At 42.5% G+C, this 144179-nt stretch overlaps 3 protein-coding genes and 2 pseudogenes across 3 annotated transcripts in view; all 5 read left to right on the top strand.

Annotated features, from left to right (window-relative positions):
* Positions 1-7499, top strand: part of AMTN (amelotin) — a 17824-nt gene extending 10325 nt beyond the window's left edge. The window contains exons 6-10 of the mRNA XM_066617903.1: positions 879-941; positions 3573-3668; positions 5286-5321; positions 5960-5986; positions 7035-7499. Coding sequence (XP_066474000.1) covers positions 879-941; positions 3573-3668; positions 5286-5321; positions 5960-5986; positions 7035-7499 — 687 coding nt within the window. The remainder of the gene's footprint in view (positions 1-878; positions 942-3572; positions 3669-5285; positions 5322-5959; positions 5987-7034) is intronic.
* A 17504-nt stretch (positions 7500-25003) lies between these two features.
* Positions 25004-40924, top strand: AMBN (ameloblastin). Its single transcript, XM_066617883.1, has 10 exons — positions 25004-25057; positions 26719-26766; positions 28839-28886; positions 29372-29491; positions 32241-32486; positions 34551-34586; positions 35001-35060; positions 37704-37748; positions 38808-38852; positions 40466-40924. The coding sequence occupies exons 1-10, from the start codon at positions 25004-25006 to the stop codon at positions 40922-40924; spliced, it is 1161 nt and encodes a 386-aa protein (XP_066473980.1).
* Positions 40925-48495: 7571 nt separating this feature from the next.
* Positions 48496-48615, top strand: LOC136642444 (5S ribosomal RNA; annotated as a pseudogene).
* An 8457-nt stretch (positions 48616-57072) lies between these two features.
* ENAM (enamelin) lies at positions 57073-72059 on the top strand. Its single transcript, XM_066617780.1, has 9 exons — positions 57073-57126; positions 57228-57272; positions 58985-59026; positions 62774-63001; positions 63074-63205; positions 64900-64941; positions 65423-65473; positions 68174-68224; positions 69330-72059. Exons 1-9 carry the CDS (start codon positions 57073-57075, stop codon positions 72057-72059), a joined length of 3375 nt encoding a protein of 1124 aa, XP_066473877.1.
* LOC136642608 (5S ribosomal RNA) lies at positions 68912-69031 on the top strand (annotated as a pseudogene).
* Positions 72060-144179: the final 72120 nt, after the last annotated feature.

The raw sequence follows: 144179 nt of genomic DNA on the forward strand, positions 1-144179 counted from the left end.
GGGGAAGGTGGAATGGGGGAGTTGGGGCAGGAGGGGGACAGAAATGGCAGCAGGCCCTGCTGCCATATTCCAATCCCCTCCTGACCAGAGAGACCTGACATGGAACTTCTCGAATCTTCACCTGCTCAGTGGGCACAGATCTGAAGTGACCCATAGGGGCTACCTGGAAATTATACGGGGTAAGGGAGCATATGATATAATAATAATAATAATAATAATAATAATAATAATAATAATAATAATAATAATAATAATAATAATAATAAACTTTATTTATATCCCACCCTTCTCCCCGAAAGGGATCCAGGGCGGGTTACAACATGTTAAAAACATTTTAAAAAACATAATTTAACAGCAAATAAAAACATATTAAAACACATTAACAGATACCATAAAAACAGTAGTCAGATAAAAAGTCAGATAAAAAGAGCAAAACGCAGCAAATCATAGAGGAATCAGGCCTGTAAAAATACTAAAAGGTATAGAAAAGATGTTAAAAAGGCCATGAACTCAGAAGGCTTGTTTAAACAAAAAGGTCTTCAGGCCTCGCTGAAAAGTCTCAAGAGAGGGAGCCATTCTCAAATCAAGGGGAAGGGAGTTCCATAACATTGGTGCCACTACTGAGAAGGCCCTATTTCTTGCCGCCGCCCCACGTACCTCCTTAGGCAGCGGCACTTGTAAAAAGGCTTTCTCTGATGACCTAAGAAGACGAGCCGGATTGTACGGAAGTAGGCGATCTCCTGAACTGATCTAGAGTATACTTCATGAATGAACTTTAATGTGGGTCTCTCACTAATTTTGTGCCTAGCAAGCGTTATTTGGATGTATTTGGACTTTTAATGTTCTTGCAGTAAACTTCAACCATTCTTGTGTTACAGACAACTTTTCCTGGCTTCAATGTGCTCCCGCTACCCCAGATGCTACCAATAGATGTGAATTATGTAAGCTTTGGTCTGCTTTTTTAAAACAGCATACTGTTTTGTACTATTAGATTTCACTGCAAAGTCCTTGATTACCAAAAAGCAACGAAGTCATTTTTTTCCTGTCTTGGTGTGCATTGGTTAAGATCAAGTTCAATATCTGTAATGGTCTTCTGGTATAAGAAGACACCATTGTGGCTGCTCTTAATATGGCATTTTTCATTGTTCAAAAAGCATTAAAAGAGCATGTCAAATATGCTATTTTCTGGTGACTGTCCCTGGTAAATCATTGACCTTGTTTTGCCTTTTCACTGAGGCTGCATTGGTGCTGGAAAGTTAGACAGGATTGGGCCCTAAGGCCTCATCGAATTCACAGCCTGCCTGTTCTCAAGCTGCATTTGAAGAGGCTGATTTTGAGATCATGATATTTCTCGAGAATTTCTGTAATCAAATGAACAAATACCCTCTTGATTTGCAATCAGAGCAGGACAAGCGATTGCAGAGAATATGAATACATTGCTCAGAGGAGAGCCTTTAGCAATGGCAAATACTGGGTGCAGGGGCAGTGCCCTGACAGGGATGCATGGTATGAAAATAATAATAATAATAACAACAGTATTTATATACCGCTTTCCAACTAGAAGTTCACAAAGCGGTTTACAGAGAAAAATCAAATGACTAAATGGCTCCCTGTCCCAAAAGGGCTCACAATCTAAAAGATGCAAATGAATACCAGCAGACAGCCACTAGAACAGACAGTGCTGGGGTGAGGTGGGCCAGTTACTCTCCCCCTGCTAAAAAAAGGAGCACCCACTTGAAAAAGTGCCTCTTACGCAATTAGCAGGGGTTAAATATTACTGTAAAGTGAAACATAGGCACAAGAGTATCCCTTTTACATGCATGAAACATTACATAATGGATATTCCACAGAGGTATACTGCCCTCAGATAAAGGGTGTTCAGGATAATGTGTTATGAATAAGGAAGACATTTTAAAATGGAGCACGTTCTTTTGCCATTTCTTCTGATTTTTGGTTTAACCCCCATTACTGATACAGGTCGTTCCTCATTATCCGCTGGGGTTGCGTTTCAGAACGCCTAGTGGATAAAAAAATCCATGGATAAAAAAATCTGTGTATAACAAGGTTGGGCCTGTATATTTATCATTCAAAGATATATGCAAATTAAAATAGTCCATTGCCTAACGCTGGAATTAAGCTTTAAAGGCAGCACAGCTAGATAGCATCAGGCACTCAGTGCCCGTATCTAGTACATAGGTTAAAGCAGTGTTCTTCAGCTTTGGGACCCCAGTGGGGTCACAAAGCCTCAGTCTGGGGTCACGGCAACTTACAGGAATGAAAAACAACAACAACAACAACAACAGGTATTTGTATACTGCCTTTCTTGGTCTTTATTCAAGACTTTATTCAAGGCGGTTTACATAGGCAGGCTTTATTTAAATCCCTTATTAAATAGGGATTTTTACAATTTGAAAGAAGGTTCTTTCTTTCAAGAACCACTACATTCAGGTGTTCCATTCCGATCTGGCTTCACATCCTGGCCTCCATCCTCCCACGCTCAGAGCAGATGGAAATTGCTCGGCTTCAGCTTGTCAGCTACTTCAAGGTCGCACGGTGCCGGTGGCCTCGAACTGGCGACCTTGTGGATGTTATCTTCAGGCAGACGGAGGCTCTACCCTCTAGACCAGACCTACAGAAAAAGGTTGAAGACCACTGGACTGGAGCACCAGCAGGTGAAAGGAGAGGCATCTGATGTACTCCTTCAGGTGCCAGGAGATTGTTTCCCAGTGCTGCTCAGGTTCTGCTCAGCATGGGTGATAAAATAGCTTTCACTAGTGCCAGGAGGGCATTACAGGGACAGAGAGTGGGCAGGGATGGGATAGGTGTATAGGGTCCTAGGAGAGGGCTGGGATCAACTGTGAGGTCCTCAGTCTCATATATTTTTTTATTTATGTATTGGGGTCATGGCATGAAAAAGGTTGAAGACCACTGGGTTAAAATAAGATGCGCAGATAGATGCTGAGGAACAGCCAAGTCACTTTCTAACTGCGGGCTTAAGGAGCTGTGGGTTTGCAGTGCTCACCTCCTACTTCCTACTACCTCTCCAGTTAGTGAAGAGAGCCAGGAGCTCACAGGACTGGTTCAGGCAATAGGCCCACATTGCTAAAATTAATGACACAAATAAATATATTGTTGAAACTCCTCACATATCAGCTATTAATGTGAGCAGCAATGCTTTCTAATCATGGAGGGCAGGAGATAAATACAGGAACGGAACTGAGCCGGGTCTAGCGCCTGGGCGCTAGATCGGGCTCAGTCGTCCCGCCCCCTAATGCCAGCCAGCCAATCAGCTGGCAGCAAAGCCCTGCTGCCGGCTGATAGGGGGGCTAGCCTGGCAATCATTGCTAGCGTGCCAATAGAGGCACGCTAGCTGCCTTTACGACAGCACAATATCCCTCCCTCATATCTACCTTGTTTAACCCTGGAATTTAATTATTTATAGATCTTCCTGTCAGATGTTGGGAATTTCAAGCAAATTTTACATATCACAGTTCTTCAATTGACTGTTCAAAATTTTGTCTCTTTCCCCCTTTATATTGTTTGTAATATGAACAAATCGACTTTTCATTTAGGTTAATGCTCTGATAGCAGCATTATCCTCAATGCAGACATTGCCTGGAACAGGCGGTGGGATGACTGCACCACAACAGCTGCTGCCACCACAACCAGTAAGTATTTTATAGCACTGGTAGCAGTGCGATTGTACATGCCTCTTCCTTCATATCTGTCTGCAGCATTTATGCCTTGCCAGGTCGGAATTTCTGCTGGTACACTCATCCTTTTAGGCAGACCAGTGTAGCTGTGGGAACTCGGATGTAAATGAAAATAACATTCGGATCTCCTCTAGAATTAACATCCATGCTTCCTATATCTATATCATATGTTATGTTTACACTAAGCCCATCCATGAGGCCATCCAAGAGGGTACCTGGGAGCACCCCCTGAAGTGGGGAGCATACATCTCTATCTGCCCACTTGTTTCCACTGCTCCTTCTTCTTCTTCCATTCTCCTTCCACTCCTCGAATTGGAAAAGGAAGAAGGAGTCAGAGAGGAAGAGGAAATGTGGAAGGGAGAAGAAAGCTGAGCTAGAAAGCCAGAACATCATCAGCTTCACAACTGATGGCAATTTCAGGCAGCAATGGAGGAGGATATCCAAAGAAGACAGCTAGACAGATGGGGGGGGGGAGAAAAGGTGGCTGGAGACACAGGTAAGGGAGAGGAATGGAGAAGGAGAAAGGAGACAAGAATGGAGCCAGAGAAGGAGGAAGAAAGGAGCCAAGTAAGAGCCAGTGGGAAGAACCAGGGGAAGGTGGGGAAGGTGAAGAGCAACTAGATCCCCCCCCCCAGGAGAGAAGAGACTGAGGAAGAGGAAGAAGCTCAGTGGGAAGAAACAGCGGGATAGTTAAATGCAAACAAGTACATTTACTCCTGTGCCTTTATTCTGCAAGAGAGAGACTGCTGGCAGATGCAACTTTTCTCACTCCTGCATTACAAGTTGCACCTGCCAAAAATTCATTTTTCTATACAAATCTTCATGGTTTTAGAGCTATGTCAATATTTGTCCATGCTGGTGATGTTACCCAGGGCAGCCCAGTCAAAGAGCCCACTAAAATTCTTTGAGTGGCAGGTTGGGAACTGGCAAACTGGTGGGGAGGTACCCTGTAACCTGCACCCACCGACCACCTTCCCCAGTCTGCCGCCTACGTGGCAGTACCATCCAGTCTCTGCTCCATCCTCTTTTCATGCTTGCTCTCCTTGGAAAGTGAGCAGGAAGTGGGTCACCTTCTCCTGTGGCATTATAGCTGAGAATTGTTCTGAAGGTGGAGGTGTTGGTCACCGTAATCCTGTTCTTGATGGTTGTCCTGGACAAAGGAAGATTCCCCCACCATCTCCTCTCTGTGCCTCTTCAAAGCAGGCTAGTGTGGGGAGGATTTCCCCCTGCTGGCCATTTTAAAGAAGTACCAGTGGGAGAGGAGGTCAGGAGGTGCCAGAGGCAATAGAGTGTGCACGCATTAGCATATTCAAAACAAACCCAAGGGATGGTGGAATTGGGCCATCTCAGGTAGCTGTTGAGATTTGGCCAAGCCTGATGTCATGGCACAATCAATTCATAGCGCTACGAAGTCACTTCTGAAACAGTTTATAATTCCCAGAACTGAGCAGAGAAAGGAGGTAGCCGTGTCCTCAAATTCACACAAAGCTAGTTTATTTCCATCAGGCTTATCTATAATTAGCCAAGGCTACTTTAATAACCTAAATATAATTATTACTACCTTTCTTGCAGATACTTCCAATTATAGTTGCACAGATGGGACCACAGGTAAGAAGTAAGCCAAGTGGAAAGTCTTTGACTTGGGCTTTTGATATGTGCATTTCCCTTGTTTGTCTGACAAATAGCTTCTCATAATTTATTAGAGATGTCCAATCTTACAGTAGGGATTGTGTGTGGGAAATGCATTTGAGGATGCACGGGGACCATTTCCAGCCTCAGATCCAGAAGGCTGTTTGGCTTGTTATGAAAACTACTAAAAGCAGATGGAGTGGACAAGCTGTGCTTAATAGCTAGGAGCTGGTGTAGTTAATGGGCTGGGCTGTGAACCAGGAACTCTCCATTGCAGATTTTGTCTCGTCATGAACTCATTAACAACCCAATCCTAAAGGGATTGGGTATCATCAGAACGCCTCTTTCCGCTGGTGCAGACTGCTGTAAAGCCATCAGTGGGAGTCATAAAAGGCATTCCAGCCTCTTTCCAAGTATTGTGCTTTTGGGATGCTGGTGGGAAGGCTGGAGTCTTTCTATTAGTACATATAGATGTAGACAGAAAGATATAGATGAGCTGCTATTAGTATAGAATAAGTCAGTACTTTGTGGACTTTTTAAGTCTATGGTTTTGTTTTTAATGTGAAAGGCCCTCTAAAATTTCCCCCCTCTCTTTTTCTTCTTTGTTGGGGTTTTAGGGTGCAGTGCTCAGTTCTGAAGAAATGGTAAATAACTCACTTCTTGACTTATATGTTTATTTTATAACATGCCTGTACTGTATCAGAATCAATAACATCAAGCTGTTCTCAGCTGGTTGGGTTAGCATGCTGATTTCTATAGCCTCCACTATATAAGAATAAACAGAAATTTGCAGGTTATTATGACCAGGGCTGGATGAATTTAACTCGAGTGCAGAAAAATTGCAGAATTTAGTACTGATTACAGAACGTGGCTCTATTAGAATCTTAGCTTTCATTTAAAATAAAAGCAAGCTTCTAGTTCTTAATGGCTTTAGAGATAGCCTTTCCACTGTGTGGACAATGCCTGCTGAAACTTTTGAATCCTGGCGGAGGGGGAATGGGGTAATAAGATTTTCAGCACGTTGGGGGCTCTACTGACCAGCCTGAATCATTGCCTCTCTTTTTGACTTGAAGAACCAAAATAAAGAATGCAAACAAAGGGAATATATGCATGTTTTCTTAATTACTAGTATCACAATATACTAGTCACAGAATTCAGCTTTCTTTGTTGAATCTGAATCTTCCCACATTCGTGCGGAGGTAGATATAAGGGTGCCACTTCAAACATTAAGAACATAAGAACATAAGAAGAGCCCCGCTGGATCAGGCCAAAGGCCCATCTAGTCCAGCTTCCTGTGTCTCACAGTGACCCACCAAATGCTTCAGAGAACACACTAGACAACTGACACAACCTGCATCCTGGTGCCCTCTCCTGCGTCTGGCAACCAGAGACAGCCTACCTCTACCTTGCACATACCTACCATGACTTGTATCCCGTAATGAACTTTTCCTCCAGAAATTTGTCCAATCCCCTCTTAAAGGCATCTAGGCAAGATGCTATCACTACTTCCTGTGGCAAGGAGTTCCACAGACTAATTACACGCTGGGTAAAGAAGAAGTTGGAAATGGGAAAGGACAGCCACATTCAGCTTGTTCTCCTTCTTTTCTTGGAAACATCCACAGTAGGCCTCTGTGATCTCTGCCAGTGGTCTAACATTTTGATATGTTCTCTTCACTTCTCCTCCCTCCCCAGCAACCACTTTCACAGATTTTCACTGGGTTACTTGTCCCTGGAACACAAGGAGGACTACTTCCTTCTGGTCAGTCTGGGGTCCTCCCTGAAGGTCAAGAGGGACTTCTTCCCGCAGGCCAGACTGGATCCAATCAGGGCAATCTGCCATTTCCAGAAGGCACACCTGGCATGACAGCACCAGCTGGCCTCCAGAAGATTTTCCCGACAGCGAACGATGACCTGAGTGATGCTGCAAATGGACTGTACCCGACTCCTTCCGGCTTTAGAATGCCAACAGCGATGACAAACGATGTGTTTGCAGAACATGCAGCTAAGATAAATATGGAGCCAAGTGAGCTTCGGGAACCACCGACTTCTGTTGTAAAACTTGATCAGGACAATAACCAGAAACATCATAATCTATCTCGAGGAGACAGCTACATGCCAACAAACACTGTGGCAAGTAAGCCTCAGAAAGAGCCATAGATAAGGGACGTCTAAAGTCATGTATTCTGTAAATTGGCTGTCATGTGCAGATGCCAACATACATGTGGTAACTGTTGTCAAATTTGTGAGTAATGGTGGTAGGAGGATTTTTTTAAAAAAAACAATCATTCTTAGTTTGAAATTTCCCGTTTCACAAAGGGCAACCACCTTTAAAAGGTGAAAAGGAACCCCCCCCCCCCAGCAGCACATAAATCTAGCTCTTAGAGCACAAGCTAAAAATTATTACTTGGAAGTAAGCCCCATTTTTATCAATGGCACTTACTCCCAGGCAAGTGTGTTTAAGATTTTGGCATTAATGGCCTAAGGCTTAGGTGCACTGGAAAATTAAGTATAATTCATGTACTGATAAAAATATTATCATGATTAAAAGCTTTTGGTTTCATGCTTCTTTTCAGTCAGACTCTTCTTCATAGGAATCTCACACATAAACTTCATTCAGTGTTTAGCAGAAGCACTTACAGATAAAACCACGTCACTCATTCTACACATTAACTGGATATTGTTGTAAACAATTAAAGGCCAAACTACATATCAGGGTAGCAGATCTATATCTTTAAACATAGAACTGCCTTAATCATATACAAAGGGGACAGAATGCAATTTAAAATCCCAAAGTGGTACATGATTTGGGGGGCTATCAAACCCCTCCGCCCACCACTTTTCCCCATAGCTCCTCCCTAGACACTTCCCCCCCCCCCACTGAACTTGTGACTAGTATCTGAACTCAGGTAGTGAGAAAATGACCTCAGGGGAAAGTGAAGAAGGGTTTTTTGTATCTTGTTGTCCACCTTGCCTCCCCTCTAAAATCTGTCTGTATTCTTAGTATGGATTTTATTCCAACTGCAGCTCCATTGGTAAACCAAAAACGTTCTCCAAACAGGCCGTGAAGTTTAAGGAAGCTGATGTGATCTGTTATCTGGCCAGGGTGCAGCAGGGTCAGGTTGAACCAACATCCATCAGAGGTCAGGCTAAGGGCCAACATCCATCAGATAATTCACTTGTCTGAACTCTCAGCACTAATGGCAGTGGTAACACCCAATGCATGCTAAGGAGACAGGAAAGGGGTGCTATGGGGAGGCCATATGTACAATACACTGCAACCTGGTAGTAGCAAAGAAAGTAAAATAGTTCATATCTTCATATATCTACTGATATAACTTTGCCTCAGATGAACTAAGCCAGTTTATTCCTGTTGGGACTATGAACTGGAAAAGAACTTCATCCAACATTTTGCACAAACTCCCCCAAAAGTCTGGATGTCAGATAATAAGACATTGTCAATTGATGTCTATCCATTTTAATCCATGGTTCGATATAGCTGGACACTGTGTTTGTGTCACAAATGTCTTCTTTGCTTCTAGAAATCTCAGTGAGTCAATTTATAACTTCTGTTGATGATGCAGAACAATAAATCAGTAAATATAATTCTAAAAGTATATGACTCATTTTCAAGTTATTATACTATTCCAATTTTCAATTATTGTAGAAATGGGGGAAAAATCTCCCTTTCTGGTGTACAATATGAAGCTTATCCTTTGTTACTTTTAATTACTGTATCAAGAAGCTGCTGCATGGGAACAAAATCACTTGGATCTAGTCGTCTGGTTTGTGTGTGCCTTGATGGAGAGCAGCCCAGAAACCCACAAGTATAAAGTAGGCTGCTGCTACTTGTCTAGAGGAACCTTTCCCTGTGTTGTAATCTAAGAAAGTGACTCATGACTAATTTAAGTCAGATTTAATGGAAGTCATATACTTAAGATCTGTCATAGCAGTAAATCTGTCATGTACACCACAGACATATAGTGTGGTATGAATGATGGCCATTTAAAATGGTGAAACTAGTTCATAATAATTAGTTGCCTCCAGAGTTAAATTTGAAGTGAATCAAGAAGCTCCTGAAGAAGTAAAACATCTGCAGGAATTTCAAGGGAAGCTAAAAGAATATTATTGATTGACAAGATTTTGTAGATTTCATACAATTCTTCATCACCGCCAAGTCGTCCTAAACTCAAAGTTAGTTTATTAGGTCTAATGTCTATAGGAATTTCAAGGGACGTTTAAAGCATTCCAATTAGATTAGTAAGATTTCACAGCAATCGTTTGCAAATCTCCAAAAGATTTTGCTGACAGGCAAAAAGTGAAGGAACAGAGGAAAGATGATTTATGAAAGAGTTCTGCCATGCACGCCAGAAGCAAGGTGGTAAATGATAAGGTACTTTTACATAACCCAAACTGACCCAAGTGAGATCCAATGTGCCAATGGAGTCATTTGTAAAATACACGTCAAGAAAATGCTGATCAAGAAGATGGTGATGGTGAGTAGAAGTTCATTTTCCAAAAGAACTGGGGCAAACATTACTACGTATTTGTTATCACACTGCATGTTTACTTTTAAAAATGCACATCTCAAAATAAACCAGCACCACAGAAGACAAGCACGTGACTTCGTTCAGCCACATCAAAGCACCCAAACTGAAAGATCAGTTCGCCACGTTCTGTAAAAACACAGACATCTTACCTTATCAGACACCTGAAAGGCCACAATACAAGGCAGGTGGTGGGTTGCATTTGTTTTACTGGACCTCAAGGTGTTCAGTCCTGGGTTAAGACCAGGGTTGTCAACGTTCCAGAATTGGCTTGATGTCTCCAGGATTCAGCATGAATATCCAGGTGGCTACCAAAAGCAATCCTGGAGATCTTAATCGGGCCTCTTTGGTTTAATCACATTATATCATGTTAGGTAAAAAAACAACAACACACACACCCCTCCAGGAATAGCTTCAGCTGGAGTTGGCAATCCTACTTAGGACTTGAGGCAGAAATTGCAGGATAAAAGGCAAAGTTATTTGACATGTAACACATGCAAGTTCAAGCTGGGCATGGTGGGAGTTGGGGGTCTTCAATTATCCCCTACTACTAACCTGTACAACAACAAGCCAACCAACAAGCCGAACTATATATCATCATGGCCTTTCATGTACTCAGCAGCTCTCCTGTTTTTGAGATTTCAGGCAGACAGTGAGTTTGCAGACAAGCAGAAACAGTAGGAAAACAAAAACAGGCACGTAAAACCAGAAGATTTTATTGTGCTTTTGGTGAGCCATCATTCATGGCTGGGGAGCTGTGTGTATGGCTTGGTTGTGGCATCCTGCCTAACAAAAACAGCTAATATGGGTCATCTGAAAGTGATTCAGATGGTAGTACAATGCTCTGCACTACTAAACATGCTTAAAACCATGGGATTGTGTCACTATTCACAATAATGGTTCTCACAGATTCACTCACTATCTAGTGTTTTTTATTATACGTTATGTTTTTATTAATGCAACAAAAAAGTTCACAAAGCAGCTGAAACAGCAAAATAAACAAAACAAATAAACCAACGGTTCCCTGTCCCCAAAAGGCTCACAATAAGAACATAAGAACAGCCCCGCTGGATCAGGCCATAGGCCCATCTAGTCCAGCTTCCTGTATCTCACAGCGACCCATCAAATGCCCCAGGGAGCACACAAGACAACAAGAGACCTGCATCCTGGTGCCCTCCCTTGCATCTAGCATTCTGACGTAGCCCATTTCTAAAATCAGGAAGTTGCGCATACCCATTATGGCTTGTAACCCATAATGGATTTTTCCTCCAGAAACTTGTCCAATCCCCTTTTAAAGGCATCTAGGCCAGATGCCATCACCACATGCTGTGGCAAAGAGTTTCACAGACCAATCTAAAAGATACAGTTGCCAGCAAACAGCCACTAGAAAAGATTCTTCACTGTGGTGAAGAGGGACAATTGTTCTCCCGCAGCTAAACATAAAAGAACCACTTAAACAAGTGCCTCTCCACACACCATGAAAACTCCAGATGGATAAGCTGGACATGCTGGCTTTGTGAAAGAAAAACTCATTTGGGACTAGCAATGACATTGTGGCATGAACTCTTGTAGACCTCAGGCTGCCTCATAAAGGGACTAATGAGGACAGTGATGGTGATGGACACAAGATGGGAAACACACATATTTGTTTGTTATATAAGGTCAGCCTAAAAGATAAAGTAATGTGACTTCAAAGTTGCGATACCATATGTGTTAGGACAGGGGTCTCCCAACTTTTCAGCATGGGGAGGACAAATATCTGGCCCTGTGTCAAGTCCCCGAAAAATAAATAAATGTAAATGTAAAATTTAAATAAATACATTAGAGCAGTGGTTCCCAAACTGTGGGTCAGGACCCCCAGTGTGTCACAACCAAAGTGAAACTGAGACACATCTGCATATTTACTTGCAAGTAGATGACTGTGCCTTGGCTCTTATCAAAAGCCGGGCAAAGTGGAACACAAGGCCATCAGAGTGGTGGGCTCAATCCAATAGACGTGGAGCCAGAAGGCGGTCCCCACCACTACCACCATAGTAAAAAAAACAAAAACAAAAACAGGGACTTGAGCAGCTAGTAAAGAGAAACTTTTTTAAACATCTTGTAAAGCTAGGTGGGTCTTGATAGAGTGTCATTTTGAAAAGTGGGTGCTGGTGCTAAAAAGTTTGGGAACCACTGCATTAACGGCTAGACTGGATGGGCCTTTGGTCTGATCCCTGCTAACTGGGTAAGAGGCACTTTTTCAAGTGGGTGGTCCTCTTTTATTTAGCAGGGGGAGAGTAACTGGCCCACCTCACCCCAGCACTGTCTGTTCTAGTGGCTGTCTGCTGGTATTCCTTTGCATCTTTTCAGATTGTGAGCCCTTTTGGGACAGGGAGCCATTAGAGCCATTAGATATTTGATTTTCTCTGTAAACCGCTTTGTGAACTTTTTGTTGAAAAGCGGTATATAAATACTGTCGTTGTCGTTGTTGTTGATCCAGTGGGGCTCTTCTTGTGGGTAGATGTGCATAGGAATGGACTCAAAGGAATTTTACCAAACGTAATTGACTAATAAATCCATCTGAGAACCAACAGAGCACAGAGAACCTTTCAATATGCAGCCAAGCAGAAACACATCAGATTAAGCAAGGAAATACTCTGGTTCCTGTCTTACTAGTAGCTGGTAAGTCACTGGTAGCTGCTCTCCATGTGCTTCCTGCTGCTTCTCCTTCCCAGCAAGCCTGTAATCAGCACCTCTCCATGTGATGCTGCTGCTCCTCTTTCCCAGCCAGTCTAGGCAAGCCTTTTAAGGCTTGCTGGTACACATAACAGCTCTGTAGTACTTGAAAGAACTCTTTAAGCCTTGCTCAAGTCTGGGAGAGCAATTCTCAGCATTTGTGCACACCTCTCGCCCATGCCCAGGAATCAAACTTAAGGTATCTCACAGGCTGGAGGGTGTGCATGGTCTAAGGGTTGCTGTGGGCCAGAGGGAGGGTTGCTGCAGGCTGGATGTGGTCCATGGACCAGGTTTTGGAGACCCCTGTGTTAGGAGATGGGGAGTTTGCAAATAGTTCTGAAAGCCAGGAAGTTGGCATCCTTCAGTCTTGGAAGACTATGGTATCGCGCTCTGAATAGTGGTTCCAGAACAGTGTCATCTCCAGTGCGCGAAGCCTGGGTAAGGTAGATATGGAGGATAGACTGTTACCCATGCAGCAAATCCCCCCTCTCCACGTCGCTGAAATGGTCCAATGGAAAGGCAGAGGCCAATACGGTTGGTTCCAGTGGTGTCACAGGAGTTGCCAGAACGACTGTGTTCAGCCATGAACTGCCTCAGGGACTCTGGCTCCGGATTTTGCCTCGAGGTTGACTCCTGAAGCCTTTTCCGTAACTGGATGTAGCCACAAGGCAGTGGAGGTTTGGGATCAAAGTTTTCCTTCTCTCAGATGAGCTGCCTTCCCAGGCTAATGAGTCCCATCGACCCGGTGGCTGTTTAGTCGCCTCTTACGACAAATACAGCCAAACTGAGGGCCTATTCTTATCCCCAGCCCCCAGGAAGCCAGGAAGAATAGAGAGAATATAGGGGTCAGATGCATTAACAATGACTGGCTTAACATAGTTTTGATCTGAGACCCAGAGAAAGGACAAGAAGACCCACAGAAAGTACTTGTCGAGTAAGCTTCTGAAGTAGACTTGATTATGACAGGGAAACAAAGAAGCAGAAGCAATGACAATGTGCTCACTTGTTCTCTTGCCAGCCCTCGCTAAGTGTTTGGCTGATCAGAGGTGTGATTTATGAACTGCATGGTCCTTAAAATGGTTCCTCAGACTGGAATGCAAGCAATTCTAAGCAATCACTAAATGCCAAGTATGTTTTCCTATTTGCTCAAAGACTCTGTCTAGTCTTTCTGAAAGGCATTTACCCATGTTGGGTACCCAGGAGACATCTCCTGGGCACTTGCTAATACTCTGCATTGCTAATGGCAGTTCTGGGTCTTGAAAACTTGTATTTTATAATTAATATTTTCTCAGACATTTCCCCTGGGCTAATCAATACTGATTAGAAAGATCAAAGAACATCCCAATCTTGTGTGATATTCATTTACTTTTAAACAAATCACTCCTCCCCAGGCTTTTGCTAACATATTGGGACCAAAATGAAGAATGACAAGGGAGGTCTACCAATGAACTCACTTAGGGTTGTCAGGGAAACATATTTTCTTTTCAAAACCAAAAGGAACTTTGGCTGAGTCTTGCGCTGCCAGAGCAAGTTTGTGTAAGAAGGACTTACACAATGGCAGGGATGTCAAACCCGTTTCATACAGAGGGGCCCAAGTTAGCATTCATGTTCCCTGCTGAGGGACAGTAGTGACATCATTAAGGGAAAAGTGACATCATTAAGCAGAAAGAAGCACATCATTCTCACACAGAAAGTCATTAGCTGCAAATGACAGAAGAGAAAATGTGCAAATCTTGATCATATTTTTGAGATATGCGAGCCCAATTATCATGCCGGGAGAGCCAAATTATAATGGGGGCCAGATAAATTGCTTTCCAAGGGCCAGATTTGGCCCCACAGGCCTTAGTTTGACACCCCTGGCCTATGGAGCATCAACTGGCATCCCATCAGCCTGCCTCCTGAAGAAGAGAGACCAAAACTTTCATTCTGGATTAAAGACTTAATGCCACTGATTCTGCAACATAGGGTGAAGACAGACATAACATGTTCAAAGTGGCAAGGATGGTTTGATCACAGCTTTGCAGCCTTCCACATGCAAGCACATTTTTTTCAGTTTCAGTTTGTAGGTTATCATTAGTTAGATTTGTATTCTATCCAGGGGTGATATATATGGTTCCCTGTACCCAGTTTAGCCACACTACCAGGTGAGGTAGAATAGACTGAGAGAAAAATATCTTAGCCATGTCACCCAATGAGCTTCATAGCAGGACAGGGATTAGAACTAGGGTTTCCTGGGTCTTTGTTCCATCAGCTAACAATGGAGTATTGTCCATTTACACACATGTGCCACAAGTCAACCTACTTGATGCATGAGTGGAAGGCAAGATTCATTCACCAGTCCAGCATGTGAATATGCATACATCCTGTGTATGATATAAGAGCTGAATTCATGCTGTAAGTGAAGAACCCTCTTTATTTATTTATTTATTTTTATTTATTTATTTTATTAAGAACCCTCTTGAACAAGTTCAAAAGAGATGCTATATCTGCTGTTACCTGTGAGCTGTGGCTCTCTGAGGAGCTGCAGAAACCAGCCAGGGGAACTGTGGAATTCTCGCAAAAAAGCTGTGTCCCGTCCCCCCCCATATGATGTATAGGATTGTAGTCCTAATGGGGAACCACAACCAATGGCCCAGTAGGTCAATGGAGCCACTAGCTGAAAAGGTTTGGGAACCACTGACCTAAGGCTTCAGGATATATAGTAAGTATCAACTGTAGGGCCAGAGAAAATGTACATTGGGTATTCATTTTTATGACTTCTTAATTGTCATGACTAAAAACACTTTGCTTCTTTTTTTCAGTCCATATTCCCTGAAATCAAAATGTGTTTTTCCTTGAGACTGACCTACACGTTTCGCAACTGAGACTGTCTTATCTTCCTATTTAACCGCCTTAACTAATTGATTTCAAGCTATAAGGAGAGGTTTGAGCTCAGAGTCAGCAGCAAGTTGTCCAGCAATCCAGAGTCTGAACTGGAAAGATAACTGCATTGTCCATAGACTAAGGCAGGTTCACTGTATATTTGTGCCAGACCTCTAGAATGCACAGTGAAGCCAGGTCTCTATGTTTTTGAAAATAGGGTACCAATGTGCAATTATGCTATCAAGGGAAAGAACAATTCACAGACTCTTATGCTCATGTATCTCAGTGTTTACATATGAGGGTCATGAACATGTAATGCCAGTGTTTGACAAGGCAGAAACGGCTTCAGAAATAATTGGGAAGGATCTGCACAAGGATCCACTCTTTCTGTGTATTTTTAAGAGTTTTTTTTTCCCCATAAGACAGACACTGCACATCCTGTTATCAGCCACAGATACCAAAGGGTGTTTAGACCTTTCCATAGTCTAGCCAGAGCTTTGTCAGACTTGCCGCATTAAAGACAAACTTATATTTTTCTAACTACCACAGATCACCTTGTTTGTATCAGCAAGCTACGCACGACCCATCACCAGCAATTTCAACATCTTGTGCTCTGTTTTAATTACAGTTTGTTTGACAAGGTTGTGCAGAAGCTGGAGAATCTCTTACCTCATCATTTTGATCTGAGACACTACTTAAGCTTACAAATGAAAGTGCAATCTTAGAGTTGCCGAAAGGTCAAAAACAAGGAGACACTCTATCCTAGCCAGAAATATTAACTTTCAGCAGTATCATCATCTTCAGTAGCCAAAATAGGAAGCCACCCATGACTCAGACAGCTAGTGAGTCACAGTCTGTCTTGGTCCATTTCCAGTCAATGGTGATAGTGTTGCTGAGAGTGATCAGGTTTGTTTCCCCCCCCCCGCCCCACACACACACACACACACACTAGCAGAAGCCATCCTGCGGCCAACACCCTGTCCAATTGACTACTTGTGGCTCTCCTCCAATGATATAGATGGGGCCACTGTAAGCAGCTGAGCAGGGCTGCATCCCCACACTTGTGGCTGCATGCTCCTGTGCCAACTGAACCCCCCCCCCACAAATGCTGCCTCTGTTCATGTGTGCACACATGCACACCATAGATATTGAAAAGGGAAAGTGTGGGTGAAGCAATGGGGGCAGGTCCTGGCTTCCCTTCCCTCTAGTTACCAGGAGTTTGAGATCCCAACCTGCACCACTTCCATTTGCATCAAACAGAAGCAGAGGGAAGCAGGGAAGACTGAACACCATGCTCATGGTAAGCAAAAGGAAGGGGAAGAAATTTATTCAAGACGAACAAGACACAAACTCATCAATGTTTTCCAGCTTTCCCTCTAGCTTTGGCTTTTGCCATAATTACCAACCATAGAGTGGTACTGTCTGATATGTGGCTGCGCACATCCTCTACTAGTACATCACACCACACTTGCCCTATAATCACATGGTCAAGGCCAGTGATGTGGTTACTTCCTATGCCAATGCACTGACAACCCCCTCTGTGTTTGCAGACCTAGATAGGCAGAAAAAAACCCAGAAGAACTGTCAAGTGTCTGTGGGCTAGTGGGCTACCACACATGTCTTGTTTTCTACATTTGATTCAATATACCACTGCTTGTGCAGACCTGAGCATCATTAGGGCCAAATCCTGTTGACTAACGCAGCTAGGGAGAACAGACTGATGCCCTCATCTCCTTATGGGTGGCAGGTTCTTATTCACAAGTCTGGCACTTTGCATGTTCTAACTTTCCATGACATAACCAGTGTTACCATTCAGTCAACTCAGCAGCAGTAAAATCCCATAAAATGGTTAATGCAGTTAGCAGTGAAAAATGAACATTTTTGAAATTAATTTTTGGGAAAAAAAAGATATTGCTTAACTTTTTAGAAATAGGAACAACTAATATTGGGTCAATTGGTGCAAATGTTCTTTGGTTGTCCATTGTAGCTTCAAAATTCAAAAGATGAAATGAAAATTCTAGAACTGTTTCCATCCATTCTTTCTCAAAATTAAACCAAGGCTCCAATCCTATGCATACTTACTTGAGAGTAAGTTCCATTATATTAAATTGGGATTATTTCTGGATATGCTTAAGATTGCACTACTAGTATATATGTTAACTAACAGCACACTCTATGTATGCCTACACAGAAGTATTTGACTCCATGGGAGCTACTCCCATGCAAGTGTGTATCAGATTGCAGCCTTACATGTTTACTTGTTGGACTCTCTCAATTGCTTTGATTTGGTAGACAGCAATTATAAAAGCTTGCAAGCTGTCAGGTGTCAAATACAAAATACTACTGGAGATTAGCTATTAAATGCAGCTATTCAATATTAAACATCATGTCAACTATTAAACACTGTCAAACACCAAAATTAGATATATTTGAATGACAAATACAGATAACAAATTGATGAATAACCGACTCCCATTTTTGTATTTGGTACAGGCAATATTTTCAACAGCATTAACCCAGGGGAATTTTGAACCGAATCCGGGGGCAAATTCATTTCGGTTCTGACCTTGCTTCGGAGCCTTTTCATTTGGGATGTTTTTTTCAAGGAAGAGAAGGTTGATAAAAGAACAGCCAGTAATCTAATGCCTGTCCTCCTACTTCCTGATATATCATCATTATTTTGAAAAGCACAATAATGGAATCCCAAACATTATAATAGTGCCTCATGTTTTCATAATCTTCCCCCTCCTTCCAAGTTATAAAGGCAGTCCACAAATAAATTGTGCTTCCCCATCTACATTTTATGCACTGAGCATTGCCAGTGAGTTCTTAGCAATAAATTGTTGAATACTTAGAAGAGGTCCACTGTTCTCACATATTCAGTAGTAAGCACTACTTACCTACTAAGTTGCATGAAACAACTAGCAGTTGCATGAAACATGTGTTTAGGGTGGTGCCATAGCTCTGAGTTCAATCTCTGTTATCCCCAGGAAGGCTGGAGAAAGACTTGTAACAGAAGTTAAGAAGAGCTGCTGTTAACAATACTGAGCTGGATGGACCAATCTGTCTAATTCAACATCAGGCAACTTCCTATCTTCAATATGAAGTATTGGCACCATGTTGATAAAAGCCCTGGGGCAAGTGTCTCCTGCCCAACCCCTAGAAGTACTTTGGGTACTGGTAAAAAGGGTATGAGAATAGCCTGACCAGGAGTCTTCTCTGATGTGCATGACTAGTGGCTAACTCCTGGAAACAAGAAAGTCTTTTTTATAGGATAGTATGTCTAAATTAGGACTCAGTAGCTCTGTTGGGAAAATCAGTAGTTGGTTCCTTATATATATTGTCATAATCACATTATGGAAAAAGGCCTGGACCTATTCATGGGGCCAAGAGATACGTACATGTAAGCACACATACAGTTATAAGATGTAACATGTGGCCTTGTCTCATGGCTTCAGCTTTTGCCTATGTGGCAAACAATAGTATTTGCAAAACAAGTCCATAACCAAAGGGTCGAGGCCTCTCAGAAGGCCAAGGTCCATGGACATTCCAGAGTTGTTTACTCAGGAGAAGATATGTGGGCCCTGGTACGTTTAGGGATGAGTCAACCTCTTGACAAGGGTTTGAGTGGAAGCCAGGGACTTCACAATGGCCAAAAGCTTTCATAAGAGGGGCTTTCTGCGGAAATAAGATGTCCAAATTAGGTGGGAGGATGAGACGTATGGAGAAATGTGGCTTGAGAAACATAGGACTTGTTTACGTCATCTTATAAAAGCAGACAAAAAGTAGACAAAGGAGGAGCTCCTTGGGTTAGTCTTTTTGTCTTGAATAGGTATGTTGTCTCTGTGAGGTCTCCTTTATTGTAGGATGCATAACAATAAATAAGATGTTTTAATTGAATAACAGCTGTAAGTATTTTCTTTAATCAGCCACCCAGCTAAAAGAACCAGGTAAAATTTCAATGGGCTCTGAACCTCTTCTTCACTTCTTTGCTTGCTGATTCCTTTCTAAACTCATTTGCCTTATACTTGCCCTTCTTTCACTGTAGGTGTGCTGAACACTAAGTAATATTCCATAGATCCCACTAGGAAATATTTCCATTTGGAACTATTCCCCACCCCCCAAAAACAGGAGATGATAGAGAGAAAATGGACACAATAGCCATGAATTTCTGTCACAGTCAAAGGTCTCTCAAGCACTTAACTGATATAATTTCCATTGACATTCTTCAGAACTCAATTCTTAAATTCTTTTGGCACTTTCAAAAATTTCCCCTGAGAAGCTGGCTAGGTGACAAAGCAATTTTGCCTGCAGCCTTTAATTTAAAGTATGAAAGGAAATCAAATCACAGCACAGGAAGTCAATTGCCTGACTGCTAGTTTTGTCCTCTCTTCCAGGTTGACAGTAAAAAAAAAAAAAACAACACAAACAAAACTCAATGAAAGTAAAACAGTGCCACAGCAGGAAACAAACACAGTTTTATTGTCATAATTTCATTTAGACACGAGGGTGTATTTAAAAGCTCTGGCTGCAAAGGGTTTATATAGGAGGTGGTCATTCAGGGTGGATGAGGAACATATTTCTCAGTTTTATTTGCCGGGAATTTTTATGAGTCCTCTTTCAATCTGGGTTACTACCTCTCTCTTGGAAGAATGGCAACATCTGTTAACCTTCAGCTTTAAAAGAGTTTTGGAATTGACATAAATCCTATGTTTGCTGTTGAAAAGAGAAGCTGTTGGGATTCATGGGATTTTTATTCGGACATTGTGCGTATTTGTAGAATATACTTTATGATGTAAGATGATTTCATGATGCCTTATACTCTGAAGGTGGTTTAGATGGGAAGGTGATTGTCCTAGATAAAGGGCCAGTTCATACTTTACACAGGTCATTCATTCACTGTAGCATCAATTACTTGCACAATTGAATGAACTATCACAGGTTAATCATTTCAAATAGAACTTTTATCTCACTTAATGCCCACAAACACGGTATTTTTCAATAAAGCCAGCTTGTATATTCAACCACGGGCCAGGTTCATGAAGTGATCCCACATGGAAAAGTGCAAGGCTTCTACTGGCCTTGTGACGCCAGATATTTGACACGGGTCTCTATGAAGAGGCTGAATATAAAGATGTTGTCATTTGAGTCATCACAGTAGCTCAATTACCCAAAATGCATTAAATGCCCCAATTTTTGTGGCTTAAAAAAATAGCACCTGAGTGAGCTGTGAAACAGGGCTGGAACCCCAATGTGAGGGTAAGAGATTGCTTTAGGACTTTATCCCCACTATGTTTCTGATCCCAATCATGTCCTCTTCACAAACTGTTTTAAACAGAAAATAAACTTGCAGCCATGAGATTTGGCCCCAACAAAACTATAGCTACGTCTATATTTTTCTTTCATCAGAACACGAGCTTCTTCATTCTCCACACTAAAGCCATTTCTGCCCAATGTTGCATATACATAACTGGGGTCAAATGTGTACACTTCCAGGCAGAAATGAGTTACAAGCGCCACATTTTTCCCATCAACACTTTTGTCTCTTAACAGCGACACACCAGGCAGAAATGTAACCGGGTGGTGTCTCTCACAATGTAAGGACGTAGTAAGTCGTACCAGTTGCATTTTAGCTTGTCATACAACTGAACATGTCTGTTGGGGCAAAGGTGACAACCCTCTTCACACTTGACAGCACAAACAGACTTCATGTTTCTTTGTGGCACATTCCGTTTTTGTGCTCATTTTCTATGGGCTAGAAAATTGTTTCTATAAATATAGACTTGAGGATGCAATTAAAAATAATGAGATATTACGACTTTGAGTTTTTTGTGCAAGAAAAGAGAGGGTGGGATCTAGCTAGAAGTGTGTAATTCCCCTGCCCTCTCTCTCAGTATTGATTGGTTAGCCAGCCATTTCAATAAGGTTTATATTCTAGAGTGTGTGAGAGAGAGAGGTTCACAAGTCATTGCCGCAAAAACTTTACCTTGTGAAGATTTCCTGAGTTGCTTCAGCAGCGTTGAGACAGTGTGAAGGTAACATTCGTTTGATCTTCTGTAATGGATGTTCTTGGATTAAGATGACCATATTCCATATGAGACAGGCTGATGTCTCCTTAAGAATTCTCAGCAAGAAAGGAGAATTGTGGGTGGCTCTTCCTTCCATGGATCAATCTCTTCCTTCACCAATTGTAGAGATGGAGACATTTGTAGAGGCTCATTTTGTCTTGCTTCAGAATAGGGATGCAAAAACAATCATGAGAAAACTGACAAAGCGGGTTCAGACCCACAAAACCTGGGGCACTATCAGTGTGTCCAGCTTCAAGGTGTCATAAAGCTCTTGGCTGGTTTTGCTGCCTGAACATGGCTATTCAATGTTCCTAGGAGGGGCTACTCAAGTAGGAGCATTCATGCTTGCCTTCAGAAGGCCACCTGAGATGAAATGCAAGGGCAAGTTTACTTCATGCAGCAGCCCTCTCACTTTTGGGATATGGTCACCCAGCACTGGGGAGCTTTCTCTGGATGAATTCATTAACATCTTTTTATGACTCGTTATACTCAGTGAGCTTTAAATCACTTTTACTGTTAGACTATAAAATTATGATAGAAACTACTGTTTAGAGAAGAAAGATGCTGCATTGTTGAAAAATGTATTGTATACCAAACTGTACAAATATATCTTGTACACCAGATTATCTCATCCTGATTGAGCTTGTTGAAAAAAAATTCCATATTTTTCCATTTAGTTAAGATTTAGAAATGCCTGACTGTAAACACGTAATAGGATCAGTGAAGACATTTGCTGGCTAGGATGATCCCATCCTTGCCATTGCAGGTCAATTGAGGGGGAAAGAAGACAAGGCAACCATCAGGAGGCAGTGGTAGACACGGGGGGCAGTTCGTTCAGCATCGTGCAGATCCATGGCAGCTAACTGGCTAGCACTTCCTGGCATGATTCACTCTTACACCTGAAAAGCATAGGAGGACACACACCTAGAGTATGGAGAGAGGTGAAAAGAGGTGTGCCCCAAGGATCTGTCCTGGGACCGGTGCTTTTCAACCTGTTCATAAATGACCTGGAGACAGGGTTGAGCAGTGAGGTGGCTAAGTTTGCAGATGACACCAAACTTTTCCGAATGGTGAAGACCAGAAGTGATTGTGAGGAGCTCCAGAAGGATCTCTCCAGACTGGCAGAATGGGCAGCAAAATGGCAGATGCGCTTCAATGTCAGTAAGTGTAAAGTCATGCACATTGGGGCAAAAAATCAAAACTTTGGATATAGGCTGATGGGTTCTGAGCTGTCTGTGACAGATCAGGAGAGAGATCTTGGGGTGGTGGTGGACAGGTCGATGAAAGTGTCGACCCAATGTGCGGCGGCAGTGAAGAAAGCCAATTCTATGCTTGGGATCATTAGGAAGGGTATTGAGAACAAAACGGCTAGCATTATAATGCCATTGTACAAATCGATGGTAAGGCCACACCTGGAGGATTGTGCCCAGTTCTGGTCGCCGCATCTCAAAAAAGACATAGTGGAAAGGTACAAAAGAGAGCGACTAAGATGATTACAGGGCTGGGGCACCTTCCTTATGAGGAAAGGCTATGGCGTTTGGGCCTCTTTAGCCTAGAAAAGAGACGCCTGAGGGGGGACATGATTGAGACATACAAAATTATGCAGGGGGTGGACAGAGTGGATAGGGAGATGCTCTTTACACTCTCACATAATACCAGAACCAGGGGACATCCACTTAAATTGAGTGTTGGGCGGGTTAGGACAGACAAAAGAAAATATTTCTTTACTCAGCGTATGGTCGGTCTGTGGAACTCCTTGCCACAGGATGTGGTGCTGGTGTCTAGCCTAGACGCCTTTAAAAGGGGATTGGACAAGTTTCTGGAGGAAAAATCCATTATGGGGTACAAGCCATGATGTGTATGCGCAACCTCCTGATTTTAGAAATGGGTTATGTCAGAATGCCAGATGCAGGGGAGGGCACCAGGATGAGGTCTCTTGTTATCTGGTGTGCTCCCTGGGGCATTTGGTGGGCCGCTGTGAGATACAGGAAGCTGGACTAGATGGGCCTATGGCCTGATCCAGTGGGGCTGTTCTTATGTTCTTAGAGTAGCAATCATCAGGGTCACAGCAGGCTACCTTCTGTGACCATAGGTAGTTCTGGCACATCTCTGCGTTGGTTTTGACGGAATCATTCACAGCCACATCCAATCAGTGGTGTACCTAGGGCAGTCATTTTCAACCACTGTGCCGTGGTACATTGGTGTGCTGCGAGTGGTCCACAGGTGTGCCAGAGGAATCTGGGGAAAGATCATTTATTAGTAGGGCCAATGGGGGATGTGAGCTCCCCACTGGCAGCATGGTGTGCCTTATCAATTGTCAAAAACCTGATCGTGCGCCTTGACAATTTTAGTGCCTTGTCAGTGTGCCCTGAGGTGAAAAAGGATGAAAATCGCTGGTCTAGGGAATATGGTACCCACACCAAGCACTGAAATTGAGCTCATGTCCAAACAGAGAAGGGAAATCACAGGAAGGGAAGTCAGCTCTGTTCTGCAAAAAAATTATTCCCTTTCCTATTAGTGCTGCCCATTTCTAACACTGCTCTTTTGGGAATATCGAAACATCTTGAATTTTTTCTGCAGGCATTTACCTCTTTTTTGGAGGTTCCCCTAAAAATGCACCATTGGCCATGGTGGGGAAACGCACCATTGGTAGAATCTAGGTAAGCCGCACCCAGTGTCCCCCTTCAAGTGGTGACCAGGGCAGATGTCCCCTAGATATACCACTGCTTCTAATGCAATAACACAGCAGCATTAGCATTAGAAAGCCATTGAAAGGTGGTAGGCCCAGAGCCTCACATGGTTCTATTTTATTAATTTATTTCTTGCAGCACACACAAGGCTTTCATTTAAGTCTGAATGCCTTAAAAATTGCAAAGAAGGAAGAACTTTGTCTGGTTCAGCTTGTCATGTAGGAAGACAGAAAAAAAGCCAGACTGGTTTCTTCAACGAAACCACAAAATGTACACAATGCTTGTTCTCATTCACATCTGGTTACTCTAGAAGACATCCACCGTCCCTCACAATTAGTGATGAAAATTATTCTTTTCACATTCAAGCCCTTCTTCTGGTGAAGGGACTCAAAAGCTGCAGCATTGAGTGATATTACGATTCCTTTGAGAAGCAATGGAAGTAGAATAAGAAAATGTGATGCATATTGTTTATCTCCATTGTGATTTAAATTATGACATCTCTTGAGTCACTTGGGTGTTATCATAGTGAGATTATGGGATTATCTATTTCACTGGAAGGACACTGAGAAAAAAATTGTCAGCCCTCTCCTTAATGATGCAACATGTTTCTGCAGTGATAGAGCTGTAGGAGAATAGTTGTGAACTCTGGAAAATCACAACATTAGTCAATGGGATATTGATAATATTGTTGTTTCACTGCATACTGTATATTTCATTTCCAGGACCTCATCATTCTCTGAAATTCTTTCTAGGCAATTTGTGCTACAGACAGCATCACAGATATGAAACGATGGATTCTTGTCTCCTGTCTATTAGGAATATGTTCTGCTGTGCCGGTAATCAATAAAGCTTAACTCAAATTGTTAACAACTTACCAAGCTAGAGAAGATCTGATGTTATATGGCCACAACCAGTTCATCCATGAAATAAGCAATGCAGTTCACAGCAAGTAGCAGGTCGTAGGCAGAGGCGAAAAAACTCAAGGTGTCTTTCACCCCAATTCTGCCAACACCTCCCTCCAGCCCACCACAGATGGAACAGCTCCAATCCACTTCCCTATCTACTCATTTTGCTCCTTACTTGCATGGTCCCTTTAAATAAACTGAGAAATGTAGAACATACTGACAGCACTCCTAGCATGTCTCACAGCCCAATCCATGCATGTTTACTCAGAAGTAAGTCCCATTAGTGTCAATGGGGCTTACTCTCAGGAAAGTGTGGACAGGATTGGGCTGTCACACTTCCTGTTTTGTGTGTGGAACCTCCTCCCCCTTCTTGATTACTGTCAGCCTTCCTTCCCTTTCCCCACATTAGCCATTGTTTTCCATTACATGAGCACTGATGAAAATCATAGTTAACATGAACCATGATGTCTTTGTAAACTAGTGATTGAAACTATCGTCTAAAATTCATTGAAGAACTGTGATTTTGAAATAAGTCCAAGTATAGCTAATTATGGTCTTTGACTATAGATTTCAGTATGAATTAGATGAAATTTCAAGGTTTTCACAGACTGTGAAATAACTTGTAATTTCTATTCCTTTATCACATTCCCAATTTTTTTTAAGGATGCAGCAAGAAAGTAGCAATAAGCTAAGGCTGCAATCCTATACACACTTTCCTGGGAGTAAGCACAATTGAACCCAGTGGGATTTATTTCTGAGTAGACATGAATAGACTTGTGTAGTAAGAGAACTATGACTATACTATATGTACTATAGTATACTATACTATAGTATAGAGAACTATAGGTAACATCCACTAAAATTGAGTGTTGGGAGAGTTAGGACAGACAAAAGAAAATATTTCTTTACTCAGCATGTGGTTGGTCTGTGGAACTCCTTGTCCCAGGATGTGGTGATGGCATCTGGTCTAGATGCCTTTCAAAGGGGATTGGACAAATTTCTGGAGGAAAAATCATTTATGGGTTACAAGACATGATGTGTATGTGCAACCTCCTGAATTTAGAAATGGGCTATGTCAGATGAAAGGGAGGGCACCAGGATGCAGCTCTCTTGTTACCTGGTGTGTTCCCTGGGGCACTTGGTGGGCCACTGTGAGATACAGGAAGCTAGACTAGATGGGCCTATGGCCTGATCCAGCAGGGCTGTTCTTATGCTCTTATGAGCATTTAAATGGTTACTTTGAAAGTTATTGTCCCAATCAAGTTCTAATTAGTTGTTTCCCATTCAGACCAATGGCACAAATTGTTCAGTCAATTCCTAACCCATTACTTTAATCAGAGGTTGGTCATAACTAACTTTGGATTGGGATCAACTACGTTTTGACTCAAAATATGGAGTTGCACGGAAGGGTGAATCAATGATCATTATATATATATAAACCTTGATAAAACATTAATTTCATTTGCTAGGATTAGTAATTTGTGGGAAAACTTGCTTTATTACCATCCCAACCCTTTATCAAAAAGAAGCTATTAATGTCTTCCGAATGCTGAAAAAGAAGAAACTCCAATAGATACTTTCTTTGTTCACAGATACCTCAGTTCCCTGGAATTCCTGGAATGGGTAGTTTAAACCTTCAGGTATAGTTTTTACAAGTTTTACAATATCTCTAAAATGTTTAAAGGTGATCATAATGACAAGGAGATGCTGTTTCTTACAGCACAACCTTGTGCATGTTTATTTGGAATTAAGTCCCACTAATTCACTGGGACTTGCTTTCAGGTGAGGAGGCAATGTTAATATCTTACATTAGGTTTTTCATAACTGTGCTTTCTAGTTTTAAAGAATCATTAATGGGCAGCCCAATCCTATCCGGTTCTGGCACAGAGGGTCTGCACAGCCCATGCTGTATCTAGTGCTGGAACTGAGCAGGCTAGAGCTCTCCTTGGGGCAAGGGAACATTTGTTCCCTTACCCCCATGTTGAGCTCCGGTCTGCTACTCCAATCTGCACCAGTGAAATCGCTGGCACAAGTCCAAGAAGCCCCTTGTGGAGCCCTCAGGCCTGGGAAGGGGATTTGGCAGGCGTACTCTGCTGACCCTGACTCCCTCCCAAGCCTGATCCACTCCCATTCCGCCCTGCTCTGCCCTGTTACACCCCCCTCCCCACCTCCATTCCACCTTCCCCCTGCACCGCTTAGCATGGCACCAGCGGCCACAGCTTCAGATTCAGCACCAGTGGGATGCTGCAGGACTTGCACTGCCTTCTCCAGAGGTGTTGCAAATGTGCTTTACGGCACGTTTGCAACAGCTGTTGCTGATTGGTGCCTCTTAAAATTGGTCCAACATTCTCCTACTAAGGACCAATCTTATCTGGACCTTGCACTGCTGGAACAGGAGTCCTGAAACTCCTGTTCCAACAATGCAAGGTCCTTGATGGCTCTCTACAGCAGTGCAAAAGCAGGGCTACTGTCACATGCTTCTGGGTCACTGCCATAAAGAGCGAGAATGAATTGGCAGCAGACTCTATAGAGTACTGACAAAAGAAAGAACTTATTCATCTACTATATAATTAGTGTGTGGAATATGCTGCCATAAGATTTTTTAAAGGGGTTAAGACAAATAAGGCCTTCAGGCACAGAGAGAGTAAGCTACTGACTACGTATTGCCAGGGGAAATCAGCAAGATGTATGTGTGTTATTGCCATCATGTCCTGCTTGATATGTCCTGCTTTGCACTAGATATTTCTGTCTGGCCTCTGTTAGAACAGGATGCTGGACTAGATTTGCCTTTGATTTGACCCAATGAGTTTCTTCTTATGTTCTTGTAGCATAGGCACGCTATCTCTGTTGTTGAATATGTGGGGGCTCGTTCATCTAAGGGAGGGAAGCGTTTAGCACAGGGGCATTGTTACTTGCATTGCAAATAGCTTTAGATTCAGACTAAGACTGTGGAGTTAAGTTCTGTGCCTCTTAAACATAACTAGAAGAGTTTGATTTTGTTGGTAAGTGGTAAAAACCATTTCATATGTAACGTTTCATATGTTTCTTCATAGTACCTTTGCATATTTGGGGCATTAGAAGCCCTTGAACATGAATTTAAATGTGAAATAAGGCGATTTTTATTAAATTCACATTTTGCATTTTACTGCACAATCCGATCCCCTGCTTGAACTGACGCAGCTGTCCCTGCGCTGGCTCGGAATGTCAAAAACATGCCATAAATGGCCTGCGTTGGCCTGCTGGCACTGCATCCAGAAGCTGCACCAGTCAGCACCAGTAAGATGGTGCCAGGCAGCCCAGTGACGGGGGAAGGTGGCAGAGGGGTGGCATTTCTGGGTGGAAGAGGTTGGAACGAGGAGTGGTTCGAGCCCAGGTGGAGGGCAGAATCAGCAGCGGCCTTCACCATATACCAGGCCAGGCAACCCAAACAGGGCTTCCTGGATTTGTACCAGTTAAAGATATCCTCTTACCCTGAGGAGACCTCCAGCACCTCCTAACCTACGTTGTATACAGCACAAGCCATGCAGCCTGGCGGTGCCAGCACAAGTTAGGATTGGGCTGCCCATTCAACACATGCTCAAAATAATAACATCACTTGCAAGCACTCCTATACATAAGAAACAAATCTCAGAGAAATGGAAGGAGGTGAGAATCGTAAAGAAGAAATGGTTGGAATTAACACTGGATTTTGCTTTGCTGTTTTGCTTTTCAGACGATGAGACAACTTAGTGGATCAAATATGCCAAATGTATTATCTCAGGCAATCACGAATTACTCCAGTTACCTAGTTTTTTAAATGAACATAAATCAGAATGTTAAACAGTTGACAGTATTGCATTTTCTTATTCTGCGTAAAAAAATCATTTTTAAATCAAATTTTATTATGTCATAGAAATTAGTAAAAACCAATAATCTTCTAGTATTTATAAGGTAAAATAAAAGATGGAGTCATTTGCAAGCTACCTAGGATTCTTTGTTGACGAAAACTCATAAAAATAATTTTTTTCCTTTCTTCTCTTTTTCTCTCTCTTTCTCTCTGACTAAATTTTGGATGTATCATTAAGCAAAAAAGAAGAATTTATTTAAGCATTACAGAACATATCAGAAAATCTATTTAAAATGCATTAGTTGTGAATTAATATTAGCCACTAATTATCTGAATTTGAATTCTATCTTGAGATTTTGAGACTTTTAAATATGAAGGCCAATGTCATTATGAAGAATCTATTTTTTAACATGTCTTTCTATGCTCAGCCTTACAGTGTGGCTAATCCATTTCATTCAGTGTGGATGCACAATTTCCTCCCACCACAATCATCGTTTTACTGGATGTCACGAAGACCCCGAGAACATGAAACTCAACGGGTAAGCCACTCGGGGCTCAATCCTGACCAATTTTCCAGTGCCAATGCAGCCACAATGCAGCTGAGGTAAGTGAACAAATGTTCCCTTCCCATGAGGATGCCGCTGCAACAGCCCCCACATCACCCCATTTGCACAGGCGCATTGGTGCTGGAAAGCAGATGGGATTAGGTGCTCTTTCTGGTATAGACCAGGATACTGTGCAGAGTAAGAATAAGTTAAGCAAATATCAAGTCTGCTTGGGTAGCATGTAGTCTGGATATTCCCAACAACAGTAGCAATTTTTCAACTGATTTTTGGTTGTCTAAACACACTCACAGAGGGCGCAATCCTAACCCCTTATGTCAGTGCTTTCCAGCACTGGCATAGCGGTGCCAATGGGACATGTGCTGCATCCTGCAGTTGGGTGTCACTCACGGAGGCCTCCTCAAGGTCAGGGAATGTTTGTTCCCTTACCTCGGAGCTGCATTGCCCTTATGTCAGTGCTGGAAAGCACTGACATAAGGGGTTAGGATTGCACCCTAACTCTCACATTATTCACATCAAAATGTAAAATTCAGAGTACGTATAGCCAGTATCTTTGGTTTTATAAAGGCAACTTCCAGAAAATATAAATGGTGGTAACTACAATCTATGTCAGCTGGAAACACCCAAACAAACCCCTACTGAAACACTAAGAAGTCTTCACCAAAGTCATTTGTGTAGCTCCAAAGAGAGGAATATGAACTCAGCCCTACCCCTTCAACCACACATAAAAAAAGAAAATAAGCAAAACATTATTTAACATACAGGAGCCAACATTTCAAAACAGACCATGGAACTGTGGCTCAATTTTTTATGAACAGCTATCTTCAGATCATGATGTGACATCAGAAAGTCATTTAATAATGAATAGAGAATTTTGGGAAATGACAGCTGCTGAGGCAAAAACCAAACATTTTTTAATATTTGTCAAAGTTTCTGTATTTCAAAAACACTCCACAATGCACTAGAAAGTGGTCCACAAACTCGCTAGTGCTGAGTTGCCTGCTTGAACGGGAGCTTACTGTTCTTCTGGGTTGCCACATGTCTGCGACTGAAATTGGAAGACAGGGACACTCTGGGAAGTTGCATCTGTGCAACAGGACATCCAGGCAGACGTGACCGCCCAGAGCATCCCTGTCCCCTGATCTCAGTAGAAGTCATGTGGTGACACGATGGAATGATAAGCACCAGTCACAGGGCGGAAGGGTCACTCCAAATCCCAGATCCAGCCCCTGAGCCAGGGTTTGAAACGTCCTACAATAGAACATTTCTAATCATTCAAATTATTTATTTTTTGCATTCCTAATCAATGACTATCAATGACTATTTCACATATTCCTAGCTCACAGAAATATTTTTGCCAATGAAAAAAAACACAACCAACAACTGGACAGTATCTCAGTAATAAAATACTTGCTTGGTATGCAGAAGTTTCCATGTTTAGTCTTCAGCATTTCCAGATAGGGCAGAGAAGAATCCCTCTCTGAAACCCTGGAGAGCTAATGGTCAACATATGTTGACAATATTGCCTAGTAGACAACTAATGGAGTGTAAGGGGGTGTAAGACAGCTGCATGCGACTTTCCTCCATAGCTAGGCCTGTTTTAGTAAGTGATCTCCTGTGGATTACTTTTGGAGCCATATTCCAGAAAAGTACCTGGGTGACAGCCCAGTCCTATGCATGTCTACTCAGAAGTAAGTCCCATTAGAGTCAATGGGGCTTACTCCCAGGAAAGTGTGGATAGGATTGGGCTGTGAGCCAGCAATCACAAAAAGAGACAAAAAGGCACCTTCTGAAAACATTTAGTCATAGCTGAACGTTAGAAAAGTATCTCAAAGGGTTTTAAAGTTTAGGAACTTAAAGTCTCTTAATTTCAATGGGCCCTAATGAATACTGTACTAATTTTTTCAGGATTGTGCCTTTTCCACAATAAAAGTTATATGGCGCTGTTGAAACTTATCAGTGTATTATGGCAGTGGTTTGCAACCCACCATAGAAAATAAAAACTGGGCCATTCTGTGTTTTCCGGAAGTGAGCTCCAATCACTAAACGGAGCTATTTCTAGGATCGGGGGGCCCGCAGAGGGGGCTGCGGGCCTTCCGGACCATCTCTGAGATCAGTGCAACCCCTCCCAGGTAAGTGGAAAAGCCCCTCGGTTCCTACGGCGCCACAATCGTGGCAGCACTGTTGGGGCCTCCCCTTCCCCACTGTCACCAAGACTTACTGTGGTCTCAACTCCCTTGTTGGAGTTTGGGAACTGCAGTAATATGGCATGCACTATAGGCAAAAACTATGTAGTATGACACATGATTTATTCAATGTAAATACTGTCATTTCACGTAAACCGACTTCATTAAGACATTAATACTGTAATCTTGAGAACCACAGTTAATAACCTTAGGGCCCAATCCTATCCAACTTCCCAGTGCTGGTGCAGCAGCAATGAAGCCCCAAGGTAAGGGAACAAATGTTCCCTTACCTTCCATTACCTAAGGGTTCCTTACCTCCCTTACCAGAAGGCCTCCATGACCACCACTGCAGGACTGGGCTCTTAGAATGCTATTTTGTAGGTTTACTGGCAGAACCAATGAATTTCTTTTGTACTATTAGAACGATTATATTTTTCTAATATGCTTGGTTATAACAGAAGGTGTGCTCCCATCTTGGATGTACCGGATTAATGATGCCTTCATTTCTCCTGTTTGTTTATCCTTCCAATGTTTCACAGTACGAATACACACTGCCAGTGCACCCTCCTCCACTGCCATCTCAGCAACCTCCCTTTATACCTCAACAGCCTGGAATGCAAGACCAAAATCCCTACCAATTCATAAATCTTGTTCCTACAAAGCAAGTCCAACTCCAGCAGCATGATGGCCAACCACCGTTCCAGCAGCCTTTCCCGTTTCCGCTACCAGAAGGCAATCAACCAACTATTCAACAACAGCCACTGTCAGACAAGCAAAAACAACAGGTCAGTTTTGTATACAGTTGATGAATAAACCCAAAATTCACTTATTATTTGGAGCTCTCGGAGATTCTGGTACTCAGCTGAGAAACAGGGCCTTCTTCATTCACAGAAAGGAATAGAAGTGTGCAACATTGGTTCTAGAGATTGGCAGCCTGTATGAAGCTTCTGGACTGGCCATGCTGAATGCACATAATAAGAATCTGGCCTCTTGGATCAGTGAACCAAAAAAACCTATGGTCAGTTTAAAACAGTGGTTCCCAAACTTTTTAGCACTGGGACCCTCTTTTTAAAATGACACTATGTCAGGACCCTGAGGGTATATCCCCTGAGGGCTGGGGATAAGAATAGGCCCTCAGTCGTAAGAGGCGACTGAACAGCCACCGGGTAGATGGGACTCGTCAGCCTGGGAAGGCAGCTCATCTGAGAGAAGGAAAACTCTGATCCCAAACCTCCACTGCCTTGTGGCTACATCCAGTTATGGAAGAGGCTTCAGGAGTCAACCTCGAGGCAAAATCCGGAGCCGGAGTCCCTGAGGCAGTTCATGGCTGAACACAGTCACATTCTGGCAACTCCTGTGACGTCACTGGAACCAACCGTATTGGCTTCTGCCTTTCCATTGGACCATTTCAGCGACGTGGAGAGGGGGGATTTGCTGCATGGGTAACAGCCTATCCTCCATACCTACTTTATCCAGGCTTTGCGCACTGGAGAGGACACTGTTCCAGAACACTATTCAGAGCGCAATACTATAGTCTTCCGAGACTGAAGGATGCCAACAAGAAATATCAGGACCCACCAAGCTTCAAAGCACTAAAAAAGAAAACAACAAGTTTTACTTTACCAGCTGCTCAAACCTCTTTATCCTTTTTACTATGGTGGGGACCACCTTCTGGAGCATTTGTTGAGCTCCACGTTCATCAGATCAGGACCATTCCTGTTACTTGGCATTCCCCTTTACCTGGCCTTTGATAGGAGCCAAGGCACATTTGCCTACTTGTGAGTAAACATGCATGTGTGGCTCAGTTTCACTTTCCATAGGGTTCAATATATTTTCCTTCTCAGCTGGAGGGGGAGGGACTTCCTTATGGAGTGTTTTCAGGGGCCGATGTTCATTGGCTCAGGACCATTCTGGTGGAATTGCATTTCCTTTTGCCTGGTCTTTGATAAGAGCCAAGGCATAGTCATTTGCTCATGAATTAATGCACATGTGTGGCTCAGTTTCACTTTCCATAGGGTTCAATACATTTCCTTGTCAGCTATCAGCTGGTTAGTTTCATGACCCACCAACAGTCAGGTTGCAACCCACTGATGGGTCCCAACGCACAGTCTAAACTGTTTTTCTCTCTGATTGTTCAGATGTTAGAAGGCTCATGTTAGAAAAGACTGTCTATTGCAAGTGGAAAGGGTGCCAGGATTTAGTTCCTGCTCCCAACGGTCAGCACCAAGACAGTCTATGCACAAATATGCTTGAAAGTTCACAGGGTGAAATACCACCATACAGATTCCACTGAAGTCTACCCCAGCTCTATGTACATCATTCTTTTGCATATACAAGAACTGGTTCAGGGAGGTGATTCAAGGATGGATGATGATACATGCTTCAGGGCCCAATCCTATCCAACTTTGCAGCACCGATGCAGCCCCGAAGTAAGGGAACAAATGTTTCCACACCTTGAGGAGGCTTCTGTGACTACTTCCCCAAGAGAGGAAGCAGTGCATACTCCATTGGCACAGCAGCACTGGCACTAGAAAATTGGATAGGATTGGGCCTTCAGTAAAGGGAGCAATTGGGCAGCAATTTATTTTCATAGACTAAGGAATGTAGTACAAAATAAACTCCGATTGAAACATTAATCACCCAGGTAAGTTAATGGATTTCCTACTCAACTTATTGAGTTTTGTAAGATACAGGGAAATCTTTCTTTTTTAGAATTAAAAACCTGGACAACTAAACACTGTTTTAAAGGATCCAGCCTTAAATGTATGTTAGGATTAGAGCATAGCTCTCTCTAGTTACTCTTTGTGTCCTAATTTTATGCCTTTAATTTTTTTCATCTTATTATACAGTTAGGTGCACAAGAAAACACAGGAACATTAGGTAAAGTAAGTATGCATTTTTATTTCCTCAGGTAAATAAAATTCGAATCTTATGCACAAACTACTTTACAGGGTTTCGTTTCATAAATGCAGATAAAAATAAGTAATGGTGCATTTGTGTTTAAACTATGAGCCGGGAAGACCTAGTTCAAATCTCACCTCAACCATGAATCAAATGGTTATAGACAAGCCACTTGCTCAGTCATCCTTCACCTGCGATATGGAGATTATAAAACACGCTCACTGTACAGGGTTGTTTTTAAAGATTACTGAGATCATGTATGCGAAGTGATTTGAACACTCAGAAAACACTATTTTGATATGAAAAATCAGTTGATATTTTTCTTTTGTGTTCAGATTGTAGTACTTGTATGTAGAGGCATTTCACTTAATGTCATTCTGTTTTTTCTCTTTGCAAAGATCTTCCCAGGTTTACAAGGAACCCAACAAGACCCGGTGCAACAACCACAGCAGCGATCTGTAAGTTTACTCTCAAAACAGGCTCATCTTGCCCACACACTGACTCCCATAACTGATCTCTCTTAATATGTGCAGCTTCACTAGTCGGAGAAGCTAAACATTTGTCCAAGAAGGCTTTGCTTGTCAACATTTCAACTGACCCTGCTCCTGGGCATTTAATATTCGCCTGACACATCCTAATCTAACAAGAAGAGTTCTTCATAGAGCTTATCACCACACCAGGAAAACAGGTTTCATCTGTTTGACTGAGAGCTAAACAATTGGCCCGCAAGTGTAGAAAATGTGTTCTGTCTCCCAACTTTCTTTGTTCCTCAAAAGCAGAGCCAGAGTCTGTGACTTGGATCAAAAGACCAACAAAATATGGCTGCGTAACTTTTTCCCTTCTTGCCATTTTTCCATTCAGAATTGTTCTCTAAGATGATTTACTACCTCTGGGGTGGGGAAAGGGTATGCAGGTGTCATATCTATGTTGCAACAGGAGAAAAACAGCTTGGAGCTACTTCAAGCAAGGTTACAGAGTTGAGAGAGTTAATTTGGACAGACATGAAATCAGAGTTGATTTGGACAGACTGCATGAGGGGAAAATGTTGACCAGCACCTCCTTCCACCTTTCCTGTGCACAGATTAGAAGCTACCCACCACCACTTTTCAGCTTTAAAAGATTACAACAGGAGGCTGTTCAGACATCTTGCATATCATGCCCAGCTTGACCTGAGATTTCTGTGTTCTGCAAGCTGTTAATCTTAACTAGGAGTCAAGGAGTGAGACCAATAAAAAAAAAAGTTGACAACTCAATCCCATGTAGCCTATTTCCTCTGTCTCCCTTGGGGTCAAAAGTATGAGGAACAGATTACTGGAAGATTCATTGTCCTTTACACCAAGGCCTGCCAATGCCGAGACTCAACTGCTTGGGAGTGGGTAATTTCAAGGGTCGTTGTATCCACAGATCCACCAAAAACCTATATTCATCCTGGCAATAGATAAATATCTACCAGAATAGCTAGATTGCTATAATAACAACAACAACAACAACAACAACAGGTATTTATATACCGCCTTTCTTGGTCTTTATTTAAGACTTTATTCAAGGCGGTTTACATAGGCAGGCTTTTATTTAAATCCCTTATTAAATAGGGATTTTTACAATTTGAAAGAAGGTTCTTTCTTTCAAGAACCACTACATTCAAGGTGTTTCATTCCGATCTGGCTTCACATTCTGCCCTCCATCCTCCCACGCTCAGAGCAGATGGAATTGCTCGGCTTCAGCTTGTAAGCTGCTTCAAGGTTGCACGGTGCCGGTGGCCTCGAACTGGCGACCTTGTGGATCTTATCTTCAGGCAGATGGAGGCTCTACCCTCTAGACCAGACCTCCTGCCCAGGTCTAGGAACTATAATGGAAAAATGTAACCAGAGATGGTCAGGGCAAGCATCTTCCAAGAACCATAAATTTTGTTATACTGATAAAAGGTCACAATCAGTTACATGGACATAGCACAATCCCATGCATGTCTATTCAGTAGTCAGCCTCACTGGAGTCAATGAAACATACTCCCAGGTCAGTGTGGATAGGATTTCAGCCTTTGGCTGCAGAACTAAATATACCAGTGGTTCTCAAACTTTGAGGGAACTTTACTCCCTCAGTAAGTTCTTGCAAGTGGGGGCTAGGGCAGCAATGCTATCCCCAGGATCGCATCACTAAGGGGGTCGGCAAGGTGGGTGCTTGTGACTTTCTTTATGAAAGCAGGGCTGCAGGAGGTGCGGAGAGCCCTGCACAGCCCTCCGCAGCTCTCCCCGAGTCTTGGGAACGTTTGGAGAAAGCGGGCGCAAAGCACTTCCATTTTGCAGGAGGTGCTTTGCACCTGCTATTACAGAACATTCCAAGCCTTGGGGAATGCTGCAGAGGGCTGCACAGGGCTCCCCACACCTCCTGCAGCCTGCTGTAACCCTGTCTTCATAAAATATGACTCATACAGGTGTGATCCTGGGGATCACTTCCCTGCCTCTCCCCTTCCCCCACCCCTTAAAGGGACGGGGGAACCTTTACACGAACAGGTGGGTAGCGACCCACCAGTTTGAAAACCACTGAAATATACTATCTTGTGAGTAACCCTCTTTGAACACAGTGGGAGAAAATATGCATAGAATTATATGTTGAGAGCATATTTACATTGCCATATAAATAACCTTAACTGTCATGGTTTTCTTTGAAGAATCATGATCTGGTGCTCAGAATTTCTTGTTAAAATATGGCCGTTTTTATCTTTCCTAGCATAGCTACAATCCTCAAGCTTCCCAGAAGCAGGAATTTATCATAGTGTACTGTAGATGACATTTAGAACATCTTGACATAACTGCTGTTGCTGATGACAGGATGCTAACCAATAGCAAAGCTTTCCTCTTGACACCAGGAATGACAGCGAGTTGCAGGGAAAGCTTGCACGGTGTGTTGAGGCGCCCTGCAAAACTTAGTGCTTTGCCCCCCTACTAGCTATGCTACTGATGCTAACCCAAGTGTGCTTTTGGCCTGGTCTAAACAGGCTGCTGCTTTTCCATTCTAAATGCTTTCATTTATTGGTGATTTCTATTAAAACAGTTATTGTTGCTTAATTAAAAAAAATATTGTTGATTCTTTCTTTTGTTTAGATTTACCCCAATTTGTATTTTATGCCTTATATGGCAAACCAAGGAGTACCGGTAAGTATCTTACATTTATTCACATCTCATTGTTATGATGATGGGTGAAAAAGCCCTTTCATTTCAGTGATCCCTGGGATGTTCCACATACAAAATTACAGGGGATTGTACTTCACCCACTCCATGGAAGATGGGTTACCTCGCCCAGGACAAAGGAACACATTTTTCCACTACTACTATCATACAAAGATTTGTGAATTCATGTACAGTACTTTGTATTCAGAAATCAGTATATTTGTATAAATATTTGTACAACTACAACAAATATGCAGTTTGTATACTTCTCCCCATAGGAATGAATGGCAAAGGAGAAAGTCAGAGAGTATACTCAGAGTTGCCTTTCTAGTGAAGACAACACCACCCTTGCAGGTCTCTCTCCCTACTACCTGCTCATTCCCATCCACCATGTTTTCCAAATTACAACTTATTTACTTTTTATTATTACTAAAATCTCAACAAGCACCGCTACAAACTAACTCAACCCCTGCCTAAATATCTGCTCCCATTCATCTGCATGGTCCCAAGTATTGTCAGTCACACTAAGATGTGACAAAGAGACAGAACTCAGGAAGTGACATTTCTCTATATGGTTTCTACATAAACAAATAAAAGGAAATAAATGCAGAAATAGATTACTATTCTATCTATCTTGATCTATTAATAGATCAGGTATAAACCTGTTCAGTACAGGAAAGTGGAACACATTTTCCAAGGAATGTAACTTAGGCCAAAATCCTAGCCCACTTTCCAGCATGGCATAGCCGTGCCAGTGGGGCGTGTGCTGCATCTTGCATTTGTGGGGCACTCACGGAGGCCTCCTCAAAGTAAGGGAATGTTTGTTTACTTACCTAGGAACTGCATTGCCCTTATGTCTGTGTGGAAAGTGCACACTTAGTAGCATGGACTTTTTCATGATATAATTGAAATATTTTACAGTATGCAATGCAACTTGTGGTGGAGGAAACTATAAAGTGATGGGTTTTTTCACCACTATAAATGAATTGGTCTAGAATGATTCACTGCTGATATGTGGTTTGCTTACATGTTCCTTAGGGTGCTCCTGGCAGATTAGGAATAGTAAGCTCCGAAGAAATGCAGGTGGGTTGTAACTTGCAATATGCACTAACCCTATGAAGGATTAAACAATTTCTCTATGTGCTATGAACATAAACCAGCTGACATCATTGCAGCTAGACATGGAACCCAAGGGCTTGTAGTTCAGGAAATCTTATGTTAAGAAAGTCTAGGAGAGATTTTTCAGCAAGCTCAGAAATCTACAGCATTCAATTTTTTGCAGGGGTATAGTACACATGGCATCTTACACTATACATTGACACAAACTACTATAATACTGGTTATGAGGAGAGTTGTCGGCACCGACTGAAGCTATTCTGGGAGATACTTTCTTCCAATGCAACAGGACAACTACTTCATAACAATTTCTTTTTGTTGAAAAGCAGCATATAAATATTACTTTGATGCCAATCTGGAAACTCCAGGTCAATCCTGAATGTTTGGCAACCAAAGTTATAAGACTGGAATGTAAACGTATATCCAAAATTCACCTACTCACTGAAATTATCTCAACGCAGATTTACCAATACAAAATGACTAAAAACAACTTACTACTCATATAGAAAGAAATATTTTGCAAAAATAAAGACACAGGATCTTCCAGATTTTCTCCTTTTACACAATAACAAAGAGAGTTTTTTTATTTGGGGCTTGACTAGATGACCTTGTAGGTTTGCAGCAGTTTGCAGTTAATCTAGCCCTTTTCAAAGCAAATCCTCTGAACCCAGTATAAAGTAGTGTGCATCACTGGGTAGATGCTTTTCAACCCTAACAACACAGTCCTATGCATAGAGACTACAGTAAGACCAAAATTATATTCAAATAAATGAGGGTGAAGTTGTGGAGCAATTCTGTACTGTTACTGTTTTAATTACTTTTAAGCACCACTGTTAAAGATTTTGAATCTAACTGTCTTCGGGCCCAATCCTATGGTCTGCACTGCGCCTCCGCGGCACGAACCACAGTCGCAAAAGTTCCGTAAGGCACGTTTGTGGGGCTTACCGCCAGGCTCCTGCTGGAAGTGGCTCAGCTCCAGCCGGCGTTGAGCCACCGCCTGGCGGGCACCCTTGTTCCGCAGCTCGGCGGTGCCTGCGACTGCCAGGCTGCGGAACGGCAAACGGGGCAGGGACAGGGGCATTCCAGGGAGGGGGGAGGCCAGCTTGCTGTGGGAAGGGGGTGGGGAGGCTGGCATGACGCCGCCGCGGTGGCACAGAAGATGGCACAGAGGAGCCTGGCACAGAAAATGGCAGCCATGTGTTAATTCTCCAGCTTATTTTCCATATTATCTAGAAAAAAATATGTACATGCCCTTATGTACATGTGTTTTATGCATAATGTGGCAGTGGTACAGAAATACCCATTGTGACATAGGTATGTTGCCTAAAAACTACAGAGAAGGTTGGGAACTGAACATGCTGTTGTCATTTCAGTTACATTGACTGTTACACATCACAGTCAACATGTAATGCCATCTTTGGAGACCAGCTGCCCTGCCAACATTGCTGTGCTGCAAACAGAGTCACCAGTGCAGTTGTTTCAGTAGGGATTCCAACTGTGATAAAATACCTACTTTGCCTGGCAGCATAAAACCTAGCAGCACAAAACCTAACTAACTAACGTGCCATCATGTTTTTCAGGGTGGTGGACTTGGGGCATCCCCCTATCAAGCAATGGGCCCCAATCTCTTTCCCATGGGCTCTGGATTTGGAAACATGCCACCGAAGACCTTAGGCCAGCCAGGTGATTTCACGGTTGAAGATGATCAACTTGGAATAACTGAACAGCCAGAAGTTCAAGGCGGAGCCAACCCAGGCACTGGGAACAATGTAGTCCCCCTAGATGGCACCCTGGGCGGTGCCTTCCCAAATGCCAACAGCCATCTGCAAAATCCTGCTTCCCAGAGTAAAGGACTCTCAGGTGTACCCCAAGGAACAGTGACTCCACTGGCAACTCAAGGCTTCCCTGACAGCTTCCCCTATGGAGCTGATGCGCCCATGCCTTTGGATCCCACCATGTTCCCATACTCAACCAATGTAGGCAATGGGGGTGGTCAGCCCCAAGTAGTTCCAGATGGGTGGCATTTCCAAGAGCCCTGAGTGTCCTTAAGGAACATGCCACTTTTATACCCTTCAGGTATTTCCTCTGCTTGATGTATCAGCTTAGGAGGACTATTAATCTTATATACAATGAGCCCTCGAGCATTAAATGTGCTAATCAATGTCTGTAGCTTGTGGCAGTGATGGTTCGACCTTTCCTTTCATGTTTTACATTTCACGTCTGAAAAAGTATTGGCGGTGCCAGGTGATTAATGGCGAAAGATGAAATGTGGTTCTAATACCAATGGCTGAAGTTCTGTTCCGATGTTTTGCCATTTTAGCTTTCATATGCTTTTGTCCCTCGCCTGACTTTTTATTTTAAATAATGGTTATAATTTATGAAAAATTTGCCTTAGAAACCAGAAATGCCCGCAAGATTTATTAACAGCTTCACTAAACTAGAGTTTATGGTTGGGGTATGTCTCCGGTTTGGTTTAGACCGCTCAGTGTATTGCATTGATTTATTTAGGCAGTGTGTAATAAACTTTTATTTAACCAACGTGTTAATTTGTCTTGTAGCTTTTTTTGTTTTAACCTTGACTAAAGCAGAGAGTGTTGTGCAGAGTGTTTTCAAATGCAAGCAGCTTTTAATATAGAGCTCCCGTGATTACCATTATGCATACTTTGCCATCATTTGCCTCCTGCAGCACTTTGCATGCTATATTCCAAAGGGAAAACCCATGTGCTATATCCCAAAGAGAACCATGTACTTACTTGTTTAAAAAGCTTCATACTCCTAGTCTGATCAGCAGCTATTTTTTCTTGAGGGCCATTTTGAGAAGAAGCTGAGGGCTGGAGGGCCAAGGCCAAGACCACAGCCTCCATCCTATAAAGCAGGGGTCTCCAAACCCTGGCCCGGGGGCCAGATGCGGCCCACAGCAAGCCTCTTTCTGACCCATGGCCAACCTCTTGTCCCCTGAAAGCCTCTGGCCCACTCAACTGAACATGACCAGAACTGTGCTCTGATTATGTCTGGAGCCCACTCATTTATTTATTTATTTATTTATTTATTTATTTATTTATTTATTTATTTATTCACTCATCTAAGTTCCATCTCTAATTATTTAAATTTTATATTTAAATTGTTTTTCCGGCCCTCAACACCAGATATCTGATGCGGCCCTCTGGCCAAAACGTTTGGAGACTCCTACTATAAAGTAATCTGCTAGAAAAAAAACCATTTTAATAGATTCCAGCTCATTCACAACATTTTTAACAGAGTGGAGATAGCACTACTTTAGAGGAGACAGATTTGACCCAGGTCAACCCGTTTCTGAGCTCTAGATACTAAAACCCTTAAATGGATGAGTTGTCATCATTTAGGAGTGATCACTGTTACATAAGAACATACACATTATGTTGCTCATTCAGTGCAAGGACTTAGCTGAACAGTGGTCAACCAAATACTGTATCTCTGTGACACTCACAAGCAGGACATAAACCTGATGATCGTTCCTTGTTCTTGTCCCCAGCATCAGAGAGTGTCGTGTAATCCACTTATTGCCCCTAGAGAGAATTAACTGGCCATAAACCCACCCAGCCACGTAACACCTCAGGCTTGTCCTGTTTCAGTAGCCAATTACTCTTTAACCAAAAGAGCTACCAAACCTGATAGTCAGATCTATTTAGCAAACCCCTTTGAGCTGTGCTCCAGCCTGAGCCTCCCTGACTTGGCTTGAACCCAGGAGCAGGTCTCAGTTACTGGGGTTTCCAGTTCACATACCAATTACCTCTGGATTAGCTCCCACAACCAAGTCCCTTTGTTCCATCAGTCCGATAATCCAGTTGGCTGTAATAGATAGGATTTATTGAATAGAAAATTAAAGAAATAGTTATACAGACAGACACTGTATCAGTCATAGATTTCAGAATTTAGATTAGAGCATTTCAGTACAACACTCAGCAATATTAAAACAATAAAGAGCTAACTCCTAACTCTATCACTCACCAAAGTCTTACACTTTCAGAGTTCCAGTCTAACCCATCCTTGCTGCAGTCAAGGCGGGTCCATCTTGGCAGAACGGTCAAAAGCTCAGGCCCCCCCTTGGCCAGAGATGAACTAAGACAAAGGAAAGTTACTTCCTTCCGCCTTTATAGGTCTCCTCACCCATCCACCAATTAGAACTCGGATCCAGCCGAACATTCTAGGTGTGGACGTGCCACAAGCCTTCTCTCTCATGGTGGACTCCCCCCCACAACCTGAAAAATTCACAGCTGCACCTTGTTGTTAATCAAGTGGCCTTGAGCCAGTTTAGCAGCTTGGTACCTTATCTGAGAGCCTTGTGTAGCGGCCGCCTCCACAGTTCTCCCAGACCTGGTATGTGCTAATGAGCTGCAGCTTGGTTGCAGCTGGGCCTTGTAGCTCAGGCCTAGCAACATGGCTACAAGCAGAGGCTTTCCTTGCTCTGATTTTACCTGATCAACCCAATGTTAACTTTTCCATCACAATCACCAGCTCTACACTGCAGCTACATTTAGTCACTACATCTCCTCTAAATTGTCAGCTCCTTTTTGTCCTAAATTGTCAGCTCCTAAATTGTCAGCTCTAAAAAAAAGACGATGTAAGAGATTAGCCATCAGCACATCCTGTATTAGTGGGGGCCACAGGGCCACAATATTTTCTGTTGCCACTGAAATTAGTACGATAGTGAAGCCAGGATCCTGAGAGAGTTTCTGGGAGGCACCATCAGTTTCTCATGATATGGGTTAGGAACATCTTGATAAGTAGCAAATGGAGGCGTCATAGTCCCTTGGAGTTCTTCCTCCTCTTTAAGAATGAAAATCTTTTACAGAGTGGTTGCTCCCTGGTTATTTCTCCAGAGGGTCCTGTGAGATGGTCTATCCCAGGGGTGTCAAACATAAGGCCTGTGGGCCAAATGCAGCCCACAGGAGCAATTTAGTCAGCCCCCATTATAACTGAGTTCTCCCAGGTTGGTAATTGGACTCGCTTACATCTTGAAAACAGGAACATTTGCACATTTTCTGTCATTTGCAGCTAATGAGTTTCAAAGCGAGGACAAAGTGCTAAATTCTGGACATCATCTGCTTAATGATGTTACTTCTGGCCCTCAGCAGGCACTATGAAAGCTAACCTTGGCCCTCTGTGTGAAGTGAGTTTGACATCCCTGGTTTAGCCCATCTGTGGAGTCCCAGCACTCATGACCGGGTGTTTGGGCTTGGGTACTGAACCATGACACTTATTCCTCATTGGTTGGCTTGTTAGGTGGAGAAGAAGCCCAGGGTACCTTGGAATGCAGAAGAGTTCTGGTCCAGTTCCTCCTTGGACAAGTAGCAGACTGGGAGAAAAATGGCTCTGAATAACAAGTACATGCATGATTGTGCGTAAGAATGGAAAGTAATTTTTCATGAACAACACTTTCAAAGGAAATCAAAACCTATGAAAATGGTACAGCGTTATCTAGTTCTAATAATTCCCATGAACAAAACATCACAATCCTACTCTGCCCCACATAACCCCATATTTTAGTTTCATCTCCCCAAAGACTTCCATCACCATTTTAACTCTCACCATAGATCTTCCATCATCCATTCAAACAGCGAACATCGTATACACTCCAAATGGAGGAGAGTTCAAGAATAAATACATAAATATAGTGAAAAATAACAGTGTAGGAAGAAACCGTACAAGGCAATGACTCCCAAAGCACAGAGGTCTTTTTCATTCTGCTAAAAAGCACTTGCTCTCTCACAGTCAGTTGCACCAACCCTTCTGGCCCTTATTTTATTAGAGGAGGATTTGCAGTTTTCCAAAGACAAAGAATTATTTGCTCTGCCATCAGCAGGGCCCTCCTCATCCAAACTTGAGGCAGAGACAGCAAGAAAGATACGAAGCCAAGTGCTATATTTGCAAATGTGCATCCTTAACATTCTTAGACTGTTCTCAGCAGGGCCTTCGGATCACTCAAAAATACAGATAACTACAAAAACAGGAGTATTTAATGCATTCTGGCTACTGGAGATGAAGTGTATATTTTTGGGAACTGCTTTGTACTGGCACATTCCCTAGAAAATATGGAAGGAATAATTACAGTACAATCTTACTCCCCTCCCCCCGAGCTGGCATAAGTCTCTTGTGACAGCTCCCGAGTGTCACAAATGTGCTCTAAAGCACAGTCACAGCAGACTAGGCAAAGACACGTCAGTGCGCTGGCCTAGCAATGCCAGATGTGCGCCGGGGAGGAAGGCAGGCCAGCACAGGGGGCTGGAGAGGGGCCCACAGGGGGCTGGAGAGGGGCCCACAAAATTGCAGATGCAGATCCAAATAGCCCCATATGGCTGGCTGGTACACGACATGGGGTAAGGGGAATAAAATACCCTTACTCCAAGTTATGCTCCAGCCTGCACCTACCTTGCCCTGGATTCAGCACCCAGTCGGCCTGCCCGTTCCAGCACAATTTAGGACTGTGCCCTTAGTTACATATTCAGAATAACTCCATATGAAATCTCTGCCTCCAAAGCCATCTTAATCCAGTTCCACAAAAATGGTGGCCAAGTTACTACTGATGACCATTCATCTCTTCCTGGCTGTCTCTTGCCCAATACCAGTACAATATGAAAAATGCTTTCCCTAATTTGGAGAAAGGGAGATAACATGATGGAGATGGCATTGGGCAGTCCAATTCTATTGTGGACTGGGCTGTCACACAGAGGAATTTGCAACAGGGGAACAGAGTTCTAGTGTCGTAAAATGACTACCAGCATAGCACACGGCACTCCGTCAGCAGCCATTTTCCAAGTGCAGCTGCAGAAGTTGGCAATGCTGCACTGGCCAATGCCACACCCAATGGAGATGGAAAGGCAGGGGCAGGAGGTAGGCAGGGAGGGGGAAAACTGGGCAGGGAAGGGGGTCAGGGTGTGGAGAGGCTGCAGGAGAGTGTGGATCCTGCGGCAATGGCGCATGTCAAGTTCTACCCCCACTTTTGCAAGCCTCCCTGCCCCCTTTGTCTCCTTGGACTTGCACCAGCTTCAGAGCTGGCACCGGTCCAAGAAGACCCATTACAGAGCAGGTGACTTATGGAGGGGTAAGGAGCTATAATCTGTCCCCCCACTGGCTACCGTGCACTCATTCTCAGCATGGCTGAGCGGCGTGGCGGGGGGGGGGAGATAGGTCTGGGCCAATGGTTCCCAAACTTACCTGGGACACAAAGCCCCCACAGTCTCTTCTTCCTGGCTGAGCCAGGTTCCAACATCTTGAATTTTATGAAATCTCACAAGCTCCAAAATGGCAGCACCGAATCTCATGAGATTTTTCAAGATGTTAAGCCCAGAGGATTCAATGGAGGGTTGGGTAGCCTCTCACTTTGTGACAGTGTGTGCAGATATTCAAAAGCAGCAATCTTTTGACACTGTTTTTAGTGTTTTCAAAGCACCATGCTAAATAAGCAACTTTTCAATGTTATTTGAAAGCACCTAAAAGCAGCAAGAGGGATTATTGCTGCCTCCGAGCATCTGCACTTTCAGTACTGGTTAAGATAATGACCCCAGTCCCGCTGAGTCCTCTAAGCATATTAGAATAGGAAGAGGAGGCAATAGGGGTAACCACAAATAATAGCTGGAAAAGGCCAGTCAATATTTGTGGATCACTTCATCCCAGACTATATTCTGGCATTCATAACAGAAGTCAACTGCTTCCTGTTAACCTCAGTCTAGTTTCTATAAGTATTCAGGCTGCAGATAGGCAGCTTTCATGTAACTATATGCTTGTATGCTTATAGTCCTGTAAAGCAAGTACATTTTCACTCCAGTAAGCATTTAAATAATGTTAATGGGCACATGGGGGGATGCGCAGGAGCCCCCGATCCAAGGATATCTGAAACTGCATACTGGATCCGTAGATATGGGGGCTTGCCTATACGTGTATGTGCAGTATATTTATTATTATTAACTATATGTTACCCTACCATTCCTCTGAGTTGCTCAGGACAGTGTTAATGGTTCTCCCGCTCAGTCCACTCTGACTTCTTGTCAAGGAGCCTGTGTACATGGACATGTGCCAATGAATCCTGTGTATAGATGTGCCCTATGGGAGCATGTCCTTAATTTCACATTCAGCTCACACAGGACACTGACCAGGCTTGTTGGGGCTCATTTTTGACTCAGGAATGTACTAAAATGAAGATCACAGCCTACACAAAAACCCTCTGCATCTTTACATTATAGGCAAATAGTAGTGGTGGTTTTTAATGGAAGCTGTTCCAAGATTACTGATCTTGGCCTCAGGAACCCCTAATCTGTTGAGGAACCAAAGCTTCCCATGCTGTCGGAAAAACAGTGACCTAGGCAGCTGCATTTACGCCCAGATTTCTATTACCTTTACTGCCTTTCCAAAATCCCATAATCAGAATTTGCTGTGCATTCATTTTTCAAAAGCATTGGCCTCTTCATAAAATGTCAGACAGCCTATGATGGTGATTATCTAGACCAGCCCTCCAAATCCTTGCAAGAAAATACAGCTCTCATTTTAAACATGCCTGGTATTTGGTAGTAAACATACACTGCAAGAACAGGGTGGAAAAAGAAAAAAAAACAAAACACAAAAGTAGACAGTGGCAAAGCAGTGCCAAACCCTCAGAACCAAAAAGGAATAATCATGAATTATCATGTTTATGCCAGTTCTGCTGATGGTTTCTGTATTCTCCTTTCATCTTTTATTTCAGTTCAGCATGTTTCTGCTTCCCTTTGCTTGTAGATGGATAATTCATACCCAGGCATAAGAAGCTGAAGGTAGCTTATACAAAGACTTTGCAACATGCTAGGGTGGCGGGGAAGGAAAGATGTTTTTACACATGTATCCAGGGCAAAATGATATACCAGGAGAACAATACCTGTCTGCAGCAGATGCTGCACTCATCACATCTCATGTCTCTTGTTTCGTCCGATCAGCACAAGAGTAATTCACACTTGCTTGGGGTGCCACTGGAAACACTGGTTTTCTGGTTTTCTCTACTGGCCAGAAGTTTGATACTTCTGTATGAAACCCAATAATATATTATTTCAATATTTCAAATGTCAGGAAGTTGATACTTAATAGTATTGATAGTTTACATGCTGCGGACTATAGCATTTTGAAAGCATTACTGATATTCATAATTATGTAACACAGTGGTTTTCAATCTACAGGAATCATTTTTGACATCAACTTGTCTGCCAAGGAACCTCTGAACTTTGCAGAAGATGCTGGGGTACTTTGGAGAGTGCACACTCAATTCATGTAGGGCAACACTCGGCCTCATTATTAGGTCTGTCATCCAATTAAATAAACCTTAGTTGTAAGAGGTGTATGCCACAATACTATTCATGTCCGTCCGTCCCCCAAGTAAATGTCCCTATGGCTGCAATCCTATACACACTTTCTTGGGAGTAATTCCCATTGAACACAATGGGACTTACTTCTGAATAGAGATGCATAGGATTGCACTGTATGTCACTGAAGCTTACTCCCAGGTAAGTACACATAAGTACAGGTAAGTACCAGGTAAGTACACCAGTACTTGTTACCAGTACTGGTAACCAGTAACCAGTACTGGTTACCAGTAACCAGGTAAGTACACAGTTGCAGCAACTGTTACCCTGCACATTCCTAATCTCGTCTGATCTTGGAAGCTAAGCAGGGTCAGGCCTGGTTAGTACTTGGATGGGAGACCGCCTGGGAATACCAGGTGCTATAGGCTTATACCATAGTCTTTCGAGACTGAAGGTTGCCAACCAACAACACATAGGATTGTGTGACAAGTTGATAAATTAGTCAATTAAAATTGCAGAAATTTGCACCTGAGGGGAAACAAACACACTAGTTCCAAAAAGAATATTTGCTTTAAGATGGTACCTGTATGTGCCACGGCAGGAGTCATCTGATAAGATATTTCTCCTCACTGTGAAATAGTAACATCTCTTCTAAGATTGTGTTTGCCATTTGAAGTTTTTAAACTTCATTTGAAGTTTTTAAAATAACTGCATCATGAATGCTGAAGTATTTTTAACTGCTGACCATTTATTGGCACCTCTTTAATTAAAACATTTTCAATTAGTTAATTAACCAAATTCATGAAGTTGCTGCCCTACTCACAGTCTCACTTTGTGAACTGGGATGGTGCTGTAGAACACACCCAGCATTCCTCTGCTCCTTCACATTTCAGAGGAAGATTAATAACAACAGGCAAACTAGCACTGGGAAGCTGGTCCTCATGACTGACCTCCTCACTCTAAAAACCTCTCATTAAATTCACCGATTTGCAAGCTCCTTCTCCCCCAGGACCTTGGTACATAAGCAGTTCCCAAGAAAAGCAACAGCAGAACCGTGGGTGGAGACTTTTGAGGAAGAACAACCTCGCAGATGTTTCTGGAGAGTACCGAAGAATCTTGAACTAAAGAAAAAAAAATAATGCCTAGCTTTAATGCCATGTGCTTGGAAACACGGTGGTGACCTGACAGGAGTGGTAAAGGGCAGGTCATACTACTGACTTTTCTGGGAGCGTTTGTTTGCACAATCCTTTGCATGGTTGCTTTTATTTTAATGCCCATTTCCAATCATATTACAAACCGTTTTTGAAACTCCCCTCTGTTTCAGAAAGTTTTCCCTACATGCCACCAGAGTGCCCGACGGGGGGGTGGGGGCGGGGGGGCTGTTTGAGAAATCAAACCTAAATGAGCTAGTGGTTACCCTAGCCGCTAGCATAACTAGTTTCACCCTACTTTGGATTGTGGTCCCCACATTTATCACAGTAATGTGCAGGAGACATTTTAGCAAATGATCACTTTTCTTAAAACTAATTTGCACATGGATGAGAGACAGCGACTTTTGAAGCTAGACGGATTATTATTATCACCACATCGTTTGACCATACGCATTACATGGGGAACAGAATTTTGTGGTGCATGATTCTCTCGGTGGAGGGATTTATTCTTCGCTGTTTCTCAACTTAAAGTATTAGATATACATGCTGAACGTAAGCACTAATCACAGCTAAACTATCCCTCAATATCTTTGGTGGTTTGCTTGTATTGTCTACTGAGTTCCGCCCGACGGAATTATGGAGAGTTGGGAATAATATTATACAATGCAAAGGAACTGCAACAGGATACACCACAAGGGATACAACAGGAGTGCAAGGGAGTGGCAACAAGATACAGCTATCTTGTCCTCTTGTGTGCTCCCAGAAGTGTCTGGTGGGCCATTGTAAGATAGAGGAAGCTGGACTAGATGGGACCTTAGCATGACCCAGCAGGCATTATGCTACATAGGCATACCTCCTAAGGACCTCCTACATCATCTCCACCTAGATAATATCAAAAGACTTTCAGCCCAATGCTATCCTTCCCCCACATGTCAGTGATGCCAGGCTGGCAAACACTGCATGGGGGGGGGGGCATGAGGGAAGCTTCAGCAGGGAATGGTTGGCAACCTTCAGTCTCGAAAGACTATGGTATAAGCCTACAGCACCCGGTATTCCCAGGTGGTCTCCCATCCAAGTACTAACCAGGCCTGACCCTGCTTAGTTCCGAGATCAGACAAATCGGGCATGTGCAGGGTAATAATGATCAAGGGTATTTTAAATTCCCTTACCTCATGTAAACCTCCCAACCTGTAATGGGTCTCCTCAGACCTGTGCCAGCAATTTTTCCAGCACAAGTCCAAGGAGAGAAAGGGGGAAGGGAGGTTGCTGCCGGAGGGGATAGGATCTGGTGTGAGCCTTCTGCAATGGATCCTCTCCCTCCCACAGCCTCCCATGCAATTGGGTATCACGGCAAGGCATGATTCATGAACAGGCACAACTATTCACCAGAAGGGAGATCTAGATAGGACTCAGTTACATCTTGTTCAACCCATCACTCTTTGGCACATTCACAGGGTAAGCACACAACACATCAGGCCATAATTAATTGCCAAGAATGGAAGGGCTGTGGACATTTCCTTCCATTATAAAATGGTGGTGGGCAAAAGGGGCTATGGGCATGTGAAGTGAACATTACAGTGGATGGGAGGTTTGCCAGGAAATGGCTATTTTTTTCTTCCCATTCTTCTCCTAGATCTTTGAACCTTTCTTGGTGGATTAAAGATCTTGTGGGCTTAACGTCAGATTGGTCAATAAAAAGACTGTGGCCTTCTGGGATTTAATGCTATAGGAAAGAGTCATTCTGGCCTGCATCACTAAAACCAGACACCCCCTGACCCCGCCATAAGCTCTGCTTGCAGGGTTTCAGGATACTGCAGCAATCTCAGTTACACTGGTGAGAAGGCAGGTTTGCTATAATCTACTGTGATTCTTTTGTCCAAGTGCTAAAGCCAAAATATAAAATAATTAATTAATAAGTGGTGTTAATTATCATTGACACCGCTTTACATTTCAATCAGTTAATTAACCAAATTCATGATGTTGCAGCTGGACTCACAGCCACCCATTGTGAACTGAGAGGGTGCCATAGACCCAGTATTCCAACAGCATCACAATTATGAACATCATCATGAGAGCAGCAAACAAACACCAACAATAGACAGAAGTGAAGGTCAAACAAAACAAACAAGTTTTGAGTGGGGTTGGAATTGAAGCAATATAGGTGCTGATCTGAGGGTGAAAATTCCACAGGTTGGGCACCAGTCAGTGTCACCACCAAATGCATTTCTATTGGCAGTGGGGCACATCAAAGAGTCCACTTCCAGGATCCCAGGGGCCAGGCAGTTTCATTAAGCAGAAAACGGTCCTTCAGATATTCAGTTCCATACCAGTTAGGACCTTAATGTAACACCTTCCTTGAATTGAACCCAGAAACATACTGGTAATCTGTGCAGATGGAAAAAGCACAGGTTGGATAAGTTATTGTGCCTTGCACCAGTCAGCAACTGAGCAGCAGTATTCTGCACATGGTTGAAGTTCCTGAATGGTCTCCAAGGGCAACCTCATGCAGCGTGCAGTACAATAGTCAGGCAAGATCTAATAAATATAGGACAACCACAGTCAGAGCAAATCAGCATTGGGAAGGGCACTGCTGACAGACCCACAAAGCTGGGATGAGCAATCTGGGCCAAGATCAACAGTTAGGCATCCAGGAGTACTCCCAAGCTGCAAACCTGCTTGTTCAAAGGGAATGTGACCTCCTTATGGAACATTGTCCTTATGGAACAATGTGACCTCCCTTATGGAACAAAGGGGTTATGGAATTAACCCCTGCTAATTGGGTAAGAGGCACTTTTTCAAGTGGGTGCTCCTTTTTTTAGCAGGGGGAGAGTAACTGGCCCACCTCACCCCAGCACTGTCTGTTCTAGTGGCTGTCTGCTGGTATTCCTTGGCATCTTTTTAGATTGTGAGCCCTTTTGGGACAGGGAGCCATTTAGTTATTTGATTTTTCTCTGTAAACCGCTTTGTGAACGTTCAGTTGAAAAGCGGTATATAAATACTGTTAATGTTAATTAATTAATTAATCTGATATTTTATAACCTGGATCATCGATTTCCTCACCAATAGCATCTCTGGTTTATCCAGATTTAATTGCAACTTTTTCACTCTCACCCAATCCATTCCTGACTCCAGACAATGATTCAGAACATCCACAGCCATCTACTACAGGATGGGAGTGAGACATAGATATATACCCGAGTGTGATGTGCTAAAATCCCAATTACCTCTCCAGCAGTTTCATATAGATGTTACTGTAGAATTGAACATTCTGCAGGGACCCCAAAGGCTAATGGCCAAAGAGGTCAAGCAAGAGGCCCTCAGCACCACCTTTTGGAATCTGCCCTTCAGAAAAGACCATTTCCGTTTCAGCTGGTTGGAAATGGGCCCATAGGGCATTGATAGCCCCTCAATTGTTTTATATAGACAGCTCTCTCCCAAGTTGTTGTTTTTTTTTAGTGCAATTAGCGAAACTTCTTTTGATTCATTTCTCTACTATCTAAAGAAGCTGATGCTCCAGACATTACTGCCCTAAGCCTTTTCCTTCCATGGCTTGTTATTAAGCATAATAAGAGACTTGGAGATTCAGCAGCTGCTGTAATAACATATTCAAAGCCTTCCATACTGTATCAGCTATCAGGTAAAAGCCTAGGGTGACGTCAAATGTCTCATGTACATTGATTGGTTCCAAGCTTGTAAAACAACATTTATATGTTGCCCTACATATAAGTCTTGAATGGAGAGCAAATTGCTTGGATTTTGAGTCTTAGTTGTTTTTTTCCCCTATCCCATCTCAAGATCCCAAGAACATTTAAGAGGTAATGATTCATATTACTATTTTTCTCCAGCTCATTCTGATTTCTGAAATTTAAACTTTACTTTGCTAATCAGCCTAGTGGTTAATATTTTTTAAAAACCTGGTTGAGATATTATATACTCTATATTAATTTATGCTACATTCTTGCACTACTATACAAATGTGATAAAACAGATTTTACTTTACGGTAAAATAAAGGGCACATTCCAAAGTTCTTTTTTTGTTTTGTGTTTTTTTTTTGTTTTAAAGTCCTAATAATTTCCATAGGAGAGATTTAGATAAATTTAGACAAATGCTTCCTTTGAAAGTAATGAAACTCAACTTTGGTTAAATTTAATTGGGTTATGTCCTAACTGTTTACTAGTCAATCAGCTTGAATAAAGCCAATGACATATTCAGTGCTTCTTAAAGAGATGTTCAAATCCAGAATGTGACTTTAAACAAGTTTATTTTGGACATTGTGAAATAATTTTGTAAATGTCAATAATTGCCATGGAAATTATACAGGATGGGATTCTTTTCTTTTTTCTTTCTTTTAATGGACAGAGCTGGTTGGTGATTTCGTGTTTCTTCAAAATATCTACTATGTTCATCTTGATATTTCCAGTTCTCATCTTGTCTGAGAAAAATGTTGCAATTTCTCAGAATGAGGATTGCATTCTAATTATAACAACTTGTAACATCTAGATCAGGGCACTTCATACCCTGCCCCTAAACCGGAGCCGGTGCACAACCAAATCCTTCCCCCAGGTGAATGAAATGCTCCGTTCTGCTGGGGAGCCTCTTTACTGTGCCACTGATCTCCCCCAAACTGCGCACCAGCCAGCTACTTCTGGGGTCATTTGCCCCAGCAGGCTTCGCGCCTGGATTTCTGTATAGAATCAGCTGGCCTGCATGCAGTTAGGAGATCGGCAGCAAGGTAAGGAAGATCCCCCAGTGGAACCAAGTGTTCCATTTGTGCTGGGGAATCCTTTTTTGGGATGCAGCAGTCTCCCGCTGAGGTAGTAAATTAGACTCTGATCCTATAAATACATACATACAGAGCACTGATTGTGATCTCTGAGACCATGCTAAAATGGTCATGGATTCTCCAAAGGGCTTAACATGAGATTACCATAGTAGTAGTTCTTACTGATGGAGTTCTTAGCAGAGAAAACCAGATAAATCTTCCCTTGAGCTGCCCCTCTTTTACACAGTGTAAGGCAGCAATTTTCCACCTGTGTGCCATAGCACATTAGTGTGCTGCTAAAGGTTTGCAAATGTGCTGCGGGAGTTTGGGAAAGGGTAATTTATTAGTAGGGTCATTGAGGGAATGTGAACCCCCTCTGGAAGCACAGTGTGCCTTGTCAATTGTCAAAAAACTAATGGTGTGCCTTAACAATTTTAGCACCTTGTTAGTGTGCCGTGAGATTAAAAAGGTTGAAAATTGCTGGTGTAAGGGATTATACTCAACGAATTTTACAGAGCTCCCCTCTGTGCAAGCACCCATTAGGCTCTTGAAACAGGTTGAAATTTGTATTGTCACTCTGACCATATTTCACGTGACAAAAAAGTGCAAGCGACAGAGTCTCCCATGCCTATTTTGGGAATACATTTGTTAAAGATTATGCAGCCTTCAATTACATCTAGATAACAATTTTCAGCACATTTACAGGAAAGAAAGTGCTGCTGAAATAAATGGAATCAAATCACTGAAACCATATTCCTCAGATGACATTTTCATAATAAATTTTCAAATCTGTGCAGTCATGGAAATTACTCCAGGAGCTGCCCATTGTCTGAAAATGTAATGCCAGAATGTAATGTCAAAATTCATAAGTGGACTAAAATCTTCAAAAATATATATTGAACATGAAGTAGAAGCACCTAAAGACCCCAGAGTCAAATCTGACCCCAGAAGGAAGGAATATAATCACAGTTGGCCCTTCAAATATCAACCTACAAGCAACAGAACTATGTTGGTGAATAGTATAGTTGGCAACCTTCAGTCTCGAAAGACTATGGTATAAGCCTACAGCACCCGGTATTCCCAGCCGGTCTCCCATCCAAGTACTAACCAGGCCTGACCCTGCTTAGCTTCCGAGATCAGACAAGATCAGGCATCTGCAGGGTAACAGTTGCTGCTATGTTGGTGAACAGGCTGGTGATTGTGTGGTCTTTCTGGGAGTCCACATTGTGGAATGGAGGAAGGGGTTGGGCTATCGTGATTGATCCTCTCCTCAAATGGATCCTCTTGTAGGACCAGTGACTAACCATGACCAAATGCTACATTGACAATTCTAATTGTGTATTTGAAATTCAGAGCAGCTTCACATTTTATGTGACAGCTATACTATATTTTTTGGGTGGGTGGGAAGTTATATAGGGGTTATGAATAAAGGGTTGTGAATATTTTATTAGAACATAATAAAATTTAATCAGCTGGTTTCTTTTCCCCCAGTGGTACTGTCATATATGGCAAACTCACACTCTCTGTTACAATGGGATCGGAGAGGAACTGACACGTGACCTTGCCCCAGTGGAGAATGCTGCCATGATAATTTTGTACAAGCCATTATGTTCAGTGCCACAGCAGCTTAGGGTCATGAATGAAGGCACTATTCAGTAGCACCAAATGTCATTGAACTCCTTTTTAAAAAAATGCATTATTCTTAGTTTCTTTCAGATGTCACCTAGTTCTAGTGGGATGTGTATTTATCCAATATAGTATAGAAGCTCCATGGTAAAGGAGGCAACATTTGAAATACGTGGTTAGCACCAGGTATGTCTGTTGAGATAAGTCAAAATCTGTCCATTCTCCCCTTCCATTCATTCTGATCTAGAGCTAATTGACACAGATTGCAGATTATGACGTAAAACCGTTTTATGAGGTCAATCCAAAATGAGCTCCATCAACATAGAAAACTAGGTGCTGGGAAGAAGGATTCTAGCCTTGTCTTCTTCTTGATATGCTAGTTTTCTGTGTGAACAGAGTTTTTTTTTAACAGGACAAAACTAAATCCATGCACAGTCTATAATGGCACAGGAACCATTTTACTACCTATACTGCCTGTGTGATCTGGCCCTCAAGAGTATTTTGGAAAAGTCTTTTTACTATATGTCTTTGGGTGAAGACATCCATGAGAATGGATCACAGCCCAGATGAATGGCCTTAAGTATGCCTAGCTCTTGGATAGACTATGGCCATGACATTCTGTTCAGTCTCATTTTTTCCCTCTCAGTACACAGGACAATACAAGACCCTTGCCTAGACTAATTGTAGTATATGTTATCACGGATTCCTGATTACACTTTAGGGAGTGGTTTCTTCAAGACAGTCTTGTTTTTGTTTACAAAACCATCAATGACCGACAAAGAACGCCAAGAATCAAGAAAGTCTTTGGGTGATATTAACAGGAGATAAATTTCCTGAGACAAGACTTCCTTCTCTTAAACTGAATTAACACTTGAATGTGTGGTAGGGGTGGGGCCAACAGGTGCGGTTCCACTCTCCACCCCACACATTCAGTGAATTCAAGGTGAAAGTATGACTGTATGACTTCTTGACTGTAATGTCAAATTATCCTTTGCATGTATTAAGCAGCGATTGAGCTCTCATGTTCATCCACATCACGTTTGTCTATAGTGTGTATACAATCTGATGTCAGAGGTCAAATCAGCAAAAGTACTCTGCAGCTCGGCTACCACCATAGAAATAAACTGAATTTTTGTACACAGGGAGTACCTAGTTATTGCTTTTGCATGCTCAGGCTGAAACCTGGGTCAGGTCAGGTCCCTACAGTATGTTGCAGGAGAACTGAAGCTATCCACACCTAGAATTCTTGAATCATATGATTAAACTACTGTGCTAAAAATGAATACCGCAGTATGTGTGATGGGCCGTTTGTGTATTTATTTAAAACAGGTTGAGAAGGTGAAAGATGAAGATAATTTTCCTGTGCCTGGGACTTGTGGGCATATCTTGTGCCATGTTGGTGAGTATTTCAGCATCAGCCAATCCGATTCTTTTCATTTTTTTTTCCTCAATCTGCCTCTGTGTGATAACTCAGTGCATCTTTTGTTATTCTTACCTTAGGTGCGCAGACCCCGGAGGGCAGGATTTGGAAGTAAGAGTGAGGAAGTAAGTTCATTTCCCATTTTCTTTTCGGATGAAAGGGAAGATGCTAGGCTTTATTCAAAACAGAATGGCCAGCTTCTGCATTTCTTAGGGCTACTCCAGCTAACTGTTGGAAGTGTAACTTGCCCAACACTCCAGCCTCCTCTGACTCTAGTGTCTCCGAACAGTGTTTCACAGTTATGGAGCATAGGGCATCAGCAATGACTGAGGCTTTACATATACCACCTTTTCAAAAGGCTAGTACAGATGACGACACTCTCTCTCTCATGGTTTTTGAAAACACTTTTTTCCTTAGCAGTGCAACACTGGTAAAATGTATATTATTTTAAAATAATCAACTTATTAAACTTAAAACTAAAAAGCTTAAAACTTATTAATTTCAAAACGCACGCATACAAGGTTGTGCTCCTCAAGTTTATTTCCCGGCCAACTCGAGACTATTATGAAGCTAAGAAACTGAGCTATGAATCAAGATTTCCATGATTTGAATCCTATCTCTGCCATGAACTCACTAGCGGCCTAATCCTATCTGGCAATGGCATAGGGGATGCAAGGTGACCGGCATGCTGGCTGCGGCATACAGTGCGTCGTCCTGGGGCACAGGTTTGGCTAAAAGTATGGGAAGTGGATAAACTTATCAGTGTGCTGGTTGCCAAAGGGTCCCCCTATGGGCCTCTTCAGAGTTACACCATCTCTATTGCTGGTATAACTCTGAGGAGTCTGCTGGGTTTCAGGGATGTGTAGTGGGGGGCAGCAGGTGAGGCTGAACTGTCCTGTCATTGTCTGTAGAAAAGTACCACAGTCTCCCCACCTGTTTACACATGAGGAGGCTCTCCTTACACCCAAGAAAGCAGGTGTAAGGAGAGCCACCTTGTATGTAATTGGGTGGGGAAGCGGCGGCGTTTTTCCATAGACAACGACAGGGCAGTTCTGCCTCACCTGCCACCCCCACACTGCATGCCCCTGTTGTTGTGTGCATTCTGGCCCAGGACAGAGGTTTGGAATCTGGCAGCGACAAGCTCTTCCTGCCACTGTCCCTACCTCATTCCCGCAACTCCTCCAGCAGAAAGCCACTGGCAGCTGGTCAGCACAGTACGAATAGCAACACACGGCTTTCTGGCTGCTGCACCGGCATCCATGCAGCAGCCATCAGCATAGGGGCTACCTCAACGGCAGGGTCCTAATAGCTCTGGCATACCTGGCAGCATGCTGGGGTTTCAAGGAAATAGGATTGGACATAAGGGGCCTTAGGTAAACTACTCCCTCCCAGCCTCAGTTTTCCCAACTGCAATGTGGGTACAATAATATTTATTCAGCTTACAGAGTTGCTGGTAAGGACAATATCAAGATAATCCTGTACATGAAAAACTGTTTGCGCATGAGAAAGCGCTATACGCATATTTATTAAATAAGTAGCTTGAGGTTTTCAGGTTTAACGAGAACATTCTAGTGCCACTATTAAAAATAAAAATAATAAATGCCGGGAGGGGGGTTGGGGGGAGTCATCACTTGACTTGCACTGCTGGGGGCACTGTTGGGGGGGAGTCATCACATGAATGGCACTGCTGTAGCGCAATGGATTTTCAATCAAGTTGAATCAACGGAAACTCATAAACCTTGTAAACTTACAGCAACAGAACTTTCATGTGTTGTGCTTGCCTCCTTTTTGTGGATTTCTGGTTTAAACACAGTCTAATATGTGTACTTGCTCACAGATGGCGCAGTTTGGTCCGTATGGCTATATGAACTCCCCACAAGTAAGTTCACTCTCCTTGATTCTTGGAAAATACACGTTGCAGTTGGCAAACCGAATGTTAAGTATAGTCACCCTTCATCATGTGCACCTTGACTTGCTATGCATATGATATGCATCCAGCAAACAAGAAACAGTTTAAATAGCACAGAAGAAGAAGCACAGAATAGCCATTCCACTTACTAAATACAGTGGGCCCACGATATCATCATATTCAGGACCTGGGGATTTCACTATCCGTGGGTCTCAAATCCACAGGGTCAGTCCAACATGGACCTTCTAGAGGTGACTGGAGCGCAGAGGTGACCGGTCACTTCTAGAAAATTAGAGGGTTCCAAGACCCACAGATTTCATCATCCATGGGTTTCAGTATCCACAGGAGTTCCTAGAATAGAACCCCCATGGATAACAAGTACTGTACGTGCCTGAGAGTGAACTTGAGATCAGAGAATGAAGCTGCTGTCCTATCATTCAGTCTCAATTCCAGTCTATCTCATAATTTTTGAAGAGACAGTATGTATTTTTCATATACAGGAGTGTGCCTGTATCCGCGAGGGTTCCATTCTGGAATCCACCACGATTAAGTGAAACCATGAATATGGGCAACCCCCCCTCACCCTCTGGAGGTGAGGGAAGCTCTTCTCCTCTTGCCTCTGGAGGGTGGTCTGAGCCTAGCAGAGGCTGCGGACATCCAACCATGGCCACTGCTGGGCTCAGACTGAGTGTTAGAGCTAAAATACATGACTTCAAAGTTTTTTGGAAAAACTGGAAGTGCTGTTTTAAATACCTGATAAGGTATTAGGAGGCCCAGGGAAGCTCCGCTCCCCTCGCCTCTAGAGGGGATGCACATGGGGGAGCCTTGGACCCAATCTGTTGGTACAGGGGGCCCCCCTTTATAAAGGGTTTTCAAGGAAATTTTGAGTGTATGCCATTTTGGCTTTACATACCACCCTCTAAGTGTAATCTTCACATAAGATGACAGGTGACTGTATTTCTTCCTGTTGATATAAGGAAGCCAACAAAGGACAATTCCCTGGTAAATAGTAAGGGGTAGTGGCAGACATAGGGCCTTGCAAACAGTGTTCAGATAGTACCTGAACTTCAGAACCTCTTTTTTATTATTTTTAATGCACATTTTTCAAAGAAGGAAAGGATTTCTGCTAAAGCTTCCTTCCTTCCTTGCCCTTCATTCTCCACTATTGATCAATGACAAATTTTCAATGGACCATGTAACATTTATGGGTTGCTGGGATTCTTGCCAAGAATGCTAGACCAGGGGTTTCAAACTCACTTCATAAAAAGGGCCAAAGTTAGCATTCATGGTATTTGTTGAGGGTCGGAAATGACATCATTAAGCAGCTGATGGCCAGAAATAAGCACTTTTGTTCTCATTAGCTGCAAATGACAGAAGAGAAAATGTGCAAATCTTGTTCGTATTTTCAAGATATGAGACAGCCCAATTATAATGGGAGCCAGATAAATTGCTTCCAGGAGCCACATTTGGCCCCTGAGCCTTATGTCTGACACCCTGTGCTAGACTGACCTTGCAATCCAATGCACACTTTCCTGGGTATTAGTTCCATTGAACATTTGGGGACTTATTTCTGAGTAGACATGCATAAGATGGTGCTGTGAGGGATCTTGGTCTGATCCAGTTGGGCACTTAGGTAAGAATACAGGATCTCTTCACAACATGGATTAGTTATTCTGCCATAACGATAAGGAAATTCTGAGTATATAGTCTTACTTTGTAAATTTAAAAACACAGGCTCTCCTCCATGTATGCACGGGAGAGGGAGCAGGAGAGAGCACTGCCTAGACTTGTCTTGCCAGCTTTGAAGCTTTGCCCCTTTCCCTTCCTCCCCTTTACAGCAGCAAATGCTGATCATGGGGGAAATATCCTCCTCAGATTGCCACCCTGGAACGTGGTAATCATGGGATGATAAACAGCATTTGTAGCTGCACACAAACATCAATCACGAAGAGAGATTTCATTATAGCATCATTGATGGGCTGAGCTAAGTGGTATGTGCTTTCCCACCCACATCCAACCCTGAACTGTTGAGGAACACGTATGGGGAAACGTCTGAAGAGGTACACTGGTGGAAGAATCTTAAAAAAAAAAATAGCATGCAAGACCCATTCACAGCTGCTACTGCAATACAACACACATAAAACTGGAATCTCCACTCAAGGTTGGCCTGTTTCCCTAAGTATACTGTTAAAATCAGTATGTTAATTAGTTAGGCCTGATAGCAGCCAATGTTTAATTATGAGATGCAGTTAGTGTGCCTTGTCTGGATTACTATGAATGAGTATTACTATGGTTTTGCCTTAAAGTGTCACCTGATTAGAGCCAAGGATTTAACAAATGGAAACTTAAACGTTCCTTAAATGGTTGTGGGTGTCTCCTAAATAAGCAATTTGCCTACAGGTGTCAAGAGGAACTGTGATTGTTGTTTGGCAGATTGTCTGTGTGAGAAACAGCAGTGTTGCAGTTAGAATGGACAGAGAGAGAAATCAGCTTAGTTGTGGTTAACAGATGCTGGGGGTACACAGTTGCTCCCTGGGACTCTGATGCTGTGCTGACTGCTTATAGGAGTAGGTTTGCCCTTACTGTGCTCTGCCTGTATATGGTCTGCTTAATATATGTTGTATATACAGCAAATATTTCAAAGATGCCTTAAGTTACTCCGGTGCACATTCAAGAGAAGCAGAACAGTAGTTTTGCCTCTGGAACATTTCACCACTTGGACAAGCAGGAAGACATGTGGAAAGTGTAATGGGGGAAAGATCCACATTTATTTATTTTGAAAAATGTTTGCCTTTCCTTTCACCTTAAAATTAAGGTGTCCAAGGTGGTTAACATGATAAAAGGAGAACAAATCTCAGTAGCCACAACTAAGAGAAAAACCAGAATGAAAAATAAAGTTTTTCAGTCCCTGCCAGAAAGTCAACGGGTAAGGGGCAGTTAACTCTAGTGCACTGGTTCCCAACCCATGGTCCACAAGACCCTGAGAAGTGAACCAGAAAAAGATCAACTTCAATCACTTCCAGCATCTCTCTAAGCAAGTGCTCCCCCACGGACTAAGAGATATGGCGGAAAATGGACTGCCCGCAGCAGCAGATGATGTTTCCAGCAACTTGCTGAGTGAGTGCTCCCCAACAGACCACCAGAGAATGGACTGCCTGCAGCCACAGCTGGCACTGAAGCATTGGCTGTACCTGTGGACAGTTCATTCTCCGCCCTCTCTGGCAGTCCATTGGAAAGCGCTTGTTCAGGAGACACTTCCCCATGGAAGTGAGAGAGAGTGGAGAATGAACTACCCACAGCCAGCAATGAAAGCAGCCACACTTAAATCTTCTCTATAAATAATATATCTAATAAATCTCTAATTATTACATATTTAATTGTATTTTTTGTGAGTAGGAGGGTGAGGGTGGCCATTGCATGTGATCCACGACAATTCAAATTTTTGCCTCAGTGGACCGCGGACTCCAAAAGATTGGGAATCACTACTCTAGTGGGAGAGAATTCCAGACCTGTGGTACTGCCTCAGAGAAGGTGCTCACCCCTGTTGCTGCCACCTAGCTTTGGCTAATGGTAGGACATGTAAGAGGGCCCCCCAGATGATCTCAGGGGATAGGTTGTGGAAGAGGTTGTCCTCCAGGTGTTGCTAGCAACCAGATGCAGTCACTTCAGTAAGTGTGTGTCTTTTTAACACGTGCTGTTTTAAAATGTTTATTTCAGCTGGCTCAACTGGCTGCTGCCCTGTTTGGCTACCGCTCAAGTTTGCCGCAGCCCTATGCCCAGCAGCCTATATCACCTCTGCAGGGATTTTATCTCTGGCAGCAACAGACACCAGCACACCAAGCAGCCAGATTTCCCCAGCACAAGCCTCGCCAGACTCCAGTGGCCAGGCAGCCAAATAGCCAACCACAGCCCAGGCCTCAGTTTCCACAGCAACCACAGAGACCAGTCCAGCAACCACAGAGACCAGTCCAGCAACAACCACAGAGACCAGTCCAGCAACCACAGAGACCAGTCCAGCAACAACCACAGCCAAGAGTACAGCAACCACCAAAAATACAGCTTCAAAATGGCAATCCAGCAAACCCTTCTCAGACTCACCAACAAGTGCCAGTCTTGCATCCCAAGGGTGGAAAGCAGCAACAGCCTCAGGTAAACCAGCAACTTCAAATATAAACTCATGTTCTTCATTGAGCAATTTGATTATTACAAGGAAGTGGATCCTTTGCTAAAATGTGGCGCACCTTCCTGTTAGTCTTGAGTGAAGGATTCCTTCCAGAGATGGCTAGTTGGTGGCATTGTACAGTCTAATGATATGTGATGCCCACTTGAAAGTTTTCCTGCAGCATCTCTCTGGTCCACGGTTGGAAACAGATGCCTCAATTAGATGGCCCTTTGGTCCAGGAGCTCTTCTTATTTGGAAGGCAACAGTCTGGCTGCACTATAAGAGATGGCAGGAAGTTTGCTAGCTTTTATCCTGATGAGGTTCTGCTCATTCAGCTGTTGCATGATAAGCAGAAATTCAGGGGATGCAGCTTTCATCATGATGCAAACCAGGGAGTGAAGCATCTTTTCTACTTGTCTTACAGCCCAGTCCTATCCCCCGCCACGTTATGCCATGCACCAATGGAATGCATGTTGCATGCTATGGTGATGGTGGTGGAGGGAATTGAACAGTCTTGGCCGGATCCCAAAGGATCTCCTCTATGGAGAACTCGTGCAAGGAAAGCGCCCTACAGGTAGACCACAGCTGCGATACAAGGACATCTGCAAGAGGGATCTGAAGGCCTTAGGGATGGACCTCAACAAGTGGGAAACCCTGGCCTCTGAGCGGCCCGCTTGGAGGCAGGCTGTGCAGCATGGCCTTTCCCAGTTTGAAGAGACACTTTGCCAACAGTCTGAGGCTAAGAGGCAAAGAAGGAAGGCCCATAGCCAGGGAGACAGACCAGGGACAGACTGCACTTGCTCCCGGTGTGGAAGGGATTGTCACTCCCGGATTGGCCTTTTCAGCCACACTAGACGCTGTGCCAGAACCACCTTTCAGAGCGCGATACCATAGTCTTTCGAGACTGAAGGTTGCCAATACTAGGAGGAAAGTATTTTTTTTTATTTACCTCCTGGTAGGCTGCCCAATCCTCTATGGGTCTCCTCAGACCTGTGCCAGCCATTTTGCTGGCACAAGTTCAAGGAGAGTTATGGAGCATGCTGGGTTGGAAAATAAGGGATAGGATCCAGTGGTCGCTACTGCCTAATCCACCAGCTCCCACCGTCAACACAACTCTGGTTCCTCCTTCTTCCTGCCCATTTACTTCCCCTGGATTCTCCCTCCCTACTGTGTTTCCAAGGAGGCAGTTCACTTATTCACCTGCAAGGCATTGAGTGGTAGGTCACTTGTGATTGTGTGCATTTGGGAATAATTTTCTCTGCTACCCAGACTCTTAACGAAGAAATAACCTTGGTTGCCAACCTTCTGCAACTACAGTGACAGCCACTAAAGAATATTCTTAAACTTTTGCATGCTAAATTAGTATATTCAATCATCACTTAAAATAACTTCTGGAGGGTAGCCGTGGGAGTCTGTAGCGGCAAAAACGTCAGTGTGCAAAGGCAAACCCAAGACTTCAATAACAGGACAAAACCAGAAATCTACTCATGCTGCTCTTCTTAATGTAATAATCCCACTGTGCCCCTCCAAAGGATTTTTACGTGGAGAACTTGTGAGTGGTCTGATATTAAAAGAGTATGACTTGCAATGTCCTGGCTAAATCTTGGAACAGATTATTGCTTGCTTTTATGCACTAATTGTTTGTTTCACATGGATAGTGACATTTTCTCTTCATCTCCAGGCATTTCCTCCAAATCAGCAACATCCCTGGCATTTTCCACAGGTGAATGATGTTTTTAATTTAGTGCACATGAAGAATTGAGTGTTTAGGCCTGCAATGTCTGGACCTGTTTGCAGTGTCTAGGCCTCTAGACATTGCAGACAATGTCTGCAGTGTTTAGGCCTCAATGTCTGCAATGTCTGAATCAAGTAGTTTAATGGGGCCAAAATACTTTAATCAATTAAAAATTGCCTCCAGTTCATCAGGCAGGAGATTTTCATAATTATTTTTATGCAAGCACGTATAAATCCACAAGTGGCAGATACCTTCTTAGAAGATGCATCCCAAGAGAAAGGAATTTGTCTTCTGAGATGGTGGTGGTTGTGACCCATGACGTGTGCAGTGCATCAATAAAGACAAAGAATGTGTTTTCTTCAGAATTACTGTTTTATTTACATGCATGTGGATATTGATAGCATTTACTATCAAAGATAATAAAACCAATATTACAATAAGGTGATATAATTTTTCTTTTGTTTTGTAGATTTTTGGTCAAGGAGGATTCCATCAACAGCCATTTGGCCCATACCAAGGGGTAATATATTCCATTTAAAGCCTTCCTGTTTCTCTAGTGTATGGGGCAAACTAGGTGTAACATACAAGGCTAAACAGCAGTAACAGGGGTTTGTTATGTTCCTTATCTATAGAAACTTCAGCCTGAAATCCATCTTGGAACAACTGTTACAAAAATGCAAGAAGACTAAGCATGCTAAGTCTTAACTAACTTGAACAAATTGCCCCAACTTTTTCTGACCAACCTGTGACAATTACAGGGACATACATTGCACTAGGGAAATTCCGTTTATCTCAATCCTACAGCTAAAGTAGCTTGAGTTATCAGGACTGACAGACACAATTACTGCTATGTAACTCTACAATGGTCAAGCCTCCATCCTGAGGAATGTTCTTGTTCTGATTCTATTTTAGTCGCCACACTAGCATGCAAGTTTTTTTATGTGCAGAAAGGTGGTAAATGGGAAAGCATTCAAATGTGTTAAATTCCCTCTTATTGTGTGGTACAGCCTACCAAAAAGCAGCAGCAAGTCATTTGCCTAATCATGTAGCTTCCCTCTAACTAAATGAAATTTAGGTCCATCTTCTATGTCTAATGAAGGTGTAATACAATGGCTTCTTCACTGTGGCACTGCAAGTTTGGAATGAATGCCCTTTCTGAAGAGGTCCACCTTGCTCTGTTTACTAAGTTCTAGAGAAACTGTGTACTGTATTACAGGTGGCACTTCAGTATCTTCTGATTTGACTCACCACTGATACAGAGGTCCACTTTTAAATGCCTTGTAACAAGGAAAAAATGGCAAAATCCCATTTCCTACCTTTGTGCCGCTAAATAATTATTCAGGCATGCCCTGTTATCCAGGGAATTGGTACCCACAGTTTCATTATCCACAGATACCATGGATACCAGGGACACCTCTTAAGAAGATAGAAGAACATTTAAAAAAATCTTGTTTTACCAAGATTTTTTAAACTTTCCCCTATTTTTTTAACGATGTCCCCAGTATCCACAGTTTCAGGTATCCATGGGGGAGTCTGAAATGGAACCGCAGCGGATAATGGGGCACACCTGTAATTTCATTTCACTTCACCTGTAATTTCATTATTCACCAGTGGCTGAATTCGGTATAGTGTCTATACCAGCAGCCTGTGAAAAGTTTTTTATCCTATTAGCTGCTGAGCAGAGCTAAGGTGTTAGTGCTGAAAGGGCAGCCCACATGAAAATTGGGCTCTCCCATATTTTGAAAGATTATCAAGATTTATGTATTTTCTCTTCTGTCTTTTGCAGCTAATGTGTTCCTAAGTGAGAAAAAGTGCTTATTTTTGGTTATAACCAGTTTAACGACATCACTTCTTGCCTAATGACATCACTTCCAGCCCTCAGCAGGCATCATGAATGCTATTTGGCCCTCTGTATGAAACAAGTTTGACACCCCTGGTCTATACCAATGCATTCTGGGCTGACAATGGAGGCGCAAGAAACCTGGAAGTGGGTCTTTAAAGCTATTTTTCCACTGATTTTATCCACTGGGTCTTCCAAAACGGAAGCCCCAGTGGATAACAAGGCACGACCTGTACTAGGATTTTTGAAATGGTTCGTGTGTCTGTATGGTATTACTGGGTTTCAGAGAGATAGAGTTAATTTTTTAAAACAAATCACCCCATAAAACCTGAGGAATTCCACATAATTATGTATGTCCACTCCAATACACTATTAAAGGCCAAATAAGATATGATGCCCAGTGGTAAATTTTGAAGCACCAGAGCTCATCATGACACACCTTATAGCCACACCCCATGAAAACTATACAACAATAAAATCAACTTTTAAAAAATCTTTCATTAGAGTGCATTATTTTCCTGTCATTTATTTCTACTTTGAAACGTATTATGTCATTTAAAGATGCAGCTGATTTCATCTCAAACTCTCAGAGTGAGCTGCAATCGTTTTAAAACAAATCTTTAAAATTGAAAGGTGGGATTAAAAAAGATATCCCAAATAAATGAAAAGGGTATATCAGCATGCTAGCCTGCACATGTGTACCCAGAAGTCCCACTGTCTTCAGTAGAATTTATTTCCAGATAAATGTGCATAGAATTGTATCTTTAACATAACATCAAATACATACTGTCTCTCACGTAGCAGTGAGAGAGGCCTAGAGGCTCCAAGGCCTCCTTGATTAGCCTGATGCTTCTTCTCAGGTCCTTTGAAAAAGATTCGAGACAGTACATGAACGTATCTCTGCTATCTTCATACCTTTACAAATACTAAATATGAGAGTCCTATCTAGATTAGAATCATGGAGCAGGGAATTTTCATTGGTAAAATGGTACAGGGTTAAGGATTTTCCCTATGATGTAGTCCTGATCCAGATTCCACACTCCCATTGGCTGTTATTTGTAAAAGTTTAAAGAAAGCACAGATGTATTTACACATCCCCAATATCATGTCTAGTTTGGTCCTATTTCTTCCATTTAAAATTGAATTAAAACAAGACAAGAGAGTTTAGGTATCTGATTTGGTGCAATTGAAGAAGAGATCTCAAAGGGAATGAATATCCTTAATATTCAATTTCAAAAGCTCATTTTACCAAATGGAAAAAAAAAACTCTTGATAATACATCATGTGTATCCTAGTGCTTAAGTTTTCCATATTTGCAATTTAATGTCTATGCCCTTCCCCTCCATCCCTCTAAGCTTATTTGATTTTCTATTTCCACAGCGTCTGCCTCTGGGATTTGGAAGGCCACAACCACCTAACAGCGAAGAAGGGGTAAATTCAACAAATATAACTGGGATCATATGGGAATATGCCATGTATGAGGCTATTGGGAAGGGAACAATTGGAGATGAGGGAATCCAGTGATAAGATTGTACTATAATAGGTCAGTGATCACTTGGGAAGCTACTGTGACCTTCATACAGAGTTTACTTGCAGTCAGGTCTCATACACCATAGCTACAGTATGTACAGGTTGAGCCTACTTATCCACGGATTTTTGATCCACGGAGTTGGCTCAGTGCAGGTCCTCTGGACCTCCAACCTAGTTTTGGCCCAACCTGAAGCCTCTGGAGGCTATTCTGAGGCCTGCAGACGCTGCATAGTCCTCCATGGGCCTCGGAAATTCCCATGAAAGCATCGGAAGGCGACTTCTGGTTTTCGGCTGAAAACTGGAAGCGCCCTTCTAGGACCTTCATTCTGAGGGCCGTGGAGTCTGGGCCTCAGAACAGGTCTGGACACAACCGGAACAAGGCTCCGGTCATGTTCAGAGCTCAGTGGATCCTGAAATCTGCTTGACTGGTTGCACGTGGAAATCTGTATCCAAGAGGGGTCCAGGAATGGAAACTTTGTGGATAACGAGGGTCCACCTGTGCTGATTTCAATTTTTAGATTGTTATGTTATGAACAAAGGGATACTCCAGGACATTTTACCCTACTGTGATGTCAAAGTCTTATTAGAGTCAACAGCAACTGTTACCCTGCACATGCCTGCTCTTGTCTGATCTTGGAAGCTAAGCAGGGTCAGGCCTGGTTAGTACTTGGATGGGAGACCGCCTGGGAATACCAGGTGCTGTAGGCTTATACCATAGTCTTTCGAGACTGAAGGTTGCCAACCATTAGAGTCAAAAACATTTCAAAGTTGCATCAAACTGAGTTAAAAGAAGTTTATTACCGGTATAAAAATTTATTATACTTTTGTATTGTTATATTCTTTGAAATATAGAATATTTTTAAAATGTACATGATTTATATGTGTATACCTTTATAATTTATACATTATGATCTACATTATAAATTCTATAATCTATAAAATGCATAATTTGTTAAGTTATAATTTATATAAAATTCCTACAATTTTTATTAATATAAATTTGTAGAGTCCCTATTTTGGATATGGCTACCAAGGAATGGGAGGCAGGCCACCCTATTATTCTGAGGAGATGTATGAACAAGACTTTGAGACACCCAAAGAAAAAGAAGCCACCAAAGAGCCTCCAGCAGCTGATCCTGCAACAAATGCAACAGTCCCTGAGACAAATTCAACTGTCCCCAATCTATCTGGTCAAGGAGGGAATGCAACCATCCCTGGACTCAGTGCAATAGGCAGTGGAGCCAATTCTCCACCCCTTGAAAGCAACTTGCTTGGAGGAAATGGGGTCCCAACACCTTTTCCTACTGCTCATGTCTCAGGAAGCGATGGAGCAGCACAGAATGGCATTAATCAATCAAGCCAGAGAGCCAATTTTCCAAATGCTGATGTCATTCAAAGCTTTCAATCAGGTAATCAGCAATCCACAGGGTATGGCTCATATTTCCCTAAAACCCATCCAGGTATGCATGATATAAGGCACAACACTTTGGTTTCCAGAGGGAATCCCTCTGGTCAAACTGAAAACCCAATGTATCCCTTGGGTAATGGAGAGAATTCTAACTACAGAGGCAATCACCAGATTACAAACAGCAATCATCCCTTAATCAACACTAGAACTAACCTATATGGGCAGCAAGAGCAACCCTATCATCCTGAGAGGAACCCATCAGGTCAAAGGGAAAGAGTGCTTTTTCCTAGTTCTGACCCCCAAAACCAAAGGAACAAAGATCCAGTCCAAAGAGATAATGGTTTAAATAATTCTCCACCTGAAGGCCGTTCCATGAATCCACAGTTTAATAAATTAGGTCAAATTGAGAACATCTATAATGGAAGAGAAGAAACTGATTGGTTACAACCTTCTGGAAAGCACCAGTCAAACTCACTTTCTCATCAGACACAATTTTCAGCTACAAGAAGAACTCCAATGGAGACAGAAACCCATCCATATAATTGGAAAGAACAGGTTTTTCATCCTTCAGATCATGGAAGAGAACAATTTCCACATCCACAAAATCACATGTGGAACAACCAGGAGAACACACGGGTCTTCCAAGAAGAACTTCCAAGGTATAACTCAAAGTATCCATCAAATTCTTTTGATCCAAAGGGCCACATCGCCTACTCTGAAAATAATTCCTATGGCCAACGTACCAGACCTTTTCTTCCTGGTGCATGGGAAGACAAAGAAAACACTCCCACAGTAGGTCCAGTCAGCCAAAGGGAAAGGCCATCATACCCTCCAATGTTACCTTCAGTTCAAATGCAAAGGAACTCCTATCCCAGAAGTGATTCTTTCGTTCAGCAGGGGCACGAACCATATCCCAGACAAAGCCAATGGTCCCGTGACAAACATTTACTTGAACAAGACAGAGAGTATAGAAATTACCCATACAATGAACCTCAGCACCATGCATATCCAAAGTATTTCACAGAGAATCCAGTCAAGCAAAGAGATACGTTACCATATGAGGACATTAATCGATGGACTCCAGAAGAACATTCTCCAGTTTACGGTGCAGAAGAACGCATGGGAAAAATAGAAAATATCCCATATCGCATGAACAACAAGGCTGGACACAGAGAAAGGAATCTGCAAAACCAAGGGTCAAACTCTCCACAACAGAGCTCCACTTTCCCACAAGAGAGGTCACAATACTCTGAAACAGATACTTGGAGACCCCAAATGGTAGGTCCACCTACTCAGAAAGAAATTTCACCCTACTTCAATACCTACTCCACAGAGTTTAGAAGAAACCCAACACATACTGAGAATACAGGGGGAACCATGCAGAGGAGTGCACACTTTTCCAGAGCCAGTGTTGCAGAAAGAAGACATTATCCGAACACCCTACAATATCCAGAAGACTACCCAAGAGAACATAGAACAGTCACATACCCTACAGCCAGCGATTTGTGCTGTGCAGGTGATTCACAAGTGCCAAGAGAAAATTTATTGGCACCCTTAAGAAGTGCTCCTCAGTTCAGGCTTGCTTCTTGGGAACAAAGAGGAAGTTCATCGTATCCAGACAGCATCCATTCAAAACATGTCAGACATGCTCTGTATCCACCTGGCATTCCTTCTAGTCACAGGAGCACTTCATTACAGACTGGAACAAACCCATCAAATCAAGGAGAAAACTTGGGTTCATTTGGAGAGAAATCAGGTCCAGAGAAGAGTCCGCCATGCTCCGAATCACAAGTAGGCCCACAGATTGGTCATGACACCAACCATGAAACTGGATTACTCCCAACAAGGGATAGTCCTTGTTATGGAAACTGCATCAGAGGAGATACACACAATATCCTCACCCAGAACACAGGGGCAAGCCCATTCAACGGAGAGCTTGAAAGTGCACCTTCTGTGCAGCATGTTCCTGAAAATATTCCACCACCAGAAGGGATGAAAACGGCAGCTCTTGGAAGTGAAGATGAAAGGAAAGAACAATACGCCGCATTTGGGTTCAAGAGGATCCCGTGCTTTGGGAGCCATTTAAATCACTATTTATTCGGCACTGGAGCTCCATCTGGTGACAAACAGCATGATCAGTTTTATGCAGAGAATCCCATACCCTCTGAAAAGCCAGCTATTGTACCGCCTGAACCTCAGCCCATCTCTAGTACCAGTCCATCTCTTAATGTAGAAGAAAAACCATGGCAGTTCAATTCTCTAGGAGAAGATCTGGCAGATCAGCCAAACGAAAGGACACCAGACTGTTTATTGCTCCAAAACCAGTGAAACTAAGAACCTCCTTTTCAGATTTAAAAAATGAGGCGTATCCTTGAAAAATGATGAGGGCCTAGCCCTTCAGAGTGAAGTTGCAGTACAAAGCACACCACCCAATTGTGTTACTACAAAGAAAAAAGTAGCAGCAGAGACGCGTAGGTAGTTTATATATGTGTATAGCATAAAGCCAATGGTCCAACTGTTGAGGCCTAGCCCCACTTTTACTCTGACTTTCTTCCTAGGGACCACTTTTATTTTTGTATACCATATTTTGGCTTTTCTTTTTTTCTCTGTCACTGCATGTGTTTTCTCTGATTTTAACATTGTCGACCACCTCATGCCCTCTCTTCCATAAAGCCTAATCAGGACTTCTTTGGCTGCTGACATGCAAGAGTCAGGTAATGGCAATTTCAGTTTCTCTTTCTCCTTTCCCTGTCACCGTTGGGCCTCATTTTTTTCCCATGTTATCTCTGCTTCTCTCCTTGAAAAACTTAAAAAGAAAAAAAAAACAGAACCATAACCACCACTGGTGCAGCCCACCTTAGGTCAGATCACAATGGTGCAAATAGTATTCTGCTAATTTTGCAAAGAGCAAAATGTTATGCATCCTGTACTGAGGCTTTCTCCTCCTCTTCTGAACTTTGCACAACAAGACAAATGTTTTCAAAAAGAGCAGCACCAGCAAAAAAGCTTTTCCTTGCTGGGGCACAGGCTACTTCTCAAGAACAAATGTACTCTCCACTTTTTCCTGACGCTCTTTGACATTAAAATGCATTCATTCTGGACAGTTGTCCTCCTCTCACATCTGTGTGACGCATTTTACTTGTTTCCATTTTGCTCCATCTCTTCCAGCAGAAGATGCCAATTAAACTGTCAGAGTTCAAAACAAAAAGTTCAGCATTCAAAACTGGCAGGCTTTCATGGTGTTCTTGAAAGAACATAATTAACCAGCTTCCAAAGAAAACATCGTCACCAAAGATGTGATGCAATATAGTCCTTGAATAAGCAAAGTGCTTCAGAATTCCTGTGCTGTATGAGGGTCTTGTTAATTGCAGGCCTAATGTAAGAAAGTTCTAGGACTCCAGTGACTCCTCATTCAGGGACCTTTTGAAGATTTTCTAATTTTAGTGAATTCTAATTCTAGCAGGTCTATTTTAAACACGCAATGTTCCTTTGGTATCTCCTAAGCTACTATTTTCAGCAGACTTGCTACACCGTATGTGAGACATTCTGGGCTCCTCCTAGATCTGCCATTCACAACCATGAAGGTATAAAATACACTGGGGGGGGGGGGAAACTAAAAAATTATCACCTCCTTAGCTTACATAATACAATTGTTGTGTTAAGTGCAAACTGCCAATTCAACTTGTTCAAGATTGTGAAAGTAGGCAATTTTCACCCATTGTACTGTGGGAAGCTCTCTGTGTTCCTGAGGCACCAGGGCGATCTTCTTCCTTTTAACACTGTGCTCAGTTCCTGACACAAGTCAAGAAGTTAAGGGAGTGATGTCTAATGCCTTAGGTTTAAGAAAAGCTTCCTCACTTTGCCATACTGGGAAGCCATGGGGAAGAGGCATGGGGAAGAGGCAGTCTGCTTCTTCTGCCTTGCTTCTCCCATGGCGGATTGCAGTTACAAAACAAGCCAAATCAAGATACACTGGAGGGATTCCAGGGGGTTCTTCACGTCCCTTCTTTCCCAAATTCATTAAAAAGTGGCCAAGGCAATACTTTGGATCAGCTCTAGGAAGTTTATACCATTTTTTAATTTTTAACTTATAATCCAAAGCATTTTGAATACATTCTTTTGATGTGCTCTTCAGAGCACCCAGTGAAGTCAGTCAGATTATTATTATCCCCATATTGCACAAGGCTGAGACTGAGATCACCTGCCTGAGATCACCTCACGAGTTCAGGGCAGAGGTATGATTTGGACTGTGTATTTCTGGGTGGCTGTACCAGCTGTCCTGTGTTGGTTCGCTTAGACCCCCAATGTCTTGGACATGCATTCCTCTACTTGCTTTAACTGCATTCTAACTGACCCCAATGCCCTTTTCGCAAACCCCTCACACTGAAGGAAAACAGAACAGCGAGAGGGAGAGTTGAAACACCACAGAACAATTGACTCTTTTATTAGAGAAAAATACAGGGAGGATGAAGTAGCATGAGCTAGGGATAAAAGCTGTATGTACTGTACTTATTTTTTTGAACCTCTTTGGAACCAGTTATTATCCCAAAGGCATAGAAGGGTTAATTGAAACGAAAAAGAATTTGCTCTACCTGATGCATGGAGGCAGCAGAAACAAGCTCAAATAAAGATGAGAATTGCTGAGACAAATGGTAAGCAAAAGGGCTGCATGAAATTGGCTGCGGAGGGGTCTGTTCAGGCCTTCCTATCATCTGAGCATGTCACACTGTGCCTAGATGCAATTTGCACTTTTCATAATTAAATGCATTTATCAGAGCAGTGGCTCACTTGTGCTGTGATTCTGGATATTACCATTTTGAAACAAAATCAGTTTAAATGTCACTGGCAATTTTTTTGTCCCCTGCAAATATCATTCCATCGCAATCCAAATGGCTTTTGGTGGAGTTATTTTTCACTACATTTTTGAATAATTGTCAGCCAGGCTTGGTTAAATAACACAGCTGTCAAAAAAGAGATATAAATTATAAAATAAGCACAAGGGGGTATGGAGATTAGAAACCAACCCACAAAAGCCTCTTTTTGTGCTATTGTAGAACATCATTGATTCCCAAAAGATCCTTGATACACTCCGTTTTTACACCAAAGGAGGCATAATTAGGACCCCTTCTGGTGGCTTTAAACCTGGATGCAACTGAAGCTTCAATCCTATCCTCACCTGGAAGTAAGCCCCATTGCCTATAATGGCTTACTTCTAAGCAGATAGGCATAAGATTGGGCTCTGAATCAATGAAGACATAGCCCATTTATGTCCTTATTTCTTTTGCCTGCTTGTTTTTAAAATTTATATGTCATCTTCCTGTAGAACCATTCAGACTTAATAATTAAAATTTCAAAGACAAAGAATGTAAAGCCTATAAAGCAATTAATGTTGTTACTAATAAGTGATATTAATACGAGTCAGTCATTACTATTATTAATTAATTTTACATTTTTAATAAACAAAACACTAACAAGATCAAACCTAAATTTATTCCAAACCCTATTCTTATCCTTTCCTGGATAAGAACAGCCTCAACCATCCTCCTAAGAGACAATTTGCAGCCACTGCAGAGAAGGCTGTGTTTCCCCTTCCAGCTGTATTTGCTTTGAGCAGAGCTACTACAGTGGATGGGGGGGAAGGGACCAATCCTTCAAGATTGGTTTAGTGTCTCCAGGAATTGGCATCAATCCTCAGGAAACTACTGAAAGCAAACCTGGAGATTAACAGCACCTCCAGGAATGTCCATTATTACATCATGTTTGGGGTAAAAAACAACAACAAAAAACCCCTCAGAGTTTTTTGGAGGCAGTCAGAGTTAGCAACCTTAAGTGCATATTGGTGCACATGTAAAATGCACAGAGTGTAAGAGGGCAAGCCTAACCAACTTTCCAGCACCGAAGGGCAATGCAAACCCAAGGTTTGAACAAACATTGCCTAACTTTGAGGAGGCTTCCGTGACTGCCCTGCAACTGCAGGATGCAGCACATGCCCCACTGGCACAGCTATGCCAGTGCTGGAAATTTGGTTAGGATTGCACCCTAAGCTACAGAGGGTTTGAAAGGTCAGGCCAGGAACTAGAATCTCAAAACACATAGAACAAACAAGCCTTGCTGAGAGGGAATCAGCTGGTTTCTGTAAGGGTAAGTCTTGCCTCATGAATCTTATAGAATTCTTTGAAAAGATCAACAGACATGTGGATGCGGGAGAACCCGTGGACATTATATATCTGGACTTTCAGAAGGCATTTGACACAGTCCCTCACCAAAGGCTACTGAAAAAACTCCATAGTCAGGGAATTAGTGGGCAGGTCCTCTTGTGGATTGAGAACTGGTTGAAGACCAGGAAACAGAGTGGGTGTCAATGGGCAATTTTCACAATGGAGAAAGGTGAAAAGCATGTGCCCCAAGGATCTGTCCTGGGACCAGTGATCTTCAACCTCTTCATAAATGACCTGGAGACAGGGTTGAGCTGTGAGGTAGCTAAGTTTGCAGACGACACCAAACTTTTCCGAGTGGTGAAGACCAGAAGTGATTGTGAAGAGCTCCAGAAGGATCTCTCCAAACTGGCAGAATGGGCAGCAAAATAGCAGATGCGTTTCAATGTAAGTAAGTGTAAAGTCATGCACATTGGGGCAAAAAATAAAAACTTCACATATAGGCTGATGGGTTCTGAGCTGTCTGTGACAGATCAGGAGAGAGATCTTGGGGGGGGGGTGGACAGGTCGATGAAAGTGTCGACCCAATGTGCGGCGGCAGTGAAGAAGGCCAATTCTATGCTTGGGATCATCAGGAAGGGTATTGAGAACAAAACGGCTAGTATTATAATGCCATTGTACAAATCTAAGGTAGGGCCACACCTGGAGGACTGTGTCCAGTTCTGGTCGCCGCATCTCAAAAAGGACATAGTGGAAATGGAAAAGGTGCAAAAGAGAGCAACTAAGATGATTACGGGGCTGGGGCACCTTCCTTATGAGGAAAGGCTACGGCGTTTGGGCCTCTTCAGCCTAGAAAAGAGACGCCTGAGGGGGGACATGATTGCGACATACAAAATTATGCAGGGGATGGACAGAGTGGATAGGGAGATGCTCTTTACACTCTCACATAATACCAGAACCAGGGGACATCCACTAAAATTGAGTGTTGGGCGGGTTAGGACAGACAAAAGAAAATATTTCTTTACTCAGCGTGTGGTTGGTCTGTGGAACTCCTTGCCACAGGATGTGGTGCTGGCATCTACCCTAGACGCCTTTAAAAGGGGATTGGACAAGTTTCTGGAGGAAAAATCCATTATGGGGTACAAGCCATGATGTATATGCGCAAACCTCCTGATTTTAGAAATGGGTTATGTCAGAATGCCAGATGCAGGGGAGGGCACCAGGATGAGGTCTCTTGTTATCTGGTGTGCTCCGTGGGGCATTTGGTGGGCCGCTGTGAGATACAGGAAGCTGGACTAGATGGGCCTATGGCCTGATCCAGTGGGGCTGTTCTTATGTTCTTATGTTGACCCAATGTGCAGCGGCAGTAAAGAAGGCCAATTCTATGCTTGGGATCATTAGAAAAAGTATTGAGAACAAAACGGCTAATATTGTAATGCTGTTGTACAAATCGATGGTAATTCCACACCTGGAGTATCGCGTCCAGTTCTGGTCACCACATCTCAAAAAGGACATAGTGGAAATGGAAAAGGTGCAAAAGAGAGCAACTAAGATGATTATTGGGCTGGGGCACCTTCCTTATGAGGAAAGGCTATGGTGTTTGGGCCTCTTTAGCCTAGAAAAGAGATGCCTGAGGGGAGACATGATTGAGACATACAAAATTATGCACGGGAAGGATAAAGTGGATAGAGAGATGCTCTTTACACTCTCACATAACACCAGAACCAGGGGACATTCACTAAAATTGAGTGTTGGAAGAGTTAGGACAGACAAAAGAAAATATTTCTTTACTCAGCATGTGGTTGGTCTGTGGAACTCCCTACCACAGGATGTGGTGATGGCATCTGGCCTAGATGCCTTTAAAAGGGAATTGGACAAGTTTCTGGAGGAAAAATCCATTATGGGTTACAAGCCATGAGGTGTATGTGCAACCTCCTGATTTTAGAAATGGGCTATGTCACAATGCCAGATGTAAGGGAGGGCACCAGGATGCAGGTCTCTTGTTATTTGGTGTGCTCCCTGGGGCATTTGGTGCACCGCTGTGAGATACAGGAAGCTGGACTAGATGGGCCTATGGCCTGATTCAGTGGGGCTGTTCTTATGTTCTTAACTTGAGCTGTGCTCAGAGGATAATCAGAAGCCAGTGTTGTTAAGAAAGCATGGCATGAATCTGCTCTTATCAACTTGCACTGAAAGAGAGAAGAGTCATCACATTTGGTGCCACCAACAACTTTCAGTTGCTTCTCAAAGGCAGCCTTCAGAAAGGTGCATTACAGAATTTAAGAAGACTTGGTTGATGGTTACTAAATCCGGGTTGTCTTGATAAGGCTGCAGTGAGCATATCTTTCTTAAATGATGCTGGGCCCTTTTCAGTGTTGAAGCCTTTAGCAAACATTTGCCTTCCTATGTTTTATTCACCATCACAAAAAGGAGACAAATGTTTCTTCTGAAAAATAAAAGCTGTCTTTTTAAGGCCTCCATATAAGCATATCTTGTGTTCTTTCTACAAGCCACAGTGTGGCAGGGACCATTCACACCTCTGGAGCCCAGCTGATCAAAATACAAACAAGCCAGCTCCCAGGGTTCCATCCCATCCTTGCATCACACTAAACTAATAAAACCCAAGGAACAGAAATACACAAGGGGGACTGGCTCAACTATCAATGGCTTTCCTGTTTTGCAGGAAACAGTAAACTAGCTGTAGACCTGCCCTCTCCAGGAACTCTACACAAACCCTTCCCATTGTAATGCGAAGCACTTCCCTAGTTATAATATGAAGCAAGAATATGGAGGTATTTTCACTGGTTGATATTGAAATGAAGAAAAATTAGTTGGTCATGAGTGCTGGATGGCTTTGCAAAATATGCTCTATGAATATAATCACTGCCCATGATAACAAAAGACAAACAACAAAAGACTTGAGCCCATCTACCCCACCATAATGTCTGACAGTGATCAGTGGGATGTACACAAGCAGAGCATAAAGACAACAGCCTTCTGCCATTGTTTTGTCCCTAGCACCCAATATATTCATTTTTACTGGCTCTGAACATTTTAGCTATCATGGCTAATAGCTAGCAATCAGCTTCTCCTTTGTGACTGTGCCTAACCTCATTTAAAGCCACTACGCCAGTGGCCATCACCCAATCTTGGTGCAGCAAACTGTGTGTGTTCTTTATGAACACATTCAAATATGTGAGCTTTAAAAAAAGGAGCAATGAAATATGCACCCATACCTCTGAAGAAAAACACCAGCATGATTCTAGAATATGCCACTTGCCACTTTTCAAAACAATTACCCATTTGTAGCAAAAGACCTTTAAAAGCTCAAGTGAAACACTTTATTACAAATGTCTGCATTTCCGCTTTGTGTCAAGGCCGCTTGCAGGACAGGAAGAGGAGCTTCTTGACAGGATCTGTGCCAAATCTGCAGCATTTTCAAGATCTGCCCCAAAAAAAAAGAAAAAGGAAAAGAAAGCACAAGTATTATGTGACCCTGACACTTACCCTGTTGTTATAGAACTCCCTATTTATACAGAGTACTAGATATGTGTCTTTTGACCCAGGGTTAATGCTAGGACAACATGAAACCCAGGTATAGTTAAAAAGCCATTTTTGTTTTCTTTCTCTTCCTCCCTGCCTCCATAAAAAACCACTTTGGATGGAATTTTCCAAAGGTGGCCACACCTTTGATGTGTGATGATAATGATAATGATGATATCATCATGACACACATGATGATGATGATAATGATGAAGATTTATATACTGCTTTTCAACAAGCAATAGTTCACATTTACATTGCTAAACAAATAAATAAATGGTTCCCAGTCCCCAGTAGAATCACAATCCAAATAAAAACACAAAAAGAGACACCAGCAACAGCGACTGGAAAAGAAATCTGCTGGGATGAAGTGGGACACTTTTATGCTGAAGTCGTATCTGGATCCAAAAGCCATGGTACAGTTTTCTTGTGTGCAAAAAGACTATAATTGCTCCAATTTGGAGGCCCCACTCTGAATTCTTACTAGTCTGTAATTGGGGGTACATGAGATTCCTGCCATGCAGCGGTATAGCACCTTCACTTGTCGACAGTAACTGTGCCAAACAACTGGCACAAAGAAAGATATTCTGCATATCTCAGTTAGATTTGACAGTACAGGTCATCCCTTGTTATCCACTGGAGTTCTGCTCCTGAACCCCTAGTGGATAAAAAAAAAATCAATTGATAAAAAAACCTGTGGAAAAATAGATTTAAAGACCCAATTCCAGGTTTCTTGCCCCTCCATTGCTCTTAATGGAATAAGGTTGTGCCTCGACATCTGCAGGAGTTTGATTCTGGGACTCCCTGCTGACACCATAAAATGTGTTAAATAATATCGGTTAAAAAAACAAACTGCATCCCTTTACAATTGTGGTTTAAAAACACATTTTCTTGCTGTTACAGAGAGGCAGTCAGCAATTAGAAATTGCCCCTGCCCCTGCCTTTGCCTGGCTCAGTTAAAGAATGGAATGATCACTTCCATGACTGTCTCTCTACAACAGTAAGAAAAGCAGTTTTTTAAACTAAAGGAATACATTTTCTCCCCTTCTTCAGGGATCAGCAAATTCCTTCTCATTTGCAGTGGCCATTTGTGTTGAGTCAAATCCATGTATAAAAAATTTGTGTATAACCAGGTCGGACCTGTATGGCATGGCAAACACACTATTGGGGAACACAACTAGCCTGTACATTATTTCCAACAGAAAAGACTGTTGCCAATGGTTTTAGTGATTTCCAGCTTTGTACATGTACCACTTTTAACACAGTGCAACTGCTCAGCATGTGCCATGGCTGCACATGAGTTAAGGTGCACGTGTTGTGCATGCACTAAGTTTTAGGGTGCAATCTTGAGTTGACTTATTAGGGAGTAAGCCCTATTGAACAGAGTGAGACTTTCTTCCAAGTAAACAGGCTTGCACTGCTAAACTCATTTAATTGTAATTTCCTCTCCCCGAGAAATAAATAAAATACAAATATATTTGTAGTGTCAGTGTGCCCCATAATAGATTCTGACTTTGGTCAGACTTCAGCAGTTTCTCTTTTATGGAAGCATGGAACAGTACACTGAACAAAAAGAGAACATAGTAAGATTAGAACTGCACTGCAACCAATCTGATGATGATGCTTGTCCATGCACTGGCGACATCTTGTTTAGATTACTTTAATGCACTCTATGTGCAGCTGCTCTTGAAGACCATCCAGAAACTTTTTGTACAGAAAGGGAAAAGGCATGGTGATCACGTGTGTTGTTGTGTCATCTGGGCTAGCTGCCAAAGTGTTTCTGTACTAAGCAGCCAATGTGTTTCTGAGTGCAATTTGAGGTGCTGGTGTTAACTGTTGAAGTTCCAAATGGCTTGGGATGAGAGTAACTGAAGAACCACCTTCCCACAAAAGAACCACCCCATCCCTGGTGGAAGGATGCTTGGCAGTGACGTAAGAGAGGGTCTTTCATGCATTGGCACTCAAATTGTGGAACTCCCTGCCCAAGATTGTAAGGCTTGCACCATGTTTGTTGTCATTCTGGCTTCAGCTATAGGACCTTGTTTCATTCAACCTTTGACTTGCGATGCTATGGTTTGAACATCTGGGCTGCTGTTTTCTTCATTCTGTGGTTCTCACTGTTGTTCTGGTTACTGCTACATTTTTTGCTACGCTATTGTGATTTTAGTGTCTTTTATTGCATTCTATTTTTTGAACCTATAATTGTTTTCAAAACCTCTGAGCAATTCTCATTGTATACCGTTCATGACTTGAATTTTGATGATTGCCTGTCTCCTAGTTTCTGTCTCAATCTGACTCCAACATGGCAAAAGATCTGAGCATGAAAATCTCTTACCTGATTCTTCATTTCCAAATTCTGATGCTCCAAATGGAAGCAGTCCTTCTCTGAAATGCCAAGCTTATGAGCAATGAGCTTCCAGTCTCTGTTGCTTGTGGATATCTCTGCAGCTACTATAAAAAGCTGGTGATCATCCAGTCCCTGTTTGTCCTGATCATCTGCAGTAATCTGCAAAACAAAGTGGGTGAGCACTGAAGTAATAACAAAAGCCACAGAAAGAGGAATGATAAAAAGGTTTCTGAGTTCTGAGATGAGCCACTATATTTTTTGCTTTGTGGATGAGCCTCTGTTGCATGCAGTGGCATTTGCCTTGAATCAAAACAGCGTTTCTCAACCAATGGTACTTGTACCACCAGTGGTTCCTCAGGTGGTGTCCGGTAGTATGCAAGGGATCCCCAGACCCCTGACAATGCGACCAGCAATGCTCCACAATAAGCAGGGGTAGGAAGGTCAGCTAAGCAGGCAGAGCTCCAGCGTGCACTTTTCAAGCCCTCCAATCCACCCTGAGCCTCTTACCATGTTTCTTGTGTTGCGTCTTGCCTCCCAATATGGAAGTAACTGGCAGTGACGTCATCGCCAGTTACTTCAGGTGGTACTTTCAGTCGGTGAACTATACACAGTGGTATGGTAGGGGACAAATGTTGAGAAACGCTGAATTAGAACCTTATACTTTCAGGAGATAAGAGTAACAAAGGAAACCATCTTGTTAAACAGAAACTAACAAAAGCAGTTTTGATTTCATCCTTTTTACAGTCCAGTCAATGCAAACTTACAGATAATCATTTCATCTGCTGCCTCCGTTTTGATTATTGATTGATTGTATTGTTATTTTATGATATATTGTCAGTAGCCTTGGTGGTCTCTGTAATGAGACTCAAAAGGTGATCTAGAAATATTTTAAATAAATAAATAGATTATGTTTAAAGATTCCATCAGTAAAAGATTAATAAATAAATGAATGTTGCAGTGCATTATACTGCAGGTATGAAGACTCTGCTAAGATTAGGGCTGTGACAAAAACGTTTTTGTGCATTAGTCATTTTCAAAACCTTTCAGAGAGGCTCAGAAAGATTTGCACTTAATTCCCTGGTGATGTTTGATTTGGCAAAAACCGGTAACCAATCACATGACATGTTCAGTATAGGACAGTATAAGAAATTGTACTTCAATATGTTTTGCTACACTGTTTTGGTCAGTGACTGCTATGAGATTTGAGGAACATCAGTATGCTTTCTGGCCCTCTGCTACTTTTAGATTGTTACATTTCAAGCTGTAGAGTCAGATTAAAATATTTTATATACTCACTCTCACTCTGTGTGTATGTGTGTGTGTGAAATATTTAATACACACACTCTCTCTCTCTCTCTCTCTCTCTCTCTCTCTCTCTCTAACATACACAAAGAACAGAAATGTTAGAGATATAAAAGCTTTATTGCTCCCAAACACATCATTCTGATTTAATTCTGACTAAAGACAGGCCAATAAAAAAAGCCTGCAACAATTCTGAAAAATACCAAGGTAAAGTGATATTTGATAAATATAAGCTTTTCTAATATGTTGTTGGAATACTGGGATAAATATCACAGCAATCTTTAGAGTTATGTTGACTGTACAGCACTCATATCAACCCCTCCTCCACTCCAATACAAATCACCTTCTTTTCTTTCACAATTAATGATTGCTGAAAGATATTACATGATAAAAAAAAGATTTTAAAAAATTAAATAAAAACATATACTTACAGTCATATAAGAAGTTGGAGGCTCACTTAAAGTCAGATTTGGAGGTATTATTGGGAAGTTTAGAATAGATTCCACCATTTCTTGCGGAAGGGTTTGCATCCAGGACACAAACATATCTTCAGAGATATACCCTAATGGTTAGAAGAGTATTATCTTCCAGAATATGGACTGTATTGTGAGGATCAAACAAGCCATGCATACTTTTGATCCTTGTATACTTTGGATTCATACTTTTGATGCTTGCAGACAGTGGCTTAGCTAAGGGAGTGCAGGGGGTAGTAGTTGCACCGGGCATCAAACTTTAGTGGGGCAACAAGCTGAGCTTGACACTAGTGACCAAAACTGTGAAAATCTTGGTATGTATGAATAATACCATCATGTTATATATCACTGGAAAGGTAATTTAATGCAGAATGCTATGCAACAAACCGCACTGGAATATCTGTATGCTATCAAAAGTCATGGCCAATTAACTAGAAAATGAAAACACAACTGTCTTGTGGAACAAAAAGTAGATTTGTTTAACTCCAAACCGACCTATGAGACAGATTGCCTGAGTGCCAATGAGATGTTATTATGATACAGCATGGAACCAATAACTTTTTATTTATTTATTTACATAATTAAATTTGATTTTGTCATACAAATTAATTAAATTTGATTTTGTCATACAAAATCTTTTTTGACACCAGGTAGCAGATATATGCCTTAGCTATGCCATTGACTGGGGGGAGACAGCAGAGCAAGTGAGTGGTGAGCTGCTAGGGCAGCCATTTTCAACCTTTTTCAGTTCGCGGCACACTGACAAGGCACTAAAATTGTCAAGTCACACTACCAGATTTTTTACTTACATTAAATTATTACATTACAGTTAATCTTAAATTAATAAAATTAATACAATTAAATCATTACATGACAAAAAAAATTGACAAGAAGCATGGAAAGTATATGTAGTTTCTGAAAAGGAAGAAAAATTCTATGTTCAAATTCTTATCAAAAGTGCCAGAAAGTGTTGGCAAAGACAGGGCAGGTTGATCACATAGTGGAGGATGTGGGTGAGGGGCAGTGAGGAGACATGATTGAAACAAGTGCAGGATTAAACTGGGGGTGGGGGAGAGAGAGAGAGAGAGAGAGAGAGAGAGAGAGAATGTGAGGCAGTGATTCTGTATCTTTGGAAGGTGCTGACAGGTGAGGGGAGGGACAGTAAGAGAGTTGCTAACTGTGATTGTGAGATTTGGGGGGGGGGAATATTCCTGGGGAAGGGGGTGGGGTGGGGGAGAAGAGAAGAGAGAAGTGCCAATTGCCTGCTTCTGTATTTGAGAAAAAAAAGTGCAACCAAAAGCCCAATCCTATGCATGCCTGCTCAGAAGTAAGCCCCATTATAGTCAATGGGGCTTACTCCCAGGAAAGTGTAGATAGGACTGTGGCCCAGCGCCCTTCCTCTAAAAGCCCCAAAGTGCAGGGAGGGTCGCTTTGGGGAGCTGCAGGCAAACTGGCAAGGACAAGGGACTTTCAGGGACCCTGAAACCTGAGGTTGGGGGCCTCGGCAGACTCACTCGCTATGTACCTGCTTGCTTGCTTCTGGCTCCCTCTTCTCACTCACTCCGCAGCTCCCACCTCCTGGCTCCTCCAGGCTTCTCTTGTTGGCCAGTCAGCATGCAGGCAGGCAACAACCTCCCTTGTGCCCAACCCTGTGCATGTCTACTCAGAAGTAAGCCCCATAGTAGCCAACGGGGCTTACTCCCAAGAAGTGAGGATCAGGTTGCAGCCTGAGTCATGCTCAGTAGCAGGAGCAAACTCCAAGCGGACTCTTCAGCTGCTGCGTAGGATGCAAAGCAGCTGTGACCAGCCCCTTCCCTGGTTGCTCCCTTGCTTGTGCTACCTGCCGTGGGAGGCTCAAAGCAGCCACTTCTCCCGCATGGGAGGCTGCTGCCTGCCTCCTCTGATCCTGCAGCACACCTGGTGTGCCGTGTCACAGTGGTTGAAAACCACTGTGCTAGGGGGAGGAGGTGGGTTCCTCCCAATTTTCACTTTTTTAAAAGCCTAGGCGTGATGTCACTTCCGGTTGTGACATCACTTCCGGGGCAACACTTTGAACTTGGCACCGGGCTACACGATCATTAGCTACGCCACTGCTTGCAGTATACATCTGACCCTTGAATTTTTGTCTTTTTCAACAAATAGCATGGGTGCAAGGTGATGGGCAGCCCAATCCTAAGTCCAGCAGCACCCAGGGCTCTAGTGCCACCAAAATGGCTACTGCTGGAGCCTATGGGTGCCAGACTAGCACTGGGAGTCTCCTCCAGATAAAGGAGCATTTGCTCCCTTATTCCAGGTAATGCAGCTGTGTGCCAATGGGCCTCCTTGGACATGTGCCCATTTTTTAGCAGGCACAGACCTGAGGAGACCGGATTGTGCTGCCTCAGACCGGAAGGGAACTTAGGATTCAGTGGCAAAGGCTGCTGCCATCTTCACCCTCCACCCATGCTTCTCTTGGACCTGATTCTCACCTCCTTCTGCTCTATTCTGTCCACCCCCTGCCTCCTCCCCATCCCAAGATGTCTTACCTTCTGCCAGTACTGGAGGAGCTCTGGCCAGCTGTTCACATGGTGCTGAGGCCCGGAGCCAGCAGCCCTCCTCTTTGGGTGCCGCAGATGTGCCTTAGGGCACGTTTGTGATAACCAGCACCGGAGCTCAGACACCTTAGGATTGGGCCCTTAGTCTGAAACAGTGGTGGAAGGTAGTGGTGAAGGGTAGGAGCCCCTAGCTCCTTTAGCCCCTAGCCCAACTGTATGCCCCACATGCTATTCATAGGTTTTAAAAGCTTCAACCGACTTTTAATATAAGGTTTTTTTTTAAAACTAGAAATATCATGTGGGGCTGTATAAACAAACTCGAAACCATGGCAAGGATTAAGTGCTAAATCCCCTCTGCCTCCCAATGTGGTGTATGCCTCCCTCACTATTTGCTGAAAAAGAGAAAAAATTCAAAGACCACAAGCACACATATCTAATTTGACCCTCTAGGCTGAAACCTATCCTCAAGATACACCAGTATATCTGTATAAATGCTTGTGCAACAACAACCTCACTGATGGTTCATCCACCGATGGACGCACCATGTATACTGGTGCAACGTTGGAAAAATGTCATGCTGACATGTCTGAGGCACCCGTGTAATTCTGCTGGCAGAGAGGACAAAACAGGGAAGAGATGGGAGTGCGAGGTGGGAAGGATTAGGAGGAGTCAACGTATGCCAGATCCTAACCCTCTTCAGATGATTAACATACACCAATCCCAGAAAAACACTACTCCAACAACAGACCTGGAGGAATCCCATAGAGAATGGTGGGGAAGGGAAAAACAGCAGTAAACTGCAACTCCTGTCAACCCTGCCCTACTCTCTCCCAAACCACAGTGCATAGGATGCAAACTACATTTGGCCACTAATCACATCACTCCACCACCACCACCCCGTATAAGACACTCCATACTTTTGTTTGTTTTTTAATAGATACTTGCAAGAACCACAAGATGGTGCTGTGTCACATTCTTTATGAAAAATATATTATTTTTCCAACTTCTCTTTTTTGTTTCCTCTTAGCATAACATCTAACAGGGATCTTATCAATGCTGTTTGGAATCCTGATGCTTCCTCAATAAATCATCTCAAAAAGCCAGCTGATTACCTTGATTGCTTTTATCCACTTCCTTGAGAAAAAGAACAGCAAGCACATTAATGGCACTCAGACTTTCCATAGGGTATAAGTTATGTAACAGGTCTTGGAGTTGTTCCTTGTGGATAGTGCCAGAGAATAAGGTTTGGTATAGTCCTAAATAGTGTTTGAGAAAACAATTATTTTCTAATAGGCACTAGCAATTTTCATGAGGTCAAAATGATTCATGAAAATTTTATTTATTTATTTACAGCATTTTTACTTCACCTTTCTCCAGGAAGGGACCAAAAGTGGCTTACAAAACAAATAAAAAGTACAAATAACAAAATCACAATTAACCCATTTTTGCCCGGCCACATTTGGTCCCTGTTGTGTACATACAACATTGGGCAGAAACAGCTTAAAACAAATTACACTATAAACTAAAAACCTTGAAACATTCTTAAATAACAATCTTAAAACAACAATAAAACAATTACAATAGAGCATAAGAGCAGCAACAAATATGGTATAAAAGAATTGTGAGAATATTCATTTGTTTTCAATCCTGTTTTGTGCAATTCCCCCTCCCCCCCACCACAGTTTCTTCTTTTTTCCAAGTTTAATAACATGGGTGATCCCGTGTCACTATATGTGAGGGTCTCTGGGTCAAGTGAGAGCAAATGAGAGTAATTAATGTAAATAACAGTGTTTGCATAAGATGTACATTTTTGAGCTTGTCAAAAATGCACATGAAAATTTTGTCCTGAATTTTTTTCTGACTAGCTGTTGTGATATAATGCAGGCTAAAAGGATATGAACAAGCATTTTATTTTATTATACTGGCATTTCCAAGCTGCCATCTTGGACCAGAATATAGGCCCACCAAATTCTTTGAACAGAGGCCAGCCAGATGAGAGAGCTTTCTCACAGCAATCCTGGGGGTGCTGATGTTCCACAAATGGATGAACTAACTAGTGTCATGTTTTCACTGGTTAGTTCATCTGTTTATGGACATCCACTTCATTTGCATTTTTGGGCCTTGCTGCATCAGCAGGGCTTCTAGGTTGAGACTTTTATGAACATAAAAAGGAGAATTTTTCCAAAAGCTGCAATATTTCCCTTTTGTGTAACTCTTAACACTGCAGGTGTCTTCTCAGCTTATAACCCCTTGGCTCTCTGGGGCATTCCTTTCTTCCCCATTCTTAAAGCATCAGAACTCCAACCTAATTCATACGAACAGCACACAAGACATTCTGGCTGCAATCCTAATCACACTTTCCTGAGTGTAAGCCCTATTGAACAAAATAGGACTTACTTCTGAGTAGACCTGGTTAGGCTTGTGCCCTAAATGTCTGAACTCTACTGAGTCAGAGCGCAGGTGGGGGCTCACCTGAAAGAATGCTCCTCCAGGGAAAAGCAAAATAAACACACATTAAAAAAGAATAATAAAACAGGAAGTTAGACTCTTCTCCATGTTATCTAGTTTCATTTGTGCAGACATTTTATTTATTTTCAGGTATGGTAGAATATTCAGAGTGCAATCTCAATTTTTCGTTAAGCTAGTGCAGGTCCCCTGCAACGGCCTATGAATGTCACGAACATGCCATAAAGCATGTTCACTACTACTTGTAAGCTGGTTTAGCTGGTGCAAGGGCGTGCACCGGATACATCTCCGGACAGGATAAATTTGCACCAGCTATAGCAGACCAGTGCAGAGGGTGGGAGAGGATGGTGAGAGGGCGGAATGGGAGCTGAGAGGGCAGTCCAGGAGACAGATCAGGCCTGGGAGGGGGATGGGACTGGCTGTGGCAGTGCAGGCTGTATTCTAACCCCTGGCCCAGTCAGCCTTACAAGGGTTGCTTGGATTGTGCCAGCAGTTTTGCTGGCGCAGATCCAAGTAGCTCCATAGGGGTGGCTGCTGAAGTGTTACATGAGGTAAGGGGAAAACATATCCCCTCAGCCTGAGTTGCACTCCAGCCACCTCCTAACCTGCACTGCGTACAGTGTAGGCCACTCAGTCTGCCTGTTCCAGTGCAGGTTAGGACTGGGTTGCCCATCTACTGTCCCTTACAGTCTGAAATATTACATTCTGGGAAAATGGGGTTCTCAGGAGACTATACATGCATGCTCTGGTATCTGAGGGGATTCCGATCCAGAAACCGAAACCTTAGATATGCAGCCCACCCTCCTGAGGCGAGGGGAACTCTGCTCCCTTTGCCTCCAGAGGGTCTTCTGAGTCCAGCAGTGACCATGTGTGTCGGTCCACAACCTCTGCCGGGTTCAGAATGACTGATACAGCAAAAAAAACCCGTGACTTCTGGTTTTACAAAAAAAATGGAAATGATGTTTTTAATGCTTTATAAGGCTTCCCCAGGTCTCCTAATGCCCAACAAGGCATTAATAAAGTCACTTCCAGTTTTCCAAAACAACAGAAGTTGCTTTTTTGGCTATATGAGTCATTCTGAGTCTGTGGCATCTGTTGGGCTCAAAAGATCCTCCAGAGGCGAGGGGAGTAGAGCTTCCCTCGTCTCCAGAGGGGGCGTGTGAGGGGACGCACGGACCCAATTCATGGATAAGCGAAACTGTGGGTATGGAATCCGCTGATATGGGGGTCCCCCATACATGACTGTATTTAATTATGATCATTATAGCTTTAAGGACCTTCCGTGTTCAGAGATGTGGTATTCCCAATTAAGTGATGCTGGGGCCAAACACCAGGGGTGCCTAATTCTGTCTTGACTGACTGCAGTTTCCCAAGGACTTTGATGGACCACTGTTAGAAACATAGTGCTGGTGAGATGGACCATTTGTTATTATATTGATGTAAGATATTGCTGGAATAGAACACAGACAGGAGAGAACCATGTCTAATCAAAAAGGGTCTAAAATCATTTGCTACTGGCACTAATGCAAGTTAAATTTATCTGTTGGAAATAACAGAACAACACATTTTAACAGCCATGCCCCCAGGTACCAATTATACTGAAAAGTCCTGAGCACCCTCTACCCTTACCGTTGTGTTACCAAAATAAAAAAATCCTGCATTTGGGAAATCCATAAATCTTCAGATGTGCATCATTATCATTTTTATGAGTTCAGTGAAATCACAGATGCTATATCCTGCTCATTTGGGATAATTGCATTGTTTGCATGCATCTAGGAAATTAGAATGGAATGAGAGTAATTTATTGATTTAAACAAAAAAGCTTGCTGCTTGGGGGTTAAAACAAACAAAAAAGTATTGGCTGGTTTAAAAGCCAGATGTGACCCAAAAAATTACCAATAATTGGCATTTCTAACTACTATTGATTTGTTCTAAAGCAAAATCAATCTACAAAAAGCTTCCTCTCCATCTACTTATTCAAGGGCTACTTAATCCAGCTAACAGACAGGTTCTCAGACCATTCTGGATGCATAATTAAGCATCTCTTCTTCCCTTGTTTAAAGTTGCCATGACTTCTGCTTGTATAGTACTATCAACACTGGCCAAGTCACAAGTGTAGCTAAGGCCCGCAGATATTGGGGGGGATGGCTGTGGGGACCAGGCTTTTTCAGGGGTGATCCACGCTTCTTCACTGACTGAGAAAAGATATGTGTGATTAAAGGATGTGCTCACACCTCTTCCGTTATGCTAAGGGACTACAATGAAACCCATATAATATGATAACCATACATAAATGTCATTCATGATACAAAGCAAAATAATTACAGTATATCTCCTCCCTCTGAAGGAGCAGGTCCGCAGCTTGGGGGTCCACCTGGATTCGCAGCTGCTCCTGGATTCCGAGGTGGCAGTTGTGGCTAGGGGGGCCTTCACTCACCTTCGGCTGGTGCGCCAGCTGTGGCCGTACTTGGATCGTGCAGACCTGGCCATGGTGATCCATGCCACGGTGACATCGAGGTTAGATAATTATTGTAACGCGCTTTATGTGGGGCTGCCCCTGAAGACGGTTCAGAAACTGCAATTAGTGCAGAATGTGGTGGCCCGTGTGGTCACTGGAGGTAGGTGGTTTGTCAGCCCGCTTCTCCGGGGGCTGCATTAGCTGCCCATTCGTTTCCGGGCCCAATTCAAGGTGCTGGTTTTGACCTTTAAAGCCCTATACTGCTCTGGGCCAGGGTATCTTAGAGATCGCCTACTTCCGTACAATCCGGCTCGTCCTCTTAGGTCATCAGAGAAGGCCTTTTTACAAGTGCCGCCGTCTAAGGAGGTACGTGGGGCAGCGTCAAGAAATAGGGCCTTCTCAGTAGTGGCACCAACGTTATGGAACTCCCTTCCCCTTGATTTGAGAATGGCTCCCTCTCTTGAGACTTTTCGGCGAGGCCTGAAGACCCTTTTGTTTAAACAAGCCTTCTGAGTTCATGGCCTTTTTAACATCTTTTCTATATCTTTTAGTATTTTTACAGGCCTGATTCCTCTATGATTTGCTGCATTTTGCTCTTTTTATCTGACTTTTTATCTGACTACTGTTTTTATGGTATCTGTTAATGTGTTTTAATACGTTTTTATTTGCTGTTAAATTATGTTTTTAATCTGTTTTTAACATGTTGTAAACCGCCCTGGGTCCCTTTGGGGAGAAGGGCGGGATATAAATAAAGTTGTTTATTAATTATTATTATTATTATCTAAAACGGTAAAATCCTGTGGAGACTGGCAAACATCAATAAGCAGCCAAAGGGGGGGGACGACGACTAATTTATGAGGAATTCAACTAGCCTCTGACTGAAATTCCACATTGTCTAAAATTGACTGATGAAACTATTTTGATACTATTCTGTAACTTGTGCCAGTGGAAATGGTCTGATAAATTCTTATTGTGACACAAGCAGTTACACATTTGAATAACTCCTCAGCCTGGGGAAGGGAAGCATTAGTATCTGTCATAGTCCTTAGAGGCTCAGTGGCTATATATTTCCATCGCTATTATTATCTCACATTTGTAAAATCCCAGCAAGTTGCTTTTCACCCTAAGAGAAAAGGCAACAACCACATAATCCTACATCACCTGACTACAAAGATGGTCATAAAGGGGTTTTCATTAGCCCTTGATGCTATCAGGTGTCAAGGGATGTACCAACATTAGCAGCATCCGGACTCTGACCAAGTGACCTAGCTCAGCTGCCAGAAATTAACTCGGTCAGTCATGCACGCAGGTTTACGCATCCGGAACACTGCTTTGGATCCAAGTGTTTCTTTCAGTGAAAGAACATAGAACAGCACATCAGAAGCTATCTCCAGTTTTCTGGAACCAGTGAGATAATACACAAGGCCTTCATGACAGATGGAAGTGGCTATGGTAGCACATCAAGCCTTCAAACCCATGACATTCAAAGGCGGTACCAAAAACCAGCTCTCTTTTCATAATGTGCTCATTATGTTCTATACAACATCCCAGCTGGACCTTGTGTAATTAGACACATTCTGAAACTGTTCTTTCCAATATGATTAGTTGCTATTATTTGGTGGGAGAAGGTCAAGGGATTGGTGACCCTCCTTTGACTTGTTATGTTAGAAAGCTTGTGTGTTCATGTTCGTGTTTGTCCATCAGATAGCTCAGGAATAATAAACACCTGCAGGCTAATGCCCCAGCTTTGGTGGATCAGCAGGAGAAAATCTCTGGAAAATTGCATAGATAGTTAAAATTGCATTAACTGCTGCATTAACACATATATATTTACAAACTATTCTCAATAATTCATTAGTCTAGCACAGGGGTGTCAAATCCATTTCATCCAAAGGGCTGAAGTTAGCATCTATGGTGCCTGTTGATGGCTGGAAGTGCCATCATTCAGCAGGTGAATGACCAGAAATAAACAAATTGTTCTCACCTAGAAACTCATTAACTGCAATGAACTGAGCTGAATTATCATGCAGGCCACCCTTTCAGCAGCACTGCTTCTGCAAAGCAATGTTCCCTCTAATTTTTTCCCTACTATGCAGAGCAGCAAAGGACCTGAGTAGTACATAACTAGTGTCATCTTAAAATGGGCAATGGCCAGTCTGACTTACCTATAATGACCACACCACACACATTCTCCAATCCTTCCATGACCCACACTTACCTTCTAATGCTGCCTCACTCAGAACTCAATCCTATCCAATTTTCCAGCACCGACATAGCTGCGATGCAGCCCCAAGGTAAGGGAGCAAATGTTCTCCTACTTTAAAGAGGCCTCCTTGATTGCCTTCCCATTACAGGATTCAGCGTATGCCCCTTTGGCAAGGCTGCATCAGTGCTGGAAAGCTGGATAGGATTGGGCCCTCAGTCACCCTTCTAAGGCCATAAGTTACTGACTTCCTTAGCAGCACCACTGCTATCCACAATCTGCACACCTTGCCTTGCTCCAGCAGGCACGAGGACGATTAGACAAAGAAAAGAGATACATTGGCCAGCAATGTCTTTCAACTCTTATTGCAACTGAGAGACTTCTGCAGAACCAGGGGGCATCCAGAACCAGGAGACATCCATGAAAATTGAGCGACTGGAGAGTTAGAACAGACAAAAGAAAATATTTCTTTACTCAGAGTGTAATTAGTCTGTGGAACTCCTCGCCACAGGATGTGGTGATGGCAACTGGCCTGGATGCCTTTAAAAGGAGATTTGACAAATTTCTGGAGGAAATGTCCACAGGTTACAAGCCATGGTGGGTATGTGCAACCTTTTGATTTCAGAAGTAGGTTACCTCAAAATGCCAGATGCAAGGGAGGGCACTAGGATGTAGGTCTCTTGTTGTCTTGCATGCTCACTGAGGCATCTCTTGGGCCCCTGTGAGATATAGCAAGCTGGACTAGATGGGCCTTGGGCCTGATCCAGCAGGGCTCTTATGTTCTTATGCAGCTCAATTATCACAAGCCGCAATTATCCTGCAGTCAGGATAAGGAGTTTTGGGGCGGGGTGCTTACCAGGCCCACAGGCCTTGTTTTGACACCCTTGGTCTAGCAGTGAGTAACTGCATTTATGAGGGCTGTAATAAGCCACTCACCTTCAGCATCCTCATTGATAACTATCATGAATTCTAATCCCTACATTTTTCATAATTATAAGTACACATTCTTATTTATGATGTGGCATTCACCCTCATCCAGCAAGGGAAAACGCGTGTTTTAACATACATCTGCACTGCAGCACTTACCCAGGTCCCATTCAATTGATCAAATGCATCTCTTGATGCAGTTATTGCACACAGCAAGATACATGTGATTAGAGCTGGTCCAGAAATCAACAACTGAATGCACCTGGTGATACCTTTGCAATTGAAGACTAGTGGTGACAAGCATCCGGCCATTTCTATGGTGCTTTGTAGAGATCTTATGAAGGACCATTAGGTCTGAATATTGGAAGACTGTGAAAAATGCTTTTCTGTCAGCAGGCTTTTGGAGCACAGGGGCAGATGTGCAGAACACATGCTACTGCAGATGTTGTATACTACCTTTATTGTTCTTTTGGGTAGTTTTCAGGTGGCTTTTATAGTGGTAGTATAATAAAAGTCTTATGTGTATTTCTGGGTATATTTTGTCTATTTTATTATATGGGAGCAGGCTTGAAGCTTTGTGGCCCAATCTGTGCCACAGAGCTGGGAATGCAAATTACAGGTGCCTTGGTAGAGAGAATGCAAATTAGAACCAGCAAAACTGGTTCAGCTGGGAGCCATAGGATTGGCTCCTGTTCCTGATAGTCCCCCTCCCAAGAAGAAGGGAGGTAGTGGTCAGGTAACAGATGACATCATTTAGGTTGATTTGGAAAAAAAAAAAAAAATCTCCAAAAAACCAGGCTGGAAGCTCTCTCTTCCTTCAGCCATCACAGGCTTCAGCAAGGAGCTCTAGAAAGGCAGGGCTACCAGCACCAGTGGGAAATGCAAGGTGAGGCTGATGGTTCCATCATGCAGGTAAATCGTATAAGGAGCAATATTTAGTTAGAAAACCATAAGGATTTTATGTTGATTTTACCCTGTCTTCTCTGTGCCTTACAACTTCATTCAAAGCTCCCAGTACGTTTGCTCCAAATTACAACACATGCATGAGATTTTGCAGTGCCTCAGCGCCATCTGCTGGAGGTCTGTATTATTTCCATTGAACTATGGGATTCCAAAGGTTAATTAACCTCTTTTCTGCCAAATATGTTTCTTACTTTTATACCCTTTTACTTTTATTAGCATTTTAATAAAATGTTTACCCATTATTTTGAGTCTGCCTAGTACAGGAAGCACAGCAAATTGTCATTTTCTCCTTGTACTGTGATTTTGATAGACACTCTGTATGGTTCTAGAAGGGGAGTTCTGCCCAGGGAGCCAATCTGGCTAGCCTGATCTCCTAGAATGGTGGCAGCAGATTCAATCTACCAAGGCTTTTCCTGGTAAGCTTCATGTCCAAAACAAGGAAGAGAGGGGAATGGGAAAGGAGTGAGCATGCTAACCACTAGGCTCAACTGCCCTGGAACAGCATGCAGTTACTGGCAGTCCTTCTCCTGATCCTGACAGGTAGGATTTGATTAAAAATGAGGTTCTTGAGGTCCTCTGCTTGGTCAAAAGACAGGGCGGAAATTCAATAAATACATAAGTGAGCTCATGCTGTGCTCAGAGAGATCTCAGAATGTCTGATACTCTTTCTCTGTTCACTGAAGAAAAAAACAAGAGCTACATTTGTTTGCTGCTGTCTTGAGCACTTCAGTGCACATGGATGAGGAGTGAAGAGAGACAAATGTTGGAATTTAAATGGCCCACAATTTTTACATAAGGACCTGCAATGACAAAACTATTTAACCAGAGAGCCAGCGTAGATGTTTATGGGCTGAGACATGATAAGGAAGTCTGTCCCACCCACACATATACTCAAGTTGGGTGCAATGAGTGCTAGATTATTGAAAGGCAAGATACATGTCTTCAAAAGAATAAACAGATCTGAATGCTATTGTGTTGGATCAAAGCTAAAACATTTAATGCAAAAGATTCAAAGTGCTCAAATGCAAATCTAGTTCCTTAGCCAACTCCAGATCAGAAAGCTATCTCAGGTTGGACTCTGTGCCAACCAGATTTTCCTCTGGTGTACCCTAAATAGTGCTACTTTGAGGGGAGAAGGAGAGAATTACAATGCCAAAATAACAAAACAATTGAAATTATTCAGATTAGAAATCTGCTGTCACAATTATTTAGCTAAAGCTTTTCCTCCCTCATAATTATAGTGAAAGTTTTAAGAAATAAGAATGGGGTTGCAGTCTTTGTTTCATAAAGAAAATTAAGCTCCTAGAGCAACATGTTTTGCTAAGAACAGGGGAAAAGGAGCTGTTAGTCTTGTTTGGTTGTTTTAAACAAAATGATTTAATAGCAATAATTGCTATTCCAGCAAAGGATTGTAGAACAGCCAGCTGGAGGTAATAGCCCAAAACAATGAAAGATTCTGGATATCAGTTTCCCCATCTAGTCATTAATCTGTAGGAAATGCACTGTAAGCTGTAATTGCTTAATTAATCAAATGAACTCTGCACTTCAAAACTGGTATTTCTGGGTTTTTCCGATTGAGACAACTAATCCCATCAGGTATTTCAAAAGCAATACCTTTCAGCAGTTCTTCAACTCCTTCCAAGCCTGGCTAATGAATCAATTTCATTTTGATGGTGGAATGGCTGAAGACAGGCAACTGATTTATACCTACAGTAACAGGATGCCCTGAGTATAATGCTATTCTTGTTTCTTGTATTTCACAAGAAGGCTAATCCAATAGAATTTATCATTAACTAATTACAGGAGTTGACCTGTGTTCACAGATGTGTGATTTGATTTAAGGGCCCAGCAAACCAGAAAAAATCGTGTGCAAGTACATGAGCATGAATGTGCACTCACCCTACACTCCAACATTATTAGATAGAAACAGGCAGAGCCCAGTCCCACTGTGCCATTTAGCTCACTCCTACCATGGAGGAAGAGCTGAGTCTGACAGTTGGAAAAGACAAGAGAAATGGTTATTACTCAATAGGGCTTTTTATGGTGAACTGTTCTGAGGGAATGTCAGTAATATATCTGTTTTCTTCTCCATACTGAGTCAGAAAGGGATTTTTGCCAGATAGAAATTGGCTGGGGTTGCTAGGGAGTACCCTCCCACCCACAACATCTCTTCATCAGTCATCTGGTATCCAATCTGGAGTACTGGTGTACTGTGCTCCAAATAGCCTAAGGCAGGCTGCAGCATTTTCCAACAGCTAAAGATTCTAGCCATTTTTGTTTAAAGTCAGACCCACAGAGTGCATTCCTAATCTAAAGGTTACAGAGGCATACAATAAAAGGTCCTAGATCAAAAAGGAACAGCTATAGCCATCTCAACTTGTGCAGTTGCTGAAACATGATTCTGGTGCATTGTTTTATCTAGAAACAGTCACAGTGAACAGTCATTTCTGCAAATCTAAGAGATCAGAGAATACTAAACACATCAGTGAGGAAAATCCGCATCCTTCAAAAGTACAAGATTCAGCATTACTCCAGTCTCTTCAGGACTGAGCTCAAAACAGTGCTAATTTTTGCACCACTCTTTTCTTACTTACACACCCACTCTCAAAGATCAGCAGATATTGAACAAATGTAGAGGCTGTAGATCTCTGCATATGCCTTGAGTCACTCTGTTTTTACTGCTTTGGCATAACATGTCACTATGAGTCACTGAATGTTCTTGGTATTGGTATATGGTATTGGCAACCTTCAGTCTCGAAAGACTATGGTATCGCGCTCTGAAAGGTGGTTCTGGCACAGCGTCTAGTGTGGCTGAAAAGGCCAATCCGGGAGTGACAATCCCTTCCACACCGGGAGCAAGTGCAGTCTGTCCCTGGTCTTTCTCCCTGGCTATGGGCCTTCCTTCTTTGCCTCTTAGCCTCAGACTGTTGGCAAAGTGTCTCTTCAAACTGGGAAAGGCCATGCTGCACAGCCTGCCTCCAAGCGGGCCGCTCAGAGGCCAGGGTTTCCCACTTGTTGAGGTCCATCCCTAAGGCCTTCAGATCCCTCTTGCAGATGTCCTTGTATCGCAGCTGTGGTCTACCTGTAGGGCGCTTTCCTTGCACGAGTTCTCCATAGAGGAGATCCTTTGGGATCTCCTTTGGGAGATCCTTTTGAAGCCCACTCTGAGGAGTTGACACCAGTCATTGAGGAAAAGAGGAGAGCTCAAGCAGCATACAAGGCCTGTCCCAGTGAGAGCAACCTGCAGGTCCTCCGAACTGCTCGCAGCAAAGTTCAACAGACTGCCAGGAGATGTGCTAACAACTACTGGCTCCAGCTCTGTTCCGAGATACAGATAGCAGCTGACACGGGCAACATCAAGGGGATGTATGATGGTATCAAGCAGGCCCTAGGTCCAACACAGAGGAAAACTGCCCCTCTGAAGTCTGCCACAGGCGAGGTCATCCAGGATCGGGCGCAGCAGATGGAACGCTGGGTGCAGCACTACTCTGAGCTATATTCCAGAGAAAATGTAGTCACCGAAGAAGCACTGAACAACATTGAGTGCCTGCCTGTGCTGGAAGAGCTTGACAGTGAACCAACCCTAGAAGAACTTCACGTGGCCCTGGACTCCCTTGCCTTTGGCAAGGCACCTGGAAAAGACAGCATCCCTGCTGAAGTCCTAAAATGCTGCAAAGAGATCATCGTCACTGAGCTGCATGAAATCCTCTGTCTCTGCTGGAGAGAAGGTGGAGTACCTCAAGACATGAGGGATGCAAACATCATCACGCTGTACAAGAACAAAGGTGACAGGGGGGAATGTTCTTGGGCTAGTTGCTTATTGCTGAGCCTTCTAGTCCAATCATATTCCTCCCCCCCCCCCGCCCCGTGCAAAAATCCAGTTGCATTGTATCTGGAGGGGGGGATCGTGAGGCTTCAGAGGCAAAAGGGGATTTAAATCCCCTTACACCGCTGTAAGCCTCATGCTCCACAATGGTCTCCTCAGACCTGCACTACTGATTTTACTAGTGCAAATCTGAAGAGAGAAAGGAAGCAGGGAGGCTGAAGAAAAAGAGAATAGGATCTGGCATGCACTGCTGGATCCACCCTCTCTCACAACCTCCCCACCCACTGTTACACCCCCTCCCCAACCATTTTCCACATATGACATGAGTCTCTGCTGGGTGAGTTTATGGCGAGTCCCTGCATGCCGTCTTCAAATATATCCTGTTAGAAAACTGGATCAATCATTCAGAATAAAAACAAACACTTGCCATGTGAGCAACGGGACTTGCAAGTTTGACCCAGGAACTTCAGATTGGTCTGGTGAGTTAATATAGACTATATCCACTCAGGCCTCAGAACTCTCTCAGGCTTAGAACCGAACAAGTGTGTGCAGTAGAAGCCTCTAAGGTGACATACTCTGGATTGACCAGATAGTACTTACATCAGAAGTATTAGAGCAGGGGTGTCAAACTCATTTCATACTGAGGGCTGAATGGCATTCATGATGCCTGCTAAGGGCTGGAAGTGATGTCATTAGGCAGGAAGTGATGTCATTAAATAACTCATAGCCAAAAATTTTTCTTTTTCTCACTTAGGAATTCATTAACTACAAAAGGCAGAAGAGAAAACACGCAAATCTTTATCATATTTCAAGATATGGGAGAGCCCAATTTTCATGGGGGCTGTCCTTTCAGCAGTAACACCTCAGCACTGTTCAGCAGCTGAGAGCCAGATAAAAAGCTTCCGCAGGCTGCATCCGGCCCCCCGGGCCTTATGTTTGACACCCCTGTATTAGAGCCTGGCCTCCTACCTTTTCCATATACATAGAGCAGTACCTACCTCTTGCACTTCAGAATTACTCTTTAGCTCAAGTCATTTATCAGTTTCAGGCTGCAATCCTATCCACACTTACCTGGCAGTAAGCCCCATTGACTAAAATGAGACATACTTCTGAGTAGGCATGCATGGGATTAGACTCTCAGGGCTAGGGAATGTGACTTCCTGGGATGGAGAACATGCCTTCTAAGTTCAGATTCCAGGATAGCCACCCACAACCCTAGTTTGGCACCAACTGCAATTTATAAGGCTCTTAGCATCATACTAACTTGGACTGTCACTCTGAAAGTGGGACACATTTTGTGCCTAAGGATGAGCCATTTCTGCCAAAGGCCTAATGCACCTTAAAGCAATACATAAACAGGCGAGTAAACCTCTTAGCTACAAGCTAATAACACAGGCCTACAAAATTGAGGGTCAGAAAAGTTTTTCTCAAACTTTATGGTGGTTTGATATGAATTTGGGGTGCTGATTCCAAAAATGGCATCCGTTTTGCCCTATCACGTCTAGTTTTGGAGATATACTATAGCCTCATTAGAGAATGGTTCAAGCAGCTTCCTCATGAGGAATACATGGTGTAGGCTTCCTGATGAGGAAGCTGCTTGAACCATTCACTAAAGAGGTTATGCCGTGTCTCCAAAACTAGACGTGATAGGGCAAAACGGATGCCATTTTTGGAATCGGCACTCCAAATATACCTAGGAATTGGTGTAACGTTAAAGGAAGCAAAATGTGTGTTGGCTTGTGTACTGGATCCTGGCATGCAAGGTGCAAATATATTATGGCTGTAACCAGTACTCATTTACCTAGAAGTAAGGCTTGTTGAAATTAGTGGGCTTACTTCTGAGAATATTAGTTAAGATCAAGGAATAAGGCATTTTCCATTCTAAGAAACATAAGCATTCATGAAAACCATGCCCTAACTAGAGAGAAAATTGATAGTGGTCTCTAGAGAACAAAATACCAGATAAAAGAATATCCTCTGACAACACAGAACTGCCACAGAAGGTTTTTCTCTATTACTTTTTATGTAAAATGGTAAATCCCCCCCTGGTCCCAGAAGGCTCTTCTGATTTTCAAACCCATTGTCTGTATCAAATCCAGGCTCTTATTTTGCCAATTGGATAGAGGCTACAGTGTGAAAATTGCCATGCCTTCATTCTGGTTGGTGGCAAAGAGTGACTGGTTGCTTTGGGCCAACTGCTTGCTCTGGGTCACAGAAAATGCCCAGTGTGAGCTAAGAAGCCAGTTACATAATATGAGTACAGTACATACAAATTATCAGTTTTGGACCGTTGGCTCTTTTCCTTAGTTCTTTCTTCCCTGACATAGGAACTCAGTTGTGTCTTGTGTTGCACAGTATACCATTCATTTTCATGTGTTATGCAGTGTTTGTGTGACTTTGCCTGCCTTTTCCCATTTGAGCCAGAAGTTTAAGATTACATTATTCATTTGTAAAGCCTGACTATTGTCAAGTCCCTGAGTGTCACTTTGAGGTGCTTGGGGAAAGCACAGGTGACCAAAAAAAAAAAACATATGCACCCCCTTGAGCTACAAACATGTCCTGACTAGAACATGTTTGTGTTAGAATGTGTGCTTTGAATCCCTGATATACTTAGCAAGTTTATAACTTCATTTTCGGCATTCTGTTTGCCATATCGAGCTGCAGCAGGATCTTTATAGGACAGACCCTTTAACCTTATAAAGCATTCTGCAGTTCCATTCATAAACAATGTGGAGAGGAGGAAAGTAATTCTGAGAGGTTTAGAAAAAGAAATATCAGTCTTACCCATCTCCTGAGTTGATATTTTTCTTAATAACATTAACCCTACTTCAGTATCGCTGAAATTAATTGCAATAGGTGAGTAACATTAACATTATTTATATACCGCTTTTCAAAGGGCACAGGGCACAAGTCTAACCAGGTCTACTCAGAAGTAAGCCCTATTTTGTTCAATGGGGCTTACTCTCAGGAAAGTGTGATTAGATTGCAGCCATAGATATCTTGACAGTCTACTGTGTTATACTCTTAATAGCAGTAAGCAAGCAAATACCCCCACTACCAAGAGCCTATAGCACATCTGCCTCTCAAGTATATTTCAGCTACTATCTTATCTGGCTAAGTACAGTATCTTAGCATTTGTTGTGACAACAAATAAGAGCTCAAGATCAGGTGTCAGCACAATGCTACAACTATGATTGCATGTTTTGTCAGGATGCTGTGTCAATTCTATAGGCAAATAACGCCTACAAAAATGGTTGAGTGCTAGAAAGTTCTAGAACATTTGAATAACATAATAAATAAACAGGGAAAATTGATACCTTGTAAGTGCAATACCTTTTAATTTGATCTCCGTGCTGCTTTTAGATAGCCAGGACACAGCATTGCAGTAAGTCTGGAATGTTATCTGGTCATCATTTGTGACTGGAATTTGCTTTAACAACTGAAACAAACAAGAGAGAGAAGAAAGAACATATTACAAACTAAGAAGCAGTGAGATTTCGCCCCCTCAGATCAATCCTCACCCCAATGAATCATACCCATCCTTTAGCTGTCTAAGATCTTTCCAGTTTCCTGATTCCACTCTGGCATTCAGTGGCCTCACAATTCCAGAATGGGGATACAGGATGCAATAAATGCATTGGAAGGATCACAACTTTATTATAGCACATGGTTCACAAACTTCACTAGTTTAAGCAAATTTCTCCTGCCTCAGTGCAAGTAAAATTGCTCTCAAGGTGAAACATAGGACAACATGAACCCTGCTGCTTGCCTTGTGTTGACAGTCTCATCCTGGCTCCAAGTGTCAGATCAGTAATGTAACCAGTCTTTGCTTTTCAACACATTGAACATGTAAGTCCTCTTACAGGTACACTGAGATGGTCTCATCAGCATCATCAGCCTCAAGCTTTCAATCTCTGACATCAAGCTGCTGTTGCTGGGCACCAGGGTCAGGGGATCATCTCAGCCCAAGGGGGAGCTCCCTCTCTCAGATCCCCCTCAAGCCAGTAAGATGTTGGTTTGAGTAAGTTTTCTTTCACACACTGATGTGTGCCTTTTGTCTTTCTGTCCATTCGTTCTCCCTGCCCCTTGTGATCTAATCAACAGAAAAGGCATGAGGCAGAATTAAGCTAGTACTGCATCCATATGATCCAACAGAACAGAAGAGGTGAAAAAGGCCCAAATCCTAACCAGCTTTCCAGTACTGGCATAGCTGTGCCAATGGGACGTGTGTTGCACCCTGCAGTTAGGTGGCACTCACAGAGGCCTCCTGAAAGTAAGGGCACACGCACGTGTGTTATATACTCTATGTTATATATCCTAAACCTCTTAGCCCAGCCCTAACCCTACCTTTGCTTTTTAAAAAATAAAGAATACATCTAATATAACTATACATATATTGGGACACAAATGTCTGGAACACCCAAAGAATGGATGCAAATGTCCAATACTGGAACACGTTTGTCTAGGACACAATGGTTCTGACACTCAAAGTTGTCACTCAATGATCCTGTCACTCAAAGATCCATCTACCCACTTCTGAGAAGTGCAAAATAAATATATAAAATTCTATTGCTGCTGTAGGCAGAAGACTGCTGAGCTTGGACAAAGAGACTGAAAGTTACAGGTAACAATGACCCTCAGTTGCATTGCAATCCTGTGTTATTCTGAAGCCTGAATCATACAAATTACTAGTAATGCATGGTATCAGGTCCATGTACATGATTTAGATATAGGGTTTATCTAGTCTTATAAAATGTCTTAAAGGAACTTGACAATACTATTGAAGAACATTCCAAATTAAAGAGAGATTGTGTTCCTGATCCACACAAATGTTACCCCCTGTTGAGCATGCACAGCCCAATGGACAGTAGAAGATATATCAAGCCCATTCAATGCAAACAGAATGAGCACCTGCATGTCTATACATCTAGAAGTCTTGCTCCCATAGCCAAGATCTCCTTACTCAAAAAACATTTTTTGACAAAACAGCATTATTGTTACGGTGCACATATAACAAACAAAAAACCCCTTTACTATGTTTAACATGGCCATCAGTGGTACTTTACAGAATAACAGCAAATACAAAGAGAGGAACCTACCTAGAGATGTAAAATTTCTGGAAATTTTGAAGCTCAGAAAAAAAAGCCAGTTTTTTCGGAAAAAATAGAAATTTTTGGAAAAATTGAAAAAATGCTACATTAGCACTTTTTTCTTTTCAATATTGAAAGTCATTCTGTTACTTTAGGAACATAAAATATGACTATGGACAATTTGACTTGGCACCATAAAATTATCACAACTAGCATATTAAAAATATAGTGTATCCAATCAATTATTACAGACAGAATTTACTATTTTTATAATATTTATTTGTAATTATAACAAATGGAGCAACAATCTCCTAAACTGTTTACTAGTTTATGTGGAACAGAAAAGAAAATCTCCACAAAACAATTTTAAAAGTCCAGAAGTAACAATTATTCATATTTCCTCCCCACAGTATTAAATAAAAAAAACCCATTCTCATAAAAATAATTGAAGAGGGGGGAAATGTATGGAAGGGAGTGGGACTAAGTTTCAATGAATGGGCATGAAATTTAATCAGAATCATTTTCTGAGTTGTAATTATCAGTTTCAGTCTCTGCTTCTGCAGCTACTCTGTTGTGTCTGTCATTATCACAGTTATGGACTTCTAAAAACTGAAGGTTTGCCAGGGCAGGAGGTCTGATCTAGAGGGCAGAGCCTCCGTTAGCCCGAAGATAACATCAGAAAGTTGCTATTTTGAGAACACTGGCAGCTCCCTGAACAGCTGAGAATGGCGAGACTTGAAGCAGCTGACAAGCCGAGCTGAGTGATTCCACCTGCTCTTGGTGTGAGCAAGAAGCGTCTTGGCTGCCCTCCATGTGAGAGATGGAGTTGCTTGTCAGCTGGGGTGGGAGAACTGGAGGCCAGAAGTGAGACCAAACCAGAAAGATCCATTCTGAAATGTTGTTGGTTCATGAAAGAGAGAACCTTTATGATTGTAAAAAACCCCTTGAGGGATTTAGAAACGCCTGCCTATGTAAACCGCCTTGAATAAAGTCAGAGGAGTAATCCGGTGACCAGAAAGGCGGTATATAAATACCTAGATGTTAATAATAATATTATTATTAATAATAATAATATTGAAACAAGCTTCTCTACCCTTTCACATCAGTTTATTTCTTGATTTAGTGTGATTATTTCCAAACATAGACCAGATTCTTTCATATGCTGCAGAAGATGGAGGAATCTGAAGAAGGTGACAAGGGGAGTCAGAGGCTGTGTAGTCCAAAGACCTTGCCACCATGTTTCAGGAGGAATATGTTTGACAGAATCCCAGATTGCATTCCTGGATCAAATCCCTGAAGAAGTTTTATATCCTGCAACATATGAAAGTACCTTCCAAACCTCAAGTCCTAAATGTGATGCTTGTTTTGTAATCCAGTCAAATGCAGCAACAGTGCTGTCATCACTTCTATTTCCACCTTTGAATCTTGGATCCAGCAGATTTGCAGCAGCATGAATTGGATGGCAACAAAATTCTTCCCTTTTTAAAATAAAATCTTTCACTTTACTTTCTTCTATAGTTGTAAGTGGAGATATACTGAGATTGTCAAAAACAGTTGTTTTTATCTCGGTTATTACGTAAGGAATTTCTGACAAAAGTGCACTATCTGATTCAGACGCAGTGATTGCTGCAGCAGTTGACTTTAGAATCTTCAGGGAATCTTGCAGTTGAACCCAGAAGATATCCTGATCAAGAACAGTGTTTCTTGCAAGAGCTTGATCAATTTTTTCCTGATCTTCAGGTGTCATCTTGTCTACAAATGAATTTATTGAATAATTTTTGGATACAGCTGTCTTCCGTATCTGTTAACTTGAAGATGCTGCTGATGGGACAACACTTTGTGTTGCTGCTGATGTTACAGATGGAGTAGAAAGAGGACTTCTTGAACGAGAACGTTGATAAAAACTATGTGCATTCTCATCATTTCATTTCATCAAGTACCACACTATCCAATCCTGTCCCCTGCCAGCCCATAGCACACAGCACTGCTGCTAAAGTGTGCACTGCATGCTATGGTGGGGGGGGGGGAAGATGACCAGAAAGCCATGGAGACATAAGCAAAACTTTTCCTTACTTACCTCTAGGTAAGCCACCTGGACATATATTTGCTATTTTGCTGTGTTAAATCCAAGGGGACTCAGGGGCATTTTAGGTTGAGAAAAGGGGGGCAGGATTTCAGCATGTCAGACCACTGCTAGATCCTGCCCCCTGTCCACTCCCTGCTCTGAACCATCCCACCCTGTTCTGATGGGGCATCTGGGAGCTGTGGTCACATACATGGGACCTCCAGCTATTTGCACCTGAAGCCCCAAAGTGCACAACAGCAGCGTGACTTCTGTGCTACTGTCCAAGAGTGGATTGTGAGGTCAGGCTATAAGCGTTTTAGGTTCTATTGAGTCCTTTGGAGTGAGATGTACAGCACAATCCTAGGCATTTCAACTCAGAAGTAATTTTCATCATTGAGGTGCTCTTCACTTAGATCCATGAAGGGTTTTTTAATATCCACAGGACACTTGTTGCATACAAGAATATGTTTTGTCATCCTGGTAGCATTTGGAAATGCATATTTCTTCTGACAATATTTGAAAATCACATTTTTCTTCTCAGAAGAACTTGCAATGTGAAAATGCCTCCATATGCTAGATGTTGGTCTCACCATTTTCCTGAGGGGGGTAGGAAAGAAAAATAATTTAATGGCTAGTTTGCAAGAAGACACTAATCTATGGTTGCAGGTGGGGGAAGAACCAGATTAGTAGTAATTAAATTATTATTTACACAAAGGTTATAAAGATAAACTAATGTAGCTAAATGATTTAGTTTTCTGGAATCAGATAAATATAAACTCTTACCTTTTAAAATTTAAATACTTTTGGGTCCTTTTTGTTGCTCTGTATTTTCTTCCAATGGTTTGAGGCCTAGTGAAGAGGACAGGACAGAACCAAACAGGTTCTGCAAAAACCTGTTTTTTGCCACATGCACGTGCAAAGAACAAAACTGAAACTTTTTCTTTTCTTGTGCAGCACCTCCTAAAGGAAGAAATGCATCTTGTTCTTGCATTGGAGAGTTCAGTTTGTAACCTAGGACTTGCTTGTCCTCAGTGCACAGAAATTAAAATAATCTGATACCATACATATTTTTTAGAAATGATTTGGAAAATATTTGAACACCTTGTCTTAAAATATTTTATTCATCATGTTAAAATAAAATATTCCATAATCTTTTTTTTCTTTTTCTTTTGTCAATTTTTTGGAAAAAGAAAAAAAAGGTTTCAGAAAAAAATGGGTTTTTTTTCCAAATTTTTCCATTTTTTTCCCCAGGCCACATCTCTACCCAGGAAGATTACAGCCTAATTAAGTACTCTATTTCTCTTGGTTCATGGGGAAATATCCATACATTTCATCATCAATTCTCCCTAACAATTTGCGGTTGTAAAAACATTAGCCAACTTCTCCTACGCAAAATCATTTTAAAGCAATGCCTTCACACTTTGCCTATGTTCATCTACTAGTAGTTATACTCTCCATATCTGACTTACACAGTACATGCATCCCCCTTGCCACAGGAGGGCGCACTAGAATGAAACAAAAAATATTTCTTCCCTTACATTCAATATGTTAATCAAAGATATCAAAGCCCTTGGCAGTCAATCATAATTGACTCTGAAACATAATTATTTCTATGGCTTGCCAATTAATATTTCTTTCCCCTCTAAAGATTAACCATTTTCCAGAATGTAAAAATGTGATTATTAATGTATTATTTCAGTCCACAGAGAACAACAAAACATTTTGTTGGAGTGCATATGAAAATACACACTGTTGAACCAAACAACATTTCTGTTCCCATTCTCTTTGAATGAAGAATCTTGACTTTTTCTCTTTTCTGCCTTTCCCTAACCCTTGCTGCAATGTTTCCAGGTCTTACTTTCACCCAATGCAGATACCATGTCAGGGCACTTTACCAGCACAATTTGTGTATATTCAGAGTTCACAGCATACAGAACAGTGTCAAAATGACACTCTCATGCAACAAATGGCCCCTTAAATAGTCGTTGCTGCAGACTTCATATTTAGATTGACAAGTGCAACAAAGGATCTTCGTTTAAACTCCACAAGTATAGCAATGATATATAAAAGAGAGGGCAAGTTCATGCCAAACAACCACCTTGAAACTGAGTCGACTCTTAATTTCACCATCTCTCTCCCTACCCCCACCAGCATGCATGGGTGAACGCACGCATACCCACTGCCTGCCTTCTGCCTCCATTCTCTTCTTGCATGCTCAGAGAGTAGATGAGGAAGACACAGAGTGACATCCAGCACTATTGACATCCAGCACTATCATCACTTCTTCTTCTGACCAAGAAGGCAATGCTGGAAGCTCCCAGCATTCCTTCCATGGGCCACTAGACGCAGCAGCGGAGACATCAGATGCCATTGTTGGAAGAGGAGGTAGCTCTCCCCATCCGCCTCTCTTGCACTAGCCAGCACATGAGCCAGTTTTCAGACAGGTGACAGGCTGGGGCAGGTGGCTGGCAGGTGCAGGGTACAGGGCACCCTCTGCCAACTTACTGCCTGTCCCAGACTTCTCCACCTGCCTAAAGTGAAACATTCAACTTGTCTCATGCCTGGGCCGACCCTGATAAAATGTCTCTCTATTTTTTAGAGAATGTTTCCCAGAATTGCTTTCTGCAAACAACCACCTGTGGGATGTGTGGTTTCACTTACTACATGTCATAAAGCAAACATCCCAACATCTACTTGTAAGTGACTTATTCTTGATTCAAAAACATAAAAGAAGATATATGGTGGGCCACTGGCATATACAGAAGCTGTATTAGTTGGGCCCTTGGCCTGATCCAGCAAGACTCTTCTTAAGTTCTTATATAGCCAAAAGCTACCTACTCTTTGGGAGTTTGTGTGAGTTGCTTCAGTTGCAGAGTTTTGAGAGTTAAAAAGTCTATTTCCAAAACCAAATCCAAGATCTAGGAGTCAATTAGTCTGCATTTATCTCAAGCACATCTCAGTCAATAACAAGAATATGGAACAGGGACATAGCTCTCCACTCAACAAGATTATTAACAGTATTTATATACCGCTTTTCAACGAAAAGTTCACAAAGCGGTTTACAGAGAAAAATCAAATAACTAAATGGCTCCCTGTCCCAAAAGGGCTCACAATCTAAAAGATGCAAATGAATACCAGCAGACAGCCACTAGAACAGACAGTGCTGGGGGGAGGTGGGCCAGTTACTCTCCCCCTGCTAAAAAAAAGGAGCACCCACTTGAAAAAGTGCCTCTTACCCAATTAAATGGGGTTAAGATGAAGGTTGATCTCTCCAAGACCCAGGTTCCTCAATTTACTAGGGATTAAAAGTTTGGGTCTTTTAATAGGGGAAATTTTCAATGCTAGGAAAAGGTGACTACACATCACTTGTGAAAAGTCAATCTGAGAAACTTGTTCTAAGATGAAGCTTTTATTTTCTGTTTAACGATGGTTGATTTGGATTGAGTAATCAAGAGTTGAGCCATGGGCAGCCCAACCCTGAGCTGCCAGTGTGTGGGGCTGCAGCAGTGCTGAAAATGGCTGTCGCTGCATCCAGCACACTCCAGACAGCCGCTGCCTCTGCCTTGGGAGAAGGGGATTTTCATCCCCTTTCCCCAGGTAAAGCGAGTAGTCCTGCAATGGGGCTATTCAATTCTATGTCAACCCAAAGGCTGGCATAAAATGAAGAGCCTATGTGTTGGGGGGCCAGTCCAACATGGAGGCTCTAGATTCGGTGGCAGCTCAGTAGCGCCCCAAAATGCCTTGTGGCACCACAGCCAGTGCTAGCCACTAAGAATCAGGTTGTGACCCACTAGTCACAGTTACACAAGGTTACAAAGGTACACAAATTCTACAAGGTTTTTCAGCTCCATTATAATCTTATGGGATCACTGTTGTATATACGGTCCATCATTGACTGAAAAGGTCATTATGCAGGGCATGACTATAATTCACCAGTGCCCAACCCAGAGTTTCACCATTCAAAAATGGCAGTAGCTATGTCAAGCAGGATAAGATCCCCTTGTCTAACCTAAGGCATGCTCGAAGTTGCAAGGAGGGGGAAGTGTCATTCCCCTTCATTCTACTATTGCATGTGTGGCTTGGCTTTCTCTCTGTTGGAATGCTGGCAGAGAATTGCTATCATGAGACAAAGTTCATATTATGAATTTATATTTAGGACCATGCATGTACAACATTTGATATTTCTATCCTTTATGGAGGTGCCTTAATAATGTTGACACCCCTTGAGGGCCAGGCATTCTGGTCTATCCGTATAAAATAATGTGTCTCACAGCATTAGAGCACTGCTGCTCTTCTGAATGACCTTGATCTGTGACCGGTTTATGAAATGGTAAACTCATAGAAAGGTTCAACTGTGACATTTCAGATATTTTTGTTTTCATTTATAGGGTGAATCTTAGGCTGCTCAGCTCTGGAGCTTTTCTCTCTAGAAAGAGACAAACTCTTGGCTTTGCAGACAGCAAAGCAATTATAAATTCCTCAGACTCTAATTAAAAACCAGATAGGTTTCCAAAACACTATTAAAGGCACACTAGGGGAATAAGGATTTCAATTTATTGTCATGAATATCAAGCTTGTTTCCTTATTAGCTGCAGAGCAATGAAGAGTGAATGTTCTATAGGCAAAGCATTCTGTTTAACAATGCTAAAAAATGTACCTCAGCGAGAAAATGGTGTTTGCAATTTGTGCTTGAGATATATCTACGGTAAATGAATCTGCACTAATGAGAAATGCTTCCCGTTTGGAGAGACCACAATCTAAAGCAACTGTCAGTTTTATCATATTTTACATTGCTTAAATTCCTCTTTTCAGTTTATATTTTTCAAGTCTGTCTGCATTCATCCTCTGTACTTGTGACGTGTGGTCTTTTACTGGATGACAAAACTGTTCATTCAGTCTAACAAGTTCTACCATTTCATTTATGTTCTCAAATGTTGTAAGGTTAGGGAACAGCAAGTGGATGCCTCAGGGTCAAGTCCAGGTCCCTGAGATGTTCTAACCTCCCACCCCACTGCTAAACCATGATAAGTATGTGAAGGAAGTGATGATTGTGGAAGTAGGAATTTCTGGTTGATCATTTAAATCTGAAATCAGCTGACAATTGTCTTAGTCAATGCAAGATAAAAATCTCAAATATTTTAATACCAATCCTAACCAACTTTCTGGTGCGCCAATGGGGAGTGTGCCACATCCTGTGGTGGTGGGTCAGTCAGGGAGGCCTCTTCAAAGTAAGAGAATGTTTGTTAGGGGCTGCATAAGCACTGGAAAGTTGGACAGGATTGGGAACCAACTGGAAGACTTAGGCTGTTCCCGGTTACTAAGAGCTTATAGTGAATTCTGAAGTCCACTAATCTTTGCAAGGTGCAAGTTAATGTTTATCTGCTTACCTATCCCCTAAATGAAACTGAAGCGACACCTTTCAGGAACGGGGACTCCTTTCTACAGTTTCAGAATCCCATCATATTTGACCAACCGCAGTGTAATGTAAACAAATCACAGCTCCAAAGGTGAAATTGTTGTTCTATTTGCAAAAAAAAAAAAAAAAAAAAAAAAAAAAATTAACAGAATCCTGAAAAACCTGGCAAAACATTTACAGTGCATTAACTAAATCAGCTTTTGGATCAAGTTGAAGTGCCAGCCCTCCAACGATGGATGAAGTGTCTTATTTTGTATTATAATATTGCAGGCCAGATATTTTTAAAAGACATGAGGAAATTATTTTCCCAGTGAGACTTTCACATCTTAAGAAAAATTAAGTAATAATAATTAAAAATTTTATAATAGCTAACTCTAGTTGTGTTATTTGAATAAGGGAAGAGCTTTTACTGTTTATAGCCAGTTATTAAAATCAGTGAAACAATTTCAGGGAAGGTCAATTGACAATTGCCGCCTCTCATTATTCGTCCTCTGGCTATAAACAATTAGGCTTATTTTTATCTGTTCTAATAAAAACCTCTTCAGTGTGCCAGCCCAAAGCTTTCTTCTTTCTTGAGGCCTAGTAGTAGGGATGGGGGAGGGGTCAACACATTGAATATTTACACTCTGTTCAACTTAGGGCGCAATCCTAACCAACTTTCCAGCACTGTCATAGCTGTGACAGTGGGGCATGTGCTGCATCCTGCAGTTGGGGGGCAGTCATGGAGGCCTCCTCAAGGCAAGGCAATGTTTGTTCCCTTACCTAGGAGCAGTATTGCGCTTATGTCAGTGCTGGAAAGTTGGGCTAGGATTGTGGCCTTAGTGTAATAGGTTGCAGTTCTTTGGCAACCAACAGAGCTTTACTGTATGGCAGACTACATTGCTGCAGTGTTGTTGAAGCTGTTGTTGGTTATTGATCTGAATGGGAGGCCTCTGGGGCCTCTGAGGCCTCTGGGGACACTACATATGCTCTGAGGGCAATTCCAGGTTACAAGGATAACGGGGCTGCTATAAACTTTTTGTTCTCCTGTATCACTTTGTAATGTTCAGTTCAGCTTACTCTTATCTCCTGACATTATGTGCCTTTTCCCACTGCTCCTCCACAACATTGATGTTGGCAAAGGTGGGAAAATAGGCATCTTAATGACATCCGGAGATGGGGGAGACATGAGGAGATGTCAGAGAAGATAGCTGGAAAGCCAAGAGACCAAGGGGAATAGTGCCAGGTTGTTAGCACTCACATGCCCCTTCCTCCACTCTATGGTTCCCTTTTTACCAGGCCAGTGGTTGTATGGGGAGGAAAAAAAATTTACAGGTAGGAGCTTGGTATCCACTGATTTAGTATCTACGGATACTGAGGTCCACTTTTATATGCCTTGTTACAAGTTAAAAAAATATATATACCAAAAGCCCATTTCCTACCTTTGTGCTGTTAATTATAGTTTCATTTCATTAGATTTCATTATTCACACCCATCTGAATGCAATATAGTGTCCATATCAATGCATTCTGGGATGATAATGAAGGAGCAAGAAAACTAGGAACTGGGTTTTCAAAGATATTTTTCCACTGGTTTGGTATCCACTGTTTGTTTTTGTTTGTTTTGTTTGTTTAAAATACTTTTGGGGTTCCAGAACAGAATCCCTGTGGATAACAAGGCACAATCTGTGGTTCTATTTGCTGCCACCATCCCAGGCTAAAAACATCAGGCAGGGGCAGCATCTGGTAAAATAAAAAAAAATACCTCTGAACATGAACTAGGCTGACAGAGTCCAAACATATCTAGTTTATTAGAAATCCATAAGAAAAAGAATTAAATAAAAGAGGGGAAAGGGAACAGAAAAAGAACAAAAAAAAGGCTGATAGAAAATGCCTGAACTCGGTTGGATAGATGCAAAGAAGATACTTGACCAGATTGGATTAAATGGTAGTAATGGCCAGCAGAGGGAGCTGGGATGCTAATCAAGAACAAAGCATGCAACTGCTGAACTGGTGAAGTTTGCAGAGTGGCCAGGAGTAAAAAAAAGAGAAAAAAAAGAAAAAGATAAATTACAGGAACTTTCTGTTTCCAGCTAGAAATACAGTTTCTATTGCTAGCTACTTAAATTGCCCCAGGAATCTTGGTCCTAGGACTTACTCAGGTGTCTTGCACAAATCAACACTAGGTATCACCACAGACTGTACAGAAACATACATGAGCATCACTGTGCTTGAACTTGGGTTTGATGATGTCATCGGGTTACAATGACTGGATGAGTGGAACCCACCTGGTCACTCCATTCCACCCATTTACCTAAATAGTCAGGCTTGACTGCCGAACTGATACAAGCATGATGATCTCAGTAGGAAGCTTGACTATTCTTCATAACTCTCCATTGGGTGAGATTTTTCAAGGTCGTAAAGATGAAGATTATTGCAGAATAGTCTTATACGGTAGGAAATTAACTTGATAGCAACTTTTCTTTACCTTCTCACCAAAAGGACTGTTGGTCTGCAGGAGACGTGTTCGAGGCACATTCCCTTTCTGGTCTGGCTGCAACATCAGGAACCGGCTCCAGCATCGTTGTACCTCTGGGATTGTCACTATCCAGAAAAAAATATGACAAGCACTGATAACTCAGAGGCTTGTTTAATAGTCTTTATTCTTTCCTTTATACATGGTGTTTTTCACTGTGTCCCCTTCCCTCCCACCCACCAACTCTTCCACGCAATTTTACAAGATTAAGGAGAACATATTAAAATTAAAGACAAGGTTAATTGCAATATAGAATCAAATGAATTTGAGAAGGTCAAAAAAGTTAGATTCACAGGAAAAAGAACAAAGCATGATGATTGCTGAGAAGAAATGAGGTTTCAGCCAATTGGGACTAATTGCACACTAATTACAGCGACTTTTAAGGGTGAATTCAAACCCAAGAGCCATTTGGATACAGTCCCATGTCACTCCAACAACATATTTAAAGAAGTGTTACATGGGGTTACTGCTACCTTAGAAGCAGTGCCCCCCGCCCCAAAAGCGGGTAAATGATAGCTTTGGAAGCAACCAACAGAACAGCATAAGTCTGAAAGCATGCTATGAAGGTAACATTTTAAGGCTTATGTCACTCTGTGTACATACCACATGGAGAGCACGGAATTTGTCCTCACCACTGCAGTGTCCCCCAAACGTTTTGTATCAGTAAAGTGTTTTGATCCATTGTACAAATCTTATTGTCTTGCTCCTATTCAGAATTACTGTGTGACCTAGATTCCACAGGAGTACAAACTAATGTGTGCTACAAAAGTATTGATATGAATTCACCCTTGGTCAGAGAACATCTCAAAGTCTGCTTTTCCAAGCTTTGTGGGAAAACTTGTGCAGATCTATTTGTGGCATTTCTAAGTGGCATTTCGTACATTACAATTTTCAAGAGGTACAGATTTTATAGAGGTACACTTTCCAGCAGCCACAGTCAATCACAGCTGCCTTTTGAACTTACACTTGGTAGAAAACCTGTATTTGCTGCCATGTGAAACTTCCTCTAATGTCACAGAGCCATTAAGAGGTGGGCAGCCCCAAATTTCAAAACCTCTTAAAACTTTAATATGTGTAAGTATGAAGCCAAAGTCAATAGGGCTGTCACTTTAAGTTAGTTTGTTGATTACTACCTCAGCCAACTAAATGCTTTGGGGCTTAAATTTAGAAAGGCAGAAAAAATCCTATTGTATGAAGGCTGTCAAAGCTGTAATTGTTAACTCTGTTGCAATTAAAGTGAAGTTCACAAATCTCCAGATCCAACAAGTTCAGATATTAGGTCAATACAGCCTTGCACATATGTTGGCTAGGGTCAAAATGTGGATGGCAGTCCTGGCTAGTTGTATGTCCTCTTCATTGTCTGAGTGCCCAACTGATGCAGTGACACCAAAATGGCTACTGCTGCATCCTTCACTGGGGGAGCGGTCCAGGAGGATTCCTCTGGGTCAGGGAACAATTGTTCCATTACTCATGGGGAAGCCTTTAAGGCACAAGTTAGCATGGACTCTTGCACAGGATCAGGTCTGGGAAGGGGGTTAGGATTTGATAGCCACTGCTGTCACCAAACCTGTCCTCTCATGAACCTGATATTCCCATCACTACCCTGTTCTTTCCTCCCTCGCACCATTTCCAGTTAGTTTCACAGTCCCCTGCCCCCATTCCGCCCTCCCACCACCCCTCCCACGTCCTCCGATATCTTACCTGGATTGGTGGGTGGCTGGAGATCCACTGGCACTGGTAGTAAGACTCTGGCCTTCCTTCCAGTGACTCCAGCAGCATGCTGAGAAGCATACTGCCAGAGCACTTCTAATGACTTTATAGCAGTCAGCAGGAGCAGAAGAGGCACAATGACATGGGAAGGTAGTATAGAACTGGGCCATAAATATATCTTCTGCTAGCATAGCCCTTCATAGCAAGCATTGATCTGAGCCGATGCTCCCGATGTCATTTGGATAGGCGCATTTTTATGGCTAATCAATCTTATGGCAACTCTGCTGTGAAAAACAATCAGAGGGAAAGCAAAATATCCAAAAGCAACAGGACAGTTTCCACAGCAGCAGCTGCCAACATCAAAGTTCTTGACAACATTGCATGGACACTGTATTCTTTTTGGTCAAGGTGAGGAAAATTCCAACTCAGCTGCAAAAAGAGACCGATTAGCTCTCCAGCACTGGTTTAAACAGAGGTTCTGAGTCATTGAAGCTTTACTTGTTATTTGCTTGAGAGATTTCTAGTGCAAATGAAAAAAAAAAAAAACAAGACTGTATTTGAAAGACAGCTGTTGTCTTCCTTTTTTCCCTCTTGCATTTTCTTGCTAAATTCTGCTTATCTGGAAGTGTGCATCAGGAAAAGTTGATATGAAATCAAGGCTGTAATTATATGCACACTTACCCATAAGTAAGCCCCACTAAACACATTGTGACTTAGTTCTGCATAGGATTGCACTGTAAGCAGGCAATCCTATGCATGCTGTTTTAGGGCTTTCTGGGGAAGCCGGGTAGGAATTTTTTGCTTCTCGTCTGATTGACCGGGGGGGGGGGATTGCCTACCCTTGACTGTCCTCTTGGGTTGGATATTTTTGCCACGTTGGCCATGTCTGTCAGGATAGTGTGGAACAGGAAGGAGAAACAGGGGTCAGGTGTCTACCCTTAGGTAAACAACAGGCTGGGTTAAGACCAGTGCTGGTCCCCTGAGACTACCCAGATCAGAGTTCAACCTGGCTTGACCCCAGGATGGAATTGAGATACTCACTTTCATGGCTGCCCAGCTCAGGGTGAGCAGCGCAATTCATCTTCATTGACCCTATTTCCAGGGGTTGTCATGGAAGAAACTTGGGGAGCCAGTTTGACAAGGCCAAGTTCTGAGCCAGGGTAGTTTGCCCAAGGGAGGGCTCAGACAGGTCAACTGTCTCCTTCTCCTTAGCCCACACTAAAGGGGATGGAATATAGTCAGAACTCACTGCGTTTTGCCAATTGCTGCCCGGCTTTGCAATTCAATAAATCATTTCCCTATTTCAACCAAGTTCTATGTCACATGATTTTGTGGGGGAATAGCTGGACAAGGAGATAAGGCCATTGATTTACATCATGTAGGCCAGTGTTTCTCAAACTGTGGGCTGGGACCCACTAGGTGGAACATGAACCAATTTCAGGTGGATCACCATTCATTTCAATATTTTATTTTTAATATACTAGACTTAATAATACCATGGTGTGTGACTGCATTTGGGGAAATGTTACATATCTGTATTTTTAACAGGCTACTATGTATATGCTTTTAACAATGATATTCAATGAGGCTTACTCCTGGGTTAGTGTGGATAGAATTGCAGCCTTTTGGATGAGTGGGAATCTTTTTTTAAACAAACCAACAACTGCTTGGGAGGGCTAGTAGAGTTCTTTATTTTAAATAAATTTTTAAACTTATTGCAAAATTTTATGAACTTAATTTGATTTTGTCATATGAAAGTGTAAAAAATTTTCCTACTTGATGATCTCACTTCTCATTGATATATTTCCAAGGTACAGTTCACTGAACTACATCATGACTGTGTTTTGCCTTTCTGGAGCTATCAGTTAAGTGATAGCATAGTCCTTTGCCTGTCTGCTCAGAAGCAAGCCCCAAGTTATTGGATGTATTCCCAGTCAAGGGTGTATAGGACAGTAGCCTTAGTTTTGTAACATTTGCCTCCTGCCTTTTCTTTCTGCAGGTAAGGACAAAATAGATGGGATTATCTCAGTTTTATCCTCATAGCAAACTTGTGAAGTAGGTTAGAAATGACAGCGATTTGCCTAAGGCCTGTAAATGGGTTTTCCACCTGCACGGGGTTTTGAACCCTGGGCTTTCCCAGGCTGATTGCAGTTTAATCCCTATTGACTCTTTTAATTCACATATTTTCATAGAGGCTTTTACATATGTAGGATACAGGAACAACCTTAGGGTATACTGATAACTTCTAACTCCCTTATTTTAATAAGGCATTGGTCAATTCCACAGCTATTCTCCTGCAATATCCAGGAGAGTTCATGAAGTGGAAAAGTCATTGCAGAAAAGTCATTTATATAAAGGGTGCAGAAGGACAGCTATCAAGGGACATCCCCCAGGCACCCCCAGCCATAGCTTTAAAAAAAAAAAAAGCATAAGGAGTTGGAAGATTAAAACAAATTTTGTTTGCATTGTAGTCATTCATTAGTCATGAAGCAAATGTGGTGACAAAACCATACTGAATCATAGCAAAAGGAAATGTTATTTCATAATGAAAGTCTATAGACATATTGTTTCTTTTGTGCTATTTTCTCACAGTTGTACTTTTGACATACAATAAATCTCAGATCTTTAAAAAGTTCACTTCCCAACAATAGAGGAATAAAGAAAGGAGGACCTAGGTCTATAAATGCTCAATGTTGTGTATAATGTTTCTCACACTACATTATGCTTTCCAAATCCCCTCCAGTGATCCCACTTGTGCAGTAAGCACATCACAAAAAGAGCTGTTGAGAACTTAGCACATACTTCTCTGTTTTTACTTTATTGCTATTAGATGCAGAGGAAGCAAGCCCTAGGATGCCCTGGAAGGCATGCGCGCATAATAATCTCTAGAACAAAAAGAGGTTAGATCATGTTGGTCTGGAAACAAATAAAGCATCCCTTAATATGCAATATCCTCCCCTAATCCTAAGAGAGTGTCCAGGATCTCTATACAAATTTAAGGGGGGGGTGTACTCTGAAGCTCTTCAGGGCAATTTTAATTTATTCTTTCTTTGTACCCTCCAGGGGGAAGCCCTGGAACAGTAAACAGATGGTGGGGTTGAACCCTAGTGAGATCTGGCACAAAATAAACCCTAGCTCAAATGCTCAATTGATTGCTATAACGGAGTAATAAAATATGTTTATATACCCTGGATTTTTTGATTTCTTTTTGGTGCAGAAGACATCCCAAAACCTGCTGTTTGCAAGACTCTGAACCTATGGAGACAGATCTGCACATTCTCCAATCCACATGGCGACTAAGAAAAATGTGTACAATATAAAATGGAATGGATCCCCTGGAATGGCGATGGTCATAAGAAGGACGCACTACCCTCTTCCGTAATCCTGACCAATGCATTCTCCAGAGCAATTGCTTCATGACAGCAGTGAACTTTTGCACTGGTAGGCCTTTTTGTAATTACATTCAAAAATCACTTAGAAGACTGCAAGTAATGAGGATGCCACTATATGCCAAAGAAAGCCAGCACTTACTTGGAGTAAAGTTGTAAATCAGCTGGATTTACTTCCAAGTACACATGCCTAGGAATGCACTGAGAGTGTGCTGTACTCTATAGCAGCGATTTTCAACCACAGTTCCATGGCACTCATGAATGGTCTGTAAGTGTGCTGTGGGAACTTGGGGGAAGTCATTTATTAATAAGGCCATTGATGGATGCAAGGCCTCTACTGGTGATGTGTTGTGTCTTATCAGTTGTCAAAAAATGGATGATGTTCCTTGACAATTTTAGCAACTCGTCAGGCTGTGTTCTGCCAGATTCCTACTCCAAGCCTCACTTAGGGAACTTATGCCCACTCTAAGCTAATTATAGCTCCCCTTTCGTTCCCCAAAAATGGCCCCAGTTCTCTACAGCAGCACTGCTAGACTCCACTACCAGGGTAGCTTGCCTATTTAAACTGCAGGGATCCAGTTCCTAAGGCAGCAGTCCTCCCCAGTATAGCAGCACATCTCAGCTCTCCAGCTCTCTGCAGCCTGTTCAAGTAGTCCATTAGTCAGTCCTTTAGTCAGATTATCCAAGTCAAAGTCCAAAGTCAATAAGCCAAGTCACAGTACAAGGTCAGTTTCCAAAGTCAATAAACCCAGTCAATCAGTCTCCTTCTCCAACCTGCACTCCTTCTACAACCCACAACCCCTTCCTGCCTCAGGTGCTCCTTATATCCCTGAGGGCCCTATTGCCTTCAACAGGCCTCCTGACTTGCCTGTTCCATTGCAGGTTAGGATTGTGCCCTTAATTAAACCTGTCTTTCATTGTTTTATAAAAAGGTACAATGAGCCCTTCATAATAATTTAAGACAACCCCTGCTAGATCAGGTCAAATACCCATCTAATCCAGCATTTGGTTTCCCATAGTGGTCTACCAGCAGCATCTGGGAAACCCACAACAGCAGAAAAAAAGTGCACTTTTCACCCACTATTATTCCCTTGTGGCAGATATTCAGAAGCATACTATGAACCCAGAGGTTGTCATGCCTAGTAGTCACTGAGAGCTGCCCTCCATGACTTTGTCTGATCCCCTCTTAAAGTTATTCAATGCAGGGGCTATCACCACATCCTATGGCAATGAATTCCACAGACTCTGTTCTTTATGAACAAGTATCTCCTTTTGCCCATCCTATATCTCCCACCAGTCAGTTTCATTGGATGACCCCTGGTACTGGTATTTGCGTGGGAGAAAGAAAAACTTCCTCTACTGCTCTCAGTATGAAAGGGTAAGTCTTATTTTAAATATGCAAATACTATACTATAAAAAGGATCAAAAGGAAACGTGTTCAGCAATTAGTGGTATGTACAGAAATAGCAGTTTATCCTTCAGAAGCAAAGGAAGAAGCTTAGCACGAGTGAGTCAGTAAATTGCTGACAAAAGACACTCTTACTTTTACAGGTATCTGCATGGATTGCAATCCAGTCGGCTCGACAAGGATCTGTAACTTCTGTAAGGATCCGACCATCATTCTCATGAAAATGACTTGCATAAATCCCCATGGTTCACGCGAGCTGTACAACCTGAAACATTTGAGTAAACCTTATCACAAATATTGAACTGTCCTTATCAGAGAGTGAGAAAAATGTTATTCTATAATAGAGCATATATTTCCTCCCTGCCTCTGCAGGATTCCAAAAGGCAGCCACAGAGCAGAGCCACCAGATTAAAGCATATCTTGTAATACCTTTTATCAATACAGGAACATTGCATTTTCAAATGATTCCCTCCTCCAGAACTTTAGGAGAGGATTAAAGAATTTCATTCCGATGCCCAGTTCCATTTTAAATATTCTTCTCCGGAGATTTAGTGCTGTAGCATCTGATTGTTGACTAATGCCATTGAACTGGGGCCACTGGGCTTTCAGATCTAGTGCGCTTTCCAACTGTAGCTTACCTTTTTACGTGGGCTCTTAGGTCAATGTCAGGCCAGCAGCTTTGTGTGTAATCTTCTGCTTATATCTGGACATGAAGAACAAGGACATGCAATTCCAGGTTGCATCCTGTGTTGCTTTACCATTTGCCTGCCACTTGGGGTTGGGGACGGACGGGCATGTATGTATAAGAAAGTTTGTCCCTCCTTAAATAAGAATAAGCTTTTGTATAAGCGATTTGGACATACAGGTACAGCCTATTTATCCGCGTTAGTTCCGTTCTGTGACTCAGTGTGATTAACAAAAAACACGTTGTGCTAGCTCAGGGGCTCCAGGAATGTTACTGTTCCTTTGCAAGGGGGGCCTCTTTCATGGCTCCAGGGCTATTTCCCTGCTTGGGTGAGGTGGAGCCTTTTTGCATTGCCTGGAAAGGATGCCAGCTCAGGGCAAAGGAGACAAAGGTGTGTGTGACTTTCAGTACCCCCACCCCATTCACATTGAGACAAATCCGCAGATAAAAAAATCTGTGGATAAATAGGCTGCACCTGTACTCCTAGATGGTCCCTTTAGCCAGCCATTGCCCATCCCTTATTGTACTTTGCCACAACTAATAGCATTTATATTGCACTTTCAGTAATCTTTCCAACAACAAATAATAATTCCAACCCCGTAATAATACATGTTAAAAGCAAAACTTGTAAGGTACCCTAATGATTCATGGTTCAGTAAGATTTGGCGATCTCCCCCACCCTGAAAGTTAAGCACTTTGCTTTGGAAGATCAGGGTTTTGCAAACATTTCTGAGGCTTTGTGAGCATTTGAATAATAAACCACTTGCAAAGGCTCTTATGAACATTCACTGGAGCTTGAGCATATTTTGAGCCAAATGCTAGAGTGCTCATGCATCCCCAACAGCACTTCCTTCTTTTTGGATGGAGGCGTCTAAATCAGTTAAAATGTCCAAAACAAGTACTATAATTATGGTGGTGCTCTGTATAAGCATGTTGCCACCTTTGCCCTGCCCACCCCCCCACAGCACGAGGGGCAGAGGTGCAAAAATGGCAACCTCTAATTGGCTGTCAGGGCCTCCTGGAGGGAAAGGGTGAACTGCGCACTGTTTCTGGGGTTTGCTGTATGGCACAGTTTGCCCTTTGTCGTTGGCCCACACCCACCCACCTACCCACCCACCCTTAGTACAGTCCGAGATTAGCTGGTTGCTGGAATTTCTGGGGCCAGGTAGAAATTTATTACTGTTAGCAGGATTGACATGGTGCTGGCAGTTTTTTTACCTACCCCAGATTGGCTATGGGTTTGGGCAGGGAATTAATTTTATTCTTGTAGGTTATAAGGTGTATTGGTCACTTTAGCAGGTGTCGTGTGGGCAGGGTAGGTAGTATTGTCTTATTGGCATCCATGCTAAGGTGAGCGAAGGCAAGGGAAATGTGAGAACCACTTATACAACTCCCACTGGGTTTGTGAGGCTGGCTGGCAGTTCCCTTGGCTGCATGAGCTGTGGTTTGCCTGGGGCCATTGAGGCTAGCCTGTCACCTCGATCCTTTGGGGTTGATGAGGATAAGCTGCTTGGGCTTTGCCCAAGTTAGGGTGCAGCCATCTGATTCAAAGCCTATTTACATAGGGATAAATGTTAGCTCTTCTCCAGCCTTAGTGCCTGCACAATGGGTGGTTTAGCTTAAACCCTGCTGCAGTTATTGTATTTCAATAAAGTGGCCCAAATTCCCAAGCCTGTGTCTTGCATGCTTCTTGGGGGGGGGGGGGTGTGCATGGGTAATACACAAAAGCAAGGAATATATCAAAGAACTTTAGCTAGATATTAAAGGAGAAAGCAAAAAGCTAATTTGTATGTGGCTCTTTCTGCACAAGAACTTCGTAAACTACTTTGCAGTTGTATTGTAGACTACTGTGAGAAACCTTGGGCTTATTCAGCAAGGTGTAGAAACAAACTGCATAACAGGAATTCAAGGCTGCTCAGTCCAGCTTCAACTTGGACAGCATAGAACAGTTGCTAGCTTGGCCTACAACACTCAGGTAAAAGACTGAATGTGAGGTTGTGTTGGATGAGAACAGGTGGACTCTGTTCCCTTACTCTGTCTTTGCTATAGTCAGGTGACTTTGCTGCACAAAGGAGAGCTCCAGTGATGATTTCCCTCTCCCCCTTCCACAGAAACAGCACCTCTAGAAGCGCAGTGGAGTGGAAGGGACTTGTTTCTGGCTTCCTTCCTTCTCAGGTGGATTGTGACCATCTTCATTCCTCTGGCAATGCTGTTGGGGAAAAGGCTGGGGAGTGTTTATTTCAAGAGAGCGGAAAGTGTTGAAACCCTGCAGCACTTTAAACTAGCTGAGGCATGAGAGCCAGCAGGTATGCCTCAGGTGGTTGTTCCCTGAGGTGAGAAGAGGAAATTGCTGAAAAATGGGGCTGCTGCTGCTGCTGCTGCTTGGCCATTTCACCTCAGGAAAATGCCTGATGGTGCTTGCTGTACAAGATGCAGCAGGCATTCCTCCCCCACCTTTTTGCTCATACAAATTCAAGGAGTTCTCAAACACAGAATTTGGGGACTTTGGGGCAAGAGTTTCACATCAATATTCCGGCAACACTTCCATGTATACAACTTGACAGGGAAGATCAGGCATAATTTAGAAAACCCAGCTGAGTCCCAAGGTAAACTTAGCAGGGAAGCAAAGAGGGGACAAAGAGAGAAGTAATGTACTCACCTTGTTCTGACTCACTCTTTCTTTTAAGACTGCAAACTGCCGTATCCAGGAAAAACATTTCTTCATCTTGTTGTTGGGTGGAAGTTGTCAGGGCTTCACTTGTCACAAGGCTGCCCGCTCACAGGGAACAGAAAGAGAGTCAACATAGGGCCAAATCCTACCCAGCTTTCCAGCCCTGGTGTAGCCATGTCAATGGGGTTTGTGCTGCATCCTGTGGTGGGAGGGTAGTTATGGAGGCCTCCGCAAGGTAAGAGAACATTGTTCTCTTACATAGGGGCTGCATTGCAGCTGCACTGGGGCTGGAAAGTTGGGTAGGATTGGGCCTACAGATGTTGCCTTTACCTCTTTCTCAGAGCAACAGGTGTTGTTCAGAGTGCTTCAAGGAAGGTGGTGTTATTCTTATATGCTGAAGTGGGGTGGTGGAAATTCTTCACCTAACAAAGAGACCCAAGTAAATGGTTGCTTCTGGAGCCCAACAGAAAAGAAACAAGGTTTTCAAAACAACCCTGCCTCCTCCTATTCATTGTGAACAGAAACATTGTGAACAGAAACACGGGATCAGTATTTAATCCAATAACTAGAGGCATTTGAGAATGGTGAGATTTATTTTACTCAGAAGTAAGCCCATTGTTTCTCTAAGACTTGGGTTTACTGTCTTAGGGCCCAATCCTATCCAATTTTCCAGTGCTGGTGCAGCTATGCCAATGGGGCATATTGTCCAAGCACTATGTCCTGTGCTGAGGAGGCAGTCATAGAGGCCTCTTCAAGGTATGGGCACATTTGTTCCCTTACCTTGGGGCTGCATTGCAGCTGCACCGGTGCTGGAAAGTTGGATAGGATTGGGCCCCCACTTACCAGTCTTACTAGAAATAAACACCTCTACTTACTAGAAATAAACACCTCTACCAATAACTTACCATTAACATTACTCACTCAATCATACATTTATAAACACATTACATACACACATTACATACAGGCTCAAGTTTCTTTAGAAGGTCCTACATCAAACCTTTCTTCATCATTCTACAAGGGGCTGGAAATGCACAAAAATAGGAGGTGCCTTCCCTGGATCCAACATGGATGGCCTTTCAGAGAACATCCAGGATACAAATCTAGGGTGAAGAGATTTTTTCCAGGTTGGATTTCAGGGAGAGTTTTGTCATCCCAAAGGCAAACTTAGCAATACACCTAACAACCCCCCTTTTTTTTCATCCTACATGATGCAGTACATACTTATGTACATTTAATTCAAAAGTATTTCACCTGGTCACCATAATGCAAGATGATGTAATCAAAAAAGAAGAAAAAATTTAAAATAGTGGCCTATAACACAGGCCAACACACATTTTGCTTCCTTAAATGTTACACCAATTCCTGGGTATATTTGGGGTGCCGATTCCAAAAATGGCATCCGTTTTGCCTTATCACATCTAGTTTTGGAGATATAGTATAGCCTCCTTAGTGAATGGTTCAAGCAGCTTCCTCATGAGCAATCCTACACCATGGCTTCCTTATGAGGAAGCTCCTTGAACCATTCACTAATGAGGCTATACTATATCTCCAAAACTAGACATGATAGGGCAAAACGGATGCCATTTTTGGAATCGGCTCCCCAAATTCATATCAAACCACCATAAAGTTTGGGAAAAACATTTCTGACCCCCAATTTTGTAGGCCTGTGTAATACAGCCAAGAATTAATTCTGTGATTAATTAATTTCAGTGATTAATCACTAGCTTCAATTAATGCGAAGCTGCCTCTTTAAACCCCACAAAGGTCACCTATATGGGTCAACAGAAATAGTTCCAAACAACCTAGTTTGAATATTTTGTAAGGATAAAATATTACAGGATTATAACTGTCACCTTCAGATTGTACAGGTTAGTTTGTAGAAGGTGATGTGACATGGCTTGGCATGATGTGGCTCTTAAGTTCTAAGACATGCTATTCTGACTGTGCCAGTCTGAGTTCTGTATTTCCTTACTGGTTTTTTAAACACAGAGCCCTTTTTTTTTCAAATGTGACTCCCAGGAGTGATGCAGCAGCCAAAGTTGCACTACTGAAATTCTGGAATACAACCACCCTAGTCTGAAACTTCTTGACTAATTACAAACTGCTTGACTAATTAAAAACAAAGCACAAGCCTCTCCAAAGTTTTAGCTCATAATCAGTTTGGTACTAGCCCTCATCATGCCCCAATCATCCCTTTCCTGCTGAACCATACCTTGCAGTATACAGTAACTAGGTGACAATGGAAAGATCTGCTGCTGCTAAGAAACTTTGGGTAATGCAGTTTTTCTGGATTTCATCCTGGGAAACTATAGTGACTAGATCTGCAGCATTCTAAGGTCTAATGAAGGCAATAGTAGTAGCCCCCTTTCTATTGCCACCAGAGAAGCTTTTTTAGAGGAAGGAAAGTGGGTATCAGGGAGTTCGTGAGGGCATTGAGCTGGGATGGTTCCTTAGCCTTACATTGTCATGTTCCCCAGCATGGCCCTGGGGCCCATTTGGGGATTGGTTGTGGGGGACTTGCAGGTCTTGTTATGTTTCCTTTAAGCTCTTTGGGAATGCAGTGAAATGTGCAGCTCAAAACAGGACTGAGTTTAAATTAAACTAGTCTGAGCCAATTTGAATCAAGTTCAAATTACTTCATTTTAAGCAAGCTCATTTAAAAGAGAGCCTGGGAAAGCTCATCATAATTAAATCTAAGCAGTTTCCAATGGCAAACTCTTGAAATTAACAACAAAAAAATGATTTTTTTTTTAAAGGGACAGTTGCAATCAGCATAAAATCAACAAAGAACTTAAAAAGTGCTGTTCAGCCTCATGCAGTACTCTGTTTGGACAAAAGATGTACATTGCCAAAGAAAGTTTTAAAGGTTAGAGTTACAACAGTCCTTTGTTCATCTTCCGAGTTTAAAGATGGAGTCAGTCACATGGTGTATTTCTCAGCTGCCCAGACATGGCAAAATTTCAAACTGCCACTGCATTTCATAGCATACCCAAGGCTAACAAAATTACAAAAACTAACATTGATCCTCCCTATATATGGTATCTCCTAATTGGAAGCAACAGAACCCCCATCCTAAGTTATACCCAATAAGAACCCTGTCAATGAGTAACATCTGCCTGAGGGTTGGCTGACATAGGGCCCAAACCTATCCAACTTTCCAGCACTGGTGCAGCTGAAATGCAACCCTGATGTAAGGGAACAAATGTTCCCTTACCTTGAGGAGGCCTCTGTGACTGACTCCCCACCGAAAGATGCAGTGCACACCCCACCAGTGGATTAGACAGGATTGGGCCCATAATCTCCCAAGATAACATTAAAAATGGGGGAGGGGGGGCTCAAGCTCAGTGGAAGAACACATGCTTTTGTCTGAAGGGGTCCAGTTTCAAATACTGGCATGTCTAGGTAGAGTTAGGGGTTAACTATCCTTTTCAATCTACTGTATCTGGTTTCATTCTATCCCAACTTTGCACACTTTCCCTTGAGTTTTGTTCTGCTCTCTTCCACTGAAAAACCACTGGAATTTTTTGCTACCCCCCTCGTCTATAATATAATATGTTGTAACATATGTGTTTAAATACGTATATTTTTCTGCAAATGTATAGAATCACAGAATCCATGGAATGTTTGTATTTCATGAAATCTAACCTGAGGGTGTTCAGTTGCATATTTTGGAAAAAGGAACTTTTGCAGCATACGTAGGTGAGCTTGGGAAAGAGCCCTCTCTGAAGTGCTGGGAAAGACACCATCAGACATTGTATGCTGTGCTGCTGGCCTAGACAAGCCAGTGGCCCGACTCAGAAAAGACAGCTTCCTATGTTCCTACAATAATTTAATTGAAGGGGGAGAGGAACCTGCCCTAGATTTTCTAAATATACCACCTGGATGAGCTAACCTCTACTCTCTAAAACACTGCATTTTGAAACAACTATTCATAATAGCCTTTAAAATGACAAGTGACAGCAACCTCAACTGTTGCCTTCATTAGCATGGAGAGTTTTGTAATGGAGAGATAGCATGGAGAGTTTTGTAATTGATTTAAGGTAAATCTTGGCACCATCTGCAAAACAATCCCTGCCTTTATGTTGCCAATTTTTTTCAATTAAACAAGGAAGTTTCAATTAAACAAGGAAGTTAAATTAGCAGATGCCGCTAATTGCTCTGAATTTCATGCAATGTGTGCTGTTGACCATATGAGGCCTTCCTTTTGTTGAGCTGCAGACAAGGATGTTGTGCTATGAGCATCCAAAATATAGCAAATAGCTCTGTCCCCTTTCTTAATTGCTTTGCTATAAGTCCAAGCTTTCCAGTCCATAAACCTGAAAGGGAATCCTCTGTAGTCTATGTCTATTTATTTTGCAATTTATGTTTGGTTACATGTTCTTATCTGGGAGTAGGACCTCAAACTGAGAATTTTTTTAACTTCATTCCAGTTTTCAGAATACATACTGCAAACTTTGGCAGGTCTACTCTGGAGTAAGCAGTTGGATTGATGACAGCCTACTACACTCAAAGTACTTCAGAATGATTGTAGTCATTTTGTGTTCTAGTGCTACACTCTTAAAGATGACATCATTGCAACTAATACTAATGATCAGATCTAGCCAAAATCTGGCACAGCAATCACAAAAAATGACTGATTAATCTTGGCGTCATCACCTCACAGTGCATAAAGAATTGGGAGAAAAACTGGATAGGATTCAGTACGCCTCCTTTAAGTCCTCCAGTAGAACCTCAGCATATGGTCTAATTATTGCTAAAAAAAAAATCCTTATATTTTAATGCAGTACTCAATAACATGGATTAGGAAACTTGCATCTGCTTTTCCTTTTTATAGATATTTGATAGGGAATTTTAGCCCATACAACTTGTCATGTAAGGCAACAAAAAGCTGCACCTGCTTAAATGCCTATTAAAAAACAATAACTATTAATGGTTATTGAAACTATGTCCTCCTTTGCATCTGGCCATCATTTTTTACACTTCAAAGTGTCCAATTCAAAAATTATTTACAATTGGAGGCTGAAATACTGAATTTTGCTGAAATTTGCTGCTGAGACCCTAAATCTCTTCTTTTGTTTGTAACAGCATATAACTGCACATTTTGCAAAATGCAAACTGAAGGCAGGTCTATGTTCAAATTCTGCACTGGGTTCTAGCACTTTCAGGCTTTTACAGATCTAGGGCCTGCATCCTATTTCTAATTGAATTTATTGTTATTCAAACTACTTATTTGTGCTACTGCTATCAAACTTTAAAAGACAAGCTGACTTTTAACTTTAGAAGACTTATCTGCATTATGTAGGCTCTTGCATCTTCAGAATGCAGTTGTTTGAGAGAGTCAGGTTAACACATTCTGTTTCATACCTTTTAAGGTTGCATTCCAAAACACACTTACCTGGGACTAAGCTCAATTGAACATAGCAGAACTTACTTCTAAGTAAACATGTATAGGAGTGTGCTGTTAGCAAAGCTTTTGTCTTTCACTTACATTGAAACTTTTTTTTAAGGCCGACTGAATTATGGACCAATAAAATTATCTGTTTCCTCCCAACCCATCCCTGCCCTTTGCTTTGCATCTTCTGCCACAAGAGAAAACAATGTGCAGCAATGTTCCCCAGATTTATTTGTTCATATATTTGGCTGTCATGCTACAAGGCCAGCAGCGGAAGCTGAATGAGAATACTGCTGTAACTTTTAACTTGGTCTTCCCTGAAGATTGTGTCACTTTTTTCATGAACAAAGTTATAAACCTTTTCAGATCTATAAAACCCCACCAGGGTGACTTGTTATAAGCCTGTCACCAAAAAGAGGACAAATCTAGGGCAAATATTTCATGGACCAGTGCTGTTCCAGAATTTATTTTATTTATCGATAAAGGTGCATCCTGTCATTCAGTCCTGACAAGAGCCCCAAGGCAGTTCACAGCATTAAAATACAACATAACAAAATCAATAAATCAATCAACATTTATTAAATAAAACAATTAAATCACAGTCAAAACTAATTACAACTAGAAACCAAAGAGAAGAGCACAGGGTACAAACTACTAGAGAGGAGGAAACCTATCATCTTAAGGCCCAATCCTATCAAATTTTCCAGTGCCAGTGCAGCCATGCCAATGGGGCGTGCACTGCATCCTATGGTGGGGAGGTTGTTCACAGAGGCCTCCTCAAGGTATGGGAACATTTGTTCCCTTATCTCAGGGCTGCATTGCAGTTGCACTGGTGCTGGAAAGTTGGATAGGATTCGGCCCTCAATTACATACCTGACCAGTGACAAAAAATTAAATAAAATTAGCAATGAAGGAGCCAGGAGGATCTCATGGAGCAAGGTGTCGGTTTAGGTGAGACCTTGAATCTGATTCAGTACTCTCACTGACAGCCCAGTCCTATGCTTACCTAGCACTCAGGGCTACAGCAGCACTGAAATGGCTGCCGTTGTATCCAACGGGGCCAGGGAAGCAGCCAGATATTTCCTTGGTGTAAGTGAACAACTATTCCTTTGCTCTGTGTCAAACAATGGTAGCCCCAATGGGTCTTCTCAGATCTGTGCCTGCTATTGAGTGGGCACAGAACCAAGAAGAGCCATGTCAGGTTTCTCGGCCAGGGAGGAGCACAGTATACAGCACCAGAGTCTGCCACCATCTCTGCCCCCTCGTAGGCTTGATCCTCCACCCCTCCTGCCCTCCCCCACCCCTTTCTGCCCCCTCACTGCCTTCCCCCACCCTCCTCCTGCCCAAAAAAGCTTTACTGGCTGCTGGCAGGAAACATACCACTTGGCGCTCCAATGATGCATCATTCCATTGCTGAAACACAGCACCCATTGGCTCTGGATTCAGCACCAGCCCAGCATCCTCTTCGCTGGCGCAAAAGTGCTTTAACGGCACTTTTGCAATGGCCAGAGCTGGCATTGGCCAAGGAGCATCAGTGCTGACAAGGACAGGACTGGGCCCTGAGTTCCCTTAGCACCAGAAAGACAGAGTGTGAGAATTAAGAACTAACATGACATTGGGTGCTTTGGCCCTACTGATATAGTAGATACTGCAGAACATTCACCCCACATGGGGATGTGATATATGAGTTCTCTGTCCACATATCCCACTTGTCATAATTATAGACATTTTGCTTCTCTCTCTCTCTCTCTCTCTCTCTCTCTCTCTGTGTATTTCACCCTAAGGGAACCAACATTCCCTTGCCTGGAGGAGGCCTTCATTATTGCCCCCTCACTGCAGGATGCAGTGCATTCCACAATGGCATGGCTGCACTGGTGCTGGAAAATGGATAGGATTTGGCCCTTGGGCAGCTGCTCTGGCCCTGTGGGATACAGCAGCAGCCATTTCAGCGCTTCTGTATCTCGCGACTGGCAGCTGCAAAACCAAATGGGCTGCTCAAAACCAAACCCAGGATGGGGTCAGGAAGAAGAAGCAGCAGGCTATGACGTTCTCTGAACTTGCCAGAGAAATGGAATACAGTCAGTCCTCATTCTGGTGGCATTTTTATTTTCTCCTTTGTAAGTGAAATTACAGCACTTGGGGACACTTGCAGTGAGAGCAAAATCTACCCTCCATTCAGCAAAGAACCCAAGGCTCCATTTTGGGATGTGCGAGAGGCCTGTGACTTCCAGTGCAGGGAAAACAGGCTGTTAACTAGGACTGCGTTCATTTTTCAGATAGGAAAGAGGAGAAAGTGACATTTCCAGTATGCCTCAAGCATGCTTCTAGCACAGTTCATTTAAAAATGACAAAATGATGTCCAGTCATACATGAGTCATTGAAAACAAATGCATGGAGGCCACCATGTTATAACCATAATGTATGGAGGTCACCATGTTCCTGCCAGTACAAATAAATGCATGTTGGTGGCCATCATTTCTAGTTCCAAGTTTGAACATGACCCAAGTATACTGGAAGGAGAAAAAGGAACAGTTCTCTAGCGCTTCTAGCACTAGATGCTGAAAAACAAATGCAGTCTTAGATAGATCCCATGAGAAACATCTGTGTTATTGAGGCATGGTGACCTTTGACCCTAGAGCCACTGGATAGCCCAGAGATACTATAGCATAACACACAATAGTAAAGAGCTGCTTGATTTTAAAAGCATACCATTTGTACAAAAAGCTTAAAAGCCACATTGCTAAAGCATGGAAACACAGAGAATAGTGAAAAGCTGCTTGAAAGAATCATTTTGGAAGCTGTTGGTTAGTTTCACTGAAGTTCCACAGAAGCTGCGACTTTGGGGCCTTAAAGGCTGTGTTAATACACTTTGGAATGTAGAAAAGATAGTGCAACAAAGGCAACAAAGAGATAGGCTTCATCTTGGCAGAAGTACACGTCTTGCCAAGGACATCACTATACTTGCTGCCAATGCTCACTTATGTTATTCTCCCATGCTTTCAAAGGAAAAGACACATACAGGTAAAATAGTCTTTGCCCTAAAGTGTAACCAACATATATGGGGACATTGTAGTCATTAGAAGTAAGTCTTAAGTAACCTTTGCTGCTTGATTTTAGGAAGAACAGACAAAAGCCTTAACATAGCAGGAAGGCTTCACAGGTGTTTCTATGTTGACATTAGCATAGGAGAAAGGCACGCGGAGAGAGATTATTATTAAGGTCATCTCTTAATGAGGGTGGTACAGAGACCTATCAAAGAAGTCCCTAATTGGATTGATGAATTCGAGTAAGGGTCAGTACTGGGTCAATACTGGATAAAATAGTATTATAGCATACCCTACTGGTTTTTGAAAACTTTTGGAAATTGTGTAGTTTTGGCTAAGTTTTAAGGTGAAACCCCACCTATATGTAAATCAGAGCCAATCAATGGTTTTGCCCACTTATTGCCCACCTATTTTCTATCTTCTATGTAAATGGTATCTTATCTATATCCTATTAGGAATTAGCCCCATTTATGATGTCAAATTTTCAGCGAATGGGAAGTCTAGATTTTCAGACAAAGGGCCAAGAGTTCTGGACACAATCAAACCCGGGTCCATGCTTTGGACATGAGTCCCATGGACCAATTGTATACAATTCAAATAAAAGCCTGTGAACCTTCATCCCTGTGTACTGAGTCGTTCTGAGTTGCGTATCAGCCATGCAACATCATCAAGGTAGTTTTGGCTTCTCAAGGCCAGAGTCCTGGGTTAGCAAACTGAGAATTGGCTTCAGCTGTGTTCGCTGGTGGGTTGAGAGCACTTTGAGTCATGCATTTTAATATTTTCTAGCACTTTCAGAGGTTTCAGGCCTCTGATTGGCTGTAACCTTCAAGAAAGTCAGGAAAAGGAATAAAAAGCCTCTAGGCATGCTTAGGGCTGCATGTTTGCTGGACTCAGTGTGCTAGCACTTTGTACAGGCATTAGAGTGATGTTCATAAGGTGATGTTAGCTGGTAATTAGCCAGGAGTTTAGCTTTATGTCTTCCCTTGTATTATTCATATCCCTTCTGCTGCTTTGTGATTGTTTTTCCCCTTTTCTTTTAATAAATCTAAAAATTGCCTCCAATATGTGTTGGTGTAAGTCCAGTTCTTACAATTAAGGGTGCAATCCTAACCCCTTATGTCAGTGCTTTCCAGCACTGACATAAGGGCAATGCAGCTCTGAGGTAAGGGAACAAACATTGCCTTACTTTGAGGAGGCCTCCTTGAGTGACACCCAACTGCAGGATGCAGCACATGTCCCATTGGCACCGCTATGTCGGTGCTGGAAAGCACTGACATAAGGGGTTAGGATTGCACCCTAAGTTGCATTACTGTGTTTTGCCAGTACTAGGAAGGACTCTGAGCACGAGAGTCTTTGTCTTTGAGTAGCTGGGTACCTGTAGTTTCCCTGGCTGGAGGATTGGCAGTGAGAGGTGCTGAGACTATCTGGGTTGGTTTTAGCCCTGGAGTGTAGTCCCTTTCAAGCCAACCTACCATTGAGTGGATGTAGTGGAGCCATGGTTTGGGCAGTGTGGCTGGCTGTGTGTGACACAGCCATGCACACTTCAACAATTATAATGTAATGTGACATATAACAGCAATTCTTAAGCCTTGTTGCATTACAAAAAGCACTATTCAGCTTTTGATCCTATTAGTTTCATTTTTAGGACAGCATCTAAGGAATAATTCAAGGGCTGTCCTCTGATCAATATGTTCACATTACCCTTTTTAAAATTATTTGCCCTGGTAGTTTTATGAGATATGACATAGTATAGCTTTGTTTTGCTATGCTTCTACTCTTTGATCACTACTGGTGTGTATATATACTGTATGTTACTAGTTTGTCTGTGCATATATATAAACTTTTGTTATGAGCTGCCCTGGGTACTTGGAGGTGAAGGGTGAGATAAGTTATTTTAAAATGAATAAGGGCCCAATCCTAATGTGTGTGTGCCAGCCGTAAAGCACGTTTGTGACTCCTACAGCTGACCCAACTCCGGAGCTGACCCAGCGCGAGCCTGTGCTGGGATAGCGCTGGTCAGAAGCTGGCGGTCCGCCACCCAGCACTTGCCTGGAGTGGCGGGCAGTGGAGATGTGAGTGGGGGAATGGGGGCATGGGGGAAGGTGTTCTGGAAGGAGGAGAAGGCGCTCTGCTGGAAGGGCATGGGGAAGGCGTGGCGGGGGAGAGAGTGGGGTAGGAGGGTTATAGTACCAGTGGAACTCAGCTTCGCCAGATCCAGAGCCCTGTGTTGGGCCTTGAGGTCCAACACAAGGCGTCTTGATTCTGTGCCGGCTGAATAGCCGGCTAAATAGCCGACACAGAGTCGAGAAGCCTCGTTGTGGGGCCATTTCCCTTACCTGTCAGAAAGGGACGAATGTCTCCTTCCCTCCAGCAGCCACTGCCGGCTGCCTGGTGCGCTCAGGATGCTGCTGCAGCCATTTTGGTGCCACAGCAGCCCTGCACACTGGGCAGCTCAAGACTGGGCAGTAAATCAGTAAAACACATGAACCCCCCCCCCCACACACACACACACTCACAAACTGAAGTTTGAAGTGCTACAATCTAGGAACAGGTTTGTGCCTGCTGCTTGTGATAACTAGTCCAATGTGATAGCAACAAAACCCATAGGAATTATGGCAGCCACTCTTCTTCATTTTGCGTAGAGCTTCTCTTCCTCAGTCTGCACCTGCTCTATATTCTTAGCCATTTTTCTTTTGACATCTGGAGCAATTGGCAATCTCCTTTGTCAGTTTTTTCTGTCTGAACAGTCAGTCTGGCTAGGATCCTTTGCCACTGCAAACTATCCAGTGAGTAAGTGTCACCTGAAATAGTCAGGAATGGTAAGAGTGGGCAGCATATGAAAACACTAGTAGTTATTGACTAAACATTAAGTTGGGCCTGAATCAATTTGGCGCACATTGATTTGTGCAAAAATCTTTCCAAACATCCATATGACCTTTTTCAGCACCAAGTAAATAACTGGCTTTAAATAGACTTTTACTGTTTTGTTAAAGTAGACCTTCAGCAGCACAAAGAAGGTTGAGATGGCTCAATAACAATCTTCAGTCATCCATCTGAACACCTACAGAAATGTCTGTTGCATTCCATTATATGAAAGTTAAAACAATTATCATAGAAATAAGTCATTAAAAACACACATTTGAAAAAAATAATTAACTGTTCCCACACACGATGCAAAATCAGTACACACAAAGCAAATTAAAAATAATTAAAGAAATGTTTGTATTAGCAATAATATCACGTTATCTAATTTACCTTTTCCCCAGGCTTGAATTGAATATTGTCATAGTCTACTGCATTGATTTTCAATCTTTTTCTTCCCATGGCACACTGACAAGGCATTAAAATTATCAAGGCACACCATCAGGTTTTTGACAATTGACAAGGCACACCATGCTGCCAGTGGAGGCTCACATCCCCCATTGGCCCCACTACAAATGACCTTCCCCAAATTCCTGTGGCACACCTGTGGACCACTCGCAGCACACCAATGTGCCACAGCACAGTGGTTGAAAATGGCTGGTCTACTCATATGATTTCCTGTATGAATTCCATTGTAATGAGTGGGGGTTACCTAAGAGCACCATATTAATACCAGGAACAGTGGCGTCACTAGGGTTCGTGTCACCTGGTGCGGGAGGCCAGTGCGTCACCCCCCTGCAGTGGGCAGGGCAACACTCTAGGTGGTGGGCGTGGTGATCTACCATCGTCCCGCCCCCACTGGTTTTTTGGCTGTACCTTTTGATAGAATTAAGATATTTCAACGTAGTTTGTTTCATCACATTCTGCATGAAATCACACATTGATTGATATATAACATGATGGTATTATTCCTCCAAACTCTGATTTTAGTGATTTTGGTCACTAGTGGTGTCACCTCCCCCCAGGGTGTCAACTTACTAACACCTTATTGGATCAGTTCTCAAACTTTTAGCACTGGGTCCCACTTCTTAGAATGACAATCTTCTTAGAATGACAATCCAGGACCCATCATAAAGCAAATTAAAATAAATAATTATAAATAAATTAAAGTAAAATCAATAAATAAGGGAAAGCCAGCCCTATTTCACCAAGTGAATTTTCTCTGTAGTCTGCCTACAATAACACCCCCTCCCAAAAAAAAAGAATCAGTAAGATTTTCACCCCTACCCAGTACCCAGTTCAGTTTAAGTTCTTATATTTCAAGCATATCACTATCAGGACCCACATGGCTTTGCAAGTCTGAGAGCCCAATCCTATGCCTGTCTACACAAAAGTAAGTCCCATTACAGTCAGTGGGGCTTACTCCCTGGAAAATGTGGATAGAACTGCAGCCTAAAACAGAAAAAAATTCACCTTACCCTTTCAAGCCTGTTGCATTCTTTTTAGGGGGGGGGGAGTTGCCTTCTGGATCATTTGTTGAACTCCAGTTGCATCAAATCAGGACCATTCTGGTGGCCTCACATTTCCTTTTGCCTGACCTGCCCAGGAGCCAAGGCATGTTTGCTTACTTGCAAGTAAACGTGACCATGTGGCTTAGTTTTGCTTTCCATAGGGCTCAATACATTTGCCAGCTTGGAGGAAGGGACCTCTTTCTTGGGTGTTTTTTGGGGCTACGTTCATTGGATCAGGACCATTCTGGTGTTGTTAGATTCCTCTCAGCCTGCCGTTTCAGATGGACTAAGGCATGTTCACCTACTCATGAGTAAACACGCGATACCCCTTGGTTTCTCTTTCCATTGGGCTCCATGCATTTTTTGTTTTCTGGTTTTTGCCAATAACTTTTGATAGAAAGGAGATATTTCACTCCTATTTGTTGCATTGCGTTCTGCTCGAAATTCCACATCCAACAGTATATAACATGATGGTATTACTGCTAACCACCACAATTTTAGTGCATCACCCTCTCAGTGCACGTCACCGCCTCTTGCACGTCACCTGGTGCGGCCCGCACCCCCCTAGTGACGCCACTGACCAGGAACCATTCCAATCTCTGTGAGAGGGACATGACCTTGAAACTGAAAGCAATGTTTTGACCTCACTCTGCAGTCACGTTACATAATCCAGTAGGAAGTCCTGTGGAAGCAGTGCTTTCAACAGGACTTGGACAGGAGAACACCCTGCTAGATTATATCAGACTTCTCATATTAAATATTTCAGGCTGTAATCCTAAACACACTTGCTGGAGAGTAAACCCTATTGAATACAATGAGTAGACATATCTATTGAATTGTACAGTCTGTGCTGGCATCATCTTCTTATGTATACACTTGGTAGCAAATCCAGGCTTCACAAGAGATGCTCCCCAGGATCCAAAATGAGAAGAACCAACCCGGTGTTTCCAAAACTGTATGTTGGAACCCATCAGTGGGTCGCCACCTAATTTTGGGTGGGTTGCGAAACTGAAAAGCTTATAGCTGGCAAGGAAAATGTATTGCTATGGAAACTGAAATGAAGCAGCACATATCTTTACTTGTGAGTAGTGTGAGTAGTATGAGTACCTTGGTTCACTTTGAAGAGCAGGCTGAGGGGAACGCGAGGCCACCAGAATGGACCTGATCTGATGAACATGAAGCTCAGCAAACATTCCAGGAAGTTGTTTCTACCCTTGCTGAGTTGACTTCTGCAAGTATAGATAGATCAGTCTGCATTGACATATTTTAACTTTGATCAGTTTAAGAACAGAGATTTGTTTTTTCTCATTATTTCTCCAGAATGTATTGATTTGTTCTTCCTTCAGTCTAATTACAAGTGCATTCTCCAACTACGTGTTTCAGAAAAATGAATCCCCAGATAACAGAATGATTTAACCTGCTCAGTTGTTGTTGGCAACCTTCAGTCTCGAAAGACTATGGTATCGCGCTCTGAATGGTGGTTCTGGAACAGCATCTAGTGCGGCTGAAAAGGCCAATTCAGGAGTGACAATCCCTTCCACACTGGGAGCAAGTGCAGTCTGTCCCTGGTCTGTCTCCCTGGCTATGGGCCTTCCTTCTTTGCCTCTTTGCCTCAGACTGTTGGCCAAGTGTCTCTTCAGACTGGGAAAGGCCATGCTGCACAGCCTGCCTCCAAGCGGGCCGCTCAGAGGCCAGGGTTTCCCACCTGTTGAGGTCCACTAAAGGCCCACTGAAGGTGGGCCTTCAGATCCCTCTTGCAGATGTCCTTGTATCGCAGCTGTGGTCTACTTGTAGGATGCTTTCCTTGCACAAGTTCTCCATAGAGGAGATCCTTTGGGATCTGGCCATCATCCAGATGACCGACAACATGACCGAGCCAACGCAGGCGTCTCTGTTTCAGCAGTGTATACATGCTAGGGATTCCAGCACGTTCCAGGACTGTGTTGTTTGGAACTTTGTCCTGCCAGGTGATGCTGAGGATGCATCAGAGGCAGCGCATGTGGAAAGCGTACAGTTTCCTCTCCTGTTGTGAGTGAAGAGTCCATGACTCGCTGCAGTACAGAAGTGTACTCAGGACGCAAGCATAACCTGCTCTGTTATGTGATAATAAATATACCACATATGGACTTAAGGTCTCAAGTCAAATGCTATTAATTTGGTCTTTTCATAGTTAATGAACAATCATGCTTCTTTTTCAAACAATAGTTTCCTGAAGTCACTAGAAGACATCACTGAACCTTGTAAAATAATATAAATTATATGTACACCACCCTCAGCTCCTTGAAAGAGGGTGAGAATTGAGATACGATTGCATCAACTAGTAGAACAAGTCTACCATAATCTAGTGGGCCTTATCCTCAGCTGAAGGAACCAAGGATGTGAAACTGCATTGGTTCATAGAAACCCCATTACCCTTGCTTCATCTTTTCCTCCCTTTATTGTCTCGTCTCCCCCTAAAATTAGATTTTGCTCCTTGGAGCAGAAAGTCATCATTTGGCTGACTTTCTCTGCAAAATGCCATGAGCATTGGCAATATGATAATAAATTTAAAAATAATTCCATGTATTAATACAAATCAAAGATAAAACACATTTGCTTGGACACTGGGCACAGAGCATTCTGATGGAGAGCTTGCTGCCCCTTTCTCTGATATCAAGAACACTCAACAAGTTTCAGTTCCATTGCATAAAGTACAGCCAAAAAGAATCTGGAAAGCATTCATTCCAGTTGATCCATTTAATAATGATGTCATCTGTAGCTACTTTATCGCAAATCTGTTTGTTGCCAAAAGTTTAGCAAAGACTGATGGATGCCAGGGTTGTTTTTCTTCCAGGAAGTCCAGAGTTGGACAAAACTCTTTAAGTGGCAATGGGCAAAGGATTTAACTTTGCGTTTTGGCAGCTTGGGTAGAGAGTATGAGCTCAAAAATATCATGATGTATTAAAACTTTTGCCATGTACTACAAGTACTGTGGTGAAGAAAACAGGCACACACACAAAAATGAAGGTAGTGGATTATTATGGCTGTGAAAACTGAAAGTATAAATTCAACAGGATCTGGCATAAATGGTTAACTATTTAAGGTTGCAATCCTAACCACACTTTCCTGAGAGTAAGCCCCATGGAACAAAATAGAACTTACTTCTGAGTAGACTTGCTTAGGATTGTGCCCTTAAACACACAGCTCCCCATTCTCCAATTTCCACTAATTTCTAACAGACATTGTTTGTTCAAATTCCACAGGTAGTTTTGATTCTCCTAAGTTTTTTATGTACTTTGAAAGACTGTGAGATGGCTTCACATTTCTATTACAACATGCTGACATCATCCTTTTACCATTTGTATATAGGATTTCCTGCCCTTCAGCCAAGAAAAAGACCCTGACCTTTTAGTTTAGCAGGTACCTGAAAGATAGTTCATTCCAAGCCATCAATGAGCAGGAGATTCTATTCAACTCAAACAAATGGTGTAGGTTACACATTATGTACATCATAGCAATTTCATGATATGTCAGAAACACACCATTGACAGAGATCTATTTGGTAAATCAAAGAGAGAGAGAGAGAGAGAGAGACCTTTCTGGTGGTGTTCTCCTTTACGCAGCATTCCTTTCCCACCTATAGCTCCCATGCCTGTCCCATTTAAGAAAATGCTGACACCTTTTCAAAATACTGTTTGGCTTTCTGACTATTTTATCTTATATGTGATCCTACTTTTTTGAATTTTTATAGATGCATTTTTAATGCTGCTGTTGGTGATGATAATATGTGCTTGTTGCTTTAAGTAAGCCACCTTGATCTCTGGAAAAAGCAGTCTAGACACTGAGTGAGAGCAGAAACAGGAAGGAATGTATTAGGTGCATCAGCAGATGTGCCGCTCATTGCAAGTCACTTTAGTGCTTCCCAAGTTCATGGCTCAATAACTGCAGTATCAAGTGATCCCCTGATTGCATGAAGCATCCACTGATTAATGTGACAGAGTTTTCAGATTACCCCCTTTTATAGATTACTTTTCAGCTGAAGCAGTACATACAACCAGTCATGCGAGTGTCATGTAGTGCTTAGATGCAAAGCACTATACATGCAAGTATGAATGATGCCTAAGAGAGCCAGGTTTGAGCAAGATAAAGAACACTACTGCTGAACTACTGCTCCAATGGAAAGGAGGCCCAGACCTTTATCAGTGAGCATAACTTGGTGGCAGTGGAGACAGAAATGGTCCAAGAGGCATAATGCAGGCAGGTAGCTTGTGAATACCTAGTATGTGATCAGCCACGCTGAGTGCTGTTGGCCCAGTCATTAATTACATACTTGCTCAGTGCTTCCGGGCAGCTCAGTCGTGAGCTACCTGGTGCCCAGGGCTGCAGCAGCACCAAAATGACTGTTACTGCATCCTATGGATGCTGGGCAGCTGCTGGCAGCTTCTGACGTCCCCTTCCCCCAGGTAAGGTAAGAAGCCCCACAATTGGGCTACTCAACTCTGTGCCAGCTATTTAGCCAGCGTGAGTAAAGCAGCCCTGTGTGGGGCCAGGAAGCCTACATGGGGCTGTGCATTTGGTGGAGCAGAGTTCTGCCAGTCCCACCCCCTGCCACACCTTCCCCCCATCTTCCCTCTGCCCTGAATGCCTCCCTCCCAAGCCCCCACTCACCTCTCCAGCGCCAGGTGGCATACAGCCGGCCTCAAGCCAGCACTGGCCCAGGGCGGCCTTGTACTGAGCCACCTCTGGCACTAACTGTTGCAGGCATGCCTTACAGCATGTTTGCGGCAGTACATGCTGGCGATGTGCCAGTGTGAGCCCATCAGGATCCGGCTCTAAATCCCTTCTGCCTCCTTCACCATCCATCAATAGTCACTGGCATTATTATTAGGAATTATTATTAAGGATATTTATATACTGTACTGCTTTTTCACAACAAAATTCGCAAAGTGGTTTCAAAGAAAATCACTAATTAATATTCAAGGGGAAAAAACTTTACTTTCACTTTCCCAGCAAAGGGCTTGAAATCTGCCCTGCTCATTTAAAGGCATACTAACCCAATTTGACTGTGTTATTGTTTTGTTGGAAAGTAGCCCTACAACAAGCGGTTGGACTTGATACTGACAAAAATGGCATTCAAAAATGTAAAGGATGTTGGTAACAGGCAGAACTTATTAATGGATTTCTTGATGGATTTTAGAAGAGAAATGGAACAACAGGTCGGAAAATTATCTGAACAAATGAAGCAAACAAGCTTGTCAAGGGTTCATCCCCGGGACTGCTAGGTAATTTACTGACTGAATAGTAGCAGGCCTGAAGCCTTGACCAGACTAAGCCAGCACAGCACCCTGGGAACTAAGCTGATGCAATATCGGATGATGTACACCAGGTGACATTCCCTCTGTGTGTGTGTGTGTGTGTGGCAGCACATGCCAAGTCAGCATGACTATGCAGTATTTCCCTCATGCTGATTGGCTGTCACCAGTATAAGTTCCTGCAGGGGCTAGCAAAGGTGTGGGAGATGCAGAGTGGATTTTGTGCCGAAGGCTATGCCAGTGAGATCAGTGATTCGTTTACCATTTGTACTATTTGGACTGTTGCTCTTGTAAATATCTTGTACATAGTAAAGAGGCGTTTGGTGGAGGACTTCTGCCTTGTGTCATCTTTGTCACCGGGGGTGTGTGCGCTCCGACCTTGGGAGATAGGCAAGCCGAGCTACCAGCCGGGCAGCCAGCTGTGTGAACGTCGTCCGCTCTCCAGCAGCTCGCAACAAAGCTCCTCTCTTATAAGCATGCAGCAGGGTGAAATTAAAGAAGTGGACTATTTTGAAATGAGACAGGAGACGGAAGAAGCAATTGTTACTATAACAATTAAGAATGTTAAGGAAGAAAAAAAGAGGAGATGTTCAGGGAGTAAGCTGTCTCAAGAAGAGGAAGAATTTATGGATCAAAAACAGAATGAACAACAGAATGAAGAAGAAGAAAGAAAAACAGAGAGGGGCCAAGAAACTTGAAAGATTTAGGAAGAAAAAGAAAAAGAAGTGGAAGAAGCAGGAGTAAAAAAGAGCACTGATAAGACAGAGAACAAAGCAAGCACTAAGACAGAAACTTAAAATGGTTGAACAATAAGTAGACTTATTTTTTTAACCATATTAAGTCAAAATAGATGTAAATGAAAATTTGACATATAAAGTTGGTGAAAACTAAGTGGTATTAACATAAATAAGGGGTATTTTTTTAAAAAAAGAATTGTAGACAGAGAGCAAAGCAAGCACTAAGATAGAAGTTAAAATGGTTGAACAATAAGTAAAAAAATTTTTTTTAAATTATATTAAGTCAAAATAGAGGTAAATGAAAATTTGAAATATAAGTATTGTGAAAATTAAGTGGTATTAAGATAAATAAGGGTTTTTTTTAAAGTTGTAATTGGAGATTTTTTTTTAGATGGTTAGAAGAGTGTATAAGTAAAAATCTGAAGCCTTTTTATGATTGGATAGATATGGAAAATGATATATAACATGTTATAAGAGATATTGAAGTGTGTAATACCATTGTAATTGAAGGTATTCCTTTTAGATGTGATATTAGATATTAAGAATTAGATAAGAGAGTATAAGTAAAAATTTGAGCCTTTTTATGATGAGATAGATAAGGTTAGAGAAATAATATTATTGTTTAATTAAACTATTAACCAGTAGATTAATCAATATGATAATTTTTGTATTGATGAAAAATTTCGTTTGGATTAATGTATGTTGTAATCGATGGCCACTACCTTGTGTGTAACCTATGTAGTCCTGACCCTAAGTCTATCCAATTTTCCTTACCTGTATCTGTAATAAATAAATAAAACATTATATAAAAAAAAGAAAATCAAGTAATTCAATGTCTCCCTGTCCCAAAAGAGATCACAATCTAAAAAGAAGCAGAACATCAGCAACAACCTCTAGAAAAGGCATTGTGCTGGGGCAATGAGGGACTGTTTCTCTGCCCCTGCTAAACACAAGAGGAGCATCACTTGCAAAAGTGCCTCTTTACCCAGTTAGCAGCTGCCTTTTCGCCTGCTAAATATAGCAGGGACCTCTTTGCCTCCTGGGAACCTCTTCCTTGGACCCCTGTTCAGCAGTGGCACCTGCTTACCACCACTCAGTGGCACATCACTGGCCACCACTGCCTGAGAGATATTGTGAGGAAAAAATAAAAACCAAACATCATACAGAGTTGCTAGGATAAAGAAAGTACACATTTATGAGTAGCAAGATGCTAAATGAAGAGGATTTTCCCTGCAGAAAACATATGGGTTGTTCAATTTTCTGACTCCATTTTTTTAATACCATCTGCATGTGATATGATCTTTTTGCTGTCCTTCTCTTTGCTTCCTATAGCTAACTGTGACGGCCTGCAGCTGCAGGGGGTGTGATAAGTGCAATTTATTTCCATCTAATGCAGATAGAATTTTAATAGCACTAATTCATGAATATATTTATATCCTCCCTCATTGCCTTTATGCTTTATG

Source organism: Tiliqua scincoides, chromosome 2 (genome assembly GCF_035046505.1).
Source record: "Tiliqua scincoides isolate rTilSci1 chromosome 2, rTilSci1.hap2, whole genome shotgun sequence".
Taxonomy (NCBI): domain Eukaryota; kingdom Metazoa; phylum Chordata; class Lepidosauria; order Squamata; family Scincidae; genus Tiliqua; species Tiliqua scincoides.

Coding starts and splice junctions, on each gene's coding strand:
- AMBN (XM_066617883.1), top strand. CDS start 25,004: ATGAAACGATGGATTCTTGTCTCCTGTCTATTAGGAATATGTTCTGCT. Junction 32,487..34,550: donor CAGACAAGCAAAAACAACAG/GTCAGTTTTGTA, acceptor CTTATTATACAG/TTAGGTGCACAAGAAAACAC. Junction 37,749..38,807: donor CTTATATGGCAAACCAAGGA/GTACCGGTAAGT, acceptor CATGTTCCTTAG/GGTGCTCCTGGCAGATTAGG.
- ENAM (XM_066617780.1), top strand. CDS start 57,073: ATGAAGATAATTTTCCTGTGCCTGGGACTTGTGGGCATATCTTGTGCC. Junction 59,027..62,773: donor GCTATATGAACTCCCCACAA/GTAAGTTCACTC, acceptor TGTTTATTTCAG/CTGGCTCAACTGGCTGCTGC. Junction 64,942..65,422: donor ATCCCTGGCATTTTCCACAG/GTGAATGATGTT, acceptor TTTGTTTTGTAG/ATTTTTGGTCAAGGAGGATT.